Source organism: Elephas maximus, chromosome 17, assembly GCF_024166365.1.
Source record: "Elephas maximus indicus isolate mEleMax1 chromosome 17, mEleMax1 primary haplotype, whole genome shotgun sequence".
NCBI lineage: Eukaryota > Metazoa > Chordata > Mammalia > Proboscidea > Elephantidae > Elephas > Elephas maximus.
The window spans coordinates 60,925,515-61,069,693 of NC_064835.1; the positions used below are offsets into that span (position 1 = coordinate 60,925,515).

Genomic DNA, 144,179 nt, shown 5'->3' on the forward strand with positions numbered 1-144,179 from the left:
ATGGCAATGAGTAGTCTTTATGGAAACAGTTTTCTCCCCAACAACAGCTGGTGGGTTCAAACCGCCAACCTTTCCATTAGCAGCTAAGTGCTTAACCATTGCACAATCAGGGCTAAATAAAAGAAGGAAAAAGGCCACAGGAAGGCCATATCAGCTCCTGAAAATGCAGTGAGAAGAGCCTCATTCCTCCCCCAGGGTGGCTGGGATCACATGCCACCTCGAGGACCAGGTTTGTGAGGTTTCCTGTGATGCTGGTACCTGAGCCTGAACCATGTCCCACAGCCCGAGGACTTTCAAGTAACCACCCCGGCAGAGGGAGCTTCCAAATCATAGAATATAAATGTTCAAGTTGGGCTGGAGCTTAAATCCCTTCATTTTACAGAGCAGGTCAGCAGGCCCAGAAAGAGGGGGTGGTGAGTCACCCAATGATCTGTAGTGCCAAACGTCACCCCTCGTCCATACCACTGCTCACACACACCCCAGGGCAGTGGATGATGTAAAATCTCTGGCGTTGTTTTCTGGATTAAATTAACATTTCTGCTTATTTACCTTTTCATGGTCAAACATTTCAAAGTGTAGCAAGTAAAAAGAAGAAAGAAAAAGTCACCTGTAACACTGGAACATCACTCAGCCATAAAGAGAAATGAAGTCCTGTTGCCTGCCACAATATGGATGGACCTAGAAAACATTATGCTGAGCGAAATAAGTGAGTCGCAAAAGGACAAATGCTGTATGACCTCACTTATATGAAATAAGAAAATATATAGAAGGGGGAGTTTCTGCTTAGGAGGCTTTGAGTTTATGTTAACAGTGGTGGAATAATTTGGAAAAGAATAACGATACACAACAAATAATTACTTAGCATAAGTATGTCCCATGCAATATTTGGGACAAAATCCTGGGTGTCCTGTATTTTATCTGGTAACCAGCCCTACACCCAGGGGATATTTAGCAATGTCTGAAGACATTTTGTCACAACGGGGGAAAGGGGACTACGGCGTCTATGGATATAAGCCAAAAAAAAAAAAATGGATATAAGCCAAGTATACTGTTAAACATCCTACAATGCATGGGACAGCCCTTCACACCAAGCAATTATCCAGCCCAAAATATTAATGGTGCCGAGGTTGAGAAACCCTCCTCTACACTCCCAATAACCAACCAGAAAATATAATAAGAACTAAAGATCATGAAAAGTAGCTATAAACTGAGGATTAACAACAAAGAATTCATAAAACTTCTATAGAGAAAACTTTAAAACTCCAAAAAAAGATTGTATGAATACACAGAGAGAAAGTCTATGCTCTTGTCAATATGCTAAAAGTCAACTCTACCCTCCAAGTCAGTAAATTCAATGCAACTCTAATTGAAACTTAAGCTGTGTTTTTCAGAGATTTGATAAACTTACTCTAAAATTTACAAGAGGAATAAAGGGCCATGAATAGCAAAGACAACTGGGGAAAAGAAAAGAGGGAGACTTGCTGGGCTAGATATGAAGGCACACTACAAACCATAATGATAGAAATAGCAGCTATTGGTCCAAGAACAACAAACCAGATCAATGGGACAGAAAGGAGTGCTGAGAAACAGTCCCTTGAGAACGTAGTATATCTCAGAAAAGGTGAAATAAGGCGGAAAAGGACAGACTAACTCAGTAATGACATGAAGAAAAAGCAAACCGTATCCTGCCTAATATTATACAGAAAGGTGGACTCACTGGGGACTTCACACTAACCCTTTAAGGTAAACTCTAAAATTAATAATTAGTGGTCTAAGGGTGAGAAAGGCCAGAAACACCAGCCATAAAGCAAAAAAGATTGGTGGGTTTGATTGTACCAGAAGGAGAATGTCTAGCCAACAAAGGACACCATGACAAAATTAACGGCTCAGGAAAAGATACATGCAATGCTTAAAGCCAAAAGGACTACTAAAATATAAGTTATACAAGCAGCTCCAGCAAATCAGCAAGGAGAAGGCAAGAGCCCTGGTTCAAAAATGGGCAAAGACTAGAACAGGCAATTAACAGAAGGAAATTCTAAAGGCTAAGAAACGCAGGAAGGGATGCTTAAACTCATAGTAATTGTTGTTGCCGTTGTTAGTTGCGGCAGAGTTGATTGCCAACTCATGGCAACCCCGTGTGTGCAGAATAAGAACTGCGTACCATAGGGCTTTCAGGGCTGTGACCCTTCAGAAGAAGATTCCCAGGCCTGTCTCCTGAGTCACCACTGGGTGGGTTCAAACACTGAACTTTCAGCAAGTGGTCGAGCATGTCACTATTTGTGCCCTCAGGATCTTTGAGAAACGTAAGTTAAAACAATAAGATTTCACTTTACACTCAGCAAAGTAACAAAAATTAGAAAGCTAGATAATGCCAGGTGTTGGAGAATTACTGCTGGTGAGAGTGAGGACTGGGGCAGCCTTTCAGGAGAGTAATCTGATGGCACAGGGTCAAATTAAGTAAATGCACACCCTGTCATCCAGCTATACTGCTCCTGGAAATATGCCCAGAGAGATTATCACAAAGTTGATTAAGCTGATATCATGGATTGAATTGTGTCCCTCAAAAGATACATTGAGTCATAACCCCTGTACCTGTGAATGTGACCCTGTTTGGAGATAGGGTCTTTGAAGATGTTGTCAGTTAGGTTAACATGAGGTTATTCTGGAGTAAGAAAAAAAAAAAAGCTGTTGCCATCAAGTCAATTTCAACTTATAGTGACCCTATAGAACAGAGCAGAACCGCCCTATAAGATTTCCAAGGAGCAGCTGGTGGATTTGAACTGCTGACTTTTGGCTAGCAGCCAAGCTCTTAACCACTAGGCTACCATGGCTCCTACCGGAGTAGAGGGGGTCCTAAACCCATATGAGCGGTGTCCTTATATAACAAGACGATATACATAAACACAAGGAGACAGAGGAAGGCTTTCATGTCATTGCAATTCCAAGCCAAGGGATACCTGGACCTACCAGGAGCTGGGAGAGAGCCCTGAAATAGTTTCTCTCTCAGAGCCCTCAGAAGTAATCAACATGGCCAACACCCTGATCTCATATTCAGCCTTCCGTATTGTGAGACAATAAATTTCTGTTCTCATAAGTCACCCACTTCATGGTATTTTGTTATGGCAGCCCTAGGAGCTAATACAAGGGACATGTGGAGCCAGAGTTGAGTCAATCCACATGTTCGCTACTGGGAGAAGGGGTGGGGCAACATGGAACACACAGACTCCAGCATATTACACAGTTACTGGAAGTAATGAATTCGATGTCCACAGAGCAGCATTGATAGATGTTTAAAAGAATTAAAAGAGAGAGAGACTTTGAGCCAAAAGCATTTTGTAAATTAAAAAAGCATGCAACAAAACAATATATGTCTTATAACAACGTACACAGAAATAAGGAAACCTTAGTGGTGTAGTGGTTAAGTGCTACGGCTGCTAACCGAGAGATCAGCAGTTCAAATCCACCAGGCGCTCCTTGGAAACTCTATGGGGCTAGTTCTACTCTGTCCTATAGGGTTGCTATGAGTTGGAATCGACTCGACAGCACTGGGTTTGGTTTTGGTTTTATACAGAAATAACTTGCACATCAAGCACAACAACGTGGTTGCCGACTGTGAGTGGAGAACAGAAAAGAGGCATGAGGATCACAACGGTCTGATCCATAATTGATCATGGGGATGGCGCAGGGCTCACCAGTGTTTCATTCTATTGTCCGTGCGGGCCGACTCGAAGGCAGCCAACAACAATTTAAAGCTTGTTCCTGTACTCGGAGATCCTCAAAGCCTCTGAACAACCCATGATCATGTTTTCCCTCCGGCTGTCTTCCTGCCCAACTCCCACCCCTGCCCTGGGGCAGCAGCGGAGGTCCCTCAAACAAATGGACTGTCTGCATCTAGGTGCTTGCAGCTCAGAAATGACAGCGTTTCTAGCTTCTACATAGCCCATCAAGCCTTTCTTCAGTCTTCGTTGCTTTGTTTTCTTTAGCTTGGGCTCCAGGTGCAGAAGGCTAAATTACACTCCTCCTTTTTTGGTTTAGGGCATGTGAATATACCATAATTTGTTTATCCATTCATCCGTTGATGGACACCTTCATTGTTTTCATCTTTTTGCTATTGTAAACAGTGCTGCAATGAACATAGGTGTGCATATATCTATTCGTGTGAAGGCTCTTATTTCTCTAGGATATATTCCAAGGAGTGGAATAGCTGGATTGTATGGTAGTTCTATTTCTAGCTTTCTAAGGACGTGCCAAATTGAGTTCCAAAGTGGTTGCACCATTTTACATTCCCACCAGCAGTGTGTAAGTGTTCCAGTCTCTCCACAGCCTCTCCAACATCTATTATTTGGTGTTTTTTGAATTAACGCCAGCCTTGGTGGGCTGAGATGGTATCTCATTGTAGCTTTGATTTGCATTTCTCTAATGGCTAATGGTCGTGAGCATTTCCTCTTGTATCTGTTAGCTGCCTGAATGTCTTCTTTGGTGAAGTGTCTGTTCATATCCTTTGCCCATTTTTTAACTGGGTTATTTGTCTTTTTGTTGTTGAGGTTTTGCAGTATCTGGTAGATTTTAATAATTAGACGCAGATTGGATTTGTCGTAGCCAAAAATTTTTTCCCTGTCTGGATGTTGTCTTTTTACTCTTTTGGTGAAGTCTTTGGATGAGCATAAGTGTTTGATTTTTAGGAGCTCCTAGTTATCTAGTTTCTCTTCTGGTGTTTGTGCATTGTTAGTAATGTTTTGTATTCTGTTTATGCCATGTATTAGGGCTTCTAATGTTGTCCTTATTTTTTTCTTCCATGATTTTTATTGTTTTAGATTTTATATTTAGTTGTATGATCCATTTTGAGATAGTTTTTGTGCATGGTGTGAGGTATGGGTCTTGTTTCATTTTTTTGCAGGTGGATATACAGTTATGCCAGCACCATTTGTTAAAGAGACTGTCTTTTCCCCCATGAAGGGACTTGGGCCTTTGTTAAATGACTGCCTCTTAATCCATGTACAGGTTCCTCAGGAAAACAATTTAGTGTTCTGAAATTCCCATTCTTCACAATGTTATCCATAATTTGTTATGATCCACACAAATACCTTTGCATAGTCAATAAAACACAGGTAAGCATCTTTCTGGTATTCTCTGCTTCCAGCCAGGATTCATCCAACATCAGCATTGATATCCCTGGTTCCATGTCCTCTTCTGAACCCAGCTTGAATTTTTGGCAGTTCCCTGTCGATGGACTGCTGCAGCCGCTTTTGAATGATCCAGCAAAATTTTACTTGTGTGCAATATTAATGATATTGTTCAATAATTTCTGCATTCAGTTGGATCACCTTTCTTTGGAGTAGGCATAAATATGAATCACTTCCAGTTGGTTGGGTAGGTAGCCGTCTTCCAAATTTCTTGGAATAGACAAGTGAACGCTTCCAGAACTTCATATGTTCGTTGAAACATACCAGTTGGTATTCTGTCAATTCCTGGAACCTTGTTTTCCCCCAATGCCTTCGGTGCAGCTTGGATCTCTTCCTTCACTACCATTGCTTCCTGATCATATGCTACCTCCTGAAAGGGTTGAACGTCAACCAATTCTTTATGGCATAGTGGCTCTGTGTATTCCTTCCATCTTCTTTTGATCCTTCCCACGTCGTTTAATATTTTGCCCATAGAACCCTTCAATATTGCAAATTGAGGCTTGAATTTTTTCTTCAGTTCTTTCAGCTCGAGAAATGCCAAGCAGGTCCTTCCCTTTTGGCTGTCTAACTTCTTTACACACGTCATTATAATACTTTACTTTGTCTTCTCAAGCCACTCGTTGAGATCTTTAGTTCTTTTACTTCATCATTTCTTCCATTTGCTTTAGTTACTGGTTGTTCTTAGCTGGTTAAAGTGCCTGTCTAATAAATAGGATATCCTGGGTTTGAATCCCAGTGGTGCCTGGGACAATCAAAAGCAATATTATAGGATATATGTCAGGTATTTTCCTAATTGCTGAGATTCATGACCCACCTTCTTCTGCTCTGCTCTGTATCACAGGGCACTATATTTCCCAGGCTGTTTTGCCACCTGGCTTCCTGCTAAGATCAGCCTTTGGGAAACATTGGCAGAGAACTAAAGGGTCAGAGGGAGAAAAGCCAGGGTATTTCTCCCCATCTCTATCCCTGCTCTCTCTCCCACCCCACGTTCCAGCTTCTTGATTTTGGTGATACCATTCCACCTCCAGCTGGAAGGGTAGAGAGAATTTTTTAATGTTGGTAATTAAGGAGCCCTGGTGGTGCAGTGGTTAAGAACTAGGCTGCTAACCAAAAGGTTGGCAGTTCAAACCCACCAGCAGCTCCATGGGAGGAAAGACCTGGCAATCTGCTCCCATATTATAGCCTAGGAAATCCTATGGGGCAGCTCTACTCTGTGCTATAGGGTTGCTATGAGTCTGAATCAATGGGACAGCAAGCAACAACAATCTCTGAGTTGCTTCTCCACCCTGTTTGGTTTCTCAGCTCCTCTGTTACTTGTATAACCAAGTCCCTATGTTGAAATTTCTATTGAAATAACTACAGTGAATTGTTTTCCTATCAGGACCCTGATACAGGGTAGGTAGCCCCATTGTTTGGAGACAGTTTCCATTTTTGTTATTATAAGTAATACAGTGGTCAATACCCTTAAAGCTAAATCTTTGCACATAATTATGATTGTTTCTTTAGCCTAAATTCTTGCAAAATTATAGGGCAAATTTACAAAATGTGTTTTTGATTCACATTGGCTATTTCGCTACTACATTAGTAATCAGTTGCCGACAAGTCAGTTCCAACTCATGCTGATTCCATGTGTGTCAGAGTAGAACTGCGCTCCATAGGGTATTCAATGACTGATTTGAGGGAAGTAAATCATCAGGTCTTCCAAGGCACCTCTGGGTGGAGTTCATCCTCCAACATTTCACTTAGTAGCTGAGCACATTGTTTGTACCATCCGGGGGTTGTACCAATTTTCACTCTCACCAGTAGTATATGAGAATGCCCCCATAATCTTACTAGTTTGATGTCAGAAAAATAGGGTCTAATTTTACGTCTTTTCCTTTATCACTAAGGAGGCTAAATTGTTTTTTTGGCCATCTCTATTTCTTTTATGAGTTGCCACTTCAAGTGTTTTCCCCGCTCTTCTATTGGGATGTGTTTCCAACTTGTTAGGGGATCCACACTAGCTCTCTTCCTCTATCAGGCACGTTAAAGCAGTTAAGCTGTCTTTTTTATCTTGCTAATCTTCCTTGATCAGCTATTGCCAAGCAAGGCCATGTCAATGTCAATGAGTGTCACTAGAAGACTTTTGAGGAATGTATTCCCCAGATTTATGTTTTGTCTGTTGGGGATACGAGAAAGGTACAAACAGGAAGCAAGTGCTGTTTAGATGTTGGTGTAAGGGCTTTATACTCTGAGTGCTAATCACATATGAGACCCATTGAGGGTTATGCTACATCTCAGCCAAGCTGCTTCAACAGCAGACTGCAGAGCAAACCATGGAACGTCAGTGGGGCTTGAAACCTAGGGGCTCAAAGACGGATCAGGAAAAGCAGCCTTGTAGTTTCATCAGGTCTATCTGGGCTTCTAGGAAAGGAAATATCTGGGGCCAAAACCAAGACTTGGTGGCCTCATGCCCACCAAGCACAGTCAAAATCAAGACACCCATTGTAAGGATCAGTTAAATCTATTATCAATATATTCCACTTCTCTAACACCAACTGAACTGAAGGAATTCATACCGTCTACAATGCCAAGAGGGACAAATTGAAAAGGAATGGCATCACATTCATCATCAAAAATAACATTTCAAGATCTAGCCTGTCAGTGATAGGATAATATCCATGAGCCTACAAGAAAGATCAGTTAATACAAGTATTATTCAAATTTACAAATCAACTACTAATGCCAAAGATGAAGAAATTGAAGTTTTACCAACTTCTGCAGTCTGAAATTGATCAAACATGCAATCAAGATGCATGGATAATTACTGGTGATTGGAATGGGAAAGATGGAAACAAAGAAGAAAGATCAATACTTGGAAAATATTGTCTTAGTAATAGAAACAATGCCGGAGATTGCATGATAGAATTTTGCAAGCCCAATGACTTATTAATTGCAAATACCTTTTTTAAACAACAAAAAACGGCAGCTGTACATATGGACCTCATGAATGTAAAACACAGGAATCAAATCAATTATTTCTGTGGAAACAGACAATGGAGAAACTCAATGTCATCAGTCAGGACAAGGCCAAGGACAACTGCAGAACAGACCATCAATCACTTATAAGCAAGTGCATCTTGAAGCTGAAGAAAATTAAAACAAGTCCAAAAGAGCCAAAATACGGCCCTGAGTATATCCCACCTGAATTTAGAGACCATCTCAAGAATAAATTTGACTCAGTGAACACTAATGACTGAAGACCAGACAAGTTGTGGGATGATATTATCAAGGACATCATACATGAAGAAAGCAAAAGGTCATTAAAAAGACGGGAAAGAAAGACCAAAATGGATGTCAGAAGACATTCTGAAGCTTGCTCTTGAAAGTAGAGCAGCTAATGTGAGTGGAAGAAATGATGAAGTAAAAGACTCAAAGTAAAGATTTCAAAGGATAGCTCAAGAAGACTAAGTATTATAATGAAATGTGCAAAGATCTGAAGTTAGAGAACCAAAAAGGAAGAAAACACTCAGCATTTCTTAAGCTGAAAGAACTGAAGAAAAAATTCAATCTTCAAGTTGCAATGTGGAAAGATTCTATGGGCAAAATATTGAACAACCCAGGAAGCATCAAAAGATGGAAAGAATACACAGAGTCACTGTACCAAAAAGAATTGGTTGACATGCAACCATTTCAAGAGGTAGCATATGATCAAGAACCAATGATACTGAAGGAAGAAGTCCAAGCTGCACTGAAGGCATTGGTGAAAAACAAGGTTCCAGGAATTGATGGAATACCAGTTGAGATGTTTCAACAAATAGATGCAGTGCTGACGGTGTTCACTTGCCTATGCCAAGAAATTTGGACAACTACCTGACCAATCAACTGGAAGAAATCCATTTTTATGCCCATTCCAAAGAAAAGTGATCCAACTGAATGTGGAAATTATCAAATAATATCATTAATATCACATGTAAGTAAAAGTTTGCTGAAGATCATTCAAAAGTGGTTGCAGCGGTACATCGACAAGGAACTGCCAGAAATTCAGGCCAGATTCAGAAGAGGATGTGGAATGAGGTGTATCATTGCTGATGCCAGATGGATCTTGGCTGAAAGCAGAGAATACCAGAAAAGTGTTTGCCTGTGTTTTATTGACTATGCAGACATTCGACTGTGTGGATCATAACAAATTATGGATAATATTGTGAAGAATGGGAATTCCAGAACACTTAATTGTGCTCATGCAGAACCTGTACATAGACCAAGAGGCAGTTGTTCAAACAGAACAAAGGGATGCTGCGTGGTTTAAGATCAGGAAAGGTGTGCATCAGGGTTGTATCCTTTCACCATACCTATTCAGTGTGTACGCTGAGCAAATAATCTGAGAAGCTAGACTACATGAAGAACGGGACATCAGGATTGGAGGAAGCCCCATTAACAACCTGTGTTATGTAGATGACACAAGCTTGCTTGCTCAAAGTGAAGAGGACTTGAAGCACTTACTGATGAAGATCAAAGACTATAGCCTTCAGTATGGATTACACCTCAACATAAAGAAAACAAAAATCCTTACAACTGGACCAATAACCAACATCATGATAAACGATGGAAAGATTGAAGTTGTCAAGGATTTCATTTTACTTGGATTCACAATCAATGCCCATGGAAGCAGCAGTCAAGAAATCAAATGACATTGCATTGGGCAAATCTGCTGCAAAAGACCGCTTTTAAGTGTTGAAAAGCAAAGCTGACACTTTGAGGACTAAGGTGTGTCTGACCCAAGCCATGGTATCTTGGATCACTTTGTATGCATGTGAAAGCTGAACAAAGAATACAGAAGACCGAAGACGAATTGATGCCTTTGAATTATGGTGTTGGCAAAGAATATTGCATATATTATTGACTGCCAGAAGAATGAACAAGTCTGTCTTGGAATAAGTACAGCCAAAGTGCTCCCTGGAGAAGGACATCATGTTTATTAAGGTAGAGGATCAGTGAAAAAGAGGAAGACCCTCAATGAAATGGATTGACACAGTGGTTCCAACTATGAGCTCAAACATAGTAGCAATTGTGAGGATGGTGCAGGACTGGGCAGTGTTGTTTTTCTGTTGTCGCTGTAAGTCGAAACCGAATGAATGGCACCTGACAACAACCCTCCCACGTGCACTGATGTTTTTCACCAACTGGGAAGCCCGTGGTGTTTGCATGGCCTGACCCCATACTTGGATCTCATTACATAGGCATGATTGATTGAATCACATCCCCTCCCTGAGGTCCACTGATATCACTTGGTGGGTCTTTCTTGCCTTCATTAGCATGAACCCTCAGGTGTGGCCTGGAAGCCTCATTAAAGACGTTTCAACCACTAGGGAAATCCCAAAGTTTTAGAGGTTATCTCTCAGGAACCAAGGACAAACACCACAGTCTTTGGATAAAGTTTATAGTAAACCCCACACCCATGTATTATTCATCAGACTGACCAGGAAGTACAAATATGCCCAAAGGACAACTCTTGAAAATACTCATTAGTCATATTTTGAAATACTTGCATATTTTTTAAAATGTTAAAATTTATTAATAATAACTAACATCACATAGCTAATCCAGCTAGTTACTTATTGTACAGAATGACATCTCCACTAGGCTGAATGAGGAAGGATTTGAGATGACCTGCTATTCAACACATCCGGGTCAAAGATCGAGATCTGCAGTATTTACATCAGGCAAAGCAGCAACAGCAAAGGGCTGTCAGCTAATTCTGGGAACACAAACATTCAAATTGCATTTTCAACAGCACATCCTTAATAGCCACACACACACACACACACATCTCTTTTTTAAATGTGTAACTTCATAGGTGCCTAATATTCAAGTTTCAAAGTTAAAAATTCATCTCTATTTCATGGTCACACTTTAGTGACATACAAATCTAGAAGCGTCTCTTGGCTTCTGTGTAGTTAAGAGGCATCCACATTTCGGATCAGTTAGTGCAGACGGAAGACGGCAGAGGGGGTCACACGAGACAGGTGAAGTGAGACTGGAACAAATGAGAAGGGCCAGCCCCTCTTCCCTCCATACTTCCCAGGAGGACCTGGGTAAACCTGGTGCTGTACACAGTTTTCATGCATCATAACCCACCTTGTTCCAAAAATGATATAATCAGATCTTTTTCTCATACAACTTTGGTAAATGTGCACAGATTGGATGCTATTGAGTTGTGAGCTTCTCTCTACCTTTCTGTTTTGATCCTTGCATCCTATTCAATAGTGCTACAAGGCCATTCCCTCTTCATTGTGTGGTATGCAGCTTCCCTAAGAGTGTGGGTGTGTGGATTTTAGGGCAGAAGAGGGCTTTCAGATTCAGAATTAACTGGGCTCTTGGGAAGTAGGGTACGGAGGCTTTTATGCTGCTCCCATCCCTCCCAGCAGTGTGACATCAATACTGTGTATAAAGACACACAAATGGATCAGCAGATTGATGCCAGCGCAGCCTAGGGAAGCACACAGACAACACTTTTTGTCAAACATTTGCTAAACCAACCCAAAGTGAAATTTGCCAGAAGGGCACAAATACGCCAAAAATGTTGTCCCTGAGGTTTTTGGTGGTTGTTGTTGTTGATTGTTTTGCTTTTGAGCAAGTAGACACAGTTAAAAATAAAACGTCGGTGGCATCTTTATCCTGTCAGAGAGCTTGAAAATACTAGTGATTGCCCTAAGAATAAAGGCTTCTAAGAAAGGAGTCTATTTGAAATGATTCCCGTTTCCTTTGGTTAAGAACATACGTAATATTGCCAGGAAAGGCTCGAGACACAGCAGCAAGGTGCTGTGGTTCTTCAGTGATGGCCCAGCCTCTGACGCTCGTCCTCACCTTCCACATCCCAGTCCACAGGGGAAGGAGGGGCCAGGGAGCAGCCGCTTTGCTCGTCACTCACCTGGAAGAGGTCCCTCTTCACTTCCCCACAAGTGAATGAGGTATTTCTAGTAACCAGGCAGTATCTTCACCTTCCATCCTTTAACCCCACTGATTTGCTGATGAGGCCCAGTCTGACAAGTCCCTGCACATCTATATACATAGCAAATTAACATATAAATACATTGCATACAACCGACCATTACATACAGTGTCAAGATGAAGGTGCAGATCTACTTCACAAACTAAACAAATTCCAAACATAAATTACAATGAAAAATACAGTGTTTTCCACTTTTGCAGGAAAATTTTAAAAAACAAACAGAAAGCCGCTGCTCCCCCAAAGGTCCGTTGCTCCTAGATAATTCTGCAGTGAGATGCGTGGCCAGCCACTTGCAGAACGCTGTCAACTCTTGGCTTTGGTTTCACTCGCCCAGACTCAGGGCTGTACCCCTTGATTCCAGGAACCCACAGGGCAAATGCTCGTAGATGAGGTCAAAGAGGGGCTTCCAGGTGGATATTCATGGATTCCCCTTCATTGTCGCCCCCTCCCTGCCATGTCCTGTCTGTAGGAGAATCGGGCTCAAGTTAGTGGGGACTTCCCCAGCCTCTGATGGAAGAAACAGTAACAATATCCTTGCTGGGGGGGTGCTCTCCCCCTAGAAATGCCAAGTTCAGGCTCCAAGATGAAGCAACCGAGTCTTTACATTAGTGTCCTCATCCTATAGGATTATATAAAGGGACATGGAATTTGGCCAGGGGGGTAGGATTTTAAAGAAGTTTTAAGAGAACCAATAGGGATGGTTGTGACAGGTGTGAACGAATCCTTACTTCAAATTGTATTTATCTTGGGAGGGCCAAGGCTTGGGCACCACACTTTACAGTGAGTATATGCAGAGGCAAAACCCAGTCTGACGGGATCCTCTGTGCCGAGGAAAAGCCAAGAGTGTCTGGCACAAGTGGGTGGGACCTTATAGTTTAAAATTACAACAGGGAAGAGAGGGAAGCAGAGCAAGCCCCTTCCAATTTCAGGGGCTCTATCGCTGTCCAGCTTCACGGATGCGGCAGGCAACAGCAGTGATGAGAGCCGCCCCCTTTCCGCTGCCATCCTCGGACTCCAGGAAGGACACGTCACATCTCGGAGCCAGGCTCTTGACCGTCTCATGCATGATTTTGGCAAAGCTGAAAAAGGTGAGGGGAAGACACAAGAAAAAAACGCCTTAGTCATGATCGATTTTTGTCCCCTGAGATGAGCCCCTAAGCAGTGATGTCAGAAACCCAGGAATCATTATAGTGAGAAGAATGAAGGCTACCATGTATTGAATGCTTACTACACATTACGTATCAGAAAACTGAGCCTCAGAAGGGCAAGAAACGTGTCCAAGTTCTATGTCACAGCTGCCAAGTGGAGGAGCTAGAATTCAGATCTGACACAAAGGTCTGGGATTCTGACACAAAGGTCTGGGATTCTGACAAAGCTGTTCTTAAAACTAATCAGTGGTGGACGCCACAAGTATGTCTTGCAGAAGAGCACAACCTGTTCATAAGCTCTGGAGGGGAGCCAAGGACACGTGGCTTAATATTTTCCAGGGGCATTGCCTTACATCCCAGACGCATGTTTACTCCAGCGTGCCATTAAAAGGCGAAGGAGCAGACTTAGGGGGTTGCTGTTGGGACATTAAAATGATCGCAGATAATCCCCTTTTGATAGGACCAGAGAAAGATATACAGTAAAATCTGGGAAAGCTGGAACTGATTAAGGTGAAAGCCTGTCAGGGAAGAAAAGCCCAAATATTTTCCACTAAAACAAGCAATAGAAAAGTGGTAACTCTGCACCCTGTCAAAGGCAGAAAGCTAGCGAGACCCAGAAAAACAAGGCAGTCCCATTGCGTTAGGGCTTTTACCATAGTATCCTTTGTCCCACCACAGCAGGGTTAGGATGAAGCTGAGGACAGAGGCTTCTCACGCCAAGCCCTGGCGCCAGTGGCTGGGCTTCTGTCTCCCTCCCAGTCTTCATCTGGGACTATCAGTGTAATCAGGAAGGGCGACTCAGAACTTCTGAAGTTCTGCTCTTGTCAGTAACCATATAGGCTTTGGACAAGTGGCTTAACTTCTTGAAATAGTTATCAGGAAAGCAGGAAACGATTCAGTCAAGGAGCTTCTCTGTCCACTACTACTCAGGCTGGAAACCCTGGTGGCATAATGGTTAAGAGCTCAGCTGCTAACCAAAAGGTCAGCAGTTCGAGTCTACCAGATGCTCCTTGGAAACCCTATGGGGCAGTTCTACTCTGTCCTATAGGGTCAGTATGAGTCAGAATTGAAGCAACGGGTTGTTTTGTTTTGTTGTTACTACTCTGGCCAGGGGGACAGATTTATTTATTCTTTCAACCTTTAGATGAAAGGCATTCCAGGTGGGGCACATTTGAGGCATTTCCTGACTTCAAAATAGTTTATTCAAAAACACATGCAAATGAGGAGGAGCGAAATGGTAAGAAGAGAGAGATAGCAAAAGAGAAGAAAGAGCAAAAAGAGAAGGGAATTCAGCACTTCCATACTCAGGGGTCAGCAAACTTTTTCTATACCAGGCCAGATAGTAAATATTTTCAGCTTTGTGGGCCATATGGACTCTTTCACAACTACTCTGCTGTCTAGCGTGAAAATAACCCTAGACAGTAAAATACATAAACAAATGGGCATGGCTCCAAGCCAATAAAACTATTTACAAAAGCAGACAGTGGCCATAGTTGCCAACCCCTGCTCTAGACTGTAGAAAAACTTGCTCAAGAGCTCCAGCATACATTTCCCAGAATTCATAGCAGCACTGTTTTTGGCAGTCAAAATATAGAAACAACCCAAACATACATCAACAGTAGAAGAGATAAACTATAGTAGACTCACTCAAAGTTACACTATTCTGCCCCGAAAATGAATGAACAAGTACATGTTTCAATATGGATGCATCTCAAACCATAAACGCTGTGAGAAAAGCTGGTCACAGAGGAAGAGATGTCATAGGATTCTATTTATGGCAAGTTCGAAAATAAGTAAAACTAAACTATGTCTCTCTCTCTCTATATAGACATGTGGGAAAATAGAAAAGCAAGTGACTGACTCAACATAGAGGTCAACCCTGGCAGGGGAGAGTGGAGGGTGCAGTTGGGGAGGTCCTCGTAGGGGGCTTCTAACACTGGGTGGTGGAAACACAGGTCTACTTCTGCTTATTAATCATTACACCGTATTTGTGTGTGTGTGTGTGTATGTGCATACACAGGTAGCCCATGACTTAAGACAGGGTTCCGTTCTGACCACTACTCCATCGTAAGTCAGTTCTGAGTAAGTTGAATACCTCATTTTTAAAAAATTTTATTATTGCCTTTTATTATAAGTATCTTCATAAATCTGATTTTTGTCTTTAGAGTTTGGAAACATTACATCTGAGAATGACAACATTGGCAAATTTCACGCTGCAACATTGTATGTAGCGCCTATTACTAACGATACCAAAAATCAAACCAAACCCATCGCCATTGATTCCAACTCATAACGACCCTATAGGACAGAGTAGAACTGCCCCATAGGGTTTCCAAGGAGCAACTGGTAGACTCGAACTGCCGACCTTTTGGTTAGCAGCCGAGCTCTTAACCACTGTGCCACCAGGGCTCCCACTAACTAGTACTAACTATAAGATGGACAAAAAAAAAAAGAGAGAGAACCGTAAGTGCGGTTTGTAACTTGAATACATCATAAGTCAGGAGCTACCTGATATATATATATATATATATATATATGTTTGTGTGTGTGTGTACTGACTTGACAGCAATGGGTTTGGTTTTTTTGGCTTTTATATATATATATATATACACATATACCAAAAAACCAAACTCGTTGCCATTGAGTCGATTCCGACTCGCTGGAACCCTATAGGGCAGAGTAGAACTGCCCCATTGGGTTTCTTAGGCTGTAATTTTTATGGGAGCAGATTGCCAGATCTTTTCTCCCAAGGAGCAGCTGGTGATTTCAAACCGCCAACCTTTTCAGTTAGCAGCCGGGTGCTTAACCACCGTGCCACCAGGGCTCCTTATATATAAACCAAACCCACTGCCATCGAGTCAATTCTACCTCATAGTGACCCTATAAGGTTTCCAAGGCTGTAAATCTTATAGAAGCAGACTGCCACATCTTTCTCCTGTGGGGCAGCTGGTGGGTTTGAACCACCGATGTTATGATTAGCAGCTGAGCGTTTTAACCACTGTGCCACCAGGGCTCCTTCCTTTATGTATACATTATATATGCTCTTTGGAATGTCTAAGGATTCTTTTCAAAGAAAGAAGAGAAGGACAGAACGGACACAGAGGGCAACAAGAGGCAAGAGGGTTGGGGTCTGGCACTCACTGAGGATGTAGCTTGTAGAGGGTCCCATCCACGCCCACAGTCACTTTGAGGGTGTCCAGTCCACGATTTTCTCGTATTTTGTCCACCACAGCGGCCATGCCTGCACCACAGAGCTGGGCCGCCCTCCGCGCCACCACAGTGCACACCTCCTTGACGATGATGCTGTCATCACAGGTGCTCTCAAGCCCCAAGTGCTGCAGGATGGCCCGGACCTGCAACAGCGCCAGGCAGTCACTGGCGGGAGAGAGACCATGAGGGTCAGTCAGTCATCTGCCAGAGGGCTGCATGGCCCCACCCCTCCCCACCGCAAGGGCCCAGCTCCCCTATAGGAGGGGCTCTGTGGGGCCTGGCCATCTGGGAGGGTTTCCTGAACTCAGCCCACTGCCCATTCCACTAGCCACTTCTCAAGTGTGACAGGAAGACCAAGAAACAGCTCCCTCTTCCCGTTTACCCAAGCAAGGTAGGGTGTTGCTAATACAAAACTGATTCTTGAAACAAAAGAAAATTCACTATCTATGTATGCCACTCCTTTGGAAATAACAAAGACAGTGACGATGGCTGAATGTGACGGTTCTCAGGTGCGTAGCTCTTTCCTGTCCATTCTCCCACGGTTGTTCCCAGGTCAGCAAGACCAGCATCACCAACCAGCAATAGCCTCTCTTCTACCCTGCCCCCACCGCTATTTATTACACAAATGTAAATAAGATTGTCAGAAAAAAAAACAACCTGATTATAAAGAGGACTATTTTAGAACTATGGATTCTTCTCTCGCACAAACAGACACGCATACTAGAACACATTCTTTCTATTCACTGACGCACACGCCTTGGGGGCTACTCATGCCAGCCATCTACTTCCCAGCTTTCCATGTGTCTGAGAGTAATGACACAGTATTAACTTTTTAAAAAGGGCTCTGGAAGTCTCTGTTCTAATTTACAGCAGACACTTCTGCCATTAGACCGGAGAGGGGGCTGGGCTTACTGAACGGATGTCCGGCATGTTTTCTGCATTGCCTGATGGTCTAACCTTCACTAAGTCTTGACCACTTGACCACCCCAGCCAGCAGTTAGGAAGAACCCCCAAGTCAAGCACAAAGGCTTTTAATAGGTTACCCTCCTCTGTGCATTTCAATTTACATCCTAGGGACAAGTATCTTTCTCCCTTTGATATTTGGTCTAAAACCCAGCCATATTACTCTGCATGGGCTCATGACAGCTTGGCATACAGTGTTTTTTTCATGCCGATGTTATATACTTGCCCTTAAACTGTAAACTGTCCATCTTGTTGTTAGTTGCCACCATGTCTGTTTCTACTCACGGTGACCCCATGTACAACGGAATGAGATGTTGCCTGGTCCTGCGCCATCTTCGTGATCCTTGGTACGTGTATCCTTTGTTGCAGCTAGCTTTCCAACCTAGGGTGCTCATCTTCCAGCACTATATCAATGTGCTGTTCTGATCCACTGGTTTACACTGGCTAATTTTCAGAAATAGATCACCAGACCTTTCTGCCTAGTCTGTCTTAATCTGGAAGGTCTGCTGAAACCTGTCCACTACAGGTGATCCTGCTGATATTTGAAATACTGGTGGTATAGCTTCCAGCATCATAGCAACATGCAAGCCCCCACAGTAGGGCCAAATGACAGGCCAACTGTCCACAAGAAGGTCCTTTAAACACCATAGATATGAATGTGTTAGCCACTAAATTGACCTGTATATAAGCCATGCCCGATCTTACTCAAGCTGTGGTAATCCTTTAGCTTGTCTCCCCATGAGAAGAAAGGAGGACACAGTCCCACCCTATCACAGACCTAAAAATCTCACCTCTCAATCTGAGACAGGAACTTGGTTTCAAAGATTCCCCGTGTCTTGAGTCGCTCTGAGATGCGACCGCGGAAAAGGAGTCCACGCTTGGTGAAATCGATGAGGATGTTACGGACAATCTCGCCCAGGTACATGCCACTGATCATTTTCTCGAACCTGCAATATGGTTCATGTTCATGGAGTTAAGTAGGAAGGTATAAGATGTGTTGAGACAGGGCAGACCAGCTCAGTCACCCCCACTCATTAGAAAGGGGAAGGCATAGAGTTCCCCTTAGTGGAAGAGGGCCCACCACCACCACCTTTAGCATAACTGAGCCCAGTGCCTGAGGCTCATGGGACTCCCCAGCATCGGCCCCACCTTCTAGGCTCATTTGCTTCCCAAGGCTTATTTCCAACTCCTCAAGAAAGAACACACACTTCCACCCCCACCACACTTCCAGGAAAAAGGGTAGGATGCTGAGTCTTAATCCTTAACTTTGCTTCGCATTTAGCGTGCTTTCTCTTTGACCCAACAGCAACAAACAACAACTCCTTTGTTTGGTAAGATCTATCTCGAAATCTTGAGAGAGAACTAGGATCGTGGGAAATGTTATTGGAGAGGATCCGAGCCCACATCACTGTCCGGGTCGGGGGTACATGAACAGGACGCATATGGGGTTGGGCGCCTACCTCTGTTTGCCAGGGTTGAGGGAAAGCTCATCCACCATCACATCAAATTCAGTGCGGAAGTCATCTAGGCATCCATTGTCCCCAAAGGCGCCCCACTCCATGTTGACACACATCCGCCCTTCCTCCCCTTCCACCAGTTCCACGTTCCGCATCTCCTCCATGTAGCAAGCATTGCTGCCCGTACCTGCCAATCAGAGACATCAGGCCATCTTCCTAACCATCCAAGGCTCTGTGTCCTATGTAGTAAGGAATTTGCTTCACCTAAAGAGAGGTTGGGCTTTTGTCTGGATTCCTGGGGGGTAATCTCCAAAGCCTTGGGATTGGAGCACCTTTCTTATTCATGGTTATTATATTCATTATTATTCAATAGTTTATGCTAAAGAGAGGACTCAGGGTGGGGGCTGGCCATGCCAGAAAGACCAATCATGTGATTAGAGGGTTGGGGCTTTGGGCCATGTAATATGACCTAGGGGAAGAGGGCTGCTGAAGATCGAGTTTAACCATGTGGGCAATAAATCAATCAATCATGCCTACATGATGAAGCCTCAATAAAAACTCTGGCAACTGAAGCTCTGGTTAGCCTCCAAAAAAAATTGGCGATATTCCATGGCTTGCTACACATCATCACCAGGTGAGTGACATGTCTCTGAGGACACAGAAGCTTCACATTTGGTAGCCTCCCAGTCCCAGATTCTACTCTATGTATTTCTTCCTTTGCCTGGTTCTAATTTGCATCGTTTTGCTATAATAAAACTATAATCATAAGAATAGTACTTTCCTGATTTCATTCTAACAAATTATCAAACCCAAGGGAGTCCATGGAACCTCTGAATTTGTAGCTAGCTGGTCAGAAGTGAGGGTGGCCCTGGGCATACCCTGACTTGAGGCTGGTGTCTGAAATCTTAGGCAGACTTGGCAGCCTGGAGGACTATGCCCTTAACCTTGAGTTCTGCCAACTCCAGGCAATCCCTATGCAGGAAGGACAAACTGGGTCCTTACCAACGATGAGGCCAACTTCACAGTGAGGATCCTCATAGCCACAGGTCATCATTGTTCCAACTGTGTCATTCACCACGGCAACCACATCTAGGTCAAACTCCTGAGAGGACAGAAGCAGATCCCCAGTCCACAAATGAACCACAACATTCTCACGATATTCTAGACACTTGCAAAGGAGATTTATATGAATATGAAATTTATCCTACACAGCATGGCTCATTTTCTCATCTCATTTAAGTTACTTCCTCACGGAGGCCTTCCCTGACTACACTCCTTAAAACAGTGTCGCTTCCCAGGCCCACCCACACTATCTATCCTCCTCACTCAACTTCATTTTTCTTCACAGCGCTTAATAGCACCCAACATTAGACTGTGAGTTTGTTTTCAGAATGTGTGCTTCACGTGGGCCAAGACTTTGTTGTGGTCACTACCAAACCCTCAACACCTTGACATATAGTAGACACTCAATAATCACCCAATGACTAAGTTAATTCTGCCCCCAACCAATGCCATTACACTGAATGTTTCCCCACTTTCTGAACACACAGATAACTGAAATCACTGGGGAGCTCAGAGCCTCAAGCCATGTCTCTCCCACCTCTCGCCGGTGAATCGCTTCCTTCAGCAGGGTGACCACATCCTCGCCCTCGCAGCCAGATGCCTTGAAGCCTTTTGTCCACGTGAGGAGGATGCTCTAGAAATCACATGTGATCAGGGATGAGGGTACAAGGGAACAGCTCCCGAGTCACTCCCAGGGGCCTGGCTGTGCTTCTAGTTCTCATCTTCACAGGCTAGACAGAGTCCCTGAAGTAACCAACGATCTTGCCCACCAAGGGTTCTAAACCTGTTACTAAGGTGCACTTTGGTTTGTTGAGCACCCATTCCACACCAGGTCCTGCGCTCAGCACATCACATGCATGACATCATTTAATCCTCACAGCAACCTTATGAAACATTCAACATTACCACCCACTTTTTCAGTAATTGAAGCTCTAGAGTAACTCCCCAAGGCCTACAACTTAGAGGAAAGGAGGACTTACCCCTAGACCTGACAACTTCAACACACGGGTTCACAAGCACCAGGCAGCATGGCTCATCTTCTCATTTCAGTCAAGCCTTTAATGTCACCTCCTCACAAAGGACTTCCCTGACTGAACTATATAAAACAGTGTCCCTTCCCAGCCCCACCCACACTACCTATCCTCACCCAACTTCATTTTTCTTCAGAGCTCTTTGTAGTACCTGACATTCACTGTGCAAAGCAGCGTGCCCTGTGCCCAGCCTATATTTACACCAGAAGGGGCAGTATGCATCTCTGAATTCCCAAATTCCAGTATCCAGTGAGCAAGCAGCCTGCCCACAGCCAGCATGACGCCTGGGCTTCTCCCTCACCCCTCCAGGCTACTCAGAGTCCTCTGTGGGCCTCTCATCTTTAACGTGGCCTTTACTGTGTCACTGGGCCCCCTGGAAGCAGACGCACAGCGGCCTTAAACATGGGAGAGATGTTTTGAATTTTGTTCTCTGGTACCCTCTGGTGCTGCAGCCCATCAGAAAACAAATGTCAGGGACTCCCAAGTCCCTTTCCTGAGAGGTCAGCACCTATAAATGGGCTGTGTGGGCTCACAATCCGCCCACTTCCATGGTTTCTGCAGGCCTTGCTGTTTTGTTCATGCCCAGGTGTTTGGAAACATAAAGCCACCTGGATGTGTCTCATTGTGGTCAGATTCTAGGAGATTTTGAAACACACAGTACAAGCTCCTCAGAGCCCTGGTTTACATGCCTACTTACAGACAAGTGAGTGCTTATCTATATCATTTTTCTTGTTTACAAGTTAGCTTCACTTCTCTGACAAAATACTCTGACAGGTTATAGTTTACAGAATATTCAAGTAACATAATCTCAGGTGATAGTAATAAAACAAGCAGAGGCCCCAACAGCTGGGGAAACTTGCCCAAGGCCACCAGCTAGTAAACACAGCTCTGGGACTCCAGGCTCGGCGTCCTGCTCTCCACCTGCTGATTTTTCCCATCAACGAGATGATCTCACCAACGCCAACATGTAGGCCCGTCTCCAGCTTTATTTGCTCCTAATTTTTATGATTCTAGACTTAACAGGGAAACCCTGGTGGCATAGTGGTTAAAAGATTTGGTTAAAAGACCAAAGGGTCGGCAGTTTAAATCCACCAGGCACTCCTTGGAAAGTCTATGAGGCAGTCCTACTCTGTCCTATAGGATCACTATGACTTGGAATCAACTCGAAGGCAATGAGTTTGGGTTTTTTTTTTTTTTTTTTGGTTTAGACTTAACACATGGTCCTTATAGAAACACAGAACATCTAGAATAAAATCAAGTAATATGACCTAGAATTTTATAATTCAGACAGAAATACTTAACATGTTGTTATGGATTAAGCTGTATCCCCCGAAATAGGTGTTGGAACTCTGATCTCTACACTTGTGGATCTAATCCTGCTTGGAAAGAGGAGTCCCTGGGTGGTACAAACCGTTAATGCACTCGGCTGCTAAAAGAAAGTTTGGTGGTTTCGGTCCACCCAGAGGCACCTGGGAAGAAAGGCCTGGTGATCTACTTCCAAAAAACCAGCCACCGAAAACCCCATGGAGAATAGTTCTACTCTGACACACATGGGGTCACCATGAGTCAGAGTTGACTCAATGGCAACTGGTTTGTCATGTTAGTTAGAGCACACCTGAGTAGGGTGGGTTCTAAATCTAGTACTCTGGTTCTAAAAAGACCAAGTTAGACATAGAGACGTGCACACACTGAGGAAGACAGATCCACGTGAAGATGGCCAGGGAAACAACACCTGGGGCTACCGACACTGTAATCAACAAGGCCGAAACCCTGACTTGGACTTCTCGCCTTCCAGAAATGTGAGAAAATAAATTCCTGTTCTTTAAGGCCACCTAGTTGTGGCATTTGTGTTACAGCAGCATTACAAAACTAAGACGCGTGCCTTCTGGGCTACCTGACAAATATATAAAGATATAAAGATACGTACTTGTTCACCTGAAAAAATAAGCAAGATTGTGTCTGTTTAAGAAGACTTTAGTATTTAAGTTTTGTTTTTAGCTTATTTCTATTTTTATATTTTTCTATAATAAATAAAGATTACACTTTCATTAAAAAGTTTTTTTATCAGACCTCCAGAATTTTCCCGTGCCATTGAAATTTCTTTGAAAAAAACTAGTAATTGATACTAGGCAATAAATGTCTCATAATTTATTTAAAAATTTCCTGACCGTTGGACAATTAGGTTATTTCTAATTTTTTTGTTATAATATTTCGCTAAATGTACATAAATATTTATCGACATGTTTGATAATTCCCTTGGCCAAACAGATGCAACTCTGAAGGGTTTGAAAATCTAATGCACTGATACTAGAAAAAAAATAATATGTTGAGACGAACGAATTGGAAAAGCTTAAGGCAAAAAGGCCACTGAAGCCTGCAGCCCCCAACACAGGCAGTGGGACAGTCAGCTTACACAGGTCCCTGGAAGAAGTTGTTTGCTCGTGTGCTTCAAGCAAGATAAAGTCTGAGGCACAGACCCTGGCAGAGTGGCAGAAGCATTGAGGGCAGGTGAGTGAGAGCCGTGAGCATATTTCTGCAGGTAGGACCAGGAGAAAGCATGAAAGCCACAGTAACAATGAGGAGCTTCAGGTCCCTCAGAAACCATCACTTCTTCCCCTGCGTCCCTCCATGGGCATCCCCTTCCACCTGTATACAGGCAGAGGGCAGCCAATGGCCTAGCTGAATGAAGGCTGCCCCCAGACCCTGGGCCGATGACAACCGATTCTGGGCTTCTTCCCAGAAGACCTCAGGTGACACCAGGGAAAGGAAGTCTAAGGCAAAGAAGAAACAAAGAAGCAGATGCCACTTGTGGGTGAGCCAGATCCTGGACAGGAGCCCCTGAAACATGTTCAAGATGCCTTAGTGCAGCATGGTAGTTAAGGCCTTCAGAAGCCTTCTGTAATGGGGCATTTCCCCAACACAAGTTAATGGGTGCTGGGAAGTGCTGGATTAAGCAGGGTTTTCATCGCCTAACTTCCCCAAACCTTAACCATGCTAGCGTACATGATGAATTTATCTCACAGAGTGGGGGAAGAGTACGAGGCATTTACAAAACTCAGTTGAGCAACCTGAGGGGCTGGTGTCCCAGGGACCAGTAGGAAACGCTGGCCTTTCCTCCGCACTGGGGCAGGTGCCTCTGTTCTGGCCAAGTTAACTCTACCTGTGAGCTTGTCCCCACCTGTGCCCCCTTCCCTACACTGGCCCGACCTGCCCACCTTTCTTCCCCATCAAATCATTCTTTTGACTTGTTTCAAGGTCTGTGTTCAGATCAACATCATGCTGCAATGTTTAAAGCATTCAGCAGAGAACTGAAAGGTCAGTGGTTGGAATCCACCAGCAGCTCCAAAGGAGAAAGATGTGGCAGTCTGCTCTCATAAAGATTCCCCGCCCCAAACCCCATTGCCGTCGAGTCAATTCCAACTTATACCGACCCTACAGGACACAGTAGAACGGCCCCATAGAGTTTCCAAGGAGTGCCTGGTGGATTCAAACTGCCGACCTCTTGGGTAGCAGCCGTAGCGCTTAACCGCTACACCACCAGGGTTTCCTCATAAAGATTACAGCCTTGGAAACCCCATGGGGATAGTTCTACTCTGTCCTACAGGGTCACTATGAGTCGAAATTGACTCTATGGCCACAGGTTTGGCTTGGTTTTGTGTGTCTTCAGGGCTTCAGCATCTCACTGGTGCCACATTACAAACAGCGACTCTTACTAAGGCTGTTCCATCAGCCCAGTGTGTGAGCAGCTTACAGCAGGAACCATGCCTTCTATATCCTGGTGACTGCGTCTGCAGCTTACTGTACATATGTAGCATGCATGTAGCCTTCTAGATGACTGATAAAGACATAGAGGAACAAGTACTTACAGAAGACTATCCTGATATCTAACATGTCTGTGATCAGCCCAGATCCAAGCTCTAGGATGGCTTAATCAGCTCTTACTGCACTTCTCAATACACTCATCTCCAGACTAGCTGGAGCTATTCTGGGACTTCCGGCCACCTGCTTTGTCCATCCAAGAAATAGCAAAAGGAATGAAAACCAAAGGTGAGACTAGGGAAGAGTTGGGGCATCCAAACAACAACAGCGGATGGAAGGAAAACTGTCCTGAGCCCAATACAAGGGCCTCAGGAGCGGGAAAGCATAATTGAGGGCATCAGCTCAGGCGTCAAATCATGGATTGGCCACTCCCAAGCTATGTGACCTGGAGCAAGCAACCTGGCACCTCTATAGGCCTTATTTTCCTTTCTGCAAAATAGGCTTCCAAACACCTACCTTATGTGGTTGCTGTGAGGGTTAAATGAGATAATGCGTATAGGAAGTCTAGAAATGTGCCTTGCATATTGTAAGTGCTGAAAATATGCTAGTCATTAATATTTTGATTAGCATCATCTCCATCCTAGCCAAGCTAACCTACTCAACTTCTGCCAGCCTTGACTTCCTCGTTCCCATCGATGGTCCCCTCTTCCCCAATGATCATGCATGGCCTTCTCTCTCTCCTCTTAGCACAACTTTCTCCCCCGCCAAATTCCTGCTCCTCTTGGCTGCTCAAGAGTCAGTAAAGCCCATGGGAGAGCCCCCTGGAAGGCACTGTTACCTCATCCAGTCTGTTCTGATGGCAGGGGAAGGAGAAGGTGAATCCCAGAGGCAGGGACACGCCCTTCATCCCCATATACTCGAGGAAGTCGGCAATGCACTGGACGATGTGGTCGAAGAGCTGCCGAGGGAAGTCAGGGTGGTGAGGGGGTGCTCAGGGCAGACCGTCACCCCGCAGGGCCTGAGCATGAGCCCTAAGGCCTTCACCCAGGAGAAATGCAAGGCTCAGGTACAAACCTGAGTGAAAGCCAAGCTGGGGCCCTAGGCCTACCTAGCCCTCCCTGGGACCGTGGTGGGCAGAGAAAGGACTGTCCCCACAGGTGTATGTCTACCAGGTCCCCCTCAACCCCTGGAGGCGCCACCTGCCTCACCTCGTCCCCTGTGCCATGCATGACATCCTGCGGGATGGAGTAGATCTTGTTGTGCATCTCCACCCCACGTCGCTTCCCATTCCGCACGCGTACCAGCAGGACCCGGAAATTTGTCCCCCCCAGGTCCAAGGCCAAGAAGTCACCTTTCTCTGGAAAATAAGCCAGGGAAAGATGATGAGTTGGGGCATCACCACTTCACCACACCAGTGTCTACAGCACCTTCCTCAGACAGGGGACTCTCTCTAGGACCCCTTGACGACTTCAGGGGTAATGGACTATGATCCCTACCTAACAGTAAAGAAAAGTAAGTTCCTCCAGGCCAGATCACCTCAGAGGTTCTCAAATGAGTTCAGGTGGTGGGACCCCAGAAGATACAATGAACTCCGTGGAACCCGGGAAACACTGATAGAGTACATGTAAAAACACCCAAATGCACCGTTCATGCTAAATCAAATGCCATGGTATGTTAGATTATTCTAGAATAGAGAAGGAACAGCAGGGTGCAATTCTTCAAGGAAAACTGAAGGGAAATCTTTTAAAAAGAGAAAACCCTCCTTTGTGGGGCAAGTACGATGTGCCAGGTATTGTGCCCGCACGCCTCAGGAGGGATTTCATTTCTCTTTTACGGAAAAATGAAGCCTGGCCGAGCCAGGTTCAGTCACTCACCCAGGGTCACACAGCTGCAACAGTGTAGAGCAGGGACCCAATCTCAGTCTCTGAAATCTGCTCATTGATCATGTTCTTCCGAATTGTGAAAAGACCACAGTCTCTTAGAACACCTAGCCCAGGCATCAACAATCTTTTTCTATAAAGGGCCTGAAAGTAAATATCTTAGGTTTTGTGGGTCAGTTTCCATTACAGCTACTCAACTTTGTCGTGGTAACACAAAGCAACCACAGACAATATGCAAACAAGTGGGTATGGCTATGTGTCAATAAAACCTTATTAACAAAAACAGGCGGTGGACCAGATTTGACCCATGGGCCAGAGTTTGCCGACCCTTGAACAATACCAATGTGGTATGGTTGAGCGAGGTGGCTCTGGAACTTCCTGGGTTTTAATCTTAGATCTGCCCTTTTCTAGCTGTGTGACCTTGGACAGGTTTCTTAGCTTCTCTGTGCCTCACTTTTCTGTCAAGCATATCAATGTTAACAGTGAACAAAAATCAAATGAACTAATGTATTTGTTAGGTTCTTACAGAAGTGCTTGACACATAGTAAGCATTCAGTAAGTATTGACTATTATTAATGTTTGATTTTTAGCAGAAGAATGCCTTGGTCAAGCTTATAGAACACTAGGATTCCCTAGTAATATACTTAAAGAAGCATGTTTAGGTCCAATGCTAAATCTAAGGGAGCCCTCCCAGAGCATCAATACCATGACACAGACCCACCATGGTGGGCCAGGTGGCAACCCTGCCATGTACCTGTGCCATCAGGGGTGGCACACACATAGGTGGGCAACATCTTGACAGGGGCATTGGCATGCGTGTCCTTTCTCAGGCCTTGCTCCATTTCCACCTTCATCCTCCTCTTGACCTCCAGCAGCTGCTCATGGCTCAGCATCAGAGGCTCTAGGGTCTTCTGCCGAGCTCGGTGTTGATCGGCCAGCCGGTAGGCCACTGCTGTCACCATGGCCGCCCCCTTGCCACTGCCATCCTCAGAGCGGAGAAAGCGGACATCACAGTCAGGCACCAGGCGCCGCACAGTCTTGTGAAGACACTTGGCAAAGCTGCAGTCACCAAGGTGGGGAGACAGGAGTCCATGGTTAGGGTCAGTGGTGTGTTTGGTTGGGCAGGAACTCACCACCTCAGCCCAAATGCCATGAGCCCCTGTAGTAGTAAATGCTGGCCTAAACAGCACCTTCCCTTCTATTCCAAGGTAGGGGTCACTGTATAAAACTCAGATATTCAACTGTGATGATTCTGGCTGTGTTCTTTCACCCCCATGCTGAAGGAAAGGACCCTTCTAAGAACCCACTATCCCCCACAACAGGTCACATAAGACCTCCCCTTCTTAATCAAACTGGCCCACTGGCTCCTCTGTCCGACATATGTACAAACGGCTTCTTTGCTGAAGCAACCCAAGTGAAATCAGGTGATTCCAGCTCCACCCACTTTTCATGCTTCATTACTCATTTCATTAGATCCTGCCTGGGAAAGACCCAAAACAGAGAACTTAGAAATTCTTCTAGACTTGGTCCTCTCTTTGGCTAACTTCTGCCAATGATCTTAAAGTTGTCTGAACAGCTAAGGACACCAGTTGCGTTCAGCAAGAAGTTCTCTGGGAGGAGGCTGCTTCAAGCCCTGGTCTCCTGAGCCTTACTACTCTAACTGTGGTCTGTGGCCTGCAGCATCTGCATCACAGTTTCTCCATCCTGCTAGAAACACAGGTTGATCTCAGGCCCACTCTAAACCTTCTGGATCAGAGTCTGCCATTTAAAAACATTGCAGGTGATTCAAAGGCACATTAATGATTTTGAAGCAGTGGGCTAGGAGACGGGGAATCTCAGGGGTGGAATCTTCTGCATCAAACAATTAAGTTAATGATGGTGCAGTGACCTGGCACTCACATGAAGTGAAAAATGGCTCCCAGGTCCCAAGGGAAATTTGAATATTTTGGCACCTATGACCCAAGGAGGATGGCAACTCATTGAACTGGGGTAGCCCCTGGAAGATGACATAGCACTGAACAGACTCCCAAAGGATGCGAGAGAGTCAGAGAAGAAAGAAGTAGATAGAAACATTAACTCCCACAGAACAGGTGGCAAAAAGGCCCTCAGTGGACAGATGAACTCAGGTAGAGCCCAAGCTGTTGACGCCCTTCAGAAACCACCTCCACCCATACCAGGAAAACACCCTCCCAGTTTCTACTGGCCCATTTGGGCTCTTAGCCTTTTATTCTACAAAGACCCTCATATCCATGGTCCATCTACACCCCCAAAATGCAAAATGGAGCTGGCCTGTGCCCATGGAATCACTTAGGTTTCCTGCACCTGTCAGAGGTCCCCAGGTGCTCTGGAGTTCAGCCCCACCCAGTCCCTGAACACTGACTCACTGGGGGTGTTTCTTGTAGACGGAGCCATCGACCCCAATGGTGGAGCGCAGCCGGTCCTCTCCTTTGTTCTCCTTGATGCGCCGCAGCACTGCTGCCAGAGTGGCCCCACACAGGTTGGCTGAGCGTGTGGACACAATCTGGCAGATCCGGCGAGTGGCTACACAGTCCTCTTGCGTTGGGTCCAGGCCCAGCCGTACAAGGATCTCGTGGGCCTTCCGGATGCCATCCTTCTCGCTGGGGAAACAGAAAGAGAGTACGTGGGCACTGTGTGCAGTCCATTGTGGCCAGTGGGAGAGGGGGTATCTGGGCTGGCAAGGAAGCCCCTCAGCTCAGCACTCCCACCTCCCAGGAAGAGTAGACACACACCTCACACTCTGCGACCTATGGGGGGTAGAATGCCACTTATGCACACACTATGTAAGAACAAGGTCCTGTGCTTGGTCCTTTAAACACCAAGTTGTGTGTGTGTGTGTGTGTGTGTGTGTGTGTGAGTTTGTGGTATGTTTCCTTGTTTGGGGTAAGGTTGAAGGAAGGGTATCTCTGCCACCAACCACCTCTGAACATGCGAATCCAGCCAAGGGGCCCACCGTATTTCCCCTCAATAAAGCAGTAAGAGTCCATTTCCCACCACTCCTTCCCATAAACGTCACAGATTATTGGCTTCTGGTTTATCAGGTGAGAAGGACGAAACGTGGGGGAGAGTTGGCTACCTATTCAACTTTACAGGGTGAGGCAGCATTTCACAATGGAGCTGGCAATGTCTACCTGTGCCTAAAGATGGTGCTAAAGGGCTGAAGTATGGCACAGCCCCCCTTCTTAGGGGAACTAAGTGCCTCACAAATATGAGGACTTTCACCCCTCGGGGTTTAGCATGGAATAGGCACAGTTCTTTCAAGAGTTTCCACTTAAAGCCAAGGCATTTGAACTGTTTCACCACTCCCATCAGCACCACAATCACCTCTTCGCCACCACCTGGTCCCTGAAGGAACAAGACCTCCTCAAGCTACAAGTGGAAGTCTCCTGTACAGGAAACTAGATGCTAGTCTTTGGATACTGTTAATTGACTAATAAAAACAAAAATCAGTTCATTCCCCTCCCTACCCCAGCTAATCTGTAAAAACACAAGTTTCAGCTGTACTTAACAGAATCCAGAAATAGGTAAAACTCTGGGCTACCCAAGGACCTATTTTTCTGTTATGACGCTGAGGTCACGATAGAGTCCTCTTTGAGAATGGCCAGTAGGGAAAGAGATGTCAGAGCTTCAGGAGGAGGGAAAGGAAACAGGTGCAAATGAGTCATCAAAGGCAAGGCAGGATCAACTGGGAGCCTCACACATTAAAACAAGGCCAGAGCCAAGCAGTCCCATAAGGGCAACAGACGTGATAGGACACACGGGTGGTTCAGTGGTAGAATTCTCCCCTTCCATGCAGAAGACCTAAGCTCGATTCCCAGTGCAGTCCCCAGCCAACACACCTCATGCACAGCCACCACCAGTCTGTCAGTGGAGGCTTGCACGTTGCTATGATGCTCAACAGGCTTCGGTGGGGCTTTCAGACTAAGATGGACTAGGAAGAAAGGCCTGGTGATCTAACTCTGAAAGTTAGCCAATGACAACCCTATGGATCACAATGGTTGCATCCCATTGTGCATGGGGTCTCCACTGATCAGGGGCCAATTCGACTGCAGCTGACAGCAGGGCAGTGACACAAAACCACAGGCCCACCATGGCCCACGTTGGGTGAGGCCCTCTTGTGGTCCACACTTGAAAGGTCAAGCACATATGCCCTTTCCTCATCCCCCAAGTGCCTGTATGCCCTCCCAGGGACCCAGTGAAGACAGACGTGGCAGGGCCAGCTTACCCTTCAATATCTGAAACATCCTTGGTCTCAAAGCAGCCTGTGGTGAGGAGCTCTGGGCTGAGCTTCCCCCCAAAGAGCAGCTCCTCCTTGGCCATCTTCACTAGGATCAGCCTCACCAGCTCCCCCATGTACATCCCACTGATCATCTTCTCAAATCTGGAGGAAAACAGATACCCGCAAGAAGTCCCCGCTGTCAATGAATTCACAACTCTGGAAGCAAGATGTATACATGTAAAACCCCAACACACATTAGAGGTTGGGTGAGAGCTAATGTGTGCAGAACTTTCAAGGACTGAGGTATGTGGAGAAGGGACAGCTCAGCGGGGGCTGGAGGAGCTGGGGAGCCTGGGCTGGTCTAGGAAATCTGGCAGTGAGGCATGGTGGAAGCTTCTGAGCAGACAAGTGACAAGATAAAAGGCCTGTTTTGGAATGGTAGGGGGCCAGCCATCAAGCTGAGAAGGCCAGCAGGTAATTTATTTTTCCAACACTAGGTGACACTATTTTGTTTTTTGAAAGAGTCTCTCTGGCTAGGAATACATGACAGTGAAAACCAAGCCCTTGCAATTCTATTTCGCAAAGCAGGCCCACTTCTTGTTATTTCAGAGAGGATCTGGGTCCTAGAGAGAGGAGGCACCGGGGCCTGCAGGGACTAACTAGAACGGGATGCAGCAAGGAAGAGGCCCAGAGCAGGGGAGCAGGTGCACCGGCCGTCACCTAGTGTCATTGACAACAGACGAAACCGAGGCCCCCAGGAAGTGACCGGCTCAAGACTCAAAGGCTAGGGATGGCAGAAATGGAGCTAAATGGAGAGCCAGCAAGTGGTTTGAACACAGGGTACATTTAAAACATTTAAACACCAGCATGGGCACAGTGCCTGGGTAGCTACCCTGCATACATGGTGATGAACTCTGCTTTCCCGTCCTCTCCCGCCTGAGCAAACCACAAGGCTGGTCCTCCGGCGGGGGGCGGGGGGGGGGGGCGTGGGGGAGGCTGGGCTCTGAAGTGAGAGTGGCTTTTTAAAATTTTTATTCCAGTTTTTAAAACGTTTTGTTTCAGTCAGCACTTGGAATATCTTTATGTAGAAGCATACCAAGAGGACAAAATGCTGTCAATAATGACTATAGGGCTGTCACGGTTGTCAATTTAGTGTATGTCCTCTCAACCTTTGCTTTGTATAAGGACAAACCAGTGATGTATTGACAAGGCTCAGTTGGCAATTTCGTCTTTTGACACTTCAAAGGGTATATGGCTACTTGGAATGACTCGGGTGTGTCTCATTAATGGAGGCAGGTATTGAGTGACTTTTCAGCCCATAAACCTCTCACCACTGAGGACAGACATAACCAGTATGTTCCTAAGAAAGTTACAAGTAAATGGACTCAGGTTTCAACATGTGAGAGAAGCTTGGAACTTAAATAAGCTGTACTTTGAGGAAGCAAGGACTCTCCTGTAAAGAAAAAGGCTACCCCCCCCCCACCCCCACCGCTCCCCGGTCTGGTTTATAAGGCTGGAATTCTCCTCTCAAAGTGGAAATCTGTGCTGAAAGCTTTCCTACAACAACCACAGCCGCAAGAAGACCCAGGAGGTGCTGCATTGCTCAAAAAGTTTTGCAACGCCTTCCGCGCTTGCAGCAATTCCTGTTTCAAGATCTTCATTTAGTACATGTTTGTGAGAGTAAAATAATGTTTTTTAAGAGTTAAAAGTAACTAAAAACCAAGTCTGGCCTGGCTGGAGAATATAACATTCAGGGACCAAAATGTTGGGGACCGTCCCCCGTCCACCCCCAGGTGGCTGATATAGATGGTTATATCCCAGGATACTGTTTGGGCCGCAGGGTCCACGGAAAGAGGCCAAGGAAAGCCCTTAACCAGCTTTTCCAATCAGTACTGCGTTGACCTATAGCTGGAGCAAGAGGTCCTGGGACTCCTTGGGTATCAGCCTAGCTCATGGGGGATGCTGCCTGAGGTCTGAGTCAGAGTCTCAGTAAATTAGGAGCTGACTGTCAGAGCCTTGTCCTCTGGGCAGTGACAGGGTGGAAGCTACAAAAGGATATTTCAGAGACCCCAATCTTGGTCATCTCATCACAACTTCTCTTATGTGGCTCAAGAATTGTTTCTATGGACAATTTACAAACAGGAGATAGAAAGAAAGACCAGGGCCACACACTTAAGACTATGATTTTTAAAATGACTGCTCTGAAGGACATGGCCAAATTATTGGCGATAATCCGGTTTATCTGCTTGGTCTACCTTCTTAGAGCCATCTCAGCAATTTCTAGTCACAGCATGCATAATAAGCTCAGCATCCCCATGACCAGTGGGTGTCTCTGGCAATCTTTTAGGGATGTAAGACTGTAAAGAAAAGCATGGGAACCACCGCTCAGCCCTGGCCCAGTCCCAAGCTCAGCTCCTGAGCCCACCCTCTCCCCTGAGCCCACCCACACACAGGGGCATCTTGCTCACAGTTGCTTCCCGGGGTTCAGCGAGCCCATGTCGATCTCCCGGTCAAACTCGGTACGAATGTCGTTGAGCGTGCCGTCGTCCCCAAAGGCCCCCCACTCCATGTTGATGCACATCCGCCCCTCGTCGCCCTCCACCATGTCGATGTGACGCATCTCCTCCATGTAGCAGGCATTGCTGCCCGTGCCTGGCCAAAGCAAGGGGCTGCTCAGCACCCACCCACACCTTCCTCTACCCCCACCCTATGGTTCCAGTTTACCCCCAGTCCTGTTCTCAGACTGCTCAAGTGGCTGGAGGTCCTCACTACGGACTCCTAGGGCATCCCAATACACGTCCAATCCACTGCCAGCCTGAACTCCGCAACTAAACGGAGCACCAAGGGACAGGGCACACAGTCTCCATGTGGCCCTGAGCATTTACACTGCACTTTCCTCTCGGCCCCTCAGCCCAGTGCAGAAACTTACAGCTCTTGAAGGGTGTCTCTGATACCATGCCACCATAAGCAAAAGCAGAATCACAGGGTCCTGGTTCAGCCCTCCAAAGTGACCACATCAAAAAACAAAACCAAACCCACTGCCATCGAGTTGATTACCACTCATAGCAACTCTACAGGACAGAATAGAACTGCCCCCTTAGAGTTTCCAAGGCTCTAACTCTTTACGGAAGCAGACTGCCACATCTTTTCTCCCTTGGAGTGACAGGTGCATTTGAATCACTAACCTTTCAGTTTGCAGCCAAGCGTTTAACCACTGGGCCACCAGGGCTCCTCAGTGACTGTACCACTTGTCTTCAAATATGAAGTAAAAAGGAACACCCAGGCTACCAACCCCTTCTCCCTTCCATCGCACACCCCCGTCCACTGGCCAACACCAGCCCTCATGCCCCAGTGTTCACTCACCCACAATGAGACCAATTTCACAGTTCTGGTCATCATAACCACAGGTCATCATGGTCCCAACTGTGTCGTTCACCACAGCCACGATATCAATATCAAAGTCCTGTGGGGATAAAATGAGGGCTCTGAACTTCAATCATCACAGAAGGTTACAGACATGAAGACACAGAGAAAAAGCAGCACGCCACACAGTTCAGGTGCAACAGTGATGCCAGTCACTAACCCTGCGCAGAACAAAGAAGGGGAGAGCTAAATACCCGGCTCCAGATCCAGTCTAGCAGCAACTCACTCCACACTCTGCTTGTCCTCCTTACAGAGGATTTGCCTGACACAGGCTCCTGTGGTCTTGCTTACAGCCGTCACTTAACTGAGAAGAGACTGTCTTAACTTGCCTTGTCTTCTCCTCTCTCCCTCCCAATAACTCCTTCTGTGATACGATCTTTATCTTGTCTTCTCTCTGCCCATTTCATATCAATGTTAACATCATCCCTACCTTCTTACTTGGCAGTGATATTCAAGTCTCTTCAGGTTAAGGACTAAAGGGTTTTTCTGGCACCAAGACTAAGATTTTTTATCCATTGTGCTAATCTAAAAACCCCAACAATATCCGATCACATAGAAGATTATTGGTTAAGCATGGCCGGGGAAGAAGAAAAGAAATCCTCTCCTTATGAAGAACCACAGAAGGTTCTTGTGCTGATTTGAGGGCAGATAGGGGAAGACTTCAGAGTGGGCTTAGAAGAAGGAAAAGAGCCTCCAGACCCCAAACTCGCACCATGACTGTGGCCTGGGCACCTAGACACCCCTACTCACCCCTCTCCTCTGGATGGCCTCCCGGATAAGAGCCACCACGTCTCTGCCCTCCACACCACTGGACTTGAACCCCTTAGTCCACGAGACCAGGAAGCTCTGGAAAAAGACCAAGGAATGAACATTAATTCCCCCCAACCAAAACCCAGATCACACACCTGAAACAAGAACCATTAGCAGAGACCAAAACTAAACTAAATCATGACTGTGTCTGTATATTGCTTTCCTAACTAGCCTAGGAAGGAGAAACTTGGGCCCCATCAGAGACCAGGAAAGTGAAGATTAAATGAATGACTCCTTCATGATTTACTGCCCAGAGAAGTAGAAAGAGGAAGTTATAAAACTGTCAAAATAAGATACTTAAATCCTCACATCAGTGTCAGTGACCAAAAAGACATTAACTTCCTGGTTACCTTTCTTTCTAGGATCTTTATCATAACACTATATATAGGTCAGGTTCTTCCTGACTAATTTATTAGTCTTGTTCCCTGAAAGGGTAACATAATGCGAAGCGGGGGGGAGGAGGGGAGTGAAAGGAAGAGTGAGGGAGACCTCCCCATGCTCGGATACTTTGCCACCATTCCTTCACCCCTACACACATGAAGTATTAAGGAATTAGTCACTCAGAATGACAGAACTCTCAATACTCAGATCAGTCCGTCCCATCCTCCCAGCCCCACGGATGAAGCAATGGAAGTATCTGAAGAGCCCATCTTACCTCATCTAGTTTAGTCTGGTGGCAGGGGAAGGAGAAGGTAAAACCCAGCGGGAGCTTCTTGTCTTTGATTTGTAGCTGGTCCATGAAGTTGGCCAGGCACTCGGCAATGTGGTCAAACAGCTGAGGGCACACAACACAGGAAGATGAGCAGAGAGGCAGAAGAACACAGATGTGAAGGACATGGGTTTTGAGCTCTGAAAGGAGCTAGCTGAATGTGGGCCAGATCCTTATCCCTCTGAGGTCTTTATTCGCTCAGCTATAAAATGGGAGTAATAACAATATCCACCCTTCAGAGTTACTGGAAGGATTAAATGAGTCAATATATATAAAGTGCTTAATACTAGGTATCGCTCATTAAATGTTGTCTTCCACTTAAATCATTTATCCAAATGACTGTCAAAATAACCCTGTGAAATAGAGAAAACTATCACTGCAGCTAACCAGGAAGTCCTCCTGTGCCCTGGGAACAGAACATCCCTTGGTGGCCCTGTCAGAAACCCCATGACATGAGTGCACAGCTGATTATTTTACCAGAAAGGACAGACCATCTTAACTGCCAAGAAGTATTTTAGCTCCTCTGTCTCTTGTGATGGGGGAGGGGACAAGGACGGGGAGGGGACATTCTCCATTGGTATCCTATGAGACAACCTGCAAAAATAAGCAACTTTCGTCTTATATTTTTATTTCATTCTAGAAAAACAATCTCCCGGGGGCAATTCGAAGAAGTTATCTTTGTTTTCTAACTCCAAGGTGGAACACCTGGTGAGTCTATAAAAAGTCTGAAGAACAAATAGGGTTTTGTGCGTAACCTCACAACCCTGAGTGGGATATGCAGCTCCTAAGCCTGCTGAGGACTGTTCGAAAAAGCTGTATTCACAATAATCCAGGTATTTCCATCAACCCCAAAGCCCACAACTCCCCAGGCCCCTTCTCAGTAGCTCAGCATCCTTAAGGAGCTGATCAGTCTCCAGATGCTTGGACTCTGAGACCAGGGGTACCTGGTGCAAAAAGCAGGCAGCGGCCAAAGAGGATGAGTAGACTCCAAGGGCCCCGCTGATTGTGTAGCAAAATCTAAAAAGCTAAAGTGGATCAGGAAGAACGACACTCCTCTTCCTCCCCCAGCAGAAGCAAGGAAGATTCCACTAAACAATGGTTCCCAAAGTGTGGTCCTGGACCGCAGCATCACCACCAACCATCACTGGAGAACTTGTAGGAAATGCAAATCCTAGGGCCCCACCCCTGACCCTCTGGATCAAAACCTCTGGGGGAGGGGCCCAGCATTCTGTCAACAAGCCCTCAGTCCTCCCGGTGGTCCTAATGCACAGTGGTTCCTAAACCACAAAAATATCTACATTTAAAAGTAAGCTGAGAGGTATGGGGACGGAGGATTTGAGAGGCCCTCTGGCTCCCCTGATGCCTGGTGCATGCTCATTAGGGACGATCCAGGAAGACTCACATGTGAAAGGTGGCCAGCTCTAAGTGAGCTTCCTGCATCAATACAGTCACTTCATCCAGCCTGATCTCTTGCAAAATTAGCCACAGCTGTTGCTGAACCTCCAAACCAAAACGTTCTTAAGAAACAGATAAAGCACAAGCTGGGCAACCACAGGGCTCTCTGACTAAGAGAGAAGGAGCACCAGCACACAGGTACCAGCTTCCTTGAGCAGAGGGCAATGATTTTAATATGCAAATATGGTTTCTAGATAGACATTCAGCAAAGTCTGCTCTCCTGTTGGGAAGTGGATGGAGACAAATTACCATATAGTTAAACAAATTCCTAGCATCTTCTTCCAAGTGCTCTAGTCAAAATGATCTTTGGTATAAACACTTTTTATCCAAAAGAGGGAAATTGTAGAGGCTGTGCAAGGAGGTAAGGCCAATCATCAGAGATGGTGGGGGCCTTCAGAAAGTAGAAAAGCAAATGGTTTCCCCTTGCCCAGCCCTGACCACTTCTCCTTCCTTTTCATTTGTGCTTCCAACAGAGGGAGGCAAAGAAAAAACAGAGGGACAGTGAAAAGGTATTAAATACTGAGCCACCCAATATGGCAACCAAGTCCCTGGGTGGCACAAAGCCGAACAGATGATGGTTCGAACCCACACAGAGTCACCTCAGAAGACAGGCCTGGCAATCTGCTTCTGAAAAGTCACAGCCTTGCAAGCCGTATGGAGCACAGTTCTACTCCGCACACATGGGGTCACCATGAGTTGGAATCGAGCAACAACAAGCCACATGTGGTTATTTCAATTAATTAGAATTTTTAACAATTCAAAATTTGTTTCCCCAGTCAGACCAGCCACACTTCAAGTACTCAACAACCACAGGTGGCTAGTGACTACCATTTTGAGCAGGGCAGATACAGAACAGTTCTACCACTGCAGAAAGTTCCGTTGGACAGTGCTGAGTTAGAAGAACCAGCACCTATTTAAAAGCGGGAGACAGGAAACCGGCTCTTCCTTGAATTGGAAGGGTACCTCTTTTTCTATTAGCTGAAGATCAAAAGGATAAGATGCTGGGCAGAAGAGCTAATACCTTCCTGCCATAAAAAGGCTCAAAGGGCATCATTTTATGAAGTTAAAAAGGTTTCCTTTTCCTTATTGGTCTGAGAAACTGCTCACTCTCTTTCCCACATGACACATTTTAAAAGCAAAGTGGGTGCTGTCAAGATTTGTGGCACTGTTAAGATTTGTCACTCACTGCTCTTAAACCAGACCAAAACACTGTTGCTGTCCAGTTGACTCCGACTCAGAGCAACCCTATAGGACAGAGTAGAACTGCCCCATGGGGATTTCAAGGAGCAGCTGGTGGATTCGAACCGCGCTATCAGGGTTCCTCGCTGCTCTTAGTGGAAGTTAAAAACACAGTTATGTGCTAAAAGGCAGATCCTACCCAGGGACCCAAACTGCCCAGCTTCCCAGTTCTTCAAGAACTTTGCAAGTTTTGGGTTTGATGATTTTGTCTTGGTTTAAACTAAGCTTTATTTTTAAATTCAATTTATTTTCCTCTAATTAAAAGACTGATATCTAAGACCAAAATTTTATAAATGAAAAATGTAGGGGGAAAAAAGCACCACTAAAATGTTGTTAGGTGTCACAGAGTCAGTTCCGACTCATAACTACCCTATGAACAGAACAAAACACTGCCCAGTCCTGAGCCATCCTCACAATCATTGCTATGTTTCAGCCTACTTTTGCAGCCACTGCATCAATCCATCTCTTGGACAGTCTCTTTTTCCCTGACTGTCTGTTTTACCAAGCATGATGTCCTTCTCCAGTGACTAATCCCTCCTGGTAACATGTCCAAAGTAGGTGAGATGAAGTCTTGCCATCCTCACTTCTAAGGAGCATTCTAGCTGTACTTCTTAGACAGTTTTGTTCATTCTTCTGGCAGTCCATGATATATTTAATATTCTTCACCAACACTATAATTCAAAGGCATCAATTCTTCTTCAGTCTTCTTTATTCATGTGAGCAAATGACAGTCTATTCCCCAGTCAGCTGCTGGTCTTATTCTGATTGATGATATTGAGCTTCTCCATCATCTGTTTCCACAGATGTAGTTGATATGATTCCTGTGTACTCCATCCAGCGAGGTCCACGTGTATAGTCACCATTATGGTTGTGGAAAGAGGTATTTTCAATGAATAAGTTCATGGTCTTGCAAAATTCTATCACGTGATCTCTGGTGTCATTTCTATCACCAAGGCCATATTTTACAACTACTGATCCTTCTTCTTTGTTTCCAACTTTCACATTTCAATCACCAGTTTAATTAACAATGCATCTTGATTGTATGTTTGATCAATTTCAGACTGCAGAAGGATACAAATCTTCAATTTCTTCAGCTTCGGTATTAGTGGTTGGTGTCTAAATTTGAATAATAGTGGTGTTAACTAGTCTTCATTGTAGGCTTACAGATAATATCACTGACAGAGTTGTACTTTAGGCTAGATCTGAAACTGTTCTTTCTGATGATGAATGTGATGCCATTCCTCTTTAATTTGTCATTCCTGGCATGGTAGACTATACAATTGTCCAATTCAAAATGGCCAATATCAGTCCACTTGAGCTCTCTGATGCCTAGGATACTGATTTTTCTGTGTTCCATTTCATTTTTAACAACTTCCAATTTTTCTGGATTCACACTTTGTACATTCCATGTTCCAATTATTAATGGATGTTTGCAGCTGTTTCTTTTCAGTTTGAGTCGTGCCCCATCAGCAAGTGAAGGTCACGAAAGCTCTACTCCATCTACATTAAGGTTCACTCTACTTTGAAGAGGTAGCTCTTCCCCAGTTGTCTTTTGAGTGCCTTTCAACCTGAGGGGCTCATCTTCTGGCACTACACCAGCTGATGTTCCAGTCCTATTCACAAGGTTTTTGCTGGTCAATTTTTTTTAGAAGTAGACTGCCAGGCCCTTCTTCCTAGTCTGTCTTAGTCTGGAAGCTCCACTGAAACCTGTCCATCATGGGTGATCCTGCTGGTATTTGAAATACTGGTGGCATAGCTTCCAGCATCATAGCAACACACAAGCCACCACAGTCCAACAAACTCACAGATGAGTGGTGGACCAATAAAATAGCTACTGTGAATTCCTTCCAGTCTTATTTCAAATTGTTTTCTGCTGCTTTTAGGCATATGATGTTCTTTTTTTTCCTTAGGGTGAAACAGACACCTATATTTCCTTCCACTTTTCTTGTATGCTTGACTTTGATACAGCATTTTCTCCATATATTCAAACCCTTCTTACTGTTCCAAAAGCTCTATAGTTTCTTCCTGGAGGATCTCATAGATTGTGTATGTGTGTGCCTGTCTGTGTGTGTGTGAAAAGCATTTTGTTTGTGTTGTATGGAGAAGTAGCTTTCTTTATATCCTCTAACTCAATGGTTTTAAAGATTTTAAAGTAAGTTTTTCAAGCAAAACTTTACTCAGAGCTTAAATGCTTGAGACAGATTCCTTGGGCTCTTTGAATCTGTCTTGACTGGCAGAGGCACAATTCATTGTTCACAGGTGTTCCAAGCCATTTCCAGTTTCTGAGGAGGACAACTTTAAGGGCTGTGTGGTCCCTACACGCTTCATGTTGTTGAGGGATGAGCAATGGAATATGGAGATGGGACAAAAATGCACATAAATCTTAAAAACTCACCCCGCAACATGTTGCCTTATCATTAGGAAGGCAAAATACAGAGTTCATATTACCAAGTTACACCAAGTTGTAAAAAGTCACAGCCCAAATTTTTAGTTGCTCTTTTTGTTTGGCTTGTATTAGTTGGTTGTCAGGTATTGGTAATCTTGAGGGTGTGGTTCCCAATGGGAAGAAAAAGTGACCACATCCTCCACGGAGCTGAACAATGCAATTACTAGACATAGAGGCTGAGAACAGAGTATGAAGAAACAATTAGATGAACAGGCAAAAACCTAGAAATAGGTACGATTATCCCTCTTTACAGATAAACAAGCAGGCTCTTCCAGTGCAGTAACTTGCGTAGAATCACACAGCTAGTTTGCCTGACTGCAGGGCCCAGCCTCTTCAGTACCTCAGCACAGAGCCCCTCCAAGGAGCAACAAGCCATGCAGGAGTCTCTACCCCTTGCCCTTCCTGACATTATACTGGAGCCATGTGACAACTTTGGTACAGCCAATGCCCAGTCCCAGGGGCCCAGTCTTCCTGCCTCAACCCCACCCTTAAAACCAGGAAAGCAGGTTTACCCTCAGGGCCACCCTCACGGGCAAATAAAGGGCCTAAAAACATCTCCCCACATGTTTTACTTGTGGTCTGAAATTCCTCTCACAGGAGGTAGCCTGGTGTGGTAGAAAGAACAGTGGACTAGGAGTCAAAGCTCCACCTCTTCCAACCCCTGAGGCCCAAGAAGTGACAACACTAGGATAGCCAGAGCTCTCTCTCTCTCTCTCACACACACACACATCCACTGCCATCCAGCAGATTCCAACACATACCAACCTTATAGGACAGAGTAGAACTGCCTCATAGGGTTTCTGTCTTAGTTATCTAGTGCTTCTATAACAAAAATACCACAAATGGGTGGATTTAACAAACAAATTTATTTTCTCACAGTTTTGGAGACTAGAAGTCCAAATTTAGAGTGCCGACCCTAGGGGAAGGCTTTCTCGCTCTGTTCGCTCTGCAGGAAGGTCCTTGTCTCAGCTTCTGCTTCCTGGTTCCTTAGAGATCTCCATGTGTCTTGTCATCTATATTTCCCCATCTCTGCTTTCCCCTCGTTTAATCTCTTTTATATCTCAAAAGAGACTGACTTAAAACACCCTCTACACTAACCCTGTCTCATTAGGATAACAAAGACAACCCATTCCCAAATGGGATTATAACCAGAGGCATTCTGCAAATTAGGATTTATAACACTTATTTTTGAGAAACACAATTCAATCCATAAATTTCCAAGGCTGTAAATCTACAGAAGTAGACTGGCCCATCTTTCTCCCGCAGAGCAGCTGGTAGGTTCAAGCCACCAGCCTTTCAGTTAGCAGCTGAGCACTTAACTACCACACCACCAGGACTCCTATAGCCAGAGCTCAAGTAGAGAGACATCCCCAGAATGGCTTCAATGATTGTCTATCCATGGACAATGAGCAGCTGGATGGTGGGGCTTTTACCTTATTTATCTTTGTGCCTTAAGCACTTCGCACAGAAGTTGAAGAAAGAATGCCCCTCAAGGAAGTGTTTTATAAAGCAGGTGAAAAGGGAGATCAGTTTCTCTGAAAACCCAAGAGTATGGAATAGTGGCTGGACCTGTGGCCACCAACCAGCAATGGATCAGATGTTTCTGGTGCTGAGGGAATGAGTGCCCCCCTGTAGGAGGGTTCTTCTGGGGAAATCTTGAGAGGGAGGGTGCCTCCAATGGTCAGTCTGCAAGAACACTGGCCCCTTTGGGCAGCACCTCCTACTCTGGAAGCAGGGAACAGGACCGCCATGTTGCATAACTCCAGGGAACACCATTCTCAAAGACTAGAAAGTGGACAGAGCCCGCTAAAGTTGTTAAAACACAGGTCTTGGTCATATCAACTTGGCTTTGTGTCTCATCCCTGGCCCTTCCCACTCCTGTGATTTAAAGACAAGCTACTCAATCTTTCTAAGTCAATTTCTACAGCTCTCAAGTGGAGATAACAGTAGCACCCAGCCTCATAGTGCTAGTGTGAGGATGAAATGAGAAAATCCATCCAAAGCGCTTTTGCTCAGTGCCGGCCACAGAGTAAAGCAAAATCAAACCCATGCCATCAAGCCAATTCCAACTCATAGCAACTCTACAGGACAGGGTAGAACTGTCCCGTAGGGTTTCCAAGGAACAGCTGATGGAGTCCAATTGCTGAGCTTTTCTGGTTAGCAGCAGAGCTTAACCATTGCACCACCAGGGCTCCTGCCACATAGTAGGCATCATCAAATGCTGGCTCCTTTTCATATTCTCCTGAGGGTCATGTACCCTCTTTAATACAACTTTTACTTTCTGTGGGGTGTGTGCGTGTGTATTTCCTGGTTATCCAGCTAGGCTTTAAGTCCTTGAAAGGAAAGATGATGAGTTTGATTCCCAGCAGGAATCAGAACCCAATGCATAGTAGGTACTCAGTACCTGCCTAGAGATGATCTTGATGGTAATTCCATCTTTGCTCATTTTTTCTGGCTATTATTGACAGGATTCTTATTAAGATTTCACGTTTCTTCTCCATTTGCTCCTTTCATTGAGTTCTAGGTACAAAACACAGCTCTAGAAACCACTGAGATATGAGGATGACTAAGCATGATCCCTGATGATCTTATGATCCAGGGCCACTGTTGAGGCACTCGGTGCTCACTGCAGTCCCAAGTGGGGCAGACAGCCCAAAGCTGGGTTTCAGTGTTTTCTCAAAAGGCTCCCTGTCCTTGTGTGCAAAGCTTCCTCTGTGTTGGACAGTCAGGAAGGGAGAGAGCAAGTAAACAGAAAGGCAGTGGGGCAGGTTCCATTTTCCTGCAATGCTATGGCAACACAGTGAGCCAAAGAGGGCAGCAGAGCAGCCGCTGGGGCAGATGGAACCATCACCCATGGGAGTTCAGACCACAATTGTGTACCTACTGACTCACCATTCAATACCACCACTAACAACAGCAGGTGTCCAGGGAAGTGGGCCAGTCTCCTGGCAGCTGGTTTTTCCTCCATGACCAGCACATGAAGCAGAGCTCAAAAGAGATGGCAAATCAAAATGGGCCTGCCGTAGCACAGCCAGACTCATAGGGCCTCACTCACACACATGCTCCCTGTTCTCGGGCCCATGTGACCCTCCTGACTGAAGCCACCTACCCAGCCTCTAGGTGAGGAGGGGCTCACCAGGCGGAGAGGCCAGGTGCAGAGACACAGGAAATCAGAGCCTGAGCCAGGGCTCCTCCCTCGAGATCACAGAGGAACAGCCCCTGCCCAGGGAAGTCCCAGTGACCGCCCAAGAGAAGGGTGGTACCTGGGTGCCGCTGCCCCGCATAATGTCCTCAGGGATGGCGTAGATCTTGTTCTCTATCTCCACCCTTTGGAGGCCGTTGTCCGTTACTTTCACCCACAGCACACGGAAGTTGGTCCCTCCAAGGTCCAGGGCCAGGAACTCTCCATGTTCTGCAGAGAAAGAAGGAGTCACTAATAAATTCAAAAAGACAATAAGATCAAACCAGTTCACAGAGCCTAAGACTTAAAACCTATGACTTTCCCTGTCTTAGTCATATAGTACTGCTGTAACTGAAATACCACAAGTGGATGGCTTTAACAAAGAGAAATTTATTCTCTCACAGTCTAGTAGGGTAGAAGTCTAAATTCAGGGCATCAGCTCCAGGGGAAGGCTTTCTCTCTCTGTCGGCTCTGGAGGAAGGTCCTTGCCATCAACATTCCCCAGTCGAGGAGCTTTTCAGCACAGGGACCTCAGGTCCAAAGGACGTGGTACTCTCCTGGCTCTTGTTTCTTGGTGGTATGCGGTCCCCCTGTCTCTCTGCTTGCTTCTTTCTTTTATATCCCAAAAGAGATTTACTTAAAACACAACCTAATCTTAGAATGAGTCCTGCCTCATTAACATAACTCCACTAATCCTAACTCATTAACATCATAGAGATAGAATTTACAATACATAGGAAAATTACATCAGATGACAAAATGGTGGACAATCACACAATACTGGGAATCAAGGCCTAGCCAAGTTGACAGATAATTTGGGGGGACACAATTCAACCCATGATATTCCCCACAGAGAGAGGTCAACTCTGGGTGACAGAGCGGCCGATGAGTTTTATTTTTTTCACCACCAATGTATGTATTGTCTGAAATTTTTTTAATGCTAAACATTTTTATGTTACTTTATAATTTAGGTCAACAGGGAGGCAGTTTCACCCTGACAGTCTCTCCAATGATGCCACGGTCACCCCTCACAGGAGCTGTTTCCTAAGGGTGCCCCACAAACACCCATGGAGCTGGCAGGGCGCATCAAGCCCTACCCCCAGCCTCTACACTTCAGTTATGTGCTTCATACCACAGAACAACCCAGCCTATGGGCCCCTGGGCCTTCTGCCAAATTGTGATCACTATACAAAATTTATCTTTCAATGTTTATATACTATGATGGCGATGTCCTCATGCAGCGTGCAAACGTCACATGATGGAGTAAAATGGGGTCCAACTGGCTATAAATATAGAGGTCTAGCAAATAAACCAAGCAGGTGCCCCCCCAAAAGATCTCAGGTTTACTGGAATGTGAGAAAATGCTGACTCAAGTGTGTGTAAGAGAAGAGGCCACTCAGCAGGTCCACTCAAACCAGCCACAGAGCTGGAGGGGCAGGAAGAGTGAGACTTCAAAACAGCACCACAGACACAAATGGGTCAAGATCTTCATGTGTCACAAGGAGGGCACATAAGAAGCCACAGTTCCTTCCCTCCCAGAAACCAGTGGTACATCCAGATTCTAGACAAAAATACAGGCAAGTGCTCTATTGTATGACACAGAATGAAAGTGCTGAAAAAGCTGCGAGGCTAGAACAGGGCAGTGGGCTGGCTGGTCAGGCAAGGGCTAGAGAGAAAGCAGCCCCAACCCCACAAGAGCCTCCTCAACTGGTAATGTCGCCCCCTGTCTTCTGCCACCCTGCTGCACACCTTCTCTAAGAACATAAGGTAATCTTCAGGGGGATTCACTTATTGTCATGTTCGCCAACACTCACTCCCCTTTACCGATGGAAGACTATCACTGAGGTAAAGCTGAATGGATGCGGAGGGTCAGTGGAATGCTCTGATGAAATGAAGCAACAAGGAGTTATTCTGTGCCCAGGTCTCCTCAGTAGCTCTAACTCGCCCCACAGAGACCACCACCCATAGTCACTAGACTTCAAAGGGGAAACTTAAGGTAGACAGCAACCAGCAGACCACCCTGACCTTTCTAGGTGAGGACATAGATTCTGTGGAGACTTGCCTCCACACAACCAGAGAGTGGTCTGGCGGTGTGATATACAGAGATTGGCTCTGGAGCCCAAATAGGTCAAAGCCCTGCCACTTTTTAGTTGTGGTACCTTTGTCAGGTTCCTGAGCCTCAGAGCCTCAGCTGCCTCATCTCTAAAACAGGTACACTATACTTCATGGGATTGTTGTGAGGAAAAAAATTAGATCACGTATTTCAAGCACCTGGCCCACTGTCCAGAACTTAGGACACACCCAGAAGTACTAGATACTTTTCATCCAGGCTCTCAGCAAACACCCAAGTCCCACAGGCCCAGGGTGAAGGTTGCTTCTCTGACTGCTAAAAAGCAAAATCAATTACGGCAGGGGAGACTGTAGAAACCTGTCCAAGAAAAGCCATTGGGATCAGCTTCAGGGACATCCGCATTCCTCCTCGACAGAATCAGGGGTATTTTTCATTCTCTGCCAGGCATCTGGAGTCTCCCCACAACTCTCTGAAGTTACTAGTTAGTTAAGGCAACCCCAACCCTGTCTGGAGTGACTCTGCCCTGTCGCAGCCATGGGTGGCTTTTCCTGGCACTCCAGTTCTGAGCCTTCCCTGGTAGTGGGACCTCAACTAAATTCTAGGAAAAGCTATCTGATGGTTGTCATGAGGGATGAAAAGGAAAATCAAAGATGAACTGCCTGCATCAGCACTCTGAGGCTCAGAACGTGCACGAGCCGCTGAATCGGCTGCCACGGGGGATTGAGTGATGAAGCTGCCTTGAGGGAAAGGGTTCTCTCTGATTGGTTTCCATCCAGGGCCAGCCCACCAGCTGGATTCACTGCGAGGGGCATAGCTCTGTCAAGGACAGTGGTTTTGCAGTATTTTCTGACAGACCAAAGGGAAACCACAAATAACAAAGGTTAATAATTCCATTCCCAGGAAGGAATGTCATCCCTTGCTTTCCTGACAGACTCCTCAGGACCAGACATTCCTCTGCATCCCTCCTCCCTGCATCCCCCTCTCCAAATATACATAGCCACCACCACCATAGCCAAGGACTATATTCCTTCCAGAGTCCAGAACCTCTGAGACAGGCCCAGCACGTGACTCCGGGAGCTAAATCCTGAGGTGACCCCCTCAGGGCAGTAGACTGACCCTCTCCTAGTGTCCACTTCCACACCATGCACGAGAGACCCCAGAGAGCAGTAGTGAAGAGCTGGACCTTGGCATCAGGTAGGCAGACCTTGTTTTTAACAGTTCGGACTCTTCACTACCTGTATGGCTGTGGGCACATCACAGGCCTCTCTGTGCATGTTACCTCACCTCTGAAAAAAAAATGGAGCTAATAATGCCAACTTCTCCCAGCAATGGTGAGGCTTACATGAGATACAGAAAACGTTATATGTGAATATATGGGTATATTATCATTGTTAGTTACCATCGAATCAGCTCGACTCACAGCAACCTATGTATAACAGAATAAATATTGCCCACTCCTGTTCCATCTACATGATCACTGTACATTTGAGTCCATTGTTGTGGTTATTGTGTCAATTCATTTCATTGAGGGTTTCCTTCATTTTCACTGACCCTCTCTTTACCAACCATGATGTCCTTTTCTAGTCTTTGGTCTTTCCTGACGATGTGTCCAAAGTAAGTGAGTGGAAGTCTTACTATCCTCACTTCCTAAGGAGCACTCTGGTTGTATTTCATTTGTTCATTCCTCTGGCAGCCCATGGTATATTCAATATTGTTCACCAACACCACATAGTAAGCCATCAATAACTGGCAGCTGTAACTTTTTAAAACACCCTTGTCTTTGTCTCTGTTGTTATTATTCCCTTGCTTTTGGGCAATTCCCTTTCTTAGTTCTCAGCCCCTTAAACTCTACCTACTCCTACTCCTGGCTCAGGACCTACATCCCCAGTGAACGTCTGGGGCATTCCAGAAGCCCATCACTGAGTGTGTGTGAGCATGCGATGAGGGGCGCAAAGGGGGAATGCAGCTCCAGGCCTGGGACAGGCAGACTGGGCAGGACAGGAAATCAACATGGCTATAGCAGGTTTCCAAAGCCACCAAGCAGAGGACCCAGTAAGGTCTAGAGAGAACATGCTATTGAGCAATTACAGTTAGCATTTCAGGCAACTCTTAAGAAACCATCTTGTATTGCACTTGCTCATTGATGGTTCTTTCATGAAACAAAACGTTTGAGCGCTAACTGTGGAACTTACATAGGAAACCATCAGAGGTAAGATTTGTCTTATGGCTAAGCATACTTTTGTCTCTGGAAACCAATGTGAACTATTTAAAAATAATAAAATACAAAAACCTGACAAAAAAGTTCAAGCAGTACAAAAGTAGATAAAATAAAAAGCAAAAGTTTTTCTCTTCTTCTCATTATCCCAAAAGTAAACACTATGAAAAATTTCTTGCAGGTCTGTAGATACGTTTGTGTGGTAAAGGCAGGGGAGACTGTAACAAGACCCCTTCCAAGAAAAGAGTTCAAACTGCAGGTTCAGGAGGGTATGTGTGTTTGATCTGGAAGATACTGCCAAGTCATCTTCCTAAAAGCTCTCACCAATTTCCACTCCAGCCACCAGGCATGTTTCACCTCACCAGTGTCCCCTGTTATCTAGTAACTAATCTTTGCCAACCTGATGGGTCAAAGTGGTATCTCATATTTTTAACCTGGTTTCTTTAATTTGCGCAAGGTTGTTCTTGCTATTGGCTGCCATCGAGTTGGCCCCTGGTTCATGGCGATCCCTGTGCAACAGAATGAAGCACTGTCTGGTCCTGTGCCATCCCCATAATCAGTTGGGGATTGGATCATTGTGATCCTTAAGGTTTTCATTTACTGATTTTCAGAAGTAGATTTCTAGGCCTTGCTCCTAGTTCATCTCAGTCTGGAAGTTCTGCTAAAACCTGTTCAGCATCATAGCAACACATAAGCCTCCACTGATGGATGGTGGCTATGCATGAGGTATATTGGCTGGGAATCGAACTCGGGGCTCCTGCATGGAAGGTCAGAATTCTACCATTGAACCACCACTGCTCCTGTGGTATAAGGTTAAACCAAACCCATTGCCATGAAGTCAATTCTGACTTATAATGACCCAATAGGACAGAGTAGAACTGCTCCACAGAGTTCCCAAGGAGCACCTGGTGGATTTAAACTGCTGACCTTTTGGTTAGCAGCTGTAGAACTTAACCACTCTGCCACCGATATAAGGTTAGGTATTTTGAAATGCTTACTAGCCCTTTATTCTGTGAATTATCTATTCATAGTTTCCACCTTTTTAAAAAACTCATTATTTTCTTCATAATCTAAAAGACCTCTTTCTATATTAAAAACAATAGCTTTGTCAGTTATATATCTGCAATTATTTTTTTGCCAGTTGGATACCAAAAACCAAACCAAACCTGTTATTTGCCATGCAGATATGTTTACTTTTTATGTAATGAAAACATTTATGACTTCTAGGTCTTATGCCACGTCCCTAAAAATTTTGAAGACTAAAAAAAAAAAAAATTTTTTTTTTTTATCAGATTACATCAGTTCACTACTTTTTCTAACCCTCTCCACTTCCTCCTAAATGCAGCCACCACTACAAAAACATAGGAAGCAAAGTTTCGCCATAGGTTTGTTTGAAAGACCAAAAATAAAGCACTCCAAATGTTTAACTGTTTATATATTTACCCTAATTTTTAACAAATGGTTAAAAAGTAAAAATAAAACACTGCAGTTATCTTCTATTTTATTACGTGATTTTTTTTTTTTTTTTAATGAAGCCCAGAGTTCAGACTTTCTCACTCCCATCTGGATTATTGTGGTAATAAAACAATCAAAAGATGGAGGCGGGTGTGAGGGAAATTGAGTAGACAGAAGCCCCGGCAGGTAGATGTCTGTAATGGAAGAGAAGCTAACCTTTGTTAAGTGATAGGCATTTTATTCAGAAACATTACCTCATTAATCTTCAACAACCCTGTCAGGCATTAAATCCCAATTTTACAAATGAAGACACCAAGGCTCAGGTCATTTAAACCAAGATTCAAGTCCAAGTCTGGCTCTCTACCAAAGTTTCCTACTGCAATGAGCAATGAGGAGACCCACGGGAAAGCTGTGAATCTAAAGAATTCTTCTCTAGCAATGTCAAGAGCATAAAACCCAGAGGTGCTGAGCAGTCCCCTAGCTGGCCTGGCTGGTAGAGGAAGTGATGCTGTGGCTCAGATGCTGAGTCACTTGGCTAAGTTTGTGCAGGGTAAGTGAGAGCTGGGGCTTGAACCCAAGTCCACCTGACTCCAAAGCCCCGTGTGTCCCACTGTACCACACCCACGCTTTTATGGCTCTGGTTCCTGGAAGCCCACAATAAGCTGGAGCAGGATCCAGGATGGAAGTAAATAAGCCATAAAGCAGAGAAAGAGAAAGCAAAGATGCCCTAACCATTAGCAGTAACTCTAGCCCATTCCCCCACCCCCACCCAGGCTACTGGATGGCCAAGTCCTCTCAGACCCAACCTTCCATTTTGAGTAAGGAGTTCGGGGGTGAGTGTGAGGTGGCCAGCACCACTGCAAAAGATGATACTCCCTTCTCCCCAGAGGAACCCATGACTTACTAGACCTTTTTGATGCAGGCTTTTTTTGGTGCCTACAAATTAGTGCCATTTCAGATAATTTTACCAAATCTCTGTTCTTGTCTTACTGGACACTCTCCAATCCTCTCTACTGTAGGTCCTCCCAATTAAAAGTACTCCTCCCTGAAAACAGACAAGAGAAAGGTAACCTACAACCAACCAGTTGCCATCAAGTTGATTCTGACTCAGGGCAACCCCATGTGTTTCAGCAGAACTGAGTTCCATATGGTTTTCAATGGCTGATTTTTCTAAAGTAGTTCACCAGGTACCATCCCTCTATTGGAAGAAAAAAAGGCACTCACTGGGGTTAGGGGGAGGGGAGTGAATAGGTGGGGCACAGGGCATTTTTAGGGCAATGAAATTATTCTGTATAATACTGTAATGATGGATACATCACCAGCCTGTACAGGTCCCTGTGTGGCACAAGCAGTTCACACTAGACTGCTAGCCTGAAGGGTGGCAGCCGAACCCACCCAGCAGCATTGTAGCTGAAAGGCCTGGTGATCTGCTTCCTTCAGTGAATAATAACGTGTCGATATTGGTTCGTCAATGGTAATAAATGTACCACACAAGTCCAAGATGTTAATAGGGGAAAGAGGAGGCATATAGGAACCACTGTACTTCCTGCTCAATTTTCTGTAAACCTAAAACTGCTCTAAAAAATAGTCTATTAAAAAAAAAAAGTACTCAAAGAAATGGTGCTGGCCCACAGGTAAGGAGGGAAGCTGACGACAGGAGTGCCTCTGCCATCAAAGAGCCCAGTAGTTATGATTCAAATCGTGCCCTGCGGCGGAGTTTGCTTTCTGACTCATTTCCCATCCTGGCCCTCCGTTCTGCCCACTTTCAGAACAGCTCTTATCATATATATAAGGTCAGCAAGATAAAGGGGTTTCAATTTCTCCTGGGAGCTCACCAGTCACAGGGAAAGGCTGAGGACTAAAATGGCATTTAACTAATAAGCACCTGAACATGATATTCAATGTCAACTGAGTTGATGTGACATCAGTAATCAGTAATTGAACGGGTCACAACTCCAACACTGTTAAAATCATGTGTTACCAGGTGGCATGGCACCTGACAACGTCCATGTATGTTTTGAGGGGCAGGGGGCAAGAGCCAGTCGAGTATTCCAACAGGGTCTATTTTCAATCACTAGGTACTTGCCAACAATTAAAATAGATGGCCATCTGTTCCTCTCATTAGGTGCTCGAGTAGCACGTCAATCGTGCTCCAAGAGTGACCCGCAAACATTTTTTTGTTTGATTTACTTTTAAGGATCAGTTACCCTTCTTCTAAGGAGCCCTGGTGGTGCAAAGGTTAAGCACTTGGCTGCTAAATGAAAGATGAGTGGTTCAAAACCACGCAGTGTCTCCCTTGAAGAAAAGACCTGGCGATCTGCTCCTGTAAAGATTACAGCCAAGAAAACCCTATGGGGCAGTTCCACCGTGTCACATGGGGTCACTATGAGTGCGAATCAATTCTATGGTACACAACAACTTTCTTCTAAAGCATTTATGTTCAGAAATGGTGGTGTCCTGGTTAAGGCTAGGGCTACAGCCCAGTCCCCTCACCCCAGTGCTTCAGGCCGCTAAACGGGCTTCTCAGAACCCTAAGCTCCAGGCCCCTTTGTTTAAAGAAGTGGACCTGACACGGTGTGCCCAGAACTCTGCAGATCCTTGAAGGTGAGAAGGTTCACATTTAGCGGAGGTGGAGGAGGGAAGCCAATTAAGGCACCCTTGCCTCCATTTTAACTATTTTCCCTACTTTTGTCTTATGTATGGGACTCTAATACAATTTCATATAATTTAAAGTTATAAATAAGAATTTGAAAATCACTTTTCCAAGAGTCAAAAACTGAATCCACATTCTGGGGCCTGAAACCAAAGTACTTTCCAATCCACAGTGAGTTATTTCAATCCTGAGCCTTGGGGACAGTTACTAAAAGCTTCCTAGGTACTTGGTGCTGCGAGTAGTCTGGTCCCTGACCTTGACAGAGAGGGAGAAAGGGAACAGTCAGATGCACGGTGGCAAGTACCATAATAGGAGTGTAACGGAAAGAGTGATTACCTCTGCTCAGATGAGGAAGGCGTCTCAGGAAGAGTTTTAATTTGCCAGACAGAGAAACGGTCGCACACACGGAGGTGTGAAAGTTCATGGCATGCTTGGGAAATGGCAGCTCCAAAGTGGCTGCAACATAGGCTCCCAAGTGGCAATGGCTATAAGCATGCAGCAATGCCATCACCAAGGACTTTGGTCTTTAAGCAGGAGGTCAGATTTGTGATTCCAAAAGGGCTCCAGCAGGACAGTGGAGGATGGGTCTAGAGCGACGGGGCCTGTTAGGAGGCTGCTGTGACAGAACACTGCAGTGGCGAGGGCTTGAATTCAGATGGCAGCATAGGAATAGAGCAGAGAGCTAGGTTCCAGGGCCATGCAGGGTGGCCACAGTTTGTCCAGGACTGAGAGGTTTCCCATGACATGGGACTTTCAGAGCTAAAACTGGGAGCTGTTGTTAGGTGCTGTTGAGTTGGTTCCGACTCATAGTGACCCTACGTACAACAGAACGAAACATTACCTGGACCTGCACCATCCTCATAATTGTTATGCATGAGCCCATTGGTGCAGCCACCGCGTCAATCCATCTTGTTGAGGATCTTCCTCTTTTTTGACAACTCCCTACTTCACCAAGCATGATGTCCTTCTCCAGGGACTGGTCCCTCCTGACAACACGTTCAAAGTATGTGAGATGAAGTCTTGCCATCCTTGCTTCTAAGGAGCATTCTGACTACACATCCTTCAAGACAGATTTGTTCATTCTCCTGACAGTCCGTGGTATATTCAAAAATCTTCATCAGCACCATAATTCAAAGACACCAGTTCTTATTCAGTCTTCTTTATTCATTGTCCAGCTTTCACATGTATATGAGGCAACTGAAAACTGGGGGAGAGTCCCAGGCAATTAAGACGGTTGGTCACCCAAGGGCCATACTAAATCCTTCAGCCCTTCCTGTCATCCAATCCAATGGAAGATTTGAGCTTTGAGGGAGGTCAAAGACACACTTCCATAGTTTCAAAAGGTGTTCTTGAATTGGCCCTATAATAATTCAGTGTACCTAAAGGGACCTGCATCTACCTGCCCTACAGTAGCAGAGGCCATTTCCAGTGGCCTCAGGTGACTACATTGAACAGTCCAATCTTCCTTCTTAGAGTGGCTCTGAGGTTGGGGGCACTTTATTTATCCTTTAGTTTTCAAGTGCCTGCTAGCACACCACACTGTGCTCTGTACTTCTTTAGAGCATACATACTTAGGTATGTATTGTATGTACATGGCATTCTTTCTTTCCCCCCTCCCTCTCCATACATATATATATACACCCACACCTTCTCTCTGTGTATATATAGATGTATGTGCTCCCTCTTTCTCTCTATAATATTATATATATGTATGTGTGTGTGTATATACATAATACATATATACTAGTGGTGCAATAGTTAAGAGCTCAGCTGCTAACCAAAAGGTCGGCAGTTCAAATCTACCAGCTGCTCCTTGGAAACCCCATGGGGCAGTTCTACTCTGTCCTATAGGGTCGCTATGAGTCGGAATTGACTCAAATGCAACAGGTTTTCTCTTTTGCTCTTTCTCACTATATATAGTGAGAGCACGTCCCTGGGTGGTGCAAATAGTTAACGTGCTCAGCTGCTAACCGAAAGGTTGCAGGTTTGAGTCCACTCAGAGATGCCTTAGAAGAAAGGGCTGGCACTCTACTTCCAAAAAACCAGCTATTCAAAACACTATGGAACATAGTTCTAAACTAACATACATGGGTCGCCATGAGTCAGAATGGCAACTGGTTATAATACATGTATCAGAATTAAAAAGATAAATCTCCAGCCAGGTCCTGAGAGGTAAATCTAGTAAAACTACCTTTGACTGACACAGGTTCCTTAAGGCATGTATTTCCCATGCACCTGGAGCTACCTCAGTCACTACTGAGGCTAACAGCCCCTTTTTAAGCTCTAGAAGCTCAGCTACTGCACTGCAATGCAACACCTGTCTCTACTCAATAGTTCAGCAATTAAGAAGCAACTCCATGTTATCAGAGAAATCACACAGTCAGTTAATGCTGTGTCTGGCATAGTCAAGGAATGGAGTGATCTGATCTTCTACAGCACTAGGTTTCAAATCATTTTCTGCAATGGGATGTTTTTCCCCAATAAAACTGGTATGCCAAATGCCGAAATAGAGAAAACTGGAGCTGCTCCATTGAAAGGAGGGGCCTGGAGCACATAAACCCTCGTAATTTCTCCCAGAGCCCCCCAGAGCACTGTCAGAACGCGCTATGCTGGCTCATTTACTAAGGAAATGTTTCTCAAGCTCCAAATATGCGCCAGTCACAGAGGGGTGTTGCATTAGCCCCATAGATGAGAAATCACTCTTCGAAGGATTAAAACATGACCCGGTTTCAATACTGGGTAGTAGCTGAGGCAGGCAGAGCTGGGTTCAAATCCTGACTTCAACGTGAACAACAAACAACATGATGACCAAAGTAAGCGAGACGAAGTCTCACTATCCTGCTTCTAATGAGCATTCTGGCTGCACTTCTTCCAAGAGAGATTTTCATTTGTTTTTCTGGCAGTCTTCACCAACACCAAAATTCAAAGGCATCAATTCTTTTTCAGTATTCCTTATTCATCGTCCAGCTTTTGCATGCGTATGAGGCGACTGAAAATAGGGTGGGTCAGACCCACCTTAGTCCCCAAGGTGACATCTTTGCTTTTTTAATACTTTAAAGAGGTCTTCTGCAGCAGCTTTGCCCAAAGAAATTATGTCATTTGATTTCTTGGCTTCCTTGGGCATTGATTGTGGATTCAAGTAAAATTAAATCTTTTACAAATTTGTATTATTTTTTCTGTTTATTATGATGTTGCTTTTTGGTTCAGTTGTGAGAATTTTCATTTTCTTTATATTGCGGTGTAATCCATACTGAAGGCTGTAGTCGTTGAAGTGGTTCAAGTCCTCTTTGCTTTCAGCAAACAAGGTTGTGTCCGTATTGCAGATTGTTAATAAGTCTTCCTCCAGTCCTGATGCCCCGTTCTTCTTCATATAGTCCAGTGTCTCCGATTATTTGCTCAGGATATAGAGTAAGTATGGTGAAAGTATACAACCCCGACGCACATCTTTCCTGATTTTAAAACATGCAGTATCCCCTTGTCCTGTTCGAATGACTGCCTCTTGGTCTATGTACAGGTTCTGCATGAGCAAAATTAAGTGTTCTGGAATTCACATTCTTGGCAATGTCATCCATAATTTGTTATGATCCACACAGTCAAATGCCTTTGCATTGTCAATAAAACACAGGTAAACATCTTTCTGGTATTCTCTGCTTTCAGCCAGGATCCATCTGACATCAGCAATATCATTCGTTCCACATTCCCTTCTGAATCTGGCTTGAATTTCTGGCAATTGCCTGCCGATATACTGCTGCAGCTGCTTCTGAATGATCTTCAACAAAATTTTACTTGAGTGTGTGATATTAATGATATTATTTGATTTTTTCCACATTCTATTGGAACACCTTCCTTTGGGAAAGGCATAAATATGGATCTCTTCCAGTGGGTTGGCTAGGTAGCTGTCTTCCAAATTTCTTGGCATAGACGAGTGAGCACTTCCAGCCCTGCCTCCATCTGTAGAAATATCTCAATTGGTATCGCTTCAGTTCCTGAAGCCTTGTTTCTCACCAATGCCTTCAGTGCAGCTTGGACCTCTTCTGTCAGCACTTCAGTTCCTGATCATATGCTACCTCCTGAAATGGTTGAACGCCGACCAATTCTTTTCGGTAAAGTGACTCTATGTATTCCTCCCATCTTTTTTTGATGCTTCCTGCATTGTTTAATGTTTTGCCCATAGAATCCTTCAAGACTACAACTTGAGGCTGGAATTTTTTCTTCAGTTCTTTCAGCTCGAGAAATGTCTAGCGTGTTCTTCCCCTTTGGTTTTCTAACTCCAGGTCTTTGAACATGTCATCATAATGCTCTGTCTACTCGAGCTGACCTTCAAAATATTCTGTTCAGCTCTTTTCATCATTTCTTCCATTTGCTTTAGCTACTTGATGTTCAAGAGCAAGTTTCAGAGTCTCTTCAGACATCCATTTTGGTCTCTTCTTTCTTTCCTGTCTTCTTAATGGCCTCTTGCTTTCTTCAAGTATGATGTCCTTGATGGCATTCCACAACTCGTCTGGTCTTCAGTCATTAGCGTTCAGCACATCAAATCTATTCTTGAGATTGTCTCTAAGTTCAGATGGGACACACTCAAGGTCGTACTTTGGCTCTCGTAGACTTGTTCTAATTATCTTCAGCTTCAACTTGAAATTGCATATGAGCAACTGAAGGTTTGTTCTGCAGTCGGCCCTCACCTTGTTCTGACTGATGATATTGAGCTTCTCCATCATCTCTTTCCACAGATGTAGTTGATTTGATTCCTGTGTGTTCCATCTGGAGAGGTCCACACTTACATCAATTCCTGGAGCCTTGTTTTTCACCAATGCCTTCAGTGCATCTTCTTCCATCGGTACCATTGGTTCTTGATCATATGCTACCTCCTAAAATGGCTGAACATCAACCAATTCTTTTTGGCATAGTGACTGTGTATATTCCTTCCATCTTCTTTTGATGCTTCTTGCGTCGTTCAATACTTTGTCCACAGAATCCCTCGATATTGCAACCCAAGGCTTGAATTTTTTCTCTGGTTCTTTCAGCTTGAGAAATGCTGAGTGTGTTCTTTCCTTCTGGTTTTCTAACTCCAGGTCTTTGCACATTTCATTATAATATTTCTTTGTCTTCTCAAGCCACCCTTTGAAATCTTCTGTTCAGCTCCTTTACTTCATCACTACTTTCATTGGCTTTAGCTGTTTTATGTTCAAGAGCAAGTTTCAGAGTCTCTTCTGACATCAATTTTGGTCTTTTCTTTTTTTCTTGTCTTTAATGACCTTATCTTTCTTCATGTATGATGTCCTTGATATCATCCCACAACTCATCTGGTCTTTGGGTATTAATGTTCAGTGTGTCAAAACTATTCTTGAGACGGTCTCTAAATTCAGGTGGGATTTACTTAGGGTCATATTTTGGCTCTCATGGACTTGTTTTAATTTTCTTCAGCTTCAACTTGAACTTGCATATGAGCAACTGATGACCTGTTCATAGCTGACCCCTCGCCTTGTCCTGACTGATGATATTGAGTTTCTCCATAGTCTCTTTCCACAGATGTAGTCAAGTTGATTCCTGTGTATTCCATCCAGCCATGTTCATGTGTATAGGTTACTTTTATGTTCTTGAAAAAAGGTACCTGCAATGAATAAGTTGATGGTCTTGCAAAATTTATCATGCAATCTCCAAACTCAGTGCCATCGAGTCAATTCCAACTCATAGCGACCCTATAGGACAGAGTAGAACTGCACCATAGAGTTTCCAAGGAGCGCCTGGCAGATTCAAACTGCCGACCCTTTGGTTAGCAGCCATAGCACTTAACCACTACACCACCAGGGTTTCCATGCAATCTCCAGTGTCATTTTTATCACCAAGGCAATATTTTCCAACTACCGATCTTTCTTCTTTGTTTCCAACTTTCTCATTCCACCAAACCTGTTACCATCCAGTCGATTCCAACTCATAGTGATCCTATAGGACAGAGTAGAAGTGTCCCATAGGGCTTCCAAGTAGCATTTGATGGATTTGAACTGCCAACCTTTTTGTTAGCAGCCGAGTTTTTAACCAGGGCTCCTTCTCATTCCAATCACCAGTAATTATCAATGAATCCTGGCTGCATGTTTGATCAATTTCAGACTGCGGAAGTTGGTAAAAATCTTCATTTTCTTCATCTTTGGCATTAGGTTGGTGTGTTCAATTTGAATAATACAATAGTCCCCCCATTTCCACGGTTTCAGTTACCCACGGTCAACTGCAGTCTGAAAATATTAAATGGAAAATAGCAGAAATAAACAACTCATTAAGTTTTAAATTGCACACCATTCTGAGTATTGTGATGGAATCTCTCAACGTCTCACCCAAGACACGAATCTTCCCTTTGTCAGGCTTATCCATGCATAAACTACCCTTCCGTTAGTCACTTAGCAGCCATCTCAGTTTATCAGATCAACTGTGGTGGTATTGCAGCGTTTGTGTTCAAGTAACCCTTATTTTACTTAATAATGGCCCCAAAGGCAAGAGTATTGATGCAGACAATTCGTATATGCCAAAAAGAAGTTGTAAAGTGCTTCCTTTAAGTGAAAAGGTGGAAGTTCTTGACTTGTAAGGGTAGGAAAAAAAAATCGTATGCTGAGGTTGCTAAGATCTATATTCATGTAACTTTTATTACAGTATATTGTTATAATTGTTCTATTTTATTATTAGTTATTGTTAATCTCTTCCTGTGCCTAATTTATAAATTAAACTTTATCATAGGTATGTACACACATATTGGAAAAAACATAGCATATATAGAGTTCAGTACTATCCGCAGCTTCAGGCATCCACTTCGAGTGTTGGAGCGTTTCCCCGTGGATAAGGGAGGGAAGGAAAGGGGAATACTACTGTAGTCATATTAACTGCTCTTCCTTGTAAATGTATGGATATTATTCTGACAGCACTGTACTCTATATATGCTATGTTTTTTCTAATATATGCATACCTATGACAAAGTTTAATTTATAAATTAGGCACAGTAAGAGATTAACAGATAGGTCCTGAAATGTTCTTTTTGGCAATGAATGAGACACCATTCCTCTTCAATTTGTCATTCCCAGCATAGTATGAATGTGTGTGTGTACATCTGTTTTTACAAAATGAGATCATACTCCAGATAGTCTATCTCATGCTTTATAGTGGGTTGCAGAAGACTATATCATGTGAATATTAACTGACCAGTACCCGGCTAATGGATATTAAGCATTTTTTATTCCCCCATTACAGTATTTCAAAGAACTTTTTGTGTGTGTAAATATGCTAGCACACTAGTTCTAGTACAAGCACAAAATAGACCAGGACTGCTGGATCAAACCCTTCTTTGACAAAGGCCAGCTCATTTGGCCCCCCAGCACGTGAGGCATGAGGGGGGCTGGGTGCTGGTTTCCCCTACTACTCCCAGCTGTACTTGCTTTGCTTAAGTGAATAAAACATTCCGATACACAGTACTCCTTCCACACACTGTCTTCACTTACACTGTACAATTTGACGTTATAAAGAAGTAATCCGGGTATCACAAAAGCTGTCGAAAATCTCCAGTTTCTGCACAGAAAGGAAGTCGGGCAAACAAATCTTGCTCCAGACCCTCCCACCCCAAAAGGCTGCAGGAGTCAGCCTCTGGTTCCCTGCCCTCAGTCCAGGCCAACTTAACGTTTATGGAGAGCAACAGTGTACTTGCTTGCTCCAAGGTGCGGTGGGGTGGGAAGAAGACAGGCTCCCAGGATTCCAGCCTAAGGTCAGAGGAGACTCGACTAACCAGGCAGTGCAGCAAGCCATGCAAACCTCAAGAGGCAGCGAGAGGTCTCTGTGCTGCCAATGCCAGCAAGGAAACGAGAATAAAATAAGCTTGTCCCATACTTAGTTCTCTTCAACGAACGTATCCAGCTGCCTACAGTACGGATGTAAATACCCAACCCCAACCCTGTTTCAAAATGTAAATGAGTATGTGCTGTGAGCCCCACTGCTGAGTGCACACACTCACGTGCACACAAGTAATGGGTCAGGTGTAGACCTCATGCCTGAACTTTGGCATATCCTGTTCAAATCCTGACTCTACCTCTCGTTAGCTGGGTGACCTTGGGCAAATTATTTGACCACCCAGGCCTCAAATCCTCATCTAAAAATTGTAGATAAAATGTTAACTATTTTAAGAGGTTTTGTGAAAAGGAAACGATTTAATACATCTAGGCACTCAGAACAGTCCTGTTAGGGAACCTGATTGGTGCTAGTGCTATGGGAAATAAGACAAAGCCTCTGGCCTTAAAGGGCTAGTAATTTTATCAGAAAGTCTAATCCAAACAATAGAAAGAGGTGTGTTTATCAGTCAGAGGGAGTGGTAGGTACACTAAATGTGCCAATCTTAAGGTCGTCAAGAGGGATAATGCAAGAACTGAGGCCCCTCACCTCAAGGCTCTTCGAAGGGCTAAGATACACACACACAGAACAATCCAGAAAAAGGTGACCGCACCCTCAGCTCTGGGTCCACACTGTGTCCCAAGGCTTCAACAAGCATATACTTATTTTAGGAATCATACAGTCTGTTAACAAGACAGGTCTCCCTGCCCCTAGAAGCTCTCAAGCAGGTAAGCCTCAAGGACACAGATGTTGTGGGAATAGTGAAGGCATGTGGGCACATGTACAAAATTTGTAACTGCCCTGCTCCAGTCCCATCCCCATGACCTTTTTGCAGATGCCTCACTAGTGACCACCAGCTTCTTAGAGCTATCTTCTCTCTCAGGTTCTGGGACTCTGTGTTTCCTGGTCCTCCCACTGTCCTGACAGCTGCCCCTTGGGCTCTTTCCACCACTAGATGCAAGTGCCTATGCCACACCCCTCATCCCTCATAGCCCCTACAGGTGCCTCATCTCTAAAATGAAGGGTTATTGTGGGGATTTAATGAAACAAGCTATGTGAAAGATCTGATATAACTTAGTTCCATCTCTTTCTCTAGTAATGTCTCCACCTCCAGGTGGCTGGACCCGACATCTCAGCATCACCTTTGAATCCTCTGTCTTCCTTGTCCATCGCACCCACCAGGGGCCATGTCCCATGCTATACCAGCCTCCCATTGCTCCCTGTCTCTACTCCTCATATGCTGTTGCTGAGGTATGTTACCCACGATAGTTGATGATGTTTGTTACCCAAGATAGCTCTGCTCACACCCTCAAAAACTTTCCATTACTTCCCAATGCCTACTGAAGAAAGACCAAAAGTTTTAAGCTTGCATTCAAGGCCCTCTGTGATCTAGCCCTAACCTACCTTTCTAACTTTAATCTCTACCATCACCCTTTTCTCTAATTTGATTAAATTAATTGCTGGGCCATGTGGCATGAAGTATGAATTAAATGGAGTTTAACAAGTTCTTTACTGGAAGGCTTCAGAGCCTTTAATGCTCCAATACACACTGTGGTGCTTTACATTTTCCCAAGTTTATGTGAACTTCTAGTATTCTTTTTTTCATGAGGTTCAAGGAATAATGTGGGACAATCTGACTGCCCTGTTTCTCTGGCACGCCTACAGGATGTACCAATTGGATGAGGTACACGTACAGTGGGCCGGTGAGCGACTGCCACTGCCTGTGGCTGTGACCATCTTAAGGTGTGTTTAGTGTAGCTCATCTCCAGCACTGTGTACAGTCTCAGTGGACTATAAAATCAAAGCACCCCACCCTCCCAAGCTGAGCCAAGTAGCCTTTCTCAGCATGTGGATGGAAAGCAAATGGCTGGGAGGCATGTGCCCAGCAGCAGTGCCCTGGTGGGATCAACACAAAGGTAATTCTACCTTGGCCTCCAAAGCTTTCCAGGCTTCCAGTCACCCCACGTCCTTCTATTTAATTCCCCGTATGCTTACATTAGCCAGGGTTGGTTCCTGAAGCTTGAACCCAAAGTACCTTCACTGACACACGGTTCTTTGGGTCCCAGAGCAAAGCCACCCAGGCCACCCTCCAGAAATGGAGCACCCAGAGCCACTCCGACAGGTGCAGTACCTGTCCCATCTGGAGTAGACCTCACAAAGGTGGGCAGCATTTTCACTGAAGCAGTGGGGTGGGTAGTAGCTCCAAGCCCTTTCTCCATCTCCTTGCGGAACCGCTTAGAGATCTCCTGAAGGGTCTCATCAGAGAGTCGCATGTGGTAGAGATACTGGTCGACCTGAAAGAAGGGGAAAACAGGAGTAGAGACATGTCGGTTAAATAAATTATGATACAGGCCTGTATCATGGAACATCACTACGCCCTGCAAAAGAATAAAATCTGTTTAATACAGTTTATTAAAGACCACTTAATAGGAATCTATGACAAGATTTTCTCTTTTAAAAGCAAAAAATGAAAATAGGATTTATTTTATTCCTGGCTTGAGAAAACAGGGGGATAGAAAACAATAAAGACCAAGGGAAAAGCATACTAGGGAAGAGCAGAGTTCTTGCAGACAGGTCGGGTCTAAACACCTGTGATGCGATTCCTGGAGCCAGGGTTCATTACTAACCTTCACCTCTTGCTCCCCCACCTCCCGTGGCCAGTCATGTCAGTTCTTTCATCCCTCACCCTAGGCCAAGCAGCCATCCCCTCCTGTTTGTACTTACACAATCTCCAATTTTACTTTTAACCTCTTCCATCCATTTTCTACCCACAGCCAGACCCTGCTTTCTCCTGCTTTAAACCCTCAACAGCTTCCCATGAAAGCAAAACTCAGAAACTTCCCAAGGTGCTCCATGATCTGGCCTTTACGTACCTCTTCCATCTCCATGTGTGGCTCTGTGCTTCTCATGCAGATTCTGTCTTTCCTTCACTTCTAACTCACCCAACTCGTCTTTCTCAGAACCCGCGCACACATGTCCTACAGCCCCTGACCCTGCTCTTCATCTGCTGATCTCCTACCAGGCCTTCCGGTCTCTCTCCACGGAGGCCTTCTCTGACCTTCCCTAAGAACCCAGGCTCTTCCCTCCCCATCATCCACAATTTGGAAATATATATTTATTAGAACTTATCTCTCCCATGAACCATAAGCACCGAGAGCAAGAACCATGTCTATTTGTTCAATCTTGTAATTCTGGAGCCTAGTATAGTGCCTGACACATAACATAGCTCTATATAAATGATAACACAGCCTCTGCTATCCTCAGAGATGAGCTTTTCCCAGATTTAACACAAGAAGAAGCATCGAGAGCACCTCTCAGACAGTTTCCCTCTTGGAAGCTCCCATCTGCTTTGGCCATGAATATTCCCAGTTTTCTACTATTAGGAAAATGTCTGATAGAAACCCATCAAAAGGAGGCACACAAGTTTCCACAACATCACTGTTTTCACCAGTGGCATCTGCAACAGAAGGTCTCTGGGTGGTGCACACAGATTGCACTCGACTACTAACCTAAAGGTTGGCAGTTCAAGCCCATCCAGTGGCACTACAGAAGAAAGTCCTGATGAACTACTTCCATAAAGACCACTGGCAAGAAAACCCTATGGAACAGTGCTACTGTGTAACACGTGGGGTCACCGTGAGTGAAAATTGACTCCATGGCAAGGGTTAAACATGGTTTTGGTTGGTGACAGGAGAGGCTGCTGGCCAGCAGTGGGGCAGGGGTAGAAGGAACCAGACGCCTTCAGTCCAGGTCTGCACTATGCCTCAAAGTGTGGGCCCTGGGGTCCTCCCAGTCTCACCTGCAAACTGAGGGACTGGAATGGACACTGCTCTTCCCAGCTCTGAGACTTCAGGATGCCAGAGGGTAGAGCTTGCCCATTACCAGTGCTATCCTGCAGGAAACAAATCAATGCCCGCCTGTCCTCTGGCCAACTCTGACAAAGGGGCACAAAATTTTATAACTAGCTCTCCCAAACCATTCGTATTATAGTATACTATATTTTCGAGCATTTCTGCCAAGACTTCTTGAATTTTTTTTTAAACTAAACCTGTAGCTTAAAATTTCCTGAGGAACAGGAAAAGGCGTTTAATCCTTTAAGAAGAGAACAAACCCAGTGCCCTCCCTTGTGACAAAAAAATAGGAAAGTCCTATTACTCAAGTCCTTCTTTCAGGTTTTGTTCTAACACCCTCTAGGATTTGGGGCCAATCCTTCTCTTTGGAGCTGTTTCCTCTGCTGTAAAACAATGAGTGTGGCCTTCTTGAGATCATTTCAAAGATCTTGGCCAGTGCTAATCTTGTATCATTCTCCTAAGATCCCAAAAGTTGAAAGATCGCAGTCTGGATAAAAATGCTAAACCAGCTGTAAGCAAGGCAGAGGAGAGACTGGTGAAATCAGCCTGCCCCTTCCCACAAATGCCACAGGTTCAATTTCTACAACAGTACCAACAGACATAATCCGCGCATGGACTGAAGAAGGACAGAGTAGTAGCAGAGAATGGTAAGCGGGGCAATTTCCTCCTGCTGCACAGGCCCTGGGGGAGAGACCAGCTTGTCATGTTTGATTTGGAATTAGCAGAAATGAGGATTTCCCAGAGCTTCCTATTGCTAGCATTTAACAAAAAGCTAACTACCAGTTGCTGTCAAGCCAGGACCAGCTCATGGTGACCCCATGTGTGTCAGAGTAGAACTGTGCTCCATAGGGTTTTCCATGGCTGACTTTTCCAAAGCAGATTGCCAAGCTTTCTTCAGAAGTGCCTCTGGGTGGACTCAGACTAACTTTTGAGTTAGCAGCTGAGCAGGTTAACTGTAATGCCCAGGGGCTCCTGATGAAAAAAAAAAAAAAAAAACTACCTCAGATTATCTAAGCCCATCCCTTTAAATCAGGAAAAACCAACAGTTCATTCTGCTTGATTTCAGACTCCTGGTGCCTCACAGCCTTGAGCCCACTGCCCTTCAGGGTCTGCATCAGCCTGCAGGGCTACGGGGCCCCAGTCTCCACCCAGAGCTGGGTGATTGCCCTCAGCTTCCTACAAGACCAGGGAGCCAGGGTGCTCCCAAGGATGTCTGGGCTTCTTCACCCACGAGGACGTCTGCAGGGCCCCAGAGGGTAAAAGGGAGCAGCTTTAGCCCTACATTAGACAAGCCTCCTCCCTACTGTTGAAGTGAGAGACAAATTCCAGCAGTCTCCAGTGACCCCTGAGCCCCAGGGCAACTTTTAGCAACCCCGGAGGCCTCCCACTCCAGCTACAATGACACCTCGGCTAGCCCAGGAATACTACCTCATAATTTACACATCTCGACGTTAACGTACAAAGCCCAGGACAACCCAGAACAGAGGCCAATGCCAAGCCATGTCCAGTAACAATCCACATGCCCTCCATGAGCAACAGTAATAACAGCAAACACTTACATGGCACTTGCTCTGTGCCAGACCTTGTTCTAAAGGCTTTACACACATTAAGTCACCTAATCCTCACAAGAGCCCTATGAGGTAGCTCGTGCTGTTACCCCCGTTCTACAGAAAGGTGGCTTCAACTTGCCCAAAGTCACACAGATGCAAAGGGCCAAGCTGGGATTGCACTGAGTGGTCTGGCTCATCTGTGCTCTCTCATCCACTCAGCTAGGCAGATGGCAGCAGGTTCTACACAGGCCAATGGCCTTGCGGTGCATTCAGGCTGGCCATGGCCTATTAGAAGGCCACCTTCTACTCCGGTCTTACCCTGACACAAACATGAAGGGTAGACAGCGGAGAGCATGACCCATGGAGCTGACTGGCCAGAGGTCAGCGGAGGCAGCAGTCACGTCTCTGGACATTGTCATGCAATGTCCCATATGAGGCCCCCACCTAACTATTTTTCCAAAGGGAGAAGAAGAGGGCCAAAGAGCCTTGTTGCCACTCCATTCCACAGATAGATGTGGGTGTTTGCAAGGGGCAGCAGAGTTCCTGCACAGATGAGTAGAGCCTTCATTGCCTTGTTAGGAGGCTCTACTACACCTTCCTGGAGCATGAGGCCACATAGGCAGACAAGTGACCGCAGTTCTACAGAGGCCATTCTTAATCTATCTTCAATGTTTAAACTCTACAAGGCTTGTTGGAAATCTGGGTGATACTTCTCATCCTTTCTCTGTAGGTATTAAACCCTTAAAAAATCTACCAAGTTACATGGTCACCCTTTACTGAAGTCATGTAGCCCTTTGACTGATAGATAATAATCATTTTCGAGTGTTCGAGGACAGACAAAAACAATGATCGTTACCACAGACAAACATTTATTAAGCATCTCCTACCTGCTAGACCCCGTCCTGTGTGCTTTGCTGACTTGATCCCCACTATCATTTTGTAACACTTTTGTATCAGGATTGTGAGGGGCAGAGTTTGGATTCAAACCAAGGCTGGTCTGGCTCTAAAGCCAGGTCTTCAGAACCACCATCCTTACCTGTCCTGGGCCCCTTTAGTGTGGAACAGCACTCCCTGCTCTGTGGTTTCTTGGGTGACCCCAGGACCTTCGTTTCCTCTCTATCACATGAGAAAACTAGAAGAGAGGGTATGGAGTATCCGTGGAAAATGCAAGTATAACACTTTGGCCCAAACTTCCCTCCTTTCACCTTTGAGCTCTTGAACTCTCAAAACTCCGGAGTGAATGGCACATAGGTATGACACTGTATCCACCCAGAGTTTATTAGGGGCACTCAAAGAAGAGAGGGTTAATCACCTAATGACACAGCTTCCTAAACACACCGCTGGGGTCCACCCAGCCTCGGCAGGTACAGATGTGTTAGGGTGAACGGTGGCCAGAGGACACGGAAAGTCAGCAACAAAGAGCAGACTCATACAAAGACCATTTTCCTGGATTGGAAGGGAAGTGACGCGCTTTTCAGAATCCTGCCAATTTTCACCCACAGTATGTTTAGAAAGAGGGAGTGCTAGGCCCAAAGCCATGGGAGAAAGTCATTGAGAAGATACCAAGTATACACAAGACAGTGGAACAATGGTTAAAAAATATACAAAGAATCTTAAGAATCAATGTGCCTTGGGGTAATGTAATGGATTGAATTTTGTCTCCCGAAAATACTTGTCAACTTGGTTAGGCCATCTGTGGTTGTCCTCCATTTTGTGATTTTCCTATGTGTTATAAATCATAATCTCTGCCTGTGGTTAAAGGGGATTAGGGTGGGATGTAACACCTTTGCTAAAGTCACATCCCTGATCCAATGAAAGGGAGTTTCCCTGGGGTGTGGTCTGTACCACCTTATATCTTACAAGAGATAAAAAGGAAAGGGAAGCAAGCAGAGAGTTGGGGAACCTCATACCACCAAGAAAGCAGTACTAGGAGCAGAGCGAGTCCTTTGGACCCAGGGTTCCTGCATGGAGAAGCTCCTAGTCCAGGGGAAGACTGATGACAAGGACCTTTCTCCAGAGCTGACAGAGAAAGCCTTCCCTTGGAGCTGATACCCTGAATTTGGACCTGTAGCCTACTGGACTGTGAGAGAATAAATTTCTCTTTGCTAAAGCCATGGTATTTCTGTTATAGCAGCATTAGATGACTAAGACAAGTAACTAGTTCAAAATCCCGCTAAACACAGAGAGCTTTCAAATTTCTTCATCTTAGCCAGGTGTGAATGCGTCCTATCATTGAGAGGCTCACAACTTCTCTAAGTTCCAGCTTTAGTGGTTAGAAAGCTATTCTTCAATCTGAGACAAATCTGCTTTCTGATAACTTCTGCTAGTCTCCATTCTGTCAATTAGAATAAATCCAAAGCCAAAGCCACTGCCGTCAAGTCGATTCCGACCCATAGCGACCTCATTGGACAGAGTAGAACTGTCCCACAGGGTTCCCAAGGAGGGCCTGGTGGATTCTAACTGCCAACCTTTTGGTTAGCAGCCACAGCGCTTAACCACTATACAACCAGGGTTTCCTCCACTTAGAACAAGAATTGCTAAATACAAACTTGACTTCACATCAGAATCACATGAGGAACTTTTAAGTATAGTAAGAATTCCCAAGACCCACTCCAAACTAGCTGTATTGATACCTCTAGGGTTGGAGACTCAGACATTTTCCCCTATCCTTGAGCTGGTATCCACAGCACAGGACTCATTTCTTGGTCATGCCAGGGACGCTGGAATGGCAGGTCATGTTCTGGTCAACACTGTTGAAGGTTGTTTGACGACTTTTTTGCCTGGAGTCTTTCAAAGTCAGTAGTTGATTAAGATATTAGGCCAAGGGCGTCCCTGTGAAATAACCTTGTGTTGATCCAGGGTGCTGCTTCTCTTTAAACCTCTATCAGGGAGAAAGAAGCAAGGGAGGGGGCATTCCAGGCTGAGAAATAGAGGCAGGCTGGAGCAAAACCTGGTCAAGGCCTAGAGAGGAACTTACCTGCCTCGAGGTGAGGGTGTGTGTTAGAGAAAGAGATAGCAGTTTTAGATGAAATGTATTTAGCAATCCTGAGGAGATTAGAACTTCCTCATTGGGCAATTTTGGTCAGTTTCTTTTTTTCCATAACACACCCATCTGACATGCCTGCTTCCTCTACAGAATTGAGGATGGGGGCAGGGGAAGCCATAAATAGAAATTAACCCCACACTCTTTATGAAATAAAATAATACCGAGTAAGGGAAGTCCATCCCCTAAGTACCCGCATTCTCCAGACCAGCACTAAAAGAAGGGGAAATGGTGTCATGTTAACAATGCAATGCACGGAAGGAAGAGAAGACAACCCTCAGAGAGGCTCCATTTCAAAGTGTGGCATCAAGGTGGCCTGGGTGGGGCAGAGACAGTCTTAACCAGGTACCGGGAAGCTCTAGAAAGGAAGATCTGGAGGTGAGAGCTGGAAAGGACCTCAAGAAACTGAGGCCCATCAAGGAACAGCCTTAATCAAGGTCACACAATTGACACTAGAACCTAGATCCCCAGAGGTCTTACTCTATTGTCAAACACAATAAATGACAACCCTGATAGTCCAGAATGGCCCATCTCATAGGTCAATTTCAGTTAAATGGCTGGTAGCCACTGCCTAAATCCTGAGGCTACTCTAAATGGTCTCGGGGGCTACTGGCCCTGATCAAACTAATTATGTCTGTTGTTAGTGTCATCAAGTCAGCTCCAACTCACAAATGACCCCATGTACAACAGAACAAAACGCTGCCCTGTCCTGCTATCTAGAAGACAGCAATACATAACATTGACACGGTTTGTTATACAAAGTGCTACAAGTCCTTAAGAGGTTTAAAAGGAAAACAAGCAAGAAAATAAAACTTAAATTTCAACTTCTAAATAGATGAGATCCACATCATTCAACCCTTGAATCCCTGACCAGTGTTGTGACCCCAGCTTATACCATCTTATATAGCATCTATTGAACACCAACAATATATAAAGTAATACCGTGTACAGAAACAATTTAAAAATTAAGATCTCTGCTCTTTAGGAGTTAACAAGCTAGCATAGAACCTGGCTCACATTATAGACCCCAAAAATGTCTCTGGAGTGAATGGAGGAATGGATCTTGGTAGATAAGAAAGCTAAGTATACTGCAAGGCAGCCCAAGGAAGTGTCACCAGTATGAGAAAGCACCCTGTGAGACCTGTATTCAGGGGAGATTGCTTCTGGCCTAAAGTATCTTAGTGGATGAATCTGGACCTGAAGATGGCAGGGAGAGTATACAGAAAGGCTCAGAAGGAAAGCCTCAGGTCCTGGAAGGAGATAATGAATCCCAGGTATACCAGAAAGCTACTACTCACCCTCACTATATTATATTAGCTTCCTACTAAAATGTTTTCATTAGTATGATTTAATCCTTCCATTTTTAATCAAGGGAAGGAGGACCATAAAGATCATCCCACCATGTAGAGCTGCAGCGTCACTCACCGACTCTTCCATAGCCAGCCAATTCCCCACAGGGCTGAGTCTTAGGAGAAAGTTTGTCTGCCCAAACACACTGCTTCCTGCTGTAGGCCAAGGAGATTAAAATGACTGGTTCAAGGAGCACCATCCTTTTTGCCTGGACTTCAGGAAGCTCAGAGCTCTGTCATCAACTCCAGTTAACTCTTTTAGTCTAAGTTTTTTGGTAATCATCCTTGCCCATTTCATAACTCCTTGTTCTAGAAATCGTTTTACTGAAAGCTGAACCAAACCGCCAAATCCTTTCAGTAAGCAGGCAGGAAAATAAATAAGACATGAATGCGCAAATAGTCATAGTCCTTTGTGCAGGACACACCCTCCTAGTAGAGGGGTGAATTCACGCAAGCAAACTGGATAAAAAAAAGTACCTCCGCGAGCATACAGAAATCAGAGCCAAGGATGCAAGGACACCCTGAGGCACAGCTGGATTTCCTCTCTCCGCTCTTCGGATATTTCTGACTTAATGTCTACAACCTCCTCCCCAGGTGGTACTGGGTAAACACTAGCTAGTTTCTGCCTTTTTTTACCTTATCCTAGACCCTCCAAGCACACCAAATGAATTTCAGCTTTCTTAACACTCATGTTCTTGTCTTGAAGATACAGTCAGGTCACCAATATATCAAGCGAAGGCCCCAACCTGATCTCCTTGAAATTTATGGAAGACCACACCCTCTTGAAGTGAAGGCTTTTGACTCTTCCCGTCTGTTTTGTTAATTCAACCTTGATCAAAAACAAGGTCCCACTGCCATGGTGTTGATACTGATTCATAGCGACCCTAAAGGACAGAGTAGCACTGCCCCAGAGGGGTTTCCAAGGCTGTGATCTTTACGGGAGCAGATTGCCACAGAGTGACAGGTGGGTTCGAACTGCCAACCTTTCGGTTAGCAGCCGAGTGGTTGACCATTGCACAACCAGGGCTCCTTTCAAAACAAAGTCCCCCCAAAAAACCAAACCCCTTGCCATCGGGTCAATTCCGACTCACAGTGACACTACGGGACAGAGTAGAACTGCCCCATAGAGCTTCCAAGGAGCACCTAGTAGATTTGAACTGCCAACCTTTTGGTTAGCAGCCATAGCTCTTAACCACTACACCACCAGGGTTTCCGCAAAACCAGGTAGGGGGATACTATTCAGCAATAAGAATGCACCACCTACGACTATATACAACAATATGGATGAATCAACACAACGTTGGGTGAAAGAAATCAGACACAAAAGGGGACACGCTGTACAAGTCCATTTATGCTAAGGACAAAAATAGAGCACGCTAATCTATTAGAAGTCAGAATAGTGGTTCCACTTAGTGGTGGTGGGCAGGGATTGGAGGGTATTAGTAGAGGGTATTAGTACCAGTTACTACCAGAAATTGGCACCGGTACTGGATCTGGATAGTGTTCAACCTCCTATATGCACATTAAATACCAACTTTTTTTTTTTTTTTTAATGTAGGAGAAAAAAAGGCATGGGAACTTTCTAGGCCCTAACTTACTCACTGTTGTTTTTACTGCTGTTGTTGTTAGCTGCCGTTGAGTTGGTTCTGACTCATGGCGACTCCATGGGCGCAAGTAGAACTGCTCCATAGAGTTTTCAAGGCTATAATCTTTCAGAGGAGCCCTGGTGGCTGCTAACCAAAAGGTCGGCAGCTCAAATCCACCAGGGGCTCCTTGGAAACCCTATGGGGCAGTTCTACTCTGTCCCATAGGGTCACTGTGAGTCAGAATTGACTCAGTGACAAGGGTTTTTGGGGGTTGGTAACTTTTCAGATGCAAGCCACCAGGCCCATCTCCTGAGATGCCCAGGGACTCCCGAATTTACCCACTACACATGATCCACAGGGCAAATGAAATCAAAAGAGGACAGCCAGAGGTGTGAGCCATAATTTAAATTCAGCCATACAGAGCCTTCCAGTGACTCTGTGCTGACACATGCTTGCAACTTTGTTTCCAAAAGGTTTCATATTTTTTCCCTTATTCCTGTGCCATTGCTTTACCACAGTCTTTCACAAGGAAACCAAGGCTTGGAGAAGCCTCTTCAAACCACAGGCTAAGTCCTTGCAGACCCACAACATCCGGTGGCCAGTCAAGTGCCCTAACCTGGGGCACAGGTGTGCCCATCCTGGGAAAGCTGGCCAGCTCTCAAAGACTCCAGGTGGGAGGGCCAAAGAGCAGCAAGTTTATCCTGTGTGGTTGCCAACGCCAGACCAGATGTTTCCGATTAAAAAAAAAAAAGATGAGTTGAGGAAGAGACAAAGAGCAGGTCGGCAATTCCTTATGTCTCCTGTGCTTTTAAGCCAGCTTACCAAAATGAACAGGCCTGCTATAACACTTCCCTCAGATGGCACACAGGGACCCTCACTGTGGTCACCATGCCACCTCGGGAGATCCAGCTCTGACACGCACTATGCAGTCATAAGTGGCTCAACCCGGTGGGGCAGCAGGATAAGCGTGGGGCTGACCAGGGAGGCAGGGGGCCACTCCTCCCAGATCCTGTTGCACTGTCCTGAGTCACAGCGTTTCCTGTTCTTCCAGTTCTGCCTCTCAGCTGCATCAAGTTACAGTGAGACAGACTCAGGCCGTGGGGGTTCCTGTCAGCAATCCAGGACATGGGCATTTGGGATACCCATCCTGGGGTCTCCTTGTCCGCAGATATTCTGTTCGGACTGTGGGACAGTAGTGTGAAGAACAATACATCCCTGATGTATGTGACCCTGGCACACTTCATTTACAAGCAGATACTGATTGAGCACCAGCTGTGTGCCAGGGCTAGGCACTGAGGATACCAGAATAAAGGAGACACCAGTCTTTGTCTGCAAAGGGCTCAGTCTATTGGCGGAGGCAATTATGTCAACAAGCAATCACAAACAGAGGGTAAGGGCAGACAGTGGGCAGTTTGTTTCACTGTAATAACACCTGGATTTACAATCATTTAAATCACACACATCAGTACAATTTTGAGGGGGATTTGTCTTGAAAAGGTTAAAAACATGTATATGTTTGGCCCCCCTTCCCTGCCTAGAATTTTCTTCTCTGGCCTACCAAACTCCCACTCACCCTTCAGGGCCCAGCATAAATGGCCTCCCCCAAACCCCCCAGGAGATGATGCCAACACACTTTGAGCCTCTCGCCCACACTAGGCCGGAGGGCAGAAGGCACCCACTATCTGCACCTGTCTTCATATTTGTAACACCAGCAGCTATCTTGGTTCTCAAGACATGGTAGGCGCTCAAGAAATATTTATCCTTGATATTTACGATGACACCTGAGGGGCCATAGGAGTGCCAAGTAGAAGAGTGGGGAAAGCGACTTTAGGGAAGGGGATGAATGTGCTACTCTAGACCAGCCAGGTGCTCTACAGGGAGCCCTGGTTGCACAGCAGTTAAGCTATCAGCTGCTAACCAAAAGGTCGGCGTTTCTAACCCACCAGCCATTCCACAGGAGAAAAATGTGACAGTCTGCTTCCGTGAAGATTACAACCTTGGAAACCCTATGGGGCAGTTCTACTCTGTACTATACGGTTGTTACGAGTCAGAGTGGATTCAATGGCAATAGGTTTTCTTTCGGGTTTAGGTGCTCCATGTGACCTTGCTCTTCAGGTTGTGCCCTCACTTTATGGGGTCCTGGCAGCAGCAGCACCTCCTCCTGTCTACCAGGGTGTCCTGACTAGTAGCCCAGGCCCCCTAGGTGTCAAGTGCTGTCTTCCCCTGGACAGTCCCATACCAGGGACCACAGCCTGCCCCTCAGCCTCTTGCCCACTCCTCTCTGCTGCCAACTGGTCCACCTGCTGGGCTAAATCCCTGTGGATCTGTCCCTCTGCACCACGCCTGGCCCCAGATCTCTTCAGTCTGCCCCACACACAATGCAGCCAACGACCCAGTCCTTGGCAACCATGCCCACCATGGCTAGGGTGACCGTACATCCCAGTTTGCCCAGGATAATCTGTTTATGTCTAGGGTAGTGGCATAACTATTAATAACACCAGTTCCCATCAAGTCAAGTGGTGCAAATAGTTAACACACTCAGCTGCTAACCAAACGACTGGAGGTTCAAGCCTACCCAGAGGTGCCTTGGAAGAAAGGCCTGGTGAACAGCTTCTGAAAAATCAACCATTGAAAACCTTGTGGGACATAGTTCTACTCTGACACACAAGGGATCACCATAACTATTGATAGCAACCCCTTTCACTTTCAAAAGTGTGCAAATTGGACAATAAATTATAAGGCCAATCTATGTACAGATCACAAAGCAAAACCTTCCTTTATTTTTGGGCAACCTAAACCTGAAGGAAAAAGGAGCTTGCACAGCATAACTGTGCTGAAAAGGGACAGGATGGGTACCAGGAGCCTGGGTTCCAGCGTTGGGGCTTGTCCTGTGTAAACTTGGGCTGCTCCTTTCGTATACAGCACCTCAGTTCCTCATCCGTAAAAGGAAGTGTTGGGGCTAGATGATCCCAAAAGTCCCTTCCCAGCTCTGACACCTGATACATAACCCCAGGAAGGTGAAACACAACTGGCCATCTCCAGTTATACCAGGAGCCCTGCATTGGGGTTAAGGGAAGGGACTCTAGAGCCTGATAAATTTGAATTCTGGCTCTGTCACTTACTGCTGTGTGCCTTTAGGCAAGTTACCACCCCTTTCTGTGCCTCGGGATCCTCATCTGAATAATTGATAATAACAGTGCCTACCCTGGAGATCTGCTTGACCATGACCTGGGTTACTACAAGTAAAATGTGTGGACAGAGCCTAGCATTAAGTACTGTCCATGTTTGTTATCTTTAAAACCTTTGGGAGGTGAGGAGGAAGAAGAACTGATATGGCTGGAGGGTTGAGACATAGGGTAATCTGGGAGGAAGCAGGGAGCAGGAGGAGGAAGTCCCTCAAATAGGAAAGAAGGAAAAGTGGCAGCTTTAAATGCCCTCACTAATTAAAGCTATCAGGTGGTTTATCTGACTTGTGAAAATATCAGCAAGGAGAGCTTGGGAATCCAACCTTTAAAGGACATGGACAACCTCCAAGGCACAGATGCTGAGCTGAGGATAAAGAGAGGCAGGAAGGCTAGGTGGGTGGATCCCAAGGGCTCCCAGCGTCAGGTTCTTACCAAAGCCCTAGCTCACTCTCCTAATTAATATTGATATAAGTTTTTGCTGAGGTCCCTCCAGGGAAGGTATGTCAGGGAAATATTTACTAATCTGCACAGAAAAGTGCAAAAAGTATAACCACCCCCAAAATAGAGCAGCATTTTAGGGGAAGTGAGATTCTCTGGCTACTGGCCCTTTGGAACTCCTGACTTGGTTTGGATAAGACAAAGGATTTCCAGGGTGAGTTGGGGGTGGGGGGGTGGGGGGAGCGGGGTGTAGAGAGTGCAGGTTTGTCAAGGGTCCCAGGCATCCCAATGCCAACAGAAGAGAGCACACTCAACAGCCCAGAGTCTGTATATGAGGGGCAAAGAACCCTCTGCTGAGGCCCAAGATGGCTAGAAAACCACCATGCAATGTGCCGAAAGAACACATAGATGGTGGACGCTTTCAATCTGTCCAGAAGGTCCAGTTTCCTTCATGGGAAATTCTAAGGACAAATGGGACCAAAGCTAGCATGGTGTGGTACTGTGATTCTACAGCACAGGATCTCAAGTGGTTTCCCCAAGGGTAGCCAGAGCTGGAGGCAGATGTAAAGAGTGAACAAAGTATCTCACTGGCAAACTCTACAGCAAGAGAAAACAAATTCCCTGAAGTAAGAGACCTCAGCAACCCAAGCCTCTGCCTTCCTGCTCTCAGGGAAGGTATTGGTGGTCACAGGTTTGAGAAGAGGGTAGTGATGTGGCTTCTCCATAACATGGAGAAAAGGAGTTGGGACTAAAACTGTGATCATTCAGTACCAAAGCTGTGATCATTCAGTACAGCTGTGTCTTTCATGACTTGTCGAAGAAGGCTGCTTTAACCTGAGGTACACCAGCAAGCAAAATGTCCTAGAGACCTCTGAATGAGGACGTTACCTCCCCAGAGGGCCAGAAAGAACACAAATAAGACAAAGAGCTCAAGGATGGGCCTCCTATGCCCAGGAAAGAAAAGATGTGAAAAGTTGAGGGGGCAATGAGGATGCATCCTTCTTCCCCAGCTTCAGGAACTCTCCGCCCTCCGTTCTCCAGCCTCCTGCCTTCTCTGTCTCTGATCTAACCCAACAACCAACCAACCAAAAAAAAACTAAACCCAGTGCCGTCGAGTCGATTCCGACTCATAGCGACCCTATAGGACAGAGTAGAACTGCCCCCATAGAGTTTCCAAGGAGCTCCTGGTGGATTTGAACTGCTGACCCTTTGGTTAGCAGCCGTAGCATTAGCAACCAGAGAGAACAAATGAGCCTGAACATTGTTATCAGGTGGCTTCAAGTCGATTCCAACTTATAGCAACCCTGTGCACAACAGGGTGAAACAAAACAATGCTGAATCCTGCACCATCCTCACAAACTTGGCTATGTTTGAGCCTATTGTTGCAGCCACTTGTCAATCCATCTCATTGAGGGTCTTCCTCTTTTTTGCTGACCAACTGTTATGGATTGAATTGTGTCCCTAAAAAATGTGTGTCAAAACTTGGCTAGTCCATGATTCCCAGAATTATGTGGTTGTCCACCATTTTGTGATGTGAAGTGATTATCCTATGTATTGTAAATTCTAACCTCTAAGATGTTAATGAGGCTGGATTATAGGCAGTTATGTTAATGAGGCAGGACTCAATCTACAAGATTAGGTTGTATCTTCAGTCAATCTCTTTTGAGACATAAAAGAATGAAGCAGAGAGGAAAGGGACCTCATTACCACCAAGCAAGAAGAGCCAGGAGCAGGGCACGTCCTTTGAACCTGGGGTCCCTGTGCCGAGAAGCTCCTAGACCAGGGAAAGATTGATGACAAGGACCTTCCTCCAGGGCCAACAGAGAGAAAGCCTTCCCCTGGAGCTGGTAAATTTGGAGTTCTAGCCTCCTAAACCATGAGATAATAAATTTGTTTCTTAAAGCCACCCACTTGTGGTATTTCTGTTACAGTAGCACTAGACAAGTAAGACGCCAAGCATGATATCCTTCTCCAGGGACTGCTCCCTCCTGATAACATGTTCAAAGTATGTGAGACGAAGTCTCACTATCCTCCCTTCTAAGGAGCATTCTGGCTGTACTTCTTCTAAGACAGATTTGTTCATTCTTCTGGCAGTCCATGGTCTATTCAATATTCTTCACCAATACCATAATTCCAATGCATCAATTCTTCTTGGGGCTTCCTTACTCATTGTCCAGCTTTCTCATGCATATGAAGCAATTGAAAACACCTCGGCTTAGGTCAGGCACACCTTAGTCCTCAAAGTGACATCTTTGCTTTTTAACACCTCAAAGAGGTCTTTCGCAGCAGCTTTGCCCAATGCAATACATCGTTTGATTTCTTGACTGCTACTTCCATAGGCTTTGATTGTGGATCCAAATAAAATGATATCCTTGACAACTTCAATCTTTTCTCCTGTTTATCATGATGTTGCTTCTTGGTCCAGTTGTGAAGATTTTTGTTTTCTTTACGTTAAGGTGTAATCCATACTGTGGTCTTTGATCTTCATCAGTAAGTGCTTCAAGTCCTCTTCACTGTCAGCATGCAAAGTTGTGTCATCTGCATATCGCACATTGCTAACAAGTCTTCTCCATATAATGCAGCTTCTCGGATTATTTGCTCATCATACAGATTGAGTAAGTATTGTGAAAGGATACAACACTGATGCACACCTTTCCTGGCTTTCAACCACCCAGTCAGTATTCCCTTGTTCTGTTCAAATGACTGCCCCTTGGTATAAGCACAGCTTCCTCATAAGCACAATTAAGTGTTCTGAAATACCCATTTTTTGCAATGTTATCCATAAATTATTATGCTCTACACAGTCAAGTGCCTTTGTATAGTCACTAAAGCACAGGTAAACACCTTTCAAGTATTCTCTACTTTCTGCCAAGATCCATCTGACATCAACAATGAAATCCCTCATTCCACGCCCTCTTCTGAACCCGACTTGAATTTCCGGCAGTTTCCTATCAATGTACTGCTACAACCACTCTTGATTGATCTTCAGCAAAATTTTACTTGTGTGTGAAGTTAATGATATTGTTCAATAATTTCCACATTCTGTTGGATCACCTTTCTTTGGAATGGGCACAAATATAGATCTTTTCCAGTCGGTTGGCCAGGTAGCTGCCTTCCAAATTTCATGGAATAGACCAGTGAGAATTTTCAGCACTGCATTCATTTGTTGAAACATCTCAATTGGTATTCTGTCAATTCCTAGAGCCTTGTTTTTTGCCAAAGCCTTCATCGGTTCTGGATCACCTGCTACCTCCTGAAATGGCTGGACATCAACCAATTCTTTTTGGTGCAGTGATTCTGTGTATTCCTTCCATCTTCTTGTGGACACTTGTTTTTGGATGCTTCCTGCATCACTCAATTTTTTGTCCATAGCATCCTTCAATATTGCAGCTTGAGGCTTGAATTTCTTCTTCAGTTCTTTCAGCTTGAGAAATGCTGAGCAGGTTCTTCCCTTTTAGTTTTCTAACTCCTGGTCTTTGCACATTTTATTATAATATTTTTCTTTGTCTTCTCAAAGCCACCCTTTGGAATCTTCTGTTCAGGTCTTTTACTTCATCATTACTTCCATTCACTTTAGCTGCTTTACATTCAAGAGCAAGTTTCAGAGTGTCTTCTGACATCCATTTTGGTCTTCTCTTTCTTTCCTATCTTTTTAATGACTTTTTGCTTTCGTCATGTATGATGTCCTTTATGTCATTCCACAGCTTGTCTCATCTTCAGTCATTACTGTTCAACGTGTCAAATCTATTCTTGAGATGGGTTCCAAATTCAGGTAAAACATACTGAAGGTTGTATTTTGGTTCTTGTGGACTTTAATTTTCTTCAGCTTGAACTGGAACTTGCATATGAGCAACTGATGGTCTGTTCCGCAGTTGGCCCCTAGCCTTGTCCTGATTGATGATACCGAGCCTCTCCAGCCACAGAGGTAGTCAATTTGATTCCTGCGTATTCCACCCAGTGAGGTCCACACGTACAGTCACTGTTTATGTTGCTGAAAAAAGGTATTTGCAATGGGCCTGAACATATATACCCTAAAAGAAGCGCTTTGGAATTACCCGTGTTGAAGGAGGTCCTCTCTTTGTTCCTGACTGGATGACTACTGCAGCAGAGTAACTAGCAGTGTACCTTTCTTTTTTTATACAATAATATTTAACAACAGAAAGCGCTGACTTGTACCATATACAGCTCTAAGAACTTCACACATATTAACTCTCTCTTTAATCCTGACAACAACCCTATTAAGGTGTTACTCAAACACTCTTCCCATTTTACAAGAGGAAGAAACTGTGGTCTAGAGAGGTTAAGAAACTGGCCCAAGCCCGCACCACTCTTTAAGTGGTGAGCCAGGATTCAAATCTGGGGAGCCTGGCCCAGAGCATCTGTGCTCAGCATCTTACCACACAGCCTCTCCAAATGACTGCTGGCTTGTCCCTCGGTGGGTGTCACTGGCAGCTCTCTTCTCCTCCCCAGTAATGAAAGCTCCCAGGCTCACATTTAGCCAGCTCTCACACCTGTCTTGTTCGGAGGCCTGGCCAATGCCCAGCCTCCATGGAAACCTCCGCACTGCCAGAGGGGAACTGGGCAGACTTCTCTTCCACTAGCTTCCTGGAGAACTTGTACCAAGCACATTTTTCTAGTTGAGGAAAGAACAACTGGAAACCTACCCTTCATCCAGGGACCATGGACATCTGCTGAGGGTTCTGGTGAGCGTCATCACCTTTTATAAAAGTTCATTTCCCACCATGATGTGGCACACTTTGGCGAGGTGAGGAGCCCTGGGTTCCTGTCCACTTGGGGCTACTAACTAGCTGTATGACAATCAGCAATGCACTTGATTACTGGGGGGTGAGGGAAGGTTATGTACTACTAAAGCAGGGTTTGTCAACCATTTGGGGCTGGATAATTCTTTGTTGTGGGGACTGTCCTGTGCGTTATAGGATGTTTAGCAGCATCCCTGGCCTCTACCCACTAGATACCAGTAACAATCTCCCATCTTCACTTTGCTACAACCAAAAATTTCCCCAGACATTGTTAAAGTCCACTGAGAGGTAAAATTGCTCCTGGTCGAAAGCTACTGTAAAACGAATATTAAAAAGCATAGGCTTTGCCCCTATAAATTTGGGTAGAGTGGACATTTCTGCTTTTTGTTATACCCTGGGAAAGCCTCTCACAAGACTTATCCAGGACAAAACGTCAACAATGCAAGGTTAAGAAAGCCTGCATTAGAAGCAAGCGGAAGCATGTGATCAGTGGATCTGAAGACACATCCTGTGAATTCTGGGATTTGGTTGGCCCACCCCCACTGCTACTGCTTTGAAAAGGCCAGGACAGACAGCACATGGTGTTGGAAAACAAACCAAACTTGCTGACTTCAAAATTCAACAATGATAATGAAGAACGTCTTAGCAAGAGTTGGTCTTTTAAACCGGAAGTATCTGAACAAAGAAAGCCAGTTTTCTGGGGCTCCTGAGTTCTTTTCATACATCAGATCTCCTTACTCCAGCTGCCAGATTTTTTCGAGAAAACTGTGTGGTTTGTGTTGCTTTTATGACCCCCTGGAAAAGGGTCCCTAGCTACCCCCCAACTCCTCAGGATGCTGGAAAAGTTTGACTTTGAAAAGGGATGTAAAAAAACTTGGCTTTGGCTAAGGAACCTCAGTGGGAACTTTAATTCATTCACGGGCAAAGAAAAATGTGCCTCTTAGCACTCCTTGATAGAAGATTGGCAATACAAAACAAACGGGCGGTTAGTGAAAGCAACAAAATATTCCTACTGCCATCGGTTGTCTTCTGAGCAACAAAAGGACAGTATTATACTAAGACGTTACAAGCTGAACAAATGAGACAAGTTGTACAGGTCAATGTCAGTAAACCCAGTCAAGAAAAATCTGAATGAGGTCTTAATCAGTGGTTCATTCCAGGTACTTAAATCCCTTATCTGGAGCATACGGCACACAGTAGATGCTCAAAACATATCCAGGATCCATTCAGGCCCCTAACTCCCCACAAACCCATGGTAATGCACCTTCTTTCGACTGCTTGCAGCCCTAGTTAATTATACACCATCCTTTAGTGCCTGTAAATTATTTTCTTGGGAGCCTTATCTCTCCAGACAACTGAAAGATGTCTTAGCTTCCATTTCCCACATAGCACCGAGGAGCTTATATTCATAGCAGATTCTCAAGAAAACATAACCATTCTTATCTATCTTGATTCTTGAGGGCTCCATTGAATCTTTCTGCTTCTAAGGTATTCTCCTCTCTTGAGTCCAGAGTTGAAAGCCACCCCTTGCTTATACAGCAAGGAGTCTAAGTGAACTATCTGCATTTCAGGATTGGAGTAAAAATATGTTTACGTGTGTTAAAACAATTTGGTCAATGGCTAAAAGAAGGGGTGTACACATAACCTCACCCTGATTCTCATTCCTAAGAGACAAAATCCCGTATCTTGTATTAATTACACCTCAATTAACAGAAAGAATCCTCTGTATTTCCACAGACAGGACACAAAGCACTGAACCTGCTGGAGGACAGGAAGTTCCCTCTCTACCTCTACCTCTTTCTCTCTCAGGATCAGCCTCATCCTCAGGCCATGCGTTGATTTGATGAAAGAATATGCCTGCGACCTATCCATCCCGTCCTTCAGCCCAGGACTAGCCTTCCCCCCAGCTGCCTCCCATCTTCCCCTGCTCCCTGCAGCCCTCACTTGTCCTGGAAAGTTCCCTCTTTCATTCTTGCACTTACTGAGCACTTGACCAGTGGCTAGAAACTGTGGCTACACAGGTGAACAGACAGCATTCCCCCTGCCCTGAGGAAGGAACCCAAACTGAAAACTATCAACTGTAACGTATGGCCAAAAAAACCAACCCTGTTGCTGTCGAGTCTATTCCAACTCACGGCAACCACATGTGTTACAGAGTAAAACTAGTCCATAGGGTTTTCCTGGCTGTAATCTTTACTGAAGCAGATGGCCAGGACTTTCTTCCACAGCACCACAGGGTGGATTTGAACTGCCAATCTTTAGGTTAGTAGTTGAGCGTGTGTGGCAGAATGAAACAAATGTCAGGAAAGGCTCAAGCACAATCATATGGGCACGCTGGAGCAGGGAGGAGGCAGAAAGAAGCTTGAGAGGAAGTGGCATTTGAGCTGGAAGGAGGTCAATGAAAAAAAGTCAGGCAGAGTGTTAGGGCCACAAAAAGGGCAAGGGCGAAAGAACATAGTGTGAACGAGTACGACATTTAGAAGAATGGTGATTCACGTCTTTGGAGACTGAAAAAATGGAGAAGAGGAGGCTGGGGGGGGTGGTGGAGCAGGAGCAGGGGGCGTTCAGTAGCCAAGGTCTTGCAAGCCTTCTGAAAAGATCGAATCTGGTTCCAGAAAGAGACTGGAAACAGGGAAACCTGTCAGGAGATCTCTGAAGTAACCCAGGGACCAGTTGGTAAGAGTGTAGCAATCAGAAAGGAAAGTCAGTGAAAATGAGTCCAGGGTGCCCAGCCAGGATGGACAGAGGGTACTGGTGCCATTAATCTAACCAAGAGGGGAGCTAGTTCCATTTCTGGACATGCTAGGAAGGGGTGCTGACCGCATCCATGAATGGACTCAGACACAGATTGTGATAAAGCTCACTGATGCTCCCAAGAGGCTGGCAAGCATGTGGTCAACAGTATGGTGCCCTGGAGCCCAACTGCATGGCTTCAGTTCTCACTTCTTACGAAATAGCTAGTGACCTTGGCCAGGTTATTTTCTCCATTCCTCAGTTTCCTTGCCTGTAATAAAAAGGATGATAATAATTATACCTACCTCACAGTGTTGCTGTGAATGTTAATCAGCTAATATATGTAAAGAGCTTAGGAATAACTCCTGGTACATCCAGTTGTTGTTGACTTCAATTCATGGCACCCCTATGTGTGTCAGAGTAGAACTGTGCTCCACAGGGTTTTCAATGGCTGTGACCTTTCAGAGGCAGGTTGTCAGGAGTTTCTCCCAATGTACCTCTGGGTAGACTTGAACTTCCAATCTTTCAGTTAGCAGCTAAGCATGTTAACCATGTGTACCACCCAGTGATGCCTGGTACATAGTAGATGCTGTTTGTTTGTTCAAGTTCCAAAGTATCAATAGGCAAAAGTGAGCAACTAGCCCTTACTCTCATCCTAATGGCACAAAACGCAGGGCTTGTCCAGCAGAAGACCAGTCATCCCAATGGGGTCAAGCCTTCTGTGCCCTGAGACTACAACCCAGAACATGTAAGATAATACCATCACATGGGGATTTCAGAAGAGTCCAAATCAAGGAAGGCCCTTTAAAAGGCTAAAACGCAAGCTTGTTTCATCCTCTTCTCAACTCTCCCTTCCAGCAAGCAAACTTGAAAAGATGCTTCCAAGTTATTCCCCTCTCTCTTTCCCTACTTCCTATCTAACTTCCCCTGGAATTAAACAGCTTTGCTCACTGAAGCCTGGAGTCAAAGCCCCTGATTCTGACACCTGGTCAGTTTCAAGGCCTGACTCGACTCTGCCCCTATTGGTCATTTAGAGGAAATGCAGCCAAGTACCCCCTTGACAGACACTTCACAGTCTGAAAGGTATCTGCAGTGTAGAGAGGAGCCTGCAAGAAACCCATTTCACATTGTTGCGCTTGGCCATCACAACTGTGTAAAATGGACAAAGCTGCTGTTATCATCTGACAAAGAGAAATCTGCGGTCCAAAGGGGCAAAGTGACTTGCTTAGGGTCCAATGGTTAATAAGCTACAGGAAAGGAAACAGAACTCATTTTCAGATACCCTGGTTCCCTTTCCACTATGGGGCCAAAAAGACGATCCTTATTCCAGGCCACGTGGGTCCTAATACGGTAAGCTTGCAAACGCATTAAGATGTCTTGGAGCGACATTTACCCAACTGATAAATCCTCCCTTGGATTAATGAGCCCCCACTTTTAATTTAGGATTTGCCAAGAGATGACAGCCTTCCCCAAGAGTTAACTTACTTGTCAGGCAGAGAAGCCCAGAAAGGTTGCCAACATCCTGCTGGCTCACAGACACGTCTTGAAATAAAGTTTCAAATGAGTTAGAGTAAACTCAGGAATGAGTTAGAGTAAACTACGTTCATCAACAGAGTAAAACTCAGCTAAACCAGCTGCCCTCCTCCCGTCTGAGGCTGAGTCATGTCATGCTTTATTTGGGTGGTTATCTTCCGCGGCTCGGGCATCAAGAAGATAACCCATCATCCTCTCGGGACCTCCACCGTGGGAATACGAGCAGGTCGCCTCACGAATGATAAGGTCTAGACATTTTCCCAAAAACGTGTTCTCATCAGACGCTGATATTTCAAGTACGTGTAACTGAGCAACGCTCAGTCTTTGCCACACAACTCTGCCCCCTCCCGACCCCTCCGCCCCCAACCCATCCCCTCCCTCAAATCCTAGCGCGAGCCGGCCCGGCCCCACCCCCACATCACACGCCGAGGCACCCGGAGGGAGACTCCCGGCCCGGCCCGAGGCTCTTTCTTATGTAAATGGCCAGGCGGAGGTGAAAGCTCGGGGTTGAGATATCCTTGAGTTAGGTGAGCAGATAGGTCCGGCCCTAGGGTAGGAAAAAGCTCGTTTTCGGAACGACAAAAATCTCAAGGAACACAGGAAAGGGGGTTTGGTCCTCTCCGAGTAACTTTCGGGAGCGAATGAGAAAGGAACATCCAAAGACCGCCCCCCACTTGGAGGCGGGTTCCCGGGACGCGAGGCGGGGCGGTCCTGAGGGAGAAGCGTGGGGGGGCGGGGGATGGACACCCCTAGCCGGGCCTCAGTTCCGGGGAAGAGGCGCGGCGCGGGGAGCCCTTCTACCCCCTTCCCGTCTCGTCCCCGGGCCGCCTTCTCCCCAATCCCACCTCCGCAGGGCCGCGAGGAACAACCGGCAGAGCCGCAGGTCCCCTAAACGCGTTACTTCTGCGCCGGTGGCCCCAGGCAGCCCCCACGCGGCAGCGGCGCCTCCTCCCCCAGCCACGACTCTCCCCACGTGCTCTGGCCGGAACTCGGCTGCAGAAGGGGGGATCATCCCACGTGTGCCCAGCAGTCACTGACTACGTGCTGGGTGACCCGCCCTCCTGAAACAAAAAAAGAGAGAGAGGGAGAGAGGGAAGGAGCGCGCAGGGTGGTAGGAAGAGAGGGAGCCGGGCGGCGCAGCGCGGACGTGGCTTCTCGAGCAGAGGAGTTGTCCGGTCGCCCAGGCTGTTTGTGCGGCCCCGGCCCCGAAGTGAGTAGGGAACGAGTAGCTGCTGGGTCTGGGAGGGGTGTCCAGCTGGCCGGGGCCCCGAGATACGACCGGGGACCCGGCGACTCTGTCCGAGGCGAGCCCGCCGCCCCCGCCCCCGCCCGCGCTCTCTTACTTTCTGCACTTGGTCATGGTTGAGTTCCGTGAAGAAGTAGGCGAGCAGATGCGAGGCGATCATCCTACCGCGGCCTGACGGCACCGAGTTGGGAAACGAGCTGGAGCGAGTGCGGGGGAGGCGGGCAGTGGTGGGACCGCTTTGTACCCGGGCTCGGGCGGCCTGTCTGGGAGGTGGGGGTCTGGGCGGCGCACAAAGAAGGCCAACGGCGATGGCGCTCCGGGTGAGAGCTCTCTTAGGTCTCTGAAGACGGGTTTTTAGTCCCAGCTGCTAGCAGGCAGGCGCCCCAGTATCACTCCAGGCGACGTGTCCGGCTGCCCCACGGTCAAGGAGCCAACCTCAGCCACAGGATCACTAAGAATCACAGCCCAGCTCCGCTAGGACAATCAGCCTGGTGGGGCGCTCGGTCCCACGCGCGATGCTCTCGCCCGCGGATCCTCTCCGCTCCACGGCACAGCGGGGCTCGCGGCGGCACGGTGAGTCTTGCGCTGGAGTTTCGTGCAACAATGTGGCTTATTGAGGGGCCGCCCGCTCGCGGGCCGCCCGGTCAGTGACGCGCGCACGCCCATTGGCTAAGCGGGGAGGGTGTGTGCGCCCGCGGGCCACCCGCCGGCACGGCGCAGCCAGTCAGCGCGCACGACCCGCGGGCGCGGCCGCCCAGACACCCGAGCCGGCCGGCTGGAGGGGCGGAGCCCGGCGGCCGGGATGGGACGTGTGGTCCGTGGCAAGAGGCTGGAGCGGAAAGGCGCGTGAGCTGCCGCTGCTTCGGGCTCCGCCAGGGATAGGGGACATGTGAGCGCGGACCCCGGGTGTGGGACGACTGGAAAGACGGGTCACTGGACCAGCACACGCCCTGTGTGGGGGGAGAGATGCAGTCTGGCATCCTGGGGCCATGGAATCGACTGTCCAGTTGGTCTGAAGCATCCTAGTTCTCACCTATTGTGGCTCCGTGAGTCCGCGGCTGCGCCAAGGCAAAGTGAGCCGCCCTATTTGCTTCTTTTTCTTTGCCAGGCATTACAAAAAACTGCTCTTCTAACCTTCACAGCCCAAATCTTACGATATAACATTAATGTCTTAGAATATTAATATCATATTAACCCCGTTTTCCAGATGAGGAAAGAGGCATAGAGCCGTTGAGAGACTTGACCAAGGTCACTCAGATGGTGGGGAAAAGGACTCACGCCCCTCTGATTGTGAGCCCCAGTAGAACTAGCCCATAGGGTTCCCAAGGACCGGCTGGTGGATTCAAACTGCCGACCTTTGGATTAGCAGCCTGAGCTCTTAACCACTTCACCACCAGGGCACCTCCCTCTAAATTCCCCCCCCCCCCCCCGCCCAATTAACCTATCCTGCCTTTCTAAGCACCGGGAAGAGAGAAGAAACTGGGTGACCAAGTGTGTAACTCTGAGTGATCCTGGACATGTGTGGGTTGGGGCAAGGTGTATGGATTGGAGAGGAGAGCCCCAGCCACAGCCAGTGCCTGGCATCAGACTCCAAGTTTATATACCGGGTGGAAGCTAGCAAAAATGAAGTATTGACTTCAGCAGGCGTGGGACTGTTCCCTCAGAGAGAAGGGCAAGCCTGGGGCTGGAGAGGCTGCAGTGAAGGGAAGATGAGGGTCTTCTGTTTTCTACTGAGGAGTTCCTCTTTATCTCATAAACAATGGGTACTGTATGCAACGTATATGGATTTTATTATTATTACACAAGTAATGGATGGTCCTTGTTGGAAAATAAGAATATAGAGATAAACAATAAAACATGAAAACATCCACGATCCAGCCTCTCAGCAAAATTTCTTGAAAACTATGCACCGTTGCCAACTAAACATCCTCACCCCTCTTTCCATGTACTCTAATCAGGCTTGGGCCCCAAACTGCTTTCGTCCCATAATGGCCTACATGTTGCTAAAGCCTATGTTCTCTTCTCCACTTTTGTCTTACTCCACCTCTCAGGGGTGTTGGGCACAGTTGACCATCTCCTCCATCTAAACACACCTGCCTCAGTTGGAGTCCAGGAAGCTCCACTCTCCTGGCTTCCCAGTAACCTCTCTCCCCAAGCTCCTCAGCCCCTGTTTTCTCCACTGGTAAGTACTGGAGTATCCCACACCTATCCTCCACCCTTTTTGATCTAGTTATGATCTCTCCTTAGGTGATCCTCCCAGCCCCATGACTGTTAGGTCATCTACAAGCTGGTGACTCACAAAGGTAAAATCTACAGCGAAAACCTCTCCTGGAACTCCACATATAAATCACTAGCTGCCATTTGTCATCTCCACTCAAGTGACTAGCATCTCACACTTAACATGTCTAAAACTGAGCTCAACTTTTCTTCCCAAAACTACTCCCAGTTCTCAGCAAATGGCATCACTATAAACCCTAATTCATTCTTAATCCCTCCCTGCCCCTCACCCACACATTCAGCCAATCTGCCATCAAGCAGTCAACTCTATGCGTAGAGTACCCATTGCCATCAAGTCGATTCCAACTCATAGCGACCCTATAGGACAGAGTAGAACTGCCCCATAGGGTTACCAAGGAGCAGCTGGTGAATTCAAACTGCCTACCTTTTAGTTAGCAGCCAAAGGCTTAACCACTGTGCCACCAGGGCCCCACACCCATAGAGCAGACCCTGTATAGGACCACTTTTCCCCATGTTTAAGTACACCACCTCAGCCAAGCCACCAACTCAGCCAGAGCCACTGTCACATTGTCCTACCTGGCCTCCCTGCTTCCACTCTTGCCCACCTCCACCCTCGCCCCTGTCATCTCTTCTTCACTCAGAAGCCAAAGTGACCTTTTCAAAAATAGAAATCGAACATGTCTCTCCCTGGCTCAAATCCACCCAGTGGCTTTCAATTGTAACATAAAATTCAGTCTTCTGACAATGACTGCTAAGGCTTTTCACCATATGGCCTCTGCCTCCCTCTCCACCCCATTCCATACTTTCCCCAAGACACTACTCGCGCTCACACTGACGCATTTTCCTCAAATATGCCAAACTCTTTCTCACCCAAGGGCCTTTGCTCTTCCTGGTTCTTCGGTCTGGAATATGTTTTTCCAGATCTGTGTGTCGCTGACTCTTTCTCCTCACTGAGATTCAGCTCAGATGTCACCTCCTCGAAGGGCCTTCCCTGACCAGTTTATCTCAGATAGCTCCCCAAGTCACTATCCTGTGACCCTGATTGATTTCCTTCGTAGCCCTTATCACTATCTGATACTGTTTATGATCTGGCAACTTGTATGTGTCCTTTATCTGCTCACTGGACTCCGAGCTACAAGAGCGGAGTTGGTATTTGTGTTGTTTCTCAGCATCCACTGTGCCTAGAATGGTGCCTGTCACATGGGAGGTACTCAGTAAATATTGCATAAATTAAGAAATATTAGAGATAGCCATTGTTCGTATTTTATATAATTGTGTATCTGTGTGGAGAAAGTTTATAGTTTTATGTATTTTATATATGTTTTATATATATTTATTTTATATATATTATTCTTCAGATATTTTCCCACCTCTCCCTCTACCTAGTTCACACACCCAATATCTCTCACCTGATGATAGCAGCCTCATAATTTGGTCTTCCCTCTTTAGATATAGATACATAGTAGATACATAGAGTTAGATATCCAGCAGAGGTTCTTAAACAGAGAAATGATGTGATCAGATCTGGGTTTTTTAGGGCAATTTCTAACCTCCATGTGGGTGAAGGAGGGGCAGGAGGGTCAGAGACCAGAGGCCGAAAGAAGTAGGGACGGTAGGATAAGACCAGAGCCTGAAACAGGTGAGAACGGGGCAGGGAGTAGGGGCACGGGTTTAAAGATGTTGTGAAGTCTGAGGTAGAATTGATGGCTTTAGCTAGTGGTAGGGGATGAAGAGGAAGATGCTTTCTGTCTACAGATATTTGGAAACCCACTAGGCAGTGCTACAGAACTCCACTGGGCCCAGGTAGAAGGGACCAGAGTCTGTGGGGTGGTGTCAGCTGTGAGCCCTTCTCCACACATGAATTTTAGTGCCTTCTTCTCCCCTCAAAGTCTACCCTTAAATTCCAGGTGCTGTAAGTGCCTCTTTCTCTTATTCTGCTCACAATAATCCCAGGAGGTGCCTGGAATTGCTATAAGCCCCAGTTAAGACATGATAAACCAAGGGTAGTTTACGCACGTAAGGCTGAGGCGAGTATCTTCAACTTTTCTGGCTCCAAACTCCATGCGGCGGAGTTGATTAATCATGAGTCTCAGACCTCTCTCTCTCTCTCTCTCTCTTTGTCTCTCTCACACACACACAAACATTGAAGAGGGATGAGACATACATGTGGTTTACACTCCCCAGCCCCAAGGGAGGAATCAACCAGCGAATATTTATTAAACACTTTACAATGCTCAGGGAACTCTGCTCAGTGCTATGAGAAATACAGAAGAAACATAAGATGTGGCCCTTGCCCGTGGAGAATTAACTGACTAGTCAGAGATATAAAACTAATACATAAAACAAGTATTAAACCCACTGCCATCAAGCTGATTCCAGTGCATAAACCCCATTGCCATCAAGTCGATTCCGACTCATAGTGACCCTATAGGACAGAGTAGAACTGCTGCGTAGAGTTTCCAAGGAGTGCCTGGTGGATTTGAACTACCAACCTTCTGGTTAACGGCCATAGCGCTTCACCAATATGCCACTGGGGTTTCTAAGGTATAATGACCCTGTAAGACAGAGTAGAACTGCCCTATAGGGTTTCCGAGGCTGTAAATATGGAAGCAGACTGCCACACCTCTCTCCCGTGGAGCAGCTGGTGGGTTCAAACCACTGACATTTCAGTTAGCAGCCAAGCGCTTCTCACCACTATGCCACCTGGGCTGCTTCAAAACAAGCATTACAGAAGAGAGAAGTCTATAATTAAGAGCTAAATCTGTCTGTGTCTTTATGTGAGATGGAGTTTTGGAAGAGAGAGAGACAGAGCCATGGGCCAGGGTCAGCAAAAAGTGATTTGATCGATGCAAACGCCAGCTTTGCGATTTCATGCCAGGCTGGCACGGGTCATACATAGGACTGAACTAAGCCTGGCCATTCAACTTCAGGGAGCTGTCCTAGGAAGAGGTCACTTCACCAAAAGATGCTCTCTGCCAAATGTTCCTTTTGCTAGTCAGATTTAGCAAGTTTGTGGCATGTTATAAGTGATGGGATTATGTAGAGAATTTTAAGGCTGTGGGCGGACCTGCCCCGAATGTAAATACACACAGTTCCTTGCATCCAATTGCCTTTAATATTCGGCCCCAACGGTCTGGATAATCTTGTGTTCCATAGTTCAATTATAATATATGAATTTGGGGAATTAGGAAAGGCATTGAAAAGCAGTTAAAATAGAAAAATGTAAGTCCCAAAAATACACGACAACCGATATTTATCAGTTGGAGTTCTTAGTTGCAAACAGAACCCATTCACACTAGTTTAAGCAGAAAAGGAGTTTAGCGAAGAACATCAGGTCACTTGCAGGATCTCTGGAAAGGCTAGAGAATCCAGCTCGGAGGCTGACCAGGCAAGAATGATGCTTAAGTTATACCATCAGACTGTGCCCACGGAGATGCTATTGCCCTTGCCCCTGGGCTCAGACATCTTGGCCCCCACTCGTGATGCTAAGCACGGAATGTTATAGCCAGGACATGCCACAGCCATCTCTGACAGCTGGATGTCTCTCAGCACCCTGGCCAGAAGGAATTCTCACAGCACCTCTTTCTTTACAGTATTTGGTTCCAAATGGACACCTGGCAGCAAATTGGCAGAGTCTGGGTCACATGCCCATGCTCTAGCTGCAAGGGAAGCTGAGAAAGTGGGTTCAGGGAGTCAGAAGTCATAATGTGGAGAATTCTCAAAACATAAGAAAGGTGCTGAAAGGGGCTAGGCAGTCCCAAAGCTTGACAAACAGCCACCAGGCCCAAGAAACACTGTGTTGCATTGCAAAGTTCCAAGTGCCCTTAGACAAATTGGCTTTCTAAAATCCAAAATGTATCCAAAAGACAGTGTCTGTACTCAATGGGAGTTTAATTAGGGAGAAAATGGTCAGTAGGTAAATTCACACCAGAGGAGCAACCAGCCAGTTCTCGTTGCATTGACTCTGACTCATGGTGACCCCATATATGTCAGAGGAGAACTGTGCTCCATAGCGTTTTGAGTGGCTAGTTTTTTGGAAGCCTTTCTTCCCAGGCACTCTGAGCAGAATTGAACCTTCAACATTTAGGTTAGCAGCTGAGGACATTAACTGTTTTTACCACCCAGGCACTCTGACACCAGGGAAAAAAAAAACAAACCAAACCCAGTGCCGTCAAGTCGATTCCAACTCATAGCAACCCTATAGGACAGGGCAGAACTGCCCCCATAGAGTTTCCAAGGAGCACCTGGCGGATTCGAACTGCCGTCCCTTTGGTTAGCAGCCGTAGCATTTAACCACTACACCACCAGGGTTTCCGACACCAGGGAAACTGACTGTAAATGAATTGACGTGGAGCCAGATGTTTTACCCCTTCACACATTCTGTAACCCAACATCTGTCCACAGACACAGTCAATGTGACAGTAGATGAGGAAAAGGCCACTATGAAATATTGCCAGAGGGACCCGCTCCAACATATGTGAGGGCTGTCATGTCCAATACTGTCGTCCTGATGGGCATAGGGCCATAGGCATATGCTCCAAACAGTTCCCCTGAGAAGGCATGTATGTCGGCATGCTGAGGCTTACATGGGTTTGCTTATTTATCTTGGGCAAGCACTTGACCTTTCTTTGCCCCAGTTTCCTTATCTGTAAAATAGAGATCATGAAATGGAATATGCAAAGCCTTTTTTAGTTGAGAGCCTGGTACATAGTAAATCCTGAATACCAGCTCCCTAAACACATCAAGTCCTCTTAGCAATCAGAACTCAGTGATAAAAGGCAAAGCCCAGGTGGAGGGAGTAGCTAATGCAGAGTCTCAGGGACACAAGGGAGCTTGATGGGTTTGAACCACATGCAGTCCTCTGGCGGTAGGATGGCGGGAGGGAGCCTGGGCAGGTAGGCAGGCTCAGCTGAAGAAAAGGGGAGTGATAGAATCCCATCAACACTTAAAGAAAAACACAGCATATGGGCTGGAAGCAATATGGAGGACAGATTGAGACCAGAGTCCTGGGAAAAGATGCTGCAGACCTATGGCAGAAGAACAGAGAGGTGGTGAAGAAAGTAAGAAAAATGTAAGAGGTAGCCCCAACAGGACACCATGGTAAGTGATTGAATGTGGGGGTGGGGAGAGGAAAGACTCCAAGAGAGCATTCCCAACCTAGGCTGCTCTGGAACAGTGGTACACCAAGGCCCCAGGGCAGGTAGTAAGGGGGCACCTTGGTGTAGAGAATTTATGAACAGTCACAAAATCTTTAGTCAGTTTTTTTTGTTTTTTTGTTTAGTATCACCATGAGCTAGTGATTCTAAATAACATCAGTGATAAAATATTCCTTTCTGAATTACACTGGAACACCCCACTGCACCCTCTTCCTGTCCCTTATACATTCACTGTATTAGAATCACCTGGGGAGCTTTTAAAAATCCCTCTGCCATACAACAGACATTAATGGCATCTCTTCCATTACAATAAACCAACCCTGTTGCCTTCAAGTCATGCCGACTCATAGCGACCCTATAGGACATCGTAGAACTGCCCCATAGGGTTTCACTTGAACTGCTGACCTTTTGGTTAGCAGCCGGGCTCTTCAACCACTGCGTCATCAGGGCTCCCTTCCATTGTAATTTAAAAAAAAACAAAAAATACAACATACCTAGGAACTTAAACTGTTCCAGGGAACTCAAAAGTGGAATGAGTAGGAAGGTTCAACACTGGTTCACAAATTTCAGTTCCTCTTAGATTAATCTGTAAATTTTAATGCAATTTCAGTAAATAAACATGCTGATTCTGATGTTCCTATGGGGAAGCAAATGAGTAAGAATATCCCTGAATATCTGCAAGCCATGGGAAAGAAGCTTGTTCATTTGATTTTTTAATTTTAGAGTGGTGAAGACCTTTCTAAGAAAACTAAAACCCTAAATGTCATACAAGAAAAAGCCAATAAAAGAGTCTCTATTAAGCAAAGCCAAAAGGCAACCAAGACAAAAATATATATCAGAGACAAAAGGCTAATTTTCTGCTATATGAAGAGGTTCTTCAACTTAATAAGAAAAAGAAATCCAGCAACCCTTGGGTAAAGGATACAGACAGGGAGTTAACCCAAAAACCCAAAATCCAGTGCCATCGAGTCGATTCCGACTCATAGCGAAATGGTTATTTGGTATACAAAAAAGAAGATAAAGATCACCCAGAATAAAGAAAATGCAAATTTAAAATACACTGATACATCATTTTTTTACCCATCAGCTTGGCAGAAATAAAACAACAAGAACACACCTTGCTATAGGGAAAGAAGCACCTTTTCTCCCACCATATTGTTGGTGGAGAACACAACTTCATGAGGCCAATTTAAAAACATCTGTCAATTATAAGTATACCTGCCCTCTGACCCTGCAATCCCGTTTGTCTGACAGGTATACCCACACATGCTGCATAAGGGTATTGACTGGGGCATCATTTGTCATAGCAAGACCTGGACCAACCTAAATCCTATCATTTGGGGACTAGTGATTAAGGCACATCCATACAATGGAATTACTTGGCAGCAATAAAAAAATTAAAAGATACTCTCTAAGTATTAGTATTGTCTTAGTCATCTAATGCTGCTATAACAGAAATACCATGGCTTTAGCAAAGAGAAATTTATTCTCTCACAGTCTAGTAGGCTACAAGTCCAAATTCAGGGTGTCAACTCCAGGGGAAGGCTTTCTCTGTCGGCTCTGAAGGAAGGTCCATGTCATAAATCTTCCCTTGGCCTAGGAGCTTCTCCATTCAGGAACCTCAGGTCCAAAGGATACACTTTGCTCCCGGCACTACTCTCTTGGTGGTATGAGGTCCCCCATGTCTCTCTGCTCACTTCTTTCTTTTATATCTCAAAGAGTTTGGCTTAAGATACTATCTAATCTTGTAGACCTCATCAATATAAATGCCACTAATTCATCTTATTACATCACAGTGATAGGATTTACAACACATAGGGAAATCATATCAGAAGATAAAACGGTAGACAATCATACAACGGAATCATGACCTAGCCAAGTTGACAGATATTTTGAGAGGACACAATTCAATCCATGACAAATATAGAATGATCTGTGGATAGAGTTAAGAAAGTAGGATGTAGAACAGGGTATAGAAAAGTCACTATTAATTAAAAAAAAAAAAAAAAGTAACAGGAAATAAAATAAATATATACCTGTGTATAGTCACAAACCATTCTCCAGATAGAGGAACTGGGTGCCTGGGAGATAGGTGAGGGAGAGAGACTTCATTGTAGTCTTTTGTATGAGGCGCAAGTATATACTATTTTCACCAAAAAATGTAACTTAATTAAGAAGAGAGCCCACTGGGATAAAGGCAGCACAATAGAATGGAAAGGGCATGTGGTTTGGAGTAAAGACATTTGAATCCACCAAAAATTAAAATTATAAAATTTGAAAAATAATAATAAGTGATGCCCAGGCAAACCTCAGCCTAATTACATCCGAATCACCAGTGGGACACAGACATCAGGACTCAGTAATTTTTAAGTTCCCCCACGTGATTCCAATATGCAGACATGATTTAAAAAAAAAAAAAAAAACCTCTGTTCCAACATGACTCTAGGTGGTTTGACTTTAGTGCTTGGGGATTGGCTGAACCTGGGTCAGTCTTAGCATCTATTTCTGACTTCCCACCTCCTAAACACCAGCTTGAGCCCGTCACATTTCTCCGATCTTTTTATCCAGGGGCAGATTAACCAGTAAGTAAGGTACTCATGGGCTTACTTGTGCTTACTTACTAATCTGTAGCGCACAATTTCACATGTGATAAACCCGCGTGTACCTTGCTTACTGGGTAATCCGTCTCTGCTTGTATCTGTTCCTGGCCCAGCAACATCAGGTCTTTATCTTTTATAGCTGCCTCATTCCTCCCCTCTAGACAGTGGGAGCTCCGTTGTCTTCTTCTGAACTTGCTGGAAGCCCAAGTAAATTTCCTAATCTCCTGCTACCTCAATGATGGGAAAGGTATTGCTTTTAACTAAGAAGGCGCTTGTCCCAGCAAACATGAATGAGGGCCCTGCTTGTGGCAGCTCCCGGCAAAGTGACTGTGCCTCTTTCTGTCCCACTCTCTTCCTATGACTTCAGCTAGAATGGTTTCAGAGGCAGGTTACTGAACACCCTGGCTCCAACAATAAGGATTTTTGTTGTTTCACATAAAAAGAAGCCCAGCAGTGGCCGGGATCCAGGCCAGGTGCGTCAGGGCTCCAGCCCTACCCCTCTGAGAATCTCTGGGCTCTGCCTTCCTCCTGAGTCGGCTTCATCTTCAGGCTGGTGGCAAGATGGGTGTAATATGTTCAAGTTTCGTCCACAGCAACAAGGTCCAGGGAAATAGGAACTGCCTCGTCTTCGGTCTCTCTTCTTTTTTTAAAGATTCACAGGGTTTTAATAAAAATAAAATAAAATGAACCAGTTGTTCAACATTTAAAAAAAGAAAAAGCTCTCCTTCAGGCTAATCCTACAAAGCCTATTTCTCACAACCAGTACTTGATAAGAATTGTACAACTGAGAATTCAAAGTGTTGTATTCTCTGGTGAGAAACAAGAGCACAGATAATTTGGGTTGCCAGTTGTCTTAGTCCCCTAGGGCCGGCATAACAAGATACCTCAAAGATTCTGGCTTTAAAGAACAGAAATTTATTTTCTCACAGGTCTGGAGGCCGGAAGTCCGAATCAGGGCATCAGCTGCCATTTCCTTCTGAGGGCTAAAGAAAGAAACTGCTCCATGCCTTTCTCCTAGTTTCTGGTTGAGTCTCTTATGAGGAAAAAAAAAAAAAAAAGAGAGATTTCCTGAAACTCCCCAGCAGCTTTCTTTCCCTCTCTCTCTTTAGCCACATTGTCACGTGTTCATTCTTCAAACAGTTACCAGTGGTTCTCACCCAGGGGGATTTTTTACTCCCAGGAGACATTTGGCAATTTCTGGAGACATTTTTGATTGTCACAACTGGGACAGGTGCTACTGGCATCTAATGGGTACAGCCCAGGGCTGCTGCTAAACATCCTACAATGCATAAGACAGCCACCACAACAAAGGATTATCCAAGCCAAAATGCCGATAGTGCCAAGGCTGAGACACCCTGGCTTAGACTAATCAAGACCTACCCCTAGAGCTGAGGGTAGAGTCACCTACCCCTCAATCATTTGGTGGGCCCCTGAACAAAATCAAGTTTCTTTAGGGAGAAAAAGGAATGTGGTAGGCAGCCAACAGTGTCCCCTACATCACTGCTTCCAGCGTGGAGGTTCAGCATCCTCCTCATGGAGGGCAACGTAAAGGGGAAATTTAGAAACTGGTGATCTGATCACCAAAGCTTACATGGATCTATAATCCTGACACCTAGTAACACTCACATTTCTTTATTTAATATTTCTATTTCTGCAGAACTAGAAGGCTGGCACTCAAAATGGCCAGAGGACACTTACTCGTTGGTCAGTCTGGGAGCATAAAATTGCTTCTTTAAATCTTATCAGAGAGAAAACTGATAGGATTTTAACCATCAGGGGAAATGTGGGATTGGCTGCTCCTGTTTTGCAACATTGGTTGGTATCTCAAGGGGACATGAGAGTTCAGAGAGTTAAGATTAAAGTATCAGCTAAGGCATCGCAGAGAACAATGCATCCTTGTTCTTTGTCTTTTGCTGAGAGAGTTATTTACCCAATCTCTTCTTTGGCCTGAAAACAAAGCTATTAATTACAAAGGCCAACCTTTTATGGCAAAGAGCAGGGTTGACACACATTCTAGGAATTGTATGCGTATGTGCGGATCTCTGATCGCTAAGGCTGTGAAAAGATTTTGAGGACTTAACTCATGCCTACAGAACAGATGTGGCTTGCTGGCATCATCAGGTCTCAGCCACCCTCCAGGAGGCATTGCTGCTTTCCATGCCAACATGACTCTGTCCCAGAGTCCTGTCCCAAAATTGTAGTTGGTTAATTCACGTTATGGCTCACATCTCTAAAAGCTGTAGCCACTACCTGTGGTAATCATTAGTTACACTCACCAAATATTTCTAGTTTTCCCTCTTAAGTTCATGGTAAGATTGCATAAGCCTATCTCTTTGAAGGTAGATGTGGTTATGTGACTTGCTTTGGCCAATGAAAAATCGCACACATACAAACTGAGCCTTGGCTATCGTGGAAGCACAGAGACAGAGTTTCCCTCAGCCTGGGTCCCTGAGTGAGGATGACATGTAGCAGAGTCCCATCAACCTTATGGACAAGTAGTATAAGCAAAAGGAGCCCTGGTGGTGCAGTAGTTAAGTGCTCAGCTGCTAACCAAAAGGTCAGCAGTTCGAACCCACTAGCCACTCTGAGAAAGAAAGATGTGGCTGTCTGCTCCTGTAAAGATTACAGCCTTCGAAACCCTATGGGGCGGTTCTAACCTGTCCTATAGGGTTGCTATGTGTTGGAATTGACAGCAGTGGGTTTGGTTTTTTTGCTGTTGTTGTTGGAGTATAAGCAAGAAATAACCTCTGTAGTGTGAGGACGTTGAGATATGGGAGTCATTTCTTACTGCAGTCTAACCTATCTTATCCTGACTGATACAATAGCTAAAATGTTGGCTTCCCTCCAGTCATCTGTTTTCTCCTACCTTTCTCCCTCCAAACCTTGCTCCAGGCTTGCCTCTAATTTCCTGCATCTCTTGTCACATCCCAATACCTACAATGTATCTTCTGGAGACCTAATTTTGTGCCAAAGAAATTCCTCTGAATCCTTAGCATCATTAGCTTCTCCACAGGACATGTCCTTCATCTCATGGCCTTACCTGGACCCTGGCTCTTCCCTAGAGGCTTCTGCTCCCAAACACCTCAGACCTGAGGGTCAGGAGGTGAGACTGGAAGTGCCAAACTCTGCTTCCATCTTTAAGTAAAACTCCCACTCTATTAAGACTCAAGCCCTTCAGCTGGGTCACCTGAATCTTTCTTTATTATGCTAACATCCTGGTCACTCCTCCTCTGTCACTGCACCCTTAGGCACCTGGATCATGGTTTTTCTCTCTTCTCCAAGTCCTGCATGATCCTGGGAAATTTCAGTGACCCTAGGACAAGCAAGCCCTGGTTAAGAGCTTGGCTGCTAACCAAAAGGTCAACAGTTCAAATTCATCAGGCACTCCTTGGAAACCTTATGGTTCTACTATGCCCTATGGAGTCGCTCTGAGTTGAAATGAACTCGACTGCAACATGTGGGACAACCAAAGGAACCCTAGTGGCGCAGTGGTTAAGCTTTCAGCTGCTAACCAAACGGTCGACGGTTCAAACCCACCAGCTGCTCTGCAGGAGAAAGATATGGCAGTTCTACTCTGTCCTATAAGGTTGCTGTGAGCCGAAATCAACTCAACAGCAATGGGTTTTTGGTTTGATGGACAACCACCAAACACCCTCCTCTCACAACTTTCTGACCTTCCCGAATCCATTGACCTTCACCTTCTTTATACTCTGGCCACTGTCTCTGAGGCCACGTCCTGAACCTTGTCACCACCCAGAACGGCTTCCCTCCTCTAGTCCAAGCTATGATGATCACTGCCTCCTCTCCTCTGGCCCTGTCATGACCTCTCTTCCATGACACCTGCTCTCCAGCTGGGGGGACCTCCAGTCTGCTTCTGTTGAGTCTTTCTTCTCCCTCTCCCAGCCTAGTTGATCATTGGAACTACAGCTTCACCAGCACCCACAATTGCCTTGAACCCTCTACCCTTGTACTGAATATAAGTTTTTTTCCTTATTAGCAGGTTTTCACTATGATTGTCATAGGTCATAGGCTCTTTTGCCTTCGTGGATTACATTCATTTTTTTTCTTATTACTTTAAAAGTAATTCTAAAATTTTATGAACCCCTAAAAGTATTGTGGACCTTAAGTACAGTGCCTATTTGTGCCTGATGGAGAAAGTGGCCCTGTTTGGAAGGGCCCATAGCATTTCTCGTCAGCACTCCTTCTGGTGTTTAGTCGGCTTCTTCTCCTATCAGATAGTTTTCCCCTCAGAAACTATCCGGTTATATACAACTTTCTTCATCCCCTACTCACCCCCTATCCCTTGACTCCTTACTGTGGACGGTCAGTCTTGCCTCCTACTCTATTGAGAAAATGGAGGTCAGTATATACGAACTCTTCATCTCCTACCCTCCACCTAAAATATCTATATCCGCATGCATTCTCACCCCCTTTCTTCCTATCTTATGGATTTATTTATTGAACAAATATTTATTGAGCATCTGCTGGATCCGGACATTATGCTGTGTGCCAAGCATGTGGTGGCCACTGTTTCTTCTCATGCCCTATAGCCTATAGCAGAGGAGGAATGGTCCCTCTCTCCAGTGTTACAGCTCTCTCTCTCTATCTCTATCTCTCTCTCTGTCTCCTGGGTCTAGGAGGTTCCCAGCACAGGGACCCCAGGTCCAAAGGATGCACTCCACTCCTGGCTCTTCTTTCTTGGTGGTAGTGAGGTCCTCCCTCTGCTCTGGGACTGATTCTCTTTTAAGCCTAATGGGATGGCAAAACTGACCAGACCCCTCATTAGGGTTCCATACACCTTATTTGCATGGTCCCACCCCCACAGAGGTTCCATGCACCTTATTTGCATTTTAGCAGGCTGTCCAATCCCCTTGGTGGGCCACAAACACTTCATTTGCATAGTCCCACCCAATCATTTTGTGGGAGTCACAAGACAATGTGTGGCTAGAAGGGTCATATTAGGTAATTCACTGCACTGCAGAGGACTCGTTGTGTGGCTTCTCCTGATGAGGTAGCTGAAATTCTTGTCTCCCTAATTTATATAGGAATGCAACACACCCTTTATTATTTGAGCCAAACTTGTGAGTCTCTGTTTCTAGCAGCCAAAATAGCCCAAAGAAAACATAACCTCATCTAGTAGTTGTGAGGTTTAAGTTAAAACAGGTCGTAGTATCTAGACTGCCCGGCACAGTACTCCTTACAAGTCGGAGCTCTTTATGGGGGCACCAGGATGAATGAAGAGTTAGTCAGGCCAGAATTAAGGATTTAGTCTCCATATGGCCCAGTTGACTTTGCCAATACCAATAGCATCCCTACCAAAAAAAAAAAAAAAAAACCAAACCCATTGCTGTCGAGTCAAGTCAATTCTGATTCATAGCAACCCTACAGGACAGTAGAACTGCCTCATAGGGCTTCCAAGGAGCACCTGGTGGATTCAAACTGCTGACCTTTTGGTTAGCAGCCATAGCTCTTAATCACTACATCACCAGGGTTTCCATTGCACTATGCAAAAGTACTGTTGTAATCCTTTTGACATAATAATGGAAAAAGTTAAAGAGTTTAAAACATGCAGCCGGACGAAGGATGTGGGGAAACTGAAACCCTTATCTGTTGCTGGTAGGAATGCAAAATGGTACAGCCATTGTGGAAAACAGTATGGCAGTTCCTCAAAAACTAGAAATAGGGCTACTGTATAACTCAGAAATTCCAATCCTAGGTATATACCCAAAAAAAACTTGAAAGCAGAGACTCAAAGAGATACTTGTACACCAATATTCATTTCAGCACTATTCACAATAGTCAAAAGATGGAAACAACCTAACTGTCCATTAGCGGTTCAGTGGATAAACAAAATGTGGTACATACAATGGAATACTACCCATCCAGTAAAAGAAAGGAAGTCTTCATACATGCCACAATATGAATGGAGCTTGAAGACATTATGCTGAGTGAAGTAAGTCATGACCTCACTTACATACAAAGACAAGAAAAGGCAAATGTATAGGGACCAAAGTTTATTAGTTGGTACCAGGGGTAGGAGAGTAGGGGAAAAGATGAATTATTGCTTATGGAGTACTGAGTTTCAGTTTACGGTGATGAAAAATTTGCATCGATCAAGGGTTGAGTTGCAGAGCCAATTAATATAGTTGCTGTCAATAAGCTGTTGTTGGTGCCATTGAGTTGATTCTGACTCACAGCAACCCTATAGGACAGAGTAGAACTGCCTCATAGGGTTTCCTAGGCTGTAACCTTTACGGGAGCAGATCGTCAAGTGTTTTCTCCTGCAGAGCAGTTGGTGGGTTCAAACCACTGATCTTTCTGTTAGCAGTTGAGTACTTAACCGTTGCTCCACCAAGGCTCCTTCAATAAGTTGAACACCTGTAAAAAGATGTGTGATAGAGATAGTTACAGCAACGACCGAAAAAAAAGGGGGGGAGCTATTGGGATTCAGTTCCTTGGTTTGGAGCTTTAGGGTCATGGTTTCATACAACATCCCAGTTAATTGGCTTAATAATGTGTTTAGTGCTTCTACTTCCTAGCTTGTTGCATAATGCCTGGGGTTTTAAAAGCTTGCAAGTGGCCATTCAAGGCACAAAATTGGTCTCTAGTCACCTGGGGCAACAGAGGAAAAGGGAGAGTCAGGAAAAGGAGGAGGAAATCGAATGTGTGAATGATTGCCTTCATGAACAACTGCCTCCTTTGCCATGAGACCAGAATAACCAGATGGTGCCCAGCTATCATTACTGAACATTTTGATCAAAGATTCTGTAAAAGAAACCTGATCAAAAGGGGGAAAATGTAGAAGAGAATTTCAAATTCTCATGAAATTCAGACTCCCTGGAGCCATGAAGGATAGATGAACCCCCTGAAACTATTGCTCTGAGGTAATCTTTAGAGCTTCAACCAAAACTATCTCCTGAAAACCAAAAAACCAAACCCGTTGCCGTCGAGTGGATTCCGACTCATAGCGACCCTATAGAAGTCATCTTAAAATCAAACAACAGTTACGCTTGACTAGTAAAGAATGTCTGCCTTGAGCGTTGTGCCTTTTAAGATCTATCTATATGAGATCAAATTGACACCAACAACTGTAAAGATTAGATAGGAAATTTAGGGCGCAGTGAGTTTACGTTAACGGGGAAGGAACAACTCAGAAAAGAATAGTGAGAATGGTTGCACAACTCAAAGAAAGTAATCAATGGCTCTGAATTGTATATGTCGAAATTGTTGAAGTGGTATATGTTCTGTCGTGTATACTCTCAATAACAATAAAAATAAAATATGTATTTAAAAAAAGTGCAGCAAGACATAATTAGACAGACAGACCAATGGAAGTAAGTAAAAAGCTCAGAAACAGAGCCATAGACTTACAGGGGTGTAGTGTTTGTTAAAAGTGGCTTTTCACATCAGCAGGAAAAGATGGATTAACCTAATAGTGATATTGGAACATCAGAATGACCATCTGGGAAGAAAAATTAATTTGGATTCTTATCTTACTGCTTATAGCAAAATAAATTTCAGGTAGAGCAAAGATTTATATGTTAAAAAAAGTAATTATTAGAAAAAGACAGGAAAAATTTTAACCTCCCAAGAAAAGATCCTCCAGCAAAAGATTTTCTAAGTATCTAAGCAAATGTGTTAAAGGAAAGATGAGTTTAGCTATATTAAAGATTTTTAAATTCCTCCACACAAGCCCACCATAAACAAATTTCCCTAAAATATAAAGAACTTTTACAAATCAATAAGAAAAAGACCATCATCCCACTTGAAAAAATGGATAAGAATATGAAAAATTCATACAAAAGGAAATATAAATGCTATAAACATATGAAAATATGCTTGATACCACTTGTAATAAGAAAAATGTTAAGTAAAATTACAATGACAATGGACTTTTCAGCTCACAGATTAAGGATCAAGAGATTTTATAAACAACACTGACAAAGATGTATGGAAAAAAACATCTCAGAAATCGCTGCAGGGGGCAATTTGACAATCTCTCCCAATTTAAAAATGAACATACCCTTTGACTTCTAGGAATGTCTTCACAGTATACTTGCATATGTATGAAATTACAGATGTCATTTTATTTATGTAAATTACGATTTGTCCACTCAGCTGCAAACCAAAAGGTTGGCAGTTCGAATCCACCAGCTGCTCCTTGGAAACCCTCAGGGGCAGTTCTCCTCTGTTCTATAGGGTCGCTATGAATTGGAATTGACTCCATGGCAATGGGTTTTTTAATACAGCTATTAAAAATTAGAGCTTTTTTTGACTATTGATACAGAACATATTGTTCAGAGAAAAGAGCAAGATGCAGAACAATGAAAAGTAGTGGAAGAGAAAGGGGAGGTCAGAATATATGGACGCTTGTAAACGCACAGAAGATCTCCGAAGGACATGCAAGAAACTCGGCCTAGAGAAGGCAAGCAGGGGCAGTGTGGGCACTGGGGGAGATTTCACATCTCGCAGTTACCATCTTGAGTTTTCAGTGTGTGCGTCATCCCAGAATGTAATACAGTTTTAAGTAATAATAATAATAGCAAATGCTACCAGTAGTTTTTCCATTAGTAACTTTGGTGCCCACTGAGTTATGGTTTTAATTTCCATTGGCTGAATGCACAAACCCCAAAAAAGGAGGGAAGTTTAAAAAGGAAGTAGAAAGAGCCTATAGAGAAAGGGGTCTGCCCTTATTCTGGGGATGGTTTTTCTAGCCACTTAGCGATGAAGTGGGTGTGGGTTTAGCGATGAAATAAGGCTTGCCTTCTCTAACAACAGGAGCATGGGAAACGCCCCCCTCCCCCTGCCCAAGAACGATCAGCACACAGCTCTAAAAACATTAACAGATGGGATACTCAGAGAAGCACCCAGCATACTATACCCTCAAGCCTCCAGTTCTTTCAGTATTGATGCCATAACCAAACAACAACAACAAACAGACTCACTGCCATCCAGTCAGTACCTACTCTTATCGACCCATGTGTGTCACAGTAGAACTGTGCTCCTCAGGGTTTTCAATGGCTGTAATTTTTTGGAAGCGGATCCCCAGTCCTCTCTTCTGAAGTGCCTCTGGGTGGATTCAAACCTCCAGCCTTTCTGTTACTAGCCTCTTAACCATTTGCGCCACCCAGGGACACCTACTGATGCCATGCCACTGCTTAACTCAGCTTTGCACAGCCCTGTCATTTACATAAGATAAAGGAAAAGACACCATTCCCCTTGCCTCATAAGCTTTCAATCATTCATTTAACAGGAATTTATTGAGTATCTGTTATTCCAGACACTGTACAAAGCCCAGGGATATAATGGTTGACATGCCCCAAAGGAGAGGGAGTTTTTAAAAGAAAATGGTGGAAAATGTTTTGGGAAGAGCCACATGATGCTAAAAGAATTCTGGCAACCTTGCCCCCATCCCTTAAATGTGAACTGATGAATGAGCAGCCCAGTGCCATCCAGAAAGAACTAGATTTCAGGGGTGCAGGGAAAGGGTTTTTTTTTTTTTTTTTCCTTTCTTTCCTTGAAGAGGTTCAGGAACTTACATTTTGAGTGTAACGGTCATTTGAAGCTTGGTGGGCCTAGCTGGGTTCAGGTTCCAAAGGAAATCATGCTGTTTAGTGTCGCTTTGGGGTCAGCCAAAGCAGAGACTTGGGGGTGTCCTGCTGATACTTTCATGATTGCTGCGTGTACTCTACAGGAGCCTCCTAACTGGTCTCCCGGCCACCAGTTCCACTGCACACTAGTCCACCAACTACTCTGCTAACCAGTTATCTTTCTGAAATACAACCCCAAGCATCTCTGCATGGCTTACAAGGCTCCTCCCAGCGTTGCCCCCCGTCCCTCACTCAGTCTGAGTGCTGACCACTGCCCAGCCAGCCCTCTCTGGGACAGCCAAGGTTTTGGCTTCCCAAACAAGCCAGGCCCTTCATGCCTACCCACCTTGTCTCTTATAATTCCCTGCCTAGAATGTTCTCTCTCCTTCCTGCCGGATGAGAATCCAATGCTGTGCTAATAAATCAACTCTCCTTAAAAAAATAAATAAGCAAGCAAGCCTCATTTGTAGCATTTGCTGATTTCTGTGACATAAGTGCTCCCCCTGTGGCTGCTTTCAAGCTACCTACGTGAGGTCACTGAGCAGGGTATTGGGATGAGATGGGCACAGTTTCCTCTTGCTATGAGCCAGCTCTAAGCACACCACAGTATCTGAGCAGGTGACCTTCCCTGCTTAAAATTTTTTTCAGCAAATTGTATATAGCAGAATATCATCATTAATGAATACCTAAGGTTTTAAGGTTAGTCTATGCATAGAAAAACTAGAACCATATACACTAAAGTGTTAACCAACATTAGCTCTAGATAGCAGAAGCATGGGTGATTTTATTCTTCTTTTAGTGTTTCATATTTCAAGTTTTTCTGTCTTGATTATGTAGCGATATGTATTTTTTATTTAAAAATAAAATTTTTATGGCTCTCCTTTTGCCTGTCTGTTGAAGACTACATTCTTACCTGCATTTCCAGCGTCACCTCCAGCTCCGCTTCACCTCAAACCTTACTGTCACCCTTCCCTTATAAGGGCATGCCACATCTTTACATATGTTGTTCCACAGGACTGATGGCTTCATGGACATGCAACCAGGCAGCTGCACAGAGCCCCATGCTAAGAGAGCTCTGAACTTAGAGTTTAATGCTCTGCAGTCACTGTCTTAAAATTATTAATTTTATCTTTGAATTTGTATTTTGTGAATGAAGTCCAGTGGGGCAATGGAGCATGCACGAGGACCTTGGAGCCTCAGCTCACATGATGGGCTCTAGGCCACCCACTTCCCATCCCCTGATACTCAATTTCCCATTTCCCACCCTGTGACAGCTTCTGCCCATTGCCTGGATGACATGCATGTCATTCTGCCATTGCCCTCTAGCCCTGGCCTGGGCCTAAGTGCATGCATGGGAAGGGTTGGGGTCAGGCAATGCTTCCTGTGTGGAGGTTGCCATCTCTTGGGTAGTCAGCTATGAGTCGGGCCAGCTAATTTCCCAGCCTCCAGCCAGGACTTACATTTTCATTTTGCACTGGACCCCACAAGTTATGTAGCCACCACCCTGTTCCCACTAACTTGGATCTTCTTCCCCTCTCCTCTCCACTTAATACAAAATAATAACAACAATAATAGTAACTAAGAAGACAAAGCATACAGGAATGATTGTTATCTAGGTAGATTTTGAGACTGGAGTAAGTTCAGATGAAACAGAGATGGCTTCCAGGTGAGGGATCTGAAAATCAAAGGTGTTGGACCCAGCTCTGAACAATTCACAGCTGTTCATTACAACCATCAACTCCTTGTTCTGTGGGGAGGGCAAGGTGGGAGGCTCTGTTCTTGGATAATGGGAACAAACGGGGTACAGCAACAGAGTCTAGAGAAGCAGCATGGAACAGACTGTAACACCCTAAAACTAGATGACCTAGTGCTTTCAGAGGACCTCATTTCAGGTTACTTCTAGATCTTTTTAACCCCAAGAGAGAAGCAACTGGATTTGAGCAAGAACTGTAAAGTCTGTCCCACCCAGGCATTTCTTTGCCTGTAAAAATCCCAGTTAATCATTTGAAGACAAGTCTTCACCTCAATGCCATTATTTCAGGGAAGGGGACTACGGGGCTTCTCTAGGGCTTGGAGAATCAATGAAGGGGGGCATACAGGAGGATGGGTTAATAGATAATCAAGGCAACAGACTTTTTTCCTAGCTCCACTGGAGGAGGGGAGCACCATCTCAATTTGCAAATACTTTAATACTTGGGTTTTCAGACTTTAACATGCACCCAAATCACCTGTGGGGTTTATTAAACTACAGATAGCTGGGAGCCCCATCCCCAGAGTTTCTGATGCAGTATGTCTGGGTTTAAAAAAAAAAAAACCAAACCCATTGCTGTCAAGTCAATTCCAACCCATAGCAACCTAGAGGATAAAATAGGACTGCCCTATAGGGCTTCCAAGAAGCAACTGGTGGATTTGAACTGCCAACCTTTTGGTTAGTAGCCATATCACTTAACCACTGTGCCACCAGGGCTCCATGTCTGAGTGGGGGTCCAAGTATTTGCATTTCTGACAAGTTCCCAGGTTAGGCCGATACTCCTGGTCTGGGCGTTACACTTTGAGATCCACTGCTTTAAATCTGAAGCAAAGTGGCTTTCAGGACCTTTGAGAAAAGGACTCTTCAAGGATAAGCTTTGTTGTCATTATCTTCCCGCTCCTGCCCCTCTCCTACCACTTCCCACACACTCCATCTTCTACTCACATCTGAACACTTGTGGTTCCCCAAACACTCCCCACTATTTCACATGCCCATGCTTTTGTTCTGTAAAATACAGAACAGTATTGGAATGAGAAGACTTCTGGTTTTCAGCATGACATGTGAAGAGTTTTGGAAGTCATCACTCCCATGATCAAAGGGAAAGAAAAATGGAACTGAAAATCAACAACTCTTCTTTGATATACCAGAGAATTGAGGTAACCGAGCAAACTCTTGCCCCCCAAATTGGAGAGACAAGCAGACTGGTACAGAGAATCACAGTACTGGTAGGAATACCTGAAACTGTAATTGATAAGTTGCTGGAGGTTCAGTGTGAACTAGCTTAAGAATTAAAAACTCTAGGGGGCCCAGTCTTAACGGGCTCTCCATTCTCCACACAGAATTTCTGAGTTTGACCTCCAGGAGTCCCACCAGGTTCTCACTGTGAAGATCAGAGGAAACTCCATGTGTTTCTGACAGGGGGAGGGTGAAAGTATCCATTCTGATACACACTCAGACAGTGACGTATCTAGGGTATTGCACCGGCCCTGGGCACATGATGGCACTGAGCAGTTTGTATTCACCCAGCATAGCCCAACATCCTTCCTCAAGCATTGTAATATGTTAACTAAAAGATTAATGAGTTTGACATATTTTTTAGCTGATATTATGGTAAAGTTATTGAAAAGAGGGGTGTCAGATGTTTGGACAGGGGTGCAATTTCAGTGCTTACCATAGGTGCCATTCTCCATAGATAAAGTTCTGGCTATACCGGGTTAATAGAAACTGCTCAGTGGCACCATAAGCCCAGGGCTGGTGCAATACCTCCCAAACCTGCCATACCCTAGTTACACCTCTGTACCCAGAGCTCTCTGTTCTCCTTTAAGAGGCCTGCCCTTAAGAGACGGTGTTTTACCATAGCCTAACTGACTGGGATTTTACTAAAGCCTAACCAACCTGGAGGAGTCCCTGGGTGGCACACATGGTTAAGATTGGCATTTTGAACCCACCTAGAGGCACCTCAGAAGGCAGGCCTGGAGATCTGCTTCCAAAAGGTTACAGCCTTGAAAACCCTATGGAGCAATTCTACTCTGCACACATAGGGTCACTATGAGTCGGACTCAACTCAATGGCAGCTAATAACAACAGCCAACCTAGCAGAAGGGAAATAGCCAACTCCAGCCCCTCTAGCCTTCCTGTCTCACCTAAGGATGGGGGAAGTAAGAAGCACCTGTGAAGGACATAGCCCAGGGACACAGGCTCAATTAAAGACTGAGACCTAATAATAGGACTACAGAACCTTTCCCTCCCCTCACACCTTACCACCACATCAACAGGAATCCTGTGTAATAACAAGGGATGACAGCTAAAAGAACTGCAATTTTCATATCCTATTTAAGAAGTCTCTAGGGAAATCCAAAGTCAACAGGGAAGACAAAAACTAGAAAACTGGAGGAAAATTTAGCCTCTGACACCATACCCACCCCAGTGCCATCGAGTTGACTCCAACTCATAGCAACCCTATGGCTACAGCAAACAGTAAACATAGACTCTAACTCTTAACCAGATAACCATAAAAATTCAGACTAAAAGACGTACCTACCTCAGTTCCTTTTATCAGATACAGCATGTCTGGCTTTCAATAAAAAATTACAAGACATGCTAAAAGGCAAAAACCATAGTCTGAAGCAACAGGGCAGGCATCAGAATCAGACTCAGGTATGGCAGAGATTTTGGAATTGTCAGACCAAGATTTTAGAAAACCTATGATTAATATGCTAGGGGCTGTAATGAAGGAAGTGGACAGAATGCAAAACCACATGGGTAATGTATGCAGAGAGATGAAAACTTTGAGAAAAAATCAAAAGAAAATGCTAGAAATCAAAAACACTGCAACAAAAATAAGGCATTCTGGACACAGACAAGGGAAGTCAGTGAGCTTGAAGATATGGCAATAGAAACTTCCAAAACTGAAATGCAAAGAGAAAAAATAAACGACGGAACAGAATATCCAAGAACTATGGGATAATTATTAAAGATGTAACATATGTGTAATGGGAAAACCAGAAGGAAAGAAAGACAGAAAGGAAGAGAAGAAAGATGTGAGAATTTTCCAAAAATTTTAACAGCCACCAAATCACAGATCCAAGAAGCTCAAAGAACACCTAGCACAATAAAGACCAAAAAATCTACACCTAGGCATATCATATTCAAACTATGGAAAATCGAAGCAAAAAAAAAAAAACTTATCTCTACAGGAACAAGAATAACATTTACATCAGACTTCTCTTCAGAAACCATACAATCAAGAAGAGAGTAGGTTAAAATATTTAAAGTGTTGGGAGGTGGGGGTGGTGAAAAAACCCAAAACAATTCTATACCCAGTGAAATTATCCTTCAAAGTGAAGAATAAATTTTAAAATTTTTAAGCAAACAAAATTCGAGGGAATTTGTCACACCAGTAGACCTGCCTTGGAGCCCTGGTAATGCAGCGGTTAAGAGCTCAGCTGCTAACCAAAAGGTCAGCAGTTCAAATCCACCAACTGCTCCTTGGAAACCCTATGGGGCAGTTCTATTCTGTCCTATAGGTCTGCATGAGTTGGAATCAACTCAATGGCAACGGATTTGGTTTTTTTAGTTTAGACCTGCCTTGCAAGAATTGTTAAAAGAAGTTCTCTATAGAGAAGGAAAATGAAATCGGTCAGAAACTCAGGTCTATATAAAGGAAGAGCACTAGAGAAAGAATACATTAAGGTAAAATAAAAACTTCTATTTTTATTATGCTTTTCGATCTAATAGATAATGTGAGTTTAATCCATTTGCATTTAAAGTAAATTAATCCATTTACATTTCCACAGAGATAACTACCACCACATTTGGATGTGCCTAGTAAGAAAGAATTGAGTGAAAGAAGCTACCTTACAAGTTGCCAGCAAGTCACTTTAAAGCAAAGCTTGCACATAAGTCTCTGGAGTACCTCCTTTTATATGCATAAGTGTAAGACAACTAGGAGAGGTGCTACTGGCACCTAATGAGTAGAGGCCAGGGATGCTGCGAAACACCATACAATGCACAGCCCCCCACAACAAAAAATTATCCAGCTCCTAATGGCAATAGTGGAGCCCTGGTGGTGTAGTGGTTAAGCATTCAGCTGCTAACCAAAAGGTGGGCAGTTCAGTCAGCTGTTCAAATCCACCAGCCACTCCTTGGAACCCTATGGGACACCTCTACTTTGTCCTGAAGGGTCACTATGAGTCAGGAATTGACTCCATGGCAACGAGAGTTTGGCTTTTTTTTTTTGTCTGTTTGTTTTAATGGCAACAGCGCCAAGGCTGAAAAACCCTGGGTTACCTGGAAGAACATTTTATAATGATGTTATTTTGGAAGGCACACCAGGAGGTTATATTGCTTAACATTACAAGTTCCTTGGGTTCTTTATTGATGATTTTTTATAACCAGATTGGCCAAATGGGGACAACTTTTGAAGATCTTCCAGACAAAATATGTTATGTTACAGTCATGCTCTCGAGTGAAGAACATTTGGGCTTCCACTGCCGATGTGTTGGAACAGAGTGGTTTTTCAAGGAAAATCTCATCACTCCATGTATCCTGTGCAGGCGTGTGGACTGGTCAGGAACTTTACTTTCACAGAATATCCTCTCTACACCCAGCTTGGAAACCCTAGTGGCGTAGTGGTTAAGTGCTATGGCTGCTAACCAAGAGGTCAGCAGTTCAAGTCCGCCAGGTGCTCCTTGGGAACTACGGGGCAGTTCTACTCTGTCCTATACCGTTGCTATGAGTCGGAATCGACTCGACAGCAGTGGGTTTGGTTTTTTGGTTTACACTCAGCTTGGTTCACAGAACCACCTTTCAGCAGCAGCACTGTCTACGCTCAAGTTCTTGCCAAAAAGTATCACTATGGCAGGTACAGCTAGCAACCCAACCCAGACTACCGCTTCCTTCCACGGGGGCATCGTTACTGGGAAGTGGCCGACCAGTCAGGCACTGCCTTTCTCAGCTCCCCTTACATCTAAATGTGGCCCAGTTGTATATGTCACCTCTGGACTGACATGGTTGAGAAGCAGGCATATTGTCACCATGTCTTACAACATCTGTGAGCCAGGTATGGAGTCACAAGATGGATGGAGCCCAGGTTCCTAAATCACCCGCCTGGGGAGAGCCAGCCACCCATCAGGAACACCTGTTTGAACTTTACATGAGCAGAAATACACTCATGGTAAGCCATTGAGATTTTGAGTTTTGTCTTTTATAATAGCTAGTGCTGCACAAACTACCTGCACAATATCTTCAAATCCTTGGCCTCTTGCCTTCTTAATCCAACTGAAAAAAGAAAAGCCCACTGTTGTTGAATAAGATTCTGACTCATAGCAACCCTATAGGACAGAGTAGAACTGCCCCATAGGGTTTCCAAGGCTGTAAATCTTTACTGAAGCAGACTGCCACATCTTTCTTCTGCAGAGTGGCTAGTGGCATCGAACCAAGCCAACATTTTGGTTAGCAGCTGAGGGCTTTAACCTTTGGGCCACAGGGCTCTCCTTCTTAATCGGTTATAAAAATTATTCATTATGGAGGATTACTTGAAGCAAGAGTCACCAAACCACAATCTGTGGGCCAAATCCAGCCTGTTGCCTGTTTTTGTATGGCTGTGGTCAACAAGCTTAGAATGATTTTACATTTTCAAGTGGTTGGATTGGAAGAAAGGTGTCGTGATCTACCGCCAATAATTGGCCAGTGAAAATCCTGTGGATTACAATGGTCCAGTCCACAATGAGGAAACACTGGTGGCGTAGCGGTTAAGAGCTACAGCTGCTAACCAAAAGGTTGGCAGTTCAAATCCACCAAGCGATGATTGGAAACCCTGTGGGACAGTTCTACTCTGTCCTATAGGGTCTATGAGTCAGAATCAACTCAACAGCAATGGGTTTGTTTTTGTTTTGTGGAATCCGCAACCGATCAAGGGGATGGCACAGAACTGGTCAGCGTTTCGTTCAGTTGTGCATTGGGTCGCCATGGGTCAGGGACCAACTGCATGCCAGCTAACAACAACAAAGTGGTTGAAAAAAATTCAAAAGCAGTATATTTCGTGACACATGGAAATTATACTAAATTCAAATTTTAACATCCCTTAAAGTTTTGTTTTAATACAGCCACACCTATTTGCTTACCTATTATCTATGGCTGCTTTTATGCTACAACAGAGTTGAATAGTTGCAGATCTTAGAGCCCACAAAACTTAAAATATTTACTATCCGGCTCTTTACCAAAAAATTTTACTGACCCTTGGCCTGAAGGATATGCAGATCACTCGCTCATCTGTATATAACTTAGGAATTGTCTTCTGCCTCTTCTTAGGCAGCAGAGGGTCTAGATGAAGCCCGGAGACCCTGGAACCACGTGGTAGGTCCACTTTATTTTAACCCCTCTGTCTTGGTCATCTAGTGCTGCTATAACAGAAATACCACAAGTGGATGGTTTTAACAAAGAGAAATTTATTTCTTCACACTAAAGTAGGCTAAAAGTCCAAATTCACGGTGTCAGCTCCAGGGGAAGGCTTTCTCTGTCGGCTCTGGAGGAAGGTCTTTCTCACCAATCTTCCCCTGGACTAGGAGCTTCTCTGCGCAGGAGCCCCAGGTATAAAGGACATGCTCTGCTCCCGGCACTGCTTTCTTGATGGTATTAGGTCCCCAACTCTCTGCTAAAAGGTGGTGCAGCCCACACCCCAGGGAAACCCCCTTTACATTGGATCAGGGATGTGACCTGGTAAGGGTGTTATAATCCCACCCTATCCTCTTTAACATAAAATTACAATCACAAAATGGAGGACAACCACACAATACTGGGATCATGGCCCAGCAAAATTGATACACATATTTTGGGGGGGACATAATTCAATCCATGACACCCTCATAGAGCAACTTTCATTGAAAGTTCTGAGGCACCTTGTTTTTGTTAAACCCATTGCCGTCAAGTCAATTTCGACTCATAGCGACCCTATAGGACAGAGTAGAACTGCCCCATAGAGTTTCCAAGGAACACCTGGTGGATTCAAACTGCTGACCTTTTGGTTAGCAGCAGTAGCACTTAACCACTATGCCACCAGGATTTCTTTATTTTTGTTTAAAAATCGTTTTTGTTATGTACCATCAAATTGGTTCCAACTCATAGCGATCCTATGTATAACAGAACAAAACACTTCCTGGTCCTGCGCCATCCTCACAATCCTTGCTATGTTTGAGCCCATTGTTGCAGATGCTGTGTCAGTCCATCTCATTGAGGGTCTTCTTCTCTTCCACTGACCCTCAACCAAGCATGATGCCCTCCTCAAGAGATTGGTCTCTCCTGATAACATGTCAAAAATACATGAGACGAAGTCTCGTCATCCTTGCTTCTGATGAGCATTCTGGCTATACTTATTCCAAGACAAATTTATTCATTTTTCTGGCAGTCCGTGGTATGTTCAATACTCTCCACCAACACCGTAATTCAAAGTCATCAATTCTTCTTCAGGCTTCCTAATTCATTGTTCAGGTTTCACACTCGTATGAGGCGATTGAAAACACCATGGCTTGGGTCAAGAGTACCTTAGTCCTCAGAGTGACATCTTTGCTTTTCAACACTTAAAAGAGGTCTTTTCCTGCAGATTGCCCAGTGGAATACATTGTTTGATTTCTTGACTGCTGCTTCCATGGGTGTTGATGGTGAATCCAAGTAAAATGAAATCCTTGACTTCAATCTTCTCTCTGTTTATCATGATGCTTATTGGTCCAGTCGTGAGGATTTTTGTTTTCTTTATGTTAAGGTGTAATCCATACTGAAGGCTGTAGTCCTTGATCTTCATCAGTAACTGTTTCAAGTTCTCTTCAGTTTCAGCAAGCAAGGTTGTGTCATCTGCATAATGCAGCTTGTTAATTGGTCTTCCTCCAATCCTTATGCCCTGTTCTTCTTCATATAGTCCAGCTTCTCAGATTATTTGCTCAGCATACAGGTTGAATTAGTATGGTGAAAGTCTACAACTCTGAGGCATACCTCTCCCAATTTTAAACCATGCAGTATCCCCTTGTTCTGTTCAAACAACTGCCTCTTGGTCTATGTACAGGTTCTGCATAAGCACAATAAAATGTTTTGAAATGCATTATTTCTCCCATATTCTCCATCTTGCTTAATGGCTTCTTTATTCATCAAGATGAACACCAGGGAAGCCAACACAACTTGTCCAAGGCAAGGCCATGGAAGCTCCATAGACACATCCAAACTCCCTGAGAGACTGAATTACTAGGCTGAGGACTGTGGGGACCATGGTCTTGGTGGACATCTAGCTTAATTGACATAACAGTTTATGAAGAAAATGTTCTACATTCTACTTTGGTGAGTAGCACCTGAGGTCTTAAAATCTTGTGAACAGCCATCTAAGATACTCCACTGGTCTCACCCAGGAAAAATGGGAGCAAAGGAGAATTAAGGAAACCAAAGACATATGGAAAAGATTAATTCAAAGGACTAATGGGCCACAACTACCACAGCCTCCACCAGGCTGAGTCCAACACAACTAGATGGTGCCTGGCTACCACTACCAACTGCTCTGACAGGGATCACAGTAGAGGGTCTTGGACCGAGCTGGTGAAAAATGTAGAACAAAATTCTAACTCAAAAAAAAAAAAACAGACTTCCTGGCCTGACAGAGACTGGAGAAACCCCGAGAGTATGGCCCCCGAACACCCGTTTAGCTCAGTAAAGAAGGGTTCATCCTTGAGTCAAAGATTGGACAGACCCATAAAACAAAATCAGACTAAAGGGGCACACCAGCCCAGGGGCAAGGACTAGAAGGCAGGAGGAGACAGGAAAGATAGTGATTGGGAACCCAAGGTCGAGAGGGGAGAGCGTTTACAGGTCATGCGGTTGGTAACCAATGTCATAAAACAATATGTGTACTAATTGTTTAACGAGAAACTAGTTCTGTAAAGCTTCATCTAAAGCACAATAATAAATAAATAAAAGATGAGCCCCAGGGAGCATCCTCACCTCCTCCCCACCTTTGCCCACCCTTCTCTTCCCCATGCTCAGTTAGTAAATGTCTTGTACTATCAGTTTGGGAGGGGAACCCTAATTAGTGCCCAGGGCCTGCTATGACCCCATCCAGTTCCAGGTTAACCTCACCTGAGACCAGCTGCAAAAGCTTATTCTGAGATTATGAGAGGGAAAATTATGCTTAAAGAACAAAGCCTTCCTTCCACCATATCTCCTGAGAAAATCATGTTCAAGATGCTTTAAGAAAGACAGGTATACAATTAGCTGTTATCCATCATCCTAGATAAGTGTTTGGGAAGCAGGAAAGGCGGAGAAGCCCAATTTAAGCTTCTAAGATGGGGAGTATTTATTTTCCAAACAAAGGAAGGCCAGGTTGCTCACCTGGTTCTTTCATTCCTCTCTCCTTATTGCTGGGTTCTCTTTTCTGGGCTTTCAACGCTCTCCAGGCCCCTTATTTTTTAACTTCCCTTCTTGAAAGATTCTCCTCCCGTTTCTCCAATCCCTCCCCTGGATCTTGATGGTTCTGCTTTCTCTTCCCAAACTCTAGATGCCAGTATTTATGAAGGGTCAGTACCTGGGTCTTCACTTATCCCTCAAATAGACCATCACCTGTACCCTAATTAACCCCCTAATGACCCATCCAATCCCTGAGATGCTGCACCATCTACCCCAGGTACACTACTCATGGCTACGGTCATTACCTCCACCTGTAACAACTCCTTCCCAACTTCCTTGCCTTTCTGAAGAGCTATTCCATTCTTTCAAATTCCCAGATCAAAGTTGAGGGGTCATATTTGTTTCTTCTCATTCCTTTGTTCTTCTTACTCAATCAGAACCCGTCTGTCTACTTGCCTAATTGAGTCTTCCTTCATGTTTCTGTTGCCACCCCTCATAACTGAGCTTTCAACACAAAACCTCAGCCTCCTAACTGTCTCCATCCACACAGCCCTCAATGCTGATTCTAGACCCTCTGAAGAGGCCATATTTGGCTCTTAAACTACCCGCAGATCCAAATAAGTTATCTGAGTCATTCTTATCACTTCAGCTTTGTATCCACAGCCTTTCAAGTCAGATGCAGAGAAGGAATTAGTCTGTATTCTATCTCCATCCCAGTGATTCTATATTGGACTAACTCTCCTGTCAATAACAATTAAAAATTCTAGACAAAATATAAACAATTATTTCAAGATACTGGAGAGCAGCAAAAGACAGGCAGAAACTGGAGCACATACGACCTTTAAAAGAAGGGAAACACATTGGATGAGATCCATATTTATTCCATCTTTCCACTAAGGATTTTGTGGTGTGGTACACAGGAATAGAGCTCAAGCAGAAAGCGTCAGTCTTACTGGACTAAGGAGTCAGAGGTCTGAGTTTGGGACTGTCAAAGCAACTGATTATAGAGAAGGAAAATCCTGGAAATTAGTGAGTCACAGAGAATGAGCCCCAAAATCTATATACAAACTCAACTCAAACTCTTGGATGACTGTGAACTTTTCATGTTCAGAGAAAGAATCTAAGAAGCCCAGCAGAAAGCAACAACTGGGAGGCTGAATAGAGATTTCAACAGCTGCCTAATACTAGGGAGACTGAGTTTGAAGTTCAAATTCTGCCAATTCAAAGGATCTGAGTTGTCCTGTGGAACTGCAGAAGGGGCATAACTTAGCCTAAGAACCATATCCTAGGACGAAGGGCAAAACTGTGAGATTAGGGGAAATACAGTCTTAACTAGCAAAATCTAAAATGAGATTTCCACAGGAACAAGGTTATAGACCAGTGATTTAATTGCCAGCTAAAACAAAATGCAATGATTTTTGAATAAGTTAACCAGAGTCCCTACAATATAGTACCCACAATATTGAGTATACAATTTAAAAAATTGATAGGCTTATAAATAAGCGGGAAAACATGACCCATAATCAAAATTAAAAAAACTCAGCAAAAAAGACATAAAGACAACCCATACCTTGGAATTACCAGACAAGGATTTTAAAATAAATATGATAAATGTTAAAGCATCTATAGGAAAATGATAGATATGATAGATGAAAGGATGAAGAATTTCAATAGCAATATTAAAACTATAAAAAGGACCAAATGGGCCTTACAAAACTGAAAAATCTAGTATCAGAAATTTTTTTTTAATCTTTTGGATGAAATTAATAGTAGATTAGACAATAGAGAAGAAAGATCAGTGAATTTGACAAAAAGTCAATGAAAACTATCAAACTGAAGCACAGAAAGAAAAGAACATTGAAAAGAAATGAACAGAGCCTTAATGACTTATAAGATGATAACAAGAAGTCTAATACACAGGCATTTGGGATCCCAGGAGAGAAGAGAAAGAATTGAGTAGAAGGAATGTTTGAAGAAATATGGACCAAAATTTTTCCAAATTTTATTAAAAACATCAACTTATAAGTCCAAGAAGCTCAGCAAATCTTAAGCAGGATAAATACAAAGAAAACCATATTATCAATTAAACTTCTGAAAAACACAGAGAGAATCTTAAAAGCAGCAAAACGTTATGTACAGGGGAAAAATGATAAGAATTATAAGTAATTTCTCACCAGAAACCATGGAGACCAGAAGGCAATGGAATGACACACTTAAAATGTTGAAAGGATAAACAAGAATTCTATATCCAGTGAAAATATCCTTCAAAACTGAAGGTGAAATATATTTCCAGATGAATGAAAACAAAGAATTTACCATCAATAAATCTACATTTGAGAAATGTTATGGATTGAATTGTATGAATATGTAATGAAGTCCTGGCCCATGTAGCTGTAATCCTGCTTAGAAATAGAGTTTTTCATTTGTTATGTTAATGAAGTTACACCAGAGTATGATGGGTCCTAAACCTAATCAGTTCTGAGTTCTTAAAAGAGAAGAATAGACGCAGAAACACAGACAGGGGGTGAGAGGAAAACAAATGACAGAGACAGATGCATCCACAAGCCTAGGAATGCCAAGGATTGTTGGCAACAACTAGAAGCTGAAACAGACAAGGTAAAACTTTCCCCTGGAGCCATGCCCTGAATTCAAGCCTCTAGCCTCCTGAACTGTGAGAAAATAAATTGATGTTCTTTAAAGTCACCCACTAGTGGTTTTTGTGTTATGGCAGCATTAGGAAACTAAGACAAGAAATGTTAAAGGAAGTTCTTCAGGCTGAAGGGAAATGATACCACATGGAAATTCAGATCTACAGGAAGGAATGAAAAACAAAAAAATAGCAAATAGATGGGAAAATATGTTTAAATCTATTTTTCTTTCTTAAATTTTTAGAAGACAGTTGACTGTCTAAAGCAAAATAATAACAGTCCATTATGGGGTATTTAGCATATGTGAAAGTAAAATATATAGCTACATCTAAGCACTGCTTTTCTCTTTCCCATTGCCTATCTATCTCTAAGAGATAAAGAAGGGCCCTACCCAAATGGTTACCTCAAGACCCTTGAATCAACTGCACAAAGTTCATTAATATTCTCTTTGGTTAGGAAACTTCCTTCCCAGATTCAATCTCCTTTGCTCGTTTCCTGGTGTCATAGTCCCCTAGGGCTGCCATAACAAAATACAGGTGGGTAGCTTTAAAGAACAGAAACGTAAAGGGTAGACATCCAAATCAGAGTATCAGCTTTGTCAGTTCTTTCTGAGGGCTTTGAGAGAGGAACTATCCCATGCCTCTCTCCCAGTTTCTGGTGGCTGCTGGCAATCCTTGGCGTTTCTTTGCTTGTAAACAGATCCTCACTTGCTGTCTTCCCCCATGTGTGACTGTAACTCTGTTTCTGTGTCTGTTCTTCCCTTTTTTAAAACGCCATTCAGAAGGGATTAGGATTAGGACACATCCTACTCCAGTACGACCTTCTTTAACTTAACTGATGAAAGAAAAACCGTATTTCAAAAAAAAAGTCAGGTTTACAGGTACATATCTTTCAACATATCTTTTTAGGGGACACAATTCAACCTGTAACACAGGGCCTGCTCAATCTCCCCATCTATGTAAATTTCCTAAACACTTGTTCATTCTCCACAGAAAGGGAGCCCATTATTGTATTCAAGTAGCAGACACTGCTAGCTTCTTCTTTCCAGGGCCTCCACATTCTGCTTCCTCTTCCTAAAATAATTTCCTCCTCTCTTTTACTGGAGTACCTGTGAACACAAACAGTTAAGCCCTTGGCTACTAACTGAAAGACTGGCAGTTCGAGCCCACCCATAGGCACTTCAGAAGATAGGCCTAGAGATCTGCTTCTGAAAGGTCACAGCCTTGAAAACCCTGTGGAGCACAGTTCCACTCACTGGAATCAACTCGATGGCAACTGGTTAGTTGTTTTTTTTGTTGTTGTTGTTGTTGTCTGTCTGTATCTTAGTCATCTAGTGCTGTTACAACAGAATACCACAAGTGGATGGCTTTAACAAAGAGAAGATTATTCTGTCACAGCCCAGTAGGCTAGAAGTCCAAATTCAGGACGCCAGCTCCAGGGGAAGGCTTTGTTTCTCTGACAGCTCTGGAAGAAGGTCCTTGTCATCAGTCTTCCCTCAGTCTGGGGAGCAGCTCAGCACAGGAACCTTAGGTCCAAAAGACGTGCTCTGCTCCTGGCACTGCTTTTTTAGTTGTATGAGGTCCCTGTGCCTCTCTGTTTGCTTCTCCCTCTGTTTGCTTCTCTCTTTTATATCTCAGAAGAGGCTGGCTTAAGATACTATCTAATCTTATAGATCTCATCAGTGTAACTGCCATTAATCCATCTCATTACATCATAGTGACAGGATTTACAACACGTAGGGAAATCACATCAGATGACAAAATGGTACACAGTCATACAATACTGGGAATCATGACCCAACCAAGTTGACAGATATTTGGGTGGGGGATGGGGAGTGGGCACAATTCAATCCATGATAGTCTGGGTTTTTTTGTTTTTGTCTAGTTAATTCCTACTCATCCTTGATATCTCAGCTCAAATATTATTTCTTCAGGAAGTCCTTCACTGACCTCTCCTCCACTATGCCCCATGCCTGATGCCTGGATGCCCTGCTCAGTCTCCCGGTTTTTCTGTACAAGGCACCTCCCTAGTCCTGCTCTGCAACCCTAAGGCTGAGTTCCACTAAAAAAAAAACCACTGCTGAATTCGTACCTACCTGTCTAGCTTTCACCTGCCTTACCAGGATATTCCTCTCTTCCCGGCTGCTTGGATCTTCTTGATCCCAATTGACCTTCAGGATGAACTTCTCACCACCAACCCTAGGATTCTCCCAGCCCAGGACCATCTTCTTTTCCTCAATTGACCCAGTCTGCTGGTCATGGCCTTCCTTGTTCTGTTCCATCCTCCGTCAGTAAATGCCATTTTATGTCAGCCCCAAACTGAGCTTTAGGGAATGCCCATGTTTAAAGGCAGGAGAAATGAATGAAGATATTTGACATCATCCTGGCTTGAGAACCCTTTCTAGGGACTCCCATGGTACCTTCATTACACTCATTGCATCATATTGTAATTGGCCAACAACCCTGTCCTCCATTGTATCCCCAGTGCCCAGCACAGAGTCTGGCCACATGTGTGCACTCAGTCAATGGTTATTGAATAAATAGATAAACAAACGAAGAGTCAAGAAGAACCCAGAGGGCGATGGGTTTACTAAAGCCAAAGAAGGAAAGTTTCAAGAAAGTATCAAGTGTCCCATTCTTTACACCCCATCTCTTGCAGCATTGGTATGGCAATTGGTAGGTGACAATGAGTGCCCATCCATTACTGATGCTAAATGAGGCTGCTGAGGCCATGCCTTCTGCATTGGTTTCATAGGGCTGTTGTAACAAAGTACCACAAATTGGGTGACTTATAAGAACAGAAATTTATTGTCCTACAGTTCTGGAGGCTTATAAGAACAGAAGTTTGTTGTCCTACGGTTCCGGAGGCTAGCAGTCCAAATTCAGGCGTCAGCAAGACCATACTCTCTCCAAAGGCTCTAGGGGAAGGTCCTGTCCTGTCTCCCCCAACCTCTCGTAGCCCCAGGCATTTTAGGGCTTGAAGCTGCAGCATAACTCAGTCTTCGCATGGCTGTCTTCCCACTGTCTGTCTCTGTGTCTGTCCTCCTCTTTTACAGGACACCATTCAGAATGGATTAGGGTGCACTCTCCTCTTGTATGACCTCATGTCAACTGATAACATCTTCAGAGACCTTATTTCCAACAAGACCATGTTCACAGGTACCAGAGGTTAGGACTTCAACATAAATTTGGGGGGCCACATTCAATCTATAATATCTCTGTATTCGTTTCCCGGGGCAAACGTAACATATTGCCACAGAGTTGGTGGCTTAAGACAACAGGAATTTATTCTCTCATAGTTATATGGAGTTCAGAAGTGCAAAATCAAGGTGTCGACAGGACCATGCTTTCTTCAAAGGCTCTAGGGAGGATCCTTCCTTGCCTCTTTCAGTTCCTGGTGGCTCCCGGCATTCCTTGCTTGCAGCTACATAACTCCAATCTCTGCCTCTGTTTTCACATGGCTTTCTTCCCTGTCTCTCTGTCCTCTCCTCTTTTTATAAGGACAGCAGACATTGGATTTAGGGTCCACCCTTAATCCAAGATGATCTCGTCTCAGAATCCTTAATTACATCTATAAATACCCTATTTCTAAATAATGTCACATTCTGAGGTTCTGGGTGGACATGAACTTGTGTGTATGTGTTGAGGGGGGAACACTATGCAACTTACTACATCTTCTTAAGAGGGATTCAATGATGGTCCTTTTTTTTTTTTCAGAAGACACTCCATAATGAGGTAAGTGGCATTGCTTCCATAAAGGCCTGAAACTAATCAGGTACGATAATTTTAGTATATTCTCTGCAAAGATCTGAGTATACTTGACATTTACTTCTTATTCAGTGATTCATAGTCCTAGTGCGACTGCTCTCAAGGTGTCTCTAATTATCTCAAGTATGCCAACAGAGTCTCAAAATGAAATTAATCCACGTTCACCTTAATACAGATCTCCAGGTCCCACCCCAAACAACTTTAACAGGAATCTCTGGAGTTGCGCCTAGACGTCCGCATTTTGTAATAAAAACTCTCAGATGATTCTGATCTAGCCCTTTGCAATCATGGCTGTATTCCAGCCCTCTCATTTTTCAGATGAGCAAACTGAGCCAAGAGGGTGGAAACGACTTGCCTAAGGTCGCAGTGTGTCAGGATTAGAGCTAGAATCCCAGCCTCCTGACTCCAATTCCTGCGCTCTCTCAACTGTCCTGCACCACTTCGGAGTCCCCAGGCCCTTGTACCTGACTCTTGGGAAACTGAACTAGGCTTAATGAAAGCAAATCCTGCTCTGCCTGACCTTGCCCCTCAAGCTCATGCAGGCTGTGAGTGTGGGAGAGGAGAGGGTGGGTGTGGTGGAATGTGATTGGCTATGAGGGGCTTCTCCAACCAGGGTGGCAGAGCTGTGAGCCATGATCTGACCCACTGCCCCATCAATCTGCTGGGAGCCCCAGCACTCATCACCTATTTTCCTGGCCAGGCTCCACTGGACCTCCCCCTACCTCATTCACCTTACAGCTCCTCCTTAACCCTGTGGCTTCCCCAGGGACTGGGAAAAAGGAGGAGAGTCAGCTATGCACAAGTATCCTTAGAGCAAATGTCGCAAACAAAGGAACCTAGAGGTTGTGAGTGGAAAGGCTGCCTGGGCTGTCTCCATGGCAACGCCTCCATCCCTGTCCTGGCAGCTACGTGCTGCCCTGCATGTACACTGTGCCAGGTCCCTGGAGGGCACGGCCATCTCTTACTCGCTCAGGCTTCAGAGGCGAGTTGGTAATCCGGGTATTCTGATAATCATATCCAAAGGCAATTACGAGACCTTGAACCAGCTGGAGCTAAAGGTCTTTCTGCGGGCCTTCTAGGGAAGGACGAAAAATTTTTGTGCCTCTCCATTTCCCCTCCTAGCACAGGGCCCAGCAGGGAGCAGGTGCTCAAGTACTGTTGGACAAACAGCAGGAGAAATGAGAGCCTCCCCCAGGCTACAGTCAGCTCTGCTTCCTGATGTGGGAAAACACCGGAGCAGAGCAGGCCTGCAGAGCAAGGGCCTGGAGGGTGGGTCCTCCTGATTCATGGAGGACACACATTTATCTCCAAACACTTCTGAGAGCCTCTTGTCCTCCCTCTCCCACACCTGGTGTCTGCTGGCTCCTCTGAGCTGCAAATCACCGGGCTAAGGAGCCAGTAACAAAGCCTCACTACTCCCAGGGCATGTGTTCCCTCCCTCCACAGACCTCTCCCCCCGCACCAGGTGTCTGCTGGCTTCTCTGAGCTGCCAGCCACTAGAACTAAGGAGCCAGTAACAAAGCCTCACTACTCCCAGGCATGTGCTCGCTCCCTCCACAGACCTCTCCTCCCACACCCCAATGACAGCCATTTTAGGAGAGAAATATGCAGCAATGATTGTAAGAGTGGAATTCAAGTGCCAGTGACGAAAATATTTTTAGCAAAGGAGAGAGGCTTCTGGGAGTCCAGCAAAGTATTTGCCATCAAAAGCTGCAGCATATTCAAATACGTATATATGTATATCCTCAATATCTTCTTCCTTTGAGGGTGGCTTTCATATTTGGAAACAGCAATCAAGTCTAATGAATAAACTGGATAATGCCATTTGGGATAAAAGCCTCCTCACAGCATCAGTAAAGTGACGAGACTGGGTCTTTGGTTTTTGTTTGTTTGCTCATATGTTTTTGTTTTTTGCAAGGTAAATTGAGTAATTCAACAAATATTTCTTGAGTGTGTCCCATGGGTTAAGCACCCACTCAGGCCCTGAGGATACCATAAAAAGTGGGCCAGGTGGACCACATCTACCACGGCCTCCACCAGACGGAGTCCAGTACAACTAGATGGTGCCGGCTACCACCACTGACTGCTCTGACAGGGATCACAAGACAGGGTCCCAGACAGAGCTGGAGAAAAATGTAGAACAAAATTCTAACTCAGAAGGAAAGACCAGACTTGCTGGCCTGACAGAGACTGGAGAAATCCTAAGAGTATGGCCCCAGATACCTTTTCAGCTCAGCAATGAAGTCATTCCTGAGGTTCACCCTTTGGCCAAAGATTGGACAGGACCATAAAACAAAACAAGACTAAAGGGGCAAACCACCCCAGGGGCAAGGACAAGAGGGCAGGAGGAGACAGGAAAGCTGGTCATAGGGAATCCAAGGTTGAGAAGGGAGAGTGTTGACGTGTCCTGGGGTTGTTAACCAATGTCACAAAACAATACGTGTACTAACTGTTTAATGAGAAACTAGTGTGTTCTGTAAACCTTTACCTAAAGTACAATAAAAATAAGAAAAAAAAAAAAAAACAGTGGACCTGTGATGGGATAGGGCTCCCTGCTCTGGAGGAAAGGGAATCCCAGTCCACTGGAAGGACAAACAGGCAGCCACAGGACATAACTGTTTACCCTCTCTCCATTTAACCTAAGAGGAATCCCTGGGTAATTGGTGCAAACAGTTAACAAGCTCTGCTGCTGACTGAAAGTTCAAGGTTTGAGTCCTCCCAGAGATGCCTCAGAAGAAAGGCTTGGCAATCTGATTTCAAAAAAATCAGCCATTGACAATCCTATGGAGCAGTTCTACTCTGACTACATGGAGTCACTGTGAGAATCAACTAGAACCTAGCCTAAGACCTCATCCGCTCTCTGGCACCCCAACCCTGCAGCCCCTTCCCTTCTTCACTTTCTTCTGCAGTTGGCTCAGTGTCCCAGGTTGCTAGAGAACACTTCTCACCCAGGCTGACTTCCATCATTTCAGGTTTATGGGACCTAACAACGACCTCAACAGTGCTTGCTTTCTTTCACACAATAGCTGTTTTAAGTTTTAACTAATACTCTCATGCCAGCTGGGCCACCATCTCCTCCTTCACTAGCAGTAGTTAACTTGTCTAGTATTTTCTAGAAAAAAATAGAGACCCTGAGGCAGGAGCTTCCTTGAGCCCACCACATTCCCCCAGTTTCATCTTTCTAGGAACCAGTCCTCACCTTATCTCTTCCATCTAAGTGCAGGAGGTGTGTCTGCTCCTGCACAAAGCTAATGTCATCCTTGCCTCAGGATCCACTCCTCCTTCCCCCTCTGATAACTGGCTCCAGCAGACTTTTTCTTTTATCCCTGTATCACATAAACATAATCAAGTCTTCCTCCAGTTGTTTAAAAGCAAAGAGCCAACAACAACATATCCTTGACTGCCTGTTCCTTCTTACCTTAACCCAAAACTCTTAGCCCTCCCCAATAAAGCCTTAATTAAGAAAAAAATGTATATTTTGCAGAGTTTGAACATTCACGTAGTTAAAAAAAATGAAAACAAAGAAGTACACAGTGAAAAACGTCTTCTTTCTACCCCAAGGTGACTTTTCTGACCAATTGCTTACACGTATACATGCTTACATGTATAATATATAAAAAAAAAAGCCAAACCCACTGCCATCAAGTCAATTCTGACTCATAGTGACCCTATAGGACAGAGTAGAACTGCCCCATAGAGTTACCAAGGAGCGCCTGATGGATTTGAACTGCCAACCTCTTGGTTAGCAGCTGTAGTGCTTAACCACTATGCCACCAGGGTTTCCAAAAGTATAATATACAACTGTGTATACTATATATCCCTTATCTTGTTTTTACATGTATTTCATATAGTGATAATTATTCCATATTAGCAAGCAGACATCTGAAGATTGCACCAAAGTACACACAGTTGATGTATTCCTAGATGTGGAATTGTGGGATCAAATAGTATATATGTTTGGAATTCTAATTGATTTTGCCAAAAAGCCCACCATAGAAAATGTAATTGACTTGAAAGTAGAGGGTTTGATTTGGTTTTTGGTACTCTCCCACTAGCAAGAGATGAGAATGGGTCTTCTCGTCCCCCCCCCGCCCCATTTTTCTCATCTAAGTGAAAAATGATATTTAGTGTAGTTTTTTTTTCTGTTATAATTAGTGAAACTGATCTTTATCTGTGTTTAAGTGCCATTTGTATTTTCGTTTCCGTGAGCAGTCTGTTCATGACTTTTACTCATTTTTTGCATTGGTTGATCTTTTCTTATTGATTTGTGGGAGCTTCTTATATATTAGATTTTTTCTATGATGAGTTACCTTATTTTTTTCAGTCGTTGTTTATATTTTGTGCCAATCATGGTTTTTGTAATGCAAAAAAAAAAAATGTATAGAGTTCAGGATTTCCCAACCTCAACACTATTGACATTTTGAGCCAAATAATTCTTTGTTGGTGGAGGGTGGTGGGTTGCTGTCTTTTACATTGTAGGATATTTATTAGCAATGCTAGCCTCTACTCACTGAATGTCAGTAGCACCCCCCCAGTTGGGACAACCAAAAGTATCTCTAAACAGTGCCAAATATGCCCCCGGGGGGGTAGCAAAATCACTCTCACTTAAGAACCACTGATATAGTTGAATTTATCAGCTTTTTCTTTTTTTTTTTAGAACTTTGAGTTTTGTATCATACATAGAAAAGCTTTCTCCTTTCCCAAAGCTTTTTTTTTTTTAATCTACCTGTGCTTTCTTTTGGTCAGTGCTTCTCCTCTGGTTGTAGTCCAATCACCTGGGGAAGTTAAAAATACAAATACCTGGCCCTTAGCTCCAGAGAGTCTGATTAAAATAGCTTGGGGTGGGACCCAAAAATGGATAACTCTTTAAAAAATTCCCTGGATGATTCCAAAGTTCATTCAGCATTGAGAACCACTACTTTCTTTTCTTTTTTTTTTTTTTTTTGTATTAAGATTTCATCTTTTATATTTAAGTCTTTAATCCACGTGGGATTTAAGGTGTGATGCAAAAGTCAATCTTTTTTCTCCAAGATGGTTGTTTAATTATTCCAACACTAATAAATGTAAACTATCAAAACTATTTCAGAAGAGAGAGAAGCCTCTGCCCACCACTTAGGTGGTTTGGCAAGTTACTTAAATTCTCTAAGCCTGTTTCTTCATTATTCTTCATAAAATCAGAAGAATAATAATACCTCGTGGACTTGTTTTGAAGATTAAAAAATTAATAAGTTTAAAGGACTTAGAACAGTGCCTGGACCTTAGTAAATGCCATACTAATATTTGTACTATTACTTATTTCAGCCACAGCATATGAGTTCACACATAGCCAATACAGACATGATGGAATATTACGTCACCACCACATGCTATGTTTTAAAGGAGTTTAAGTGAAAAAGGATATAAAATTAACTCGTCTAGATAAAAAATATGTATATGTTAAACAAAAACTTAAGAAATACATATACTTAAAAGATTAGCACTGGTTATATTGGGGCAGGGGGAAGATCATGAATTCTTTTTTTCTTCTTTAGTCTTTCCTATATTTCCCAAATTGCCTACAATGAGCATGTATTTTTTATCTTCAGGAAAAAAAAAAAAGTTACCATCCAGTGGATTCTGATGGCAACCCCATATGTGTTAGAGTAGAACTGTGGTTGGCCCAGCATTGGGACACCACTTACAAGCTGGTATGAATGACCCCTCCTGGCATATTCTAACCCAGCTAATTGCCATTGCTTCTAGCCTACGTTATGCTATGGCTTTGTCAATCAGGCCATAACCCTATTAAAAGCCTTTGAAAGCCCTATGTGTTCCATCAACAAATATTGATTGAGTCCTTATCATGCTCCAGTCATCGTGCCTACTCTATTTCCCTAAGACTTTAAAAACAGTATCAAAGAAAGAAGTCCAGACCAACATAGGGATATCATTGCTGTTGTTAGATGGATCCTGGCTGAAAGCAGAGAATACCAGAAGGATGTTTACCTGTGTTTTATTGACTATGCAAAGGCATGCGACTGTGTGGATCATAACAAATTATGGATAACGTTGCAAAGAATGGGAATTCCAGAACACTTAACTGTGCTCACGAGGAACCTTTACATAGATCAAGAGGCAGTTGTTCGGGCAGAACAAGGGGATACTGACTGGTTTAAAATCAGGAAAGGCATATGTCAGGGTTGTATCCTTTCACCATATCTATTCAATCTGTATGCTGAGCACATAATCCGAGAAGCTGGACTGTATGAAGAAGAACGGGGCATCAGGTTTGGAGGAAGACTCATTAACAACTGTGTTATGCAGATGATAAAACTTGCTTGCTGAAAGTGAAAAGGACTTGAAGCACTTACTAATGAAGATCAAAGACCACAGCCTTCAGTATGGATTGCACCTCAATATAAAGAAAACAAAAATCCTCACAACTGGACCAATGAGCAACATCATTATAAACGCAGAAAAGATAGAAGTTGTCAAGGATTTCATTTTACTTGGACCCACAATCAACACCCATGGAAGCAGCTGTCAAGAAATCAAATGACACATGACATTGTGTAAATCTGCTGCAAAGGACCTCTTTAAAGTGTTGAAAAGCAAAGATGTCACCTTGAAGACTAAGGTGCACCTGACCCAAGCCATGGTATTTGCAATAGTATCATATGCATGTGAAAGCTGGACAATGAATAAGGAAGACTGAAGAAGAATTGATGCCTTTGAATTGTGGTGTTGGCGAAGAATATTGAATATACCATGGACTGCCAAAAGAACAAGCGAGTCTGTCTTGGAAGAAGTACAAACAGAATGCTCCTTAGAAGCAAAGAGGGCAAGACTGCATCTTACATATTTTGGACATGTTGTCAGGAGGGATCAGTCCCTGGAGAAGAACATCATGCTTGGCAGAGTACAGGGTCAGCGGAAAAGAGCAAGACCCTCAACGAGGTGGATTGACACAGTGGCTGCAACAATGAGCTCAAGCATAACAACGATTGTAAGGATGGCGCAGGACCAGGCAGTGTTTCATCCTGTTGTGCATAGAGTCGCTACGAGTCAAAACTGACTCAATGGCACCTAACAACAACAACATACTTTGTTTTTAAAAATCTCCAACTGGATGCCAGTGATTGCTGCTTTTCCAAAAGTCTCTCAAACCTTGTTATTATTATTAATTCAGTCTAGAATCCTATCTGGAGCCCTGGTGGTGCAATTGTTAAGTGCTCGGCTGCTAACTGAAAGGTTGGCAGTACGGACCCGCCAAGCCACTCCACAAGAGCAAAGACCTGGTGGTTGTCTCTTGCAAAGATTACCGCCTAGAAAACCCTATGGGGCAGTTCTACTCTGTATCATTGGCTTGCTATGAGTTGAAAATTGACTCAATGGCACCTAACAACAAGAGAATTTTATCTGAGACTGAAGTCAAACTCAGCCTGTGGCTTTTTGAGCAAGCCATGTTCTTCTCCCAAATGACTTTTGGCTCTATTTGTCCAGTCCCTCTGTCATTGCTCTCAAGTGTCCTGCAAATCCTCAGCGATATAATTCCTTTGCACTTGGAGACTAGAACTCAATGAAAGCAGAAAAGTCCCAGAAACCCTTCCCTTATCTTGGCACTAGTGACTAGTATAGAAGAAGTCAGAGGCTCCAGGCTCTTCAAAGTCCTAGTGAAAATATCTCCCACTTCACCCCAGTTCTTTACAAGTATAGACTTTCAAGCACCATTGAAAATATTTGTTTTTAAGATAAAACCTGAAATTAAAAGCACAACTGTTCTTTCCTAATGCATAAAGGATTGCATATAAATTGGTAGATGATAAATCAACACTGCAGAGAGCTGAATCATGATTACTTGAATGAAGGATGAATGATTGAATGAGTGAGTACTCTATCATGGAATAACCATCTGTGAGTGTAGAACTGTGCTGCATAGGATTTCCAATGGGTGATTTTCAGAAATAGGTCAACAGGCCTTTTTCCCAAGGCATCTCTGGGTGGACCTCCAACTTTGCAGGTAGCAGCCACTCGTGTTAACCGTTTGCACCGTCAGGGACTCGATCCCAGAACAGGTCTATCTGAAACTAACAATGGGTGATAGCATGCCAACTATAGGAAATTACTTTCCACTTTACAATTAGCTGTTGTTGTCAGGTGCCATAGAGTCGATTCCGACTCATAGCAACCCTATGTGTAACAGAACGAAACACTGCCCAGTCCTGCACCATCCTCATAATCATTGTTATACTTGAGCCCATCAGTGCAGCCACTGTGTCAGTCCATCTCATTGAGGAACTTTCTCTCTTTCACTGACCCTGCACTTTACCAAACATGATGTCCTTCTCCAGGAACTGATCCCTCCTGATAACATGTCCAAAGTATGTGATATGTAACCTTGCCATCTTTGCTTCTAGGGAGCATTCTGGCCGTACTTTTTCCAAGACAGATTTGTTCCTTCTTTTGGCAGTCCATGGTATCATCAGTATTCTTCTCCAACACCACAATTCAAAGGGAATTCATATGACCCAAAGTTCTAGTTAAAAGTAGTTAGAATAGTCTAAATAGTGCTCTTCAATACAGCATCTCAGTATAGCAAGCAGAAAATTTTTCCAAGGTTCATTCTTTTGGGCTGCACCTATTTTAGATACATCACTCAGGACCTGTAGAGTTTAGAGAACAAGAGTTTCTTGAATGAATGACTCTAGAACTTTGATCTCTAACAGTGGTTCTCAAATTAGAGCATGCATCAAAATCCATGGAGACTTGCTACAGATTGTTAGGCCCCTCCCAAGAGTTTCTGATTTAGCAGGTGAGGCCAATGCTGTTGGTCCAGAGACCACAGTTTGAAAACCACTGCTTCAGAATACACTGCAGTGAACCCCCGATGAGTCGCAAACAAATTCCAAAACAGGTTCTTTCTTTGGTTCTTACATGTGGCTGCTGCACACTTTAATAGGCTTTCATTTTTTCATATACTAAGAGCTGTAAATATCTATATTCTAGGAGGAAGTACACCAAAATGTTCACAGCATCTCTGGGTGGTAGGATTCTATGTGTTTTTATTTCTTCTTTTTGACTTCCCACATTTTATAAATTGTTTACATTGAGCATGTGTAACTTTTATAATCAGATTTTTAAAAAATCTAAAGGCTAAGGAAAAGAATGAAGAATTGTTGGAGGGCTTGATTCTTCTACCACTAGCTACAGAGAGCAAAGGAGAGAGCATAACAACAGTAGAGCACATTTGAGCAATTTCCATGTACTCTTTTCTCATGTGCACCAATTCATTTAATCTTCTACTGCCTAAGGAGATGGGTATGCTAATCTGAATCATAATTATCAGCAGCAGCAGCAGCATCCTCGTCATCCTCATAGTCTGCCCTTGACAGATAAGGAAACAGATACACACAGCTACGAACAGGAGAAGCTGGGATTTGAAGCACGTTTACATGGTAGTGTGCTTAACCTCACATACAGGTCTTCCTGAGGAATGTCTGACTACTTGGCCACCCTCCACTAGAACAAACCTTGGAAGGCATCTTTCCCCCAGGCTCTCTCGTATAAATGCCATATGCAAAGTCATTCTCATAGGACACTGATAAATGTCCGCTCCAGGTACCTCCCACCTGTCAAGAGGCTCTGCAAACTGGAGGGCCTTTCCTCAGCACAAACCAGAGGAAAACCTTCCTCAGTTGGATGGGACCACCTGGCAGGCTGAGGACAAGGCCAGCCAAACAATTCAACAAAATTCTGTTGAGGGCCTATTGTAGATCACATCACAACAGGCATTTCACACGCACTATATCTAATCCCAACACCCTCCAACATAGGTTTGTTTTTTTTAATCATTTTTCCCATTTCAGAGATGAAAGTCCAGATCAGAAAGCATAAGGGGCTTGCCCTCCCCCCACCGCCCTGCCTTGCAGTCCCCCCCACCCCCGTCCCCTACCAAACAACTGAGATTTTTCTCTTTTCCAAACACCCACCTCTTCCCAGCCCCCTCCCCCCCAGGCAGATTGAGTGGTTGTTGGTTAATATACCCACGTTTTAACGGTATTTTCAGGTCTGCTCTCTCCACCACAGGCAGAGGTGGGTAGGGAAGAAAGCAAAGGGATTACATTTCTGGCTTCAGCAAGAAGACCTGCCTGAGGTGGGGGTGGGAGAGTGGAGGTGGCAGCCCCAGGGACCTTGGAGTCAGGAAAGGTGGGCAGGAATAGGATCAAGCTTCAGGTGTGTGGGAGAGGGAAGGGGGAAGCTGAAAGTGACAGCTTTCTCACAGCAGGCCGGGCCAGGCAGGAGTGGACAGCCTTTGGGCTTCTTTAGAAGGAAGGGAGGGTGCCTTTTACAAAAAAAAAAAAATAGATTTTTTTTTTAATCTGTTTTTTTTTTTTTTTTTTTTTTTGCCTTTTACAAAAGGTAGACTGAAATCTCCCCCTTGTTAAAATGACGCCAGTGGACCACCCCAGGGCTGCTAGGCCCTAACTGGACAATCTGTTTGTTTTAACTCCTTGGCCTAAAAATAGGTCAAGGGGGAGAAGGGAGTGTCTTAGTTACCTAGTGCTGCTGTAACACAAATACCTGAAGTGGGTGGCTGTACAGAATGGGAATTTATTGTCTTACAGTTTTGATGGCTAGATGTCCAAATCAGAGCATTGGCTCTAGAGGATGGTTTCTCCTTGTCAGTCGCCCCAGGAGTCCCTTGAAGATCTTTGGCGTTCCTTGGCATCTATTTTTCTCTTGTGTGGTTCTAAAACCACTTCTACATTTTAGGTATTTGTTAGAGCAGCACCCCCACTTCTCCGTACCCAATTCTGTCTTAGTTATCTTGTGCTGCTGTAACAAAAAATACCACAAATGGGTGGCTTTAACAAACAGAAATTTGTTTTGTCACACCATAGGAGGCTAAAAGTCTGAATTCAGGGTGCCAGTTCTAGGGTAAGACTTTTCTCTCTGTCGGCTCTGAAGGAAGGTCCTTGTCTCTTGAGCTTCTGCTCCTGGCTGAATGTTCTTCATGCGTCTCGTCAGCTTTCTCCACCTCTGCTTCTTTTGCTTTCTTGTTTAATCTCTTTTATAGCTTAAAAGAGATTGACTCAAAACATACCCTGCACTAATCCTGCTTCATTAACATAACAAAGACAACCCATTTTCAAATGGAATGATAACCATAGGCACATAGGTTAAGATTTACAACACTTATTTTATTTGGCAGAAGTACAACCAGAACACTCCTTAGAAGCAAGGATGGCGAGACTACGTCTCACATACTTTGGACATGTTATCAGGAGGGATCCGTCCCTGGAAAAGGACATCATTCTTGGTAAAGTAGAGGGTCAGCGAAAAAGAGGAAGACCCTCAATGGGATGGATTGACACAGTGGCTGCAACAACGGGTTCAAGCATAGAAACAATTGTGAGGATGGCACAGGACTAGGCAGTGTTTAGTTCTGTTGTACATGAAGTCTCTATGAGTCAGAATCGACTCGATAGCACCTAACAACAACATTTGTGGGGAACACAATTCAATCCATAACATTTGTATTTACAGATCCAGGGGTCAAGTCTTCCACATTTCTTTTTAGGGGCTACAATTCAATCTATAACAGGAAGCAGAGAGCTGGATTCAAAATAATGTGTGGAATGACAAGCAAAAGTTTATGTGCATGAAAAACTGCCTTTTTCAACATTTCTTACTGTCATGGATTGAATTGTGTCCCCCCAAAATATATGTCAACTTGGTTAGGCCATGATTCCCAGTGTTGTGTGGTTGTCCTCCATTTTGTGATTGTAATTTACGGTAAAGAGGATTAGGGTGGAATTTAACACCACCCTTACCCAGGCCACATCCCTGATCCAATATAAAGGGCGGTTCCCTGGTGTGTGGCCTGCACCACCTTTTATCTCTCAAGAGTTGAAAAGGAAAGGGAGGCTAGGAGAGAGTTGGGGGCCTCATACCACCAAAAAAGAAGCACCAGGAGCAAAGCGCATCCTTTGGACCCAGGGTCCCTGCATAGAGAGCTCCTAGTCCAGGGGAAGATTGATGAGAAGGCCAACAGAGAGAGAAAGCCTCCCTCTGGAGCTGACACCCTGAATTTGGACTTCTAGCCTGTTTTACTGTGAAGAAATAAATTTCTCTTTGTTAAAGCCATCCACTTGTGGTATTTCTGTTATAGCAGCACTGGACAACTAAGACACTCACGGACAGTAGTTTTAAAGTTAAAAAAAAAAAAAACCTTATTACTAAAAAGTATCCTAAAAGGTACACTGTACTCATTGTATTAGTTGTCCATTTAAACATAAATTTTTTTTTTAATTAATATATTTCAGGATCCCCACCCCTACACTGGGGCTGACATCATTGTGACAACCCCACTCAAGTGCTCTTCCTCTGGGTGGAGATTGTATAAACCCCAACGCAATTGCCTTCACCTGCATCTGCAAAGCTCAGAGACCAGTTGAATGTTGACTTCCGACGATTTCAAAACTGACTTTCCAAGTTTGGTTTCCTGTAGAATCTTGAAGGTTTTGCTGCACAAGAGAAGCAAAGAATATGGGCTGTTAGGGATTTGCATTTAAAGCATGATCATGTCTTGGGTGTACCACCCCCTTAGGGCCTCAGCACAACTTGCCACCCAAGAGACACACTAACTGGACTGGAGGTGCCTGCCTCTCCCTCACTACCTCATCCTCAATCTGGCCAACCATGTGATCGGATGGTGTACGAATAGGCAATTCATTCCCACTCAACCTCCCTCACAATGTGGCAGAGAGAGTGTGAGCTTTGGTGTCCGATAGTCCTGGTTTTGAGTCGTGGCTTTGTCACCTACAGCCTCTGAGACCCTGGTACACTGCCCAATCTGTCTAAGCCCAGTTTCCTCATCTGTAGAATGGGGATAAATATAGCATCAATGTTATAGAGCTATTTTAAGAATTAAAGTCCACCTAAAGTGTCTGGGACACAGTGAACACTGAATAAATGGAAATTCATTTTATTATTCCTCCACCTGTAGACCCTTCTGCTGCCTCTGGCTACCTCCCATCACCTATGCAGGATGGAATTTTAGAGGGCTCCACTTGTCAGCAGGCTCTGGACCGTTTACAGTGGTGTGAGGCCTTACGTTGGGTGCTCTCTGGCTTCCTAGGGCCCAACACTCATTTATGGCTGTGGTTTTAAATCTGAACTTCCTGGAGTCCCATTGGAACCTGCTGAGCGTAGCGTGGGGGGAGTGTAGGAGGCAAAGGAAGAAATGAGTTTTGGCGAACAATTTATTTTCTTTTTTTAATTTTGTGTTTGTCTGTGTGTGTGGTAAATATATATGTAACGAAATATTTGCCATTTCAACAATCTTCACATGTACAGTTCAGTGACACTAATTATGCTCATCATGTTGGAGGAACAACTTTTGTTGAAGAGTTTCCTTATCTTTTTGTTTGTTTTATTTTTATTGTAATTTGAAAACCACTGACTTGCAGCGTTGTTTCTATGAGGGAAATGTGCTTTAAGTTCCAGGTCACACACTTTCAGGCACAGCCTGTTCCTAAGCCAGAGACTGCAGGTAACAGAATGACACGATCAGTGAGCCAGTATCAAAACATTGCAGGAGGCAGTGAAACAGAACCTGGCTTCTCAACTAAAACATCAAAAACATTCCAAGCTCAAGTGTGTCTGGTGTTATAGCTCTTTTTCTTCTCTCTTAACTAAACACATCTATTTATTCAACAATGATTTATCCAGCCCCTATGACAAGCCCAGAGCAGAGCATGGTATTGGGGATACTGAGATGAATAAGCCATTGGCCCAGCGTAGAAGGAGCTCTCAGCCGGGTAGGTAGTTAGATGGGGAGGACATCAGGGTCTACTAAGCAGGGCAGATGTGTGAACAGAGGGGACTCCACACAGGGAATGCTCAGGCATCGTGAGGAAGGTAAGCTGGACTGAATATCAAAAGATGAATAGGTGTTGGGAGTGGACGGGGTGACTCAAAAGCACAGAGCACAATCATGGAACACCTGGATAGCAAGGCACAAGTACCAGACTGGTCCACCAGACTCCTACCACTCCAACTTTCCCTTCAGACGGAAAAGGCCATGCCCACAGGCCCTTAACTGGCAAACTGTGATAGGGTGGTCTTCAACAAAGTGGCTACTGATTGGATGGGTGGACACCTGACTCCAAGACTTAGGTTGGCTGGGTCCCCTTCGAGGTGTTCATTACAGATGATGTTAATTAAATAAGCCAATCACCTGCTCCTTCTGGAATTTACATGGAAAAAATAGCAGGGATTTGGCAGTAAATGAAAATTCAAGTGCAGAAAAGCAAGGACACGGACTGGGCTAGACAAAACCAGTTGTCATCAAGTTGTTTCAACTCATGGTGACCTCATGTGTGTGTCTTAGAATAGAACTGTGCACCACACTGTTTTCAATGACTAATTTGGGGGAAGTAGCATGTCAGCCTTTCTTCTAAGGCACCTCTGAGTGGACTCAAACATCCAATCTTTTGGTTAACAAACAAGTTAACACTTTGTACCACGCAGGGACTCCATTACTGCCTTAAGTGCCTTGTTAAGGCCGAATTTCTTGGGCATGCTCCCATGCATGCATTTCGTGCTAATTGCATACCCAAGATACATTCCCTGTTTCCCTCTAAGAAATTACTGATTTTGTTCAGGATGGCGATATGCCCAGCAAACTAACTACATTTTCCAGCTTTCCTTGCAGCTAAGGGTGGCCCTGTGACACAGCTCTGGTCAATGAGAGGTAAGCAGAAGTCTGTTGGGAATGTTTTGGAAAGTTTTGTTTCCAAGGGAGTGCTTCTTTTATCCTTGCTATGTCCTGCTTCCTGGACAAGAGGAGCAGGAAGGTAGAAGGAGGTTGGGGCATTGGTGCCATCATGGCACTGTTGCAGAAACCTTGGACTTCCCACGTCCAGAATTCTTAGTATGTGAGGAGAGAGATGTCCCACAAATTTATGCCTGTGTCTCTGTACATGCAGCCAAACATACCCCCTAGCTGATCCACTCTTAGTAATCACTCTCTGAGCACCTATTCTATATCAGACTCTGGGTGGGTTACTGAGAATATAATGGTGAACAAGACACCATCTTTCAGAAAACTCACGGTCTGGTCAAGAAAGCAGATTCTATAAAATCAATAGTAACACACCATGATAAAGGCTACTGATAAGGTAAGCACTGGTGATCAGGGAAGATCAACTCTGTTCAAACGGGCCAAGAAGACTTCAATGAGAGAGATATTTGTATTTGGACTTAAAGTATTAATGTTGCATCACTCGGGACTTTGAGTCCTACTTCTAATCTGTTCTGGTTATTGCTACATAACAAATCACCTTGAAACTCAGTGGCTTAATAGAACAGTAATTATTTTATATCTCACAGTTTTCATGAGTGAGGAATTTGGGAAGGGCTCAGCCAGGTGGTTCAGGCTCAGAGTCTCTCAGGCAGTTGCAGTCACGTGGTAGTGGTATCTGGGGCTGGAACAGCAGGGAGCTGGAATGTCTGATGACTGACCAGGCATTTTTCTCACTTCATGTCACCTCAGAACCTCTCCATGTTGTTTCTCCCTGTGGGCTGGTTTGGGCTTCCTCACAGCATGGTGGTCTCAAGGCAATCAGGCTGCTTACATGGCAGCTGAAAGCTTCAGAGGAAGAGTTCCAGCAAGCAAGGTGAAAGCTGCATTGTCTTTTACGACCTAGTCTCAGAAGTCATGTAATATCACTTCCATCATACTCTCTTGGTTGAACTTGCCACAAAAGCCCATCCAGTCTTCAAGCCCATCTCTTGATAAAAGGAGTATAAGAAAATTGCGGGCATATTTTCAAATTTGCACACAGTCTCAGATCAGCCTTACAATAAATCTCCATTTTCTGAGGATTAAGGCTTAAGGTTGGGATTGAATCTCTGTTCCTTGCAACTTAGACAAACTACGGTTAGCTCAGCAGGGCTGAAGTGTAAAGCATGAGCAAAGCATAGGGAAAGAGAAGTGTGAATAAGTAGGCAAGCGTTCCTCATGTCAAACTAAGAAATGTAGACTCTTCCCTGCAGGTGTCCACTCTTCCTTCCAGGACAAGTGAGGACAGGTATGAGTGACTGGGTGGCCTCTAGGGCATAGACTGGAAACTTGTGGTCCGTGGCAAGAGGCACCTGACAGATATATTTTGTATAGCCCATACAATATTCCTTAAATCGGGAGCTATCCTACAGAAATCAGTATTTCTATATTCACTTGAAAAATTAGAAAATCTGGTCACAGTGGACTCTAACTGCATAGCAACAAGGCAGGAGAGCAGAATAGCAGCTGTCATTTTAAATGGGACATGTGCTCTCCAGTTTGTCATAGTGTCCACCACTTCCTATTGCATCACAATTGTTCTGTTTCATTATTTGTTATCTTCCCCATAAACATGTGAGTTTGTGACCCCTGGTATCAGACTTCACGTGGGTAAGAGCCTTGCTGAACCAGGCTCATAACTGCCTCTCCCTCATTTAACACTTGGCCATGGAATAGACTTATTATCTTTTCATGCAAAGTGTATTTGCTTCAATTTTGTAAATACTACCTTCAAGCATGTGTTTTCAACTGTTTTTAAAGAGAAACCTTGTGCTTGGGGGCATCTCACCTATAGAACCTGCTGACCTAGATTTGGTCCGATGTGTTTAGAACAAATGGAAACAATTATGTACCCAGTAAAGTGTAAATTGGGCACTAGATGACTTCACTGCAGGGGAAGTTACTTCAGCTCTTTTGAGAGCCAACATCACGGCCAATTAATCCAAGGGTGATTTCAATCAATCAGAACCCATCAATGCCCAGTTCAAGTGCAAATCACTGAGTGACGTGTCCTCACCTTACAGGAAGTAGCTTGTCATACTCCTCTTCAGTTCTCCAAATCCAGTTCTATCTTCAGGCTTCAAATACAGTCACAACTCCATCTGCAAGCCTTCCCAAACCGTTCTGGTTGAGTAGACAGAGTCTTACAGCCTCCAAGACTGGCTTCATGCCTGTATTTCCAAGTCCCTTCCTCCCACTTCCTCCATCACTGTGCCTCATCTCCCATTGGACCTTTCGCCCACAGCTTGCCCCAATATGGGTGCAATCCTAGCTAACCTGACACCCTGATATGCTGCTCTAGCCTCTCTGGCTGAGTCAGCTTCCTCAAGGCCTTTCCTCACCTCTGGGTGGCTCTAGAGCCAGTACTACACCTTGTTCCCCCGTCCTTGCATAAATGCCTATTCCTATGTCTGTCAGAGACATTGAAACCAGTGAATGGGTGAAAAATGGAAAGAGCGAAAAGAACAAACTCTTGGGGGCATATAACGAAATGACCAGAGGAAACTCCAGCTAGGGACTGAATGACATGGACGCTGGTGTACTCGCTCAGAATTGAAAGTGAACCACAGAAGACACATGGACCCATTAGTGGCCACCACTGGTCCATACCTATTTTTCTCTTCAGATTGTATCTTTGGATTTGAGAAGAGGAGCTTTTCAGGAGGAAGCGGTCAGCACGAGAAAGGGGATGGTCTGAAAATGGAGGTTGGGCGAGTGCCACCATGAGGAATGAAAGAGAAGAGCAAGAGAACAATGGGGGTCTCAGAACTGCTTGTGAAAGGGAATCGAAAGCAATAGGGAGTAAGATTGAATGGTTTTTGTTTACTGGTAACTGTTGGTAGGGAATATTGCATAACGTAGCCTGACTCAAACATTTAAAAATGAAATACTTTTGTAATTTAGGGTGTATGGATGGGGAAGAATCAGGTTCACAATACAGAAAAATTCATGCTTGGATTAAAGTAGCCAGGTGATCTAATTACTGCAAGAAATGATCAAAAATCAATTAATGTTTCTAATATACAATAAACATTGAATAATATCTGTACCATGTGAGAGTGTTTGGGCACTTCCTTAAGCTGCAGCCAGCAAGCAGGATCTTACTTTGCTCTGGGCGTGTCCATGTCATTCCTCTATCTCCTATTTGGAATTCGGTGAAGGCACCTTTCTGCACTCTTTGTGCAGGCTTGTTGGCTTTATCCCAAGATGGCCATGCTGTGCCATGCTGATTGGCAGGGAACCTCTACTCTGTATCTCTACTCATTCGCTAGTTTCAATCAATGTCTTCTTCTCAGTGGCTTCTGACCTAATACTTTATCCCTTCATTTAAAGTTCAGGGTCCTAGAATTGAAGCCTGTTATCTGTTCTACTTGATGTTTTGGGTCTTTGTTGTAGAGGCATCTGACTAGTCCACTATCTTGGCTCCACCCTCTCCATAATGCTTATTTTTGAAGAATAAGTTTTCAAATTCTTTTATGATATTCCTATTTAAATCTCATAATATGCTTGCCTTCTAAATGACACACTTTGGAAAACACTATAATAGAGGTCAAAAGCAGACACTACTGAGTCTGAGTCCGAACTCTATCCCTTACTAGCTTTTGACCTTGAGAAAGTTATTTAACATCTCTGAGCTTCCTAACACGAGGTAAATAATAGCTACCCCATTGAAACGTTGGATTGCTGGGAGGACTAAAGGCAGTGATGTATATAAAAATTATCTTTCATTGTGTCTGGAAAGCTGACTGTGAAGAAGAGGTGGCCCCAAGAAGTTTGTGTGTGGAAAAAGATGATATGATGGGTGGTGGAGGCATTGGGGACAGGGGATTTTTTTTTTTTTTTTTTTTTAAGAAATAAGAACACCTGAGGTGCTGAAGGTCAAAGAGGAATAAGATTGAAAAAAGAAGGCCAGCAGTGAGGGTGGAGGACAAGTGGGGAAAGGATCCAGGAAAGAAGACTCACACCTGGAAGAGGTTATTCCACTGCAATCCGATCAGTGATTCATTTCCTCAGATTCTTTTGAGCAAACAGGTCCCTCTTGATCCTTTATCTGTGTCAACTCTGCACCTCCTTTGTGTGTCCAGTGCTACTCCCAGAGGAAATATACAAACCATTCTCTCAGTGTCACATGGTCCTGCCTCATATGATTCACCCACAGAAAGGCACACCGGAGGAAGAGGGAGTGTCTAATCAAGTCCTTAGCCCAGCCTTCTCTTGCATGTCATCCCAGGACCCTGTCACTGTCCTGTGAGGTCAGAAGCGGGAACAACTAGAACCACAGGAGCAAGCAGAGAGTTTGCTTCTATTCTCTATGGGTTTGTTTGTTTGTTTGACATGTCAACTATATTGAAGAGAATTCTGCAGTTACGTCAGATCACATATGCTGGACAGAAGTCAGTCCCTTGGCCAGAGTTCCCTCCAATGGCAATCAGCAGTGCTCTCATTTGAAGGCAGCTCAGGTGCTAGTTGTATCATCTAGAGCAGTGCTATGAGCATGTGCTGGGAGGAGAGGCAGAGCCATGGGGAGGATTCTCTGTTTCTTAGCATTTATCTTCACGCAGGCCATTGAAAATGTGCTTTGTAAATACTTGTTGACTCCCCTTGTTTGTTGAGTTTGTCTAGTTATAGGAAGTATCATCTTTACAAGTCAAGTTTTGATTCCACTCACACTTTAATGAAAGGCAACTTCCAGCTGCTGCCCCTACTCCCCTTGTTTCCTTTCCCGTATAAAAATATTCAGAAACTGGCTAGGAGTTGCCCCATTCTTATTCTCACCTATGCTTTTCTCTCATTCTCAGTGTCCTATCCAGACTTCCCTGGAGCCAGCAGCTCTCCAAGAAGGTGAGTTACAGCTGCCCATGGTCAGTGCGGCATATGCCCTGTCCTGTGCTTTTCACCAGGCAGGTTTTCTTGGCTGAGTTTTGGCACCTGTCCTTGGACAAATGCTGAGCTGTCTGATAGGTCCCCTTGGTCAGTGAATTTGGGATGATTGCACAGATGGTGTCATTTGCTTTGTTTGTGAAGGAAAAAACTGAAGCCATGCAACTACTCCTTCTTTTCCCTGTTCACACCCTAGGGTTGATGGCTAGGCAACATTATTTACAAAAGAACCTTGACCTTCCATGTTGATAAGGTCTTCTTTTTCCAAATCTGTCTTTCAGTGCAAAACCTCATCCTTCCCTTTGTGTTCTGGATTTAATAATCAGGGAGGTACTAGCTACTCTCTGTAAAAATAATAATAATAAAGAGCTGTGATAGATTAGTGGTATCTGTCTTGCAAGCCAGAGGGGGAAGTGGTAAGTCGTATGCCATGTGTTTGTCATACCTGATCCATTCCCAAATGGATTATGGAATTGCTTTTCCTATTATTCTTAGGGTCAGAGTTCATGCCACTGACTCAGCCCTTGAGACTTATAATTACCTTTGAAAAAAGTCAACTTATACCTGGATAATTATATCCCAAGGAGCCCTGGTGGCACAATGTTTAAGTGATCAGCTGCTAACCACAAAGTTGACAGTTCACACCCACCCAGCAGCTCTGTAGGAATAAGACATGGTAATCTGCTTCCATAAAGATTACAGCCAATAAAACATTATAAGTCAGTTGTACTCTATCACATCAGGTCTCTGTGAGCCAAAAATCAACTTGACATCACCTAACAGCAACAACAATAATTATTTCCCATATGTTTATGTCACTCAATTTCTTACATTCAATCAACAAATATTTATTGAGCCCCAGCTCTATGCTGAATACTATCCTAGGACACTTGACGATATAGCGATGAACAATAAAGAAAGGATCCTTGCCCTCATGGAGCTTATATCCTAGAGTTTGAAGGCAAATAATAAATAAACCAAATACATACATAAGAATATTTCAGGTAATAAGGCTTCTGAAGAAAAGGAACATACAGATGCGATGAAAAATGACTGGAAGAAGTTTGTGTATTCGTGTGTGTGTGAGTGTGTGTGCGTAAGAATGGGAGATACACTATGACATGTTTATAAGATGATGGGAGAATTGCTATAAGATGGAGAAACTGATGATTCTGGAGAAAGAAAGGATAATTATAGGGACAACTTAGATGATCCTTTCTCTCGAACACATCATTTCTTCACCATTGCAAATCAGTTTTTCCCTTTATAAATGATTCTTTTACAGTCTGTGGTCATTGGCTTCTCCATTCTTCCAGGGTTTTCCATCATATATGCCACACCCATAAGTTTCCAAAAAAAAACTCATGCTTAAGGTGCCCTTGTTTGAGTATTTTTCTACTATCTGGGTTAACTTATGTTTTCTTAAAGTGAGTTTGACAGTCTCAAAAGTTCTCATCAAGGATTGGTTACCCTCTCTCATGTTTCTTCAAGAAAATCCATTTTTATGATCCTTTCTTTCAAATAATTCTCTCCATTTATTTATTTATTTCTCCATTTATTTTTGACAGCAACAGAAAAGACAATTTTCAGCAAACTATTACAGGCATATAACCAAAAAAAAAACCATTGCTG

General features: G+C 44.6%; 1 protein-coding gene across 2 annotated transcripts; it reads right to left on the minus strand.

Moving 5' to 3' along the window:
• Positions 1 to 10,712: 10,712 nt before the first annotated feature.
• On the minus strand, positions 10,713 to 86,346 carry HK2 (hexokinase 2). Of its 2 annotated transcripts, XM_049856440.1 has the most exons (18): positions 85,807 to 86,344; positions 62,567 to 62,729; positions 44,267 to 44,415; positions 35,810 to 35,929; positions 35,095 to 35,190; positions 34,285 to 34,384; positions 33,390 to 33,573; positions 30,928 to 31,083; positions 29,069 to 29,302; positions 27,439 to 27,743; positions 26,013 to 26,161; positions 25,643 to 25,762; positions 20,553 to 20,648; positions 19,955 to 20,054; positions 18,956 to 19,139; positions 18,287 to 18,442; positions 16,464 to 16,697; positions 10,713 to 13,253 (listed from the first exon to the last, which is right to left on the minus strand). In XM_049856440.1, the coding sequence occupies exons 1-18, from the start codon at positions 85,867 to 85,869 to the stop codon at positions 13,109 to 13,111; spliced, it is 2,754 nt and encodes a 917-aa protein (XP_049712397.1). In that variant the 5' UTR covers positions 85,870 to 86,344; the 3' UTR covers positions 10,713 to 13,108. The 2 variants fall into 2 exon arrangements, with proteins under 2 accessions (XP_049712397.1, XP_049712398.1); XM_049856441.1 differs by lacking the exon at positions 20,553 to 20,648 and having other exon boundaries at positions 85,807 to 86,346.
• Between the last annotated feature and the right edge of the window lie 57,833 nt (positions 86,347 to 144,179).

What these genes read in the sequence shown, in the direction of transcription:
- HK2 (XM_049856440.1), bottom strand. Translation starts at nt 85,869, where the DNA reads ATGATCGCCTCGCATCTGCTCGCCTACTTCTTCACGGAACTCAACCAT. An exon ending in CTCAACCCTGGCAAACAGAG is followed by an intron (nt 18,443 to 18,955) that starts GTAGGCGCCCAA and finishes ACCATATTGCAG; the next exon opens with GTTCGAGAAAATGATCAGTG. An exon ending in CTCTACAAGCTACATCCTCA is followed by an intron (nt 13,254 to 16,463) that starts GTGAGTGCCAGA and finishes CACCTTTTTCAG; the next exon opens with CTTTGCCAAAATCATGCATG.